Source organism: Sinohyriopsis cumingii, chromosome 13 (assembly GCF_028554795.1).
Source record: "Sinohyriopsis cumingii isolate HCF-2022 chromosome 13, ASM2855479v2, whole genome shotgun sequence".
Taxonomy (NCBI): domain Eukaryota; kingdom Metazoa; phylum Mollusca; class Bivalvia; order Unionida; family Unionidae; genus Sinohyriopsis; species Sinohyriopsis cumingii.
The window spans coordinates 79,851,095-79,979,041 of record NC_142973.1 but is presented as its reverse complement, the minus strand read 5'-3'; the positions used below and the strand labels follow the sequence as shown (position 1 = coordinate 79,979,041).

General features: G+C 36.1%; 1 protein-coding gene across 2 annotated transcripts; it reads right to left on the bottom strand.

The window, feature by feature from the left end:
* Nucleotides 1-9,304: 9,304 nt before the first annotated feature.
* On the bottom strand, nucleotides 9,305-127,050 carry LOC149785884 (CD109 antigen-like). 2 transcript variants are annotated; one of them, XM_089979874.1, is made up of 36 exons: nucleotides 126,975-127,050; nucleotides 123,956-124,090; nucleotides 122,876-123,059; nucleotides 116,686-116,857; nucleotides 99,599-99,669; nucleotides 97,164-97,218; nucleotides 94,983-95,056; nucleotides 93,201-93,240; nucleotides 90,424-90,508; nucleotides 89,727-89,871; nucleotides 86,535-86,780; nucleotides 83,185-83,376; nucleotides 81,025-81,195; nucleotides 78,984-79,175; nucleotides 66,067-66,216; nucleotides 63,675-63,812; nucleotides 59,252-59,300; nucleotides 58,817-58,933; nucleotides 57,636-57,750; nucleotides 55,339-55,456; nucleotides 53,770-53,889; nucleotides 52,536-52,655; nucleotides 44,836-44,967; nucleotides 42,268-42,439; nucleotides 39,039-39,227; nucleotides 34,512-34,593; nucleotides 32,761-32,929; nucleotides 32,320-32,424; nucleotides 30,572-30,749; nucleotides 27,107-27,363; nucleotides 22,901-23,062; nucleotides 21,451-21,519; nucleotides 20,910-21,049; nucleotides 17,869-18,043; nucleotides 15,560-15,665; nucleotides 9,305-13,448 (listed from the first exon to the last, which is right to left on the bottom strand). In XM_089979874.1, the coding sequence occupies exons 2-36, from the start codon at nucleotides 124,072-124,074 to the stop codon at nucleotides 13,261-13,263; spliced, it is 4,797 nt and encodes a 1,598-aa protein (XP_089836000.1). In that variant the 5' UTR covers nucleotides 124,075-124,090; nucleotides 126,975-127,050; the 3' UTR covers nucleotides 9,305-13,260. The 2 variants fall into 2 exon arrangements, with proteins under 2 accessions (XP_089836000.1, XP_089836001.1); XM_089979875.1 differs by having other exon boundaries at nucleotides 126,953-127,037.
* Nucleotides 127,051-127,947: the final 897 nt, after the last annotated feature.

Sequence of the window (127,947 nt, the reverse complement as noted above, 5' to 3'; positions counted from 1 at the left end):
TTTCCATAGTCTTGCCAAACACTTTGTTATTCATGAGCTTGAAAAATTTTTTTTTCTAATTCCGATTTGTAAACTACTGTTCGGCTAGTATTAACGTCGATATAATCTTTCATCAAATATGACTGATTTAAATTTTAAAACTCGATGAAATTTTCTTATATTTTTTAATGTAAAACGTATCTCCGTTTGTCAAGCAGATTAGGAACTAGTTTATGAACAACATAGATGTTTGAGATAGATTGACCCTGCAAATAATTTCTCTGTTCATCAGGTGATAAACTGTGATCTATCAACCTCGACTCTGAAGAAAACGGATAGTCATAATGTTTATCGTGCAGCTCAACAGGATATTCAAGATCAACTTTAATAATATAACAGGTATCATCCGGTATAGTTTTATCAGTTTCATCACAAACACTGTTTTTTACCGATCCATCTAAAACCACCAATTAGCCTTTGCATACTATTTTGTTATGACACTGATTCCACTCTCGATGAAACAGAACATGTCCGTGTCTGTCAACAACTCCAGTTTTATTTTGTTATGTTTCAGTAATGCATCCCGGCTTAGCCCCGGTGCAGAATAATACCAGGCTGGGTCGAGTCCGAAGTTATGATCGCTGATATATCTTACATTTTCAAATATATCTCCGAGCAACAACACATATGTGATAAGATACAAGTCACAGCCGAACCAGTCCCACATCGATTTAGCACAAACATAATCATCTTCATTAACACTTTAAAGATTTAACCGAGAATGAAAGTTATCTTTGTCAGGTAAACTTGTTTCATCAAATTCCTCCCAATTATCAAGATACTCTTAAGGGAAAATTCGTTTTCGTGTTAACAAGCATGACTTGTCACCGAAATGCTCAGTCAGATTATCAAACTTTCCGCAGCCTTTTACAAGCTCATCCAACGATGCTACAATAATCGGAAAACTATCAATAAATCTTAACTTGCTGAGTGTAACTGACATGTACTTTTCAGTGCTATAAGAAATACATTGTATTGTATTGTTGTTGTTAATTTTAAGTCGCTTTCTGATATCCTTATTGATTAACGCATCAAATATAATATGAGAATCTTATCCTCTGAAATTTGTGAAAGAGAACAGGAACGAAATCTGGTGCGGTATATTTTAAAATATATTTATCATGTGCTGGACCGCGATGCTTTCCAGTAATATGACAATGATCTTTACTCGTTCTTGATTAAGAGTCCGTTTGCAAATGTGACATATGTTTGCTGCAGCATATTCAGTTTCTTGTTTTATTGTCAGCTGTTTCATTCCTGCTGTCTTAGCGGGTAATATCAGGATAAAATCAATCTCGTTGATAATATTTTTCAGAAGTCAAACAGCAGGATCCATTCCACGTAATTTTTTATATATATTTTTGTTTTGTTTTTGATTTTCATAAACTTTTATCAGCAGCATAGACAACTTTATAAGCACACTCGGCAAGGGATATGTTCTTGATTTTTCCTGTCGAAGATTTATCAGGGTTATGTTATGCTTCCAGCACTGCAAAGTAAATTAGACCCAAAATCCGCTTAAATAAGAAAGTGCACCTTCATTTTATGTCTGTAATTTGTAAATTGTAATATATTTTCGTCTTCGCCAGGCATATATAGCCGCTGCACGTCAGAGCGATATTCGCGATGACGATCGAGAACCAGCTGAGACTTACAGCCGTGTAAGCATCTGACACAGAAATATTTCTTTTCCTTATGCTTGTTGTACTAACTTCCGACTAGCACTTTAAAGTTCTTGATCCACGCGTAATGATTTATTATAAAACAATACATTTATTAATGTTTGTGATGCTCGGTCACTGATATATATAGTATATATCTTTTGTGAATCATCATCGACACCAAACACGTTACCACCTCCTGTTAACAGGAGATTATTTCATTTTCAAATTTTCAAATTTGATTCTCAGCAACAGGAAAGTAAATCTCGCGAAAGTTTACAGTGTTAACATAACAAATATAATCCGATAGTCGATAAGGATGATCTCGTGCTGGAAATAACGCTGATTATAAAGACCATTGAAAGCATCTGTCGTCGTTATTTGTTATATTTACATTCTTGACGATAATTCATGGTGTGAAATAATATTTCTGTCATTTTATCAAATCTCCAGTCTGATCCGGACAATGTGTGCTCATCGATTCTTTTTCCATATTTCCTGAAACATCATCTGGCAACGATATCAAATCTGTCCCAGTTCAACTTCGACGAGATTTTGATGTGATATAAGGGTCAGAAAATTCCTCGCGTTGATATTATTGAGATTCTTGAATCCCCGAATTGCTGTTTAGCTTAGAAATCTGAATATTAAACTGAGAAACTGAACTATTACTTTTAGACTATTGTGCGCGGCAAACTCAGATTTAATTATTAATAGAATTTGTGGCTGAGAAATTAACTAGTAAAATGTTATTATCAAATATCCAGCTGTTATTGAACCCGGCATATACAGTTGAGAATAAACTTTTCTTTGCGATATACTCAATTTCAACATCGCTAAATCTGTTATTTTACTTTTATCTAACAGTAAGATACGAAAATTTCAATTATAGAAACAAAATTGTTATTATTATAAGACGAGAAAAAGCATGCATAGTGGACTTATATCAACAGTTAGTGAGCAGGAGATATTCTACGTTCACCAGAAGTACAACTGCTATGCAGGAAATATGCTGGTAGTAGTGATTAATCTGAAAACTAAAGCTTCGTTTGGAATTAGAACTACAGTTGGTTATTCAGTTCTAACAAAACGTGACGATGATACTGATTACGCTAAAATGAGCTCACACGAATTTATTCTTACATTGTTCTTTGCTGAGATTCCAATGGGGATGTGATGCGAGTCTATCAAGAGAATGATCAGGAAACGGACAATAACATCGCCAACTTGTCATTGCAAGACGAGTTTCAATCACATCCTGTTTATGATCTGTACCAGGGCAACGACTGAGAGGCATTGTCAGGAATGTTAAAAGGAAAACCATTGCTGGAAATATTAATAATGCTGGTTACTTGCAGGTGACGATTCGAATTACACAAATTGATCATGTTTGTTATAAAGAGCACCATTTGTATTCGAGGTATTTCATGATCTTATTCCTAAAGGTCTTGTTATTGATCATCTTAATGATATTAAAACGAACGATCGACTTGAGAATTTAGACCTTGTTGCATACCAAGAAAGTATTAGATGTGGCAAAAGGAGGTATTAGTAATCTTAAAAAACCTGCCAGACCTGTCATAGCAACTAACTCTTATCACAGGTAAAGAAATATTATTCCTTTTAATATCATCAGCAGCAAAACACTTTAACATTGACTCAGTGTCAGTAACGTTGGTCGCTGATGATACCACACAATCAGCCTTTTCAAAAACAAGTGGGGATAGAATCGTCTTTTGTTATGAATCACCAGCTATATAAAATACTTGTACGACGTCGTTGCATGTCCGACAGAAATCAATAGTTTTGTTTAAAAATTCCTTATCTTATTCGACCAGGATCTTGTGGTATCGACATCAGCATTGCTGAGTAAGAAAACATTATTTTTTCCCGTTCCTCTATAACGTTGCTGTCGCCGCGAAATATGTTTATTATAGCTGACAAAATCGTGTTTACAGATTTATCATTAGAAATTTTGTGAGATTTCAAAAGTAAACCAACTTCATAACAGTATCCCTCTCATTTTGGAACAAATATTTTTTATATTTCTCAAGTTCTGATACCTCAGAATCTGTCAGTAATACATTAAACGCCGAGTAAAGACTGTATTTAACGATAACATTTACATGTTTGTTCCGCTGTTTTTTTTTCCATTGCTCATTAGAAATTTTATGAGATTTCAACAGTGAGTCCAATTCATTACAGTATCCCTGTCATATCGAACAAATATTTTTTTTTTATATTTCTCAAGTTCTGATACCTCAAAATCTGTCAGTAACACATTAAACGCCGAGTTAGAATCGTAATTGACGATGTAATTTACATATTTTGGTTTTCTGTTGTTTTATTTTTCTTCATTGCTCATAAATAGCTTGACAGCGTGAGTAGCAGATTCGTATTTAAGAATTTAGCTCTAACGATGCGTCTTATTTCGTCCGGCATTTTATTACAGTAATTAGGTAAAAGTTCTATGTATAAGATGTCTCAAACAACTAGGTTGTTCTCGAAAAGATTGTCAGACCTTTACTCTGATATCGATCGTGATCCTGTAGAGTGCAAGCACTTCGAGTGTGAATAGTATCAGGATTTTGATATCGATCGTGATACTGTAGAGTGTAAGCACTTTGAGTGTGAATTGCATCAGGATTTTGATATCGATCGTGATACTGTAGAGTGTAAGCACTTTGAGTGTGAATTGCATCAGGATTCTGATATCGATCGTGATACTGTAGAGTGCAAGCACTTCGAGTGTGAATAGTATCAGGATTTTGATATCGATCGTGATACTGTAGAATGCAAGCACTTCGAGTGTGAATAGAATCAGGATTCTGATATCGATCGTATACTGTAGAGTGTAAGCACTTCGAGTGTGAATTGCATCAGGATTCTGATATCGATCGTGATACTGTAGAGTGCAAGCACTTCGAGTGTGAATTGCATCAGGATTCTGATATCGATCGTGATACTGTAGAGTGCAAGCACTTCGAGTGTGAATAGTATCAGGGTTCTGATATCGATCGTGATACTGTAGAATGCAAGCACTTCGAGTGTGAATAGAATCAGGATTCTGATATCGATCGTGATACTGTAGAATGCAAGCACTTCGGGTGTGAATAGTATCAGGATTCTGATATCGATCGTGATACTGTAGAGTGCAAGCACTTCGAGTGTGAATAGTATCAGGATTCTGATATCGATCGTGATACTGTAGAGTGCAAGCTCTTCGAGTGTGAATTACATCTGGATTCTGATATCGATCGTGATACTGTAGAATGCAAGCACTTCGGGTGTGAATAGTATCAGGATTCTGAGAAACTAAAACTGTTAACAGTATCAAGTTTGACCTAGAGAGGTATCCATTTCTTGTCGTCGAGGATAAATTTGTTGATAAACCAGGTATAATACCTCAAGACGAACAAGTTTATGTCGCAGCAAAAGCACGGTACAATATAAAATATCACCTCGCTAAAATTATTTTTAAAAAGTTTAATTTTACTATCTCGGAGTATCAGATATTCCGTGAGTTGTTAAAGCCGTTCAAGAATCGTGGACAGCTGGAAGTTTATTGTCGTCCAAAAATATAAAATTTGATTTTCTGCTCGTTAAGATTTGTTTAACCTGATGGGAGTGTGCGAGCACTAGTGGCACTAACAACAATTCGAAGACAACAATTTATAGCATTATGCAGGCAACCAAACTGTATGTCTATTCTTTTGAAGTACGAAAAGATTTACAATGACTGGGTCACCTGATACTATGCATCACACGATCTGATCATTGATTTTTTATTACTAGTTGGTATTCAGCTATTAAAACTGTTACCATAACCTCTCCATGTAACGAAACTTAGCTTACCTTTTCTTGCTATTACTGGCTCGATGACGAATGTATCCTGCTCTTTTCAAAGCAGGGCCTGTTCGTAGAAACTTCCAGTAATTTCTTCTCCTGATAATTCTTTTAGTTTGTAAGTTACGAGCATTGTTGTTAAAATTTTAGGCACAACAAATACTTCCTCGGACCAGTCTGGAGTGAATCCTTTTTCGAATGCTTTCTTCATGTACGAAATTCTAACACGATCACAGACTTTAAACTTGTCTTCGGTACATATTAGCATTCACCAGTATTGGATTTTAAACTGCTTCGTTGGGCGACATTCCAAGTGTTTTATGTTTAGTGTTATTGTAATCCGATAAAATCTTTCGCAGATCATCAACATATCTGTAAGTGTTTTAAGCTGTGAGTTGCTTACAGATCTTTTTTTTTTGACATGCGATTAAATCTCTCGACGTTGACACGTTTTCCTTCATTTCCTGTGATATATCTGAAGAGGACATTTTGTTATAGAAACTGCTCGAAGTGATTATGTAAAAATCTCCGCTCCGTGATTAGTCCACATTTTATTTGTTTTTCTTTCTGTGTTGATTAAAATATCTCTAACGCATTATTTATAGTTTTTCCTGTTTTATCTGTGACATGCCCACTAAATGGGCATTTACTACAAATATCATTTGCGTTCATCACGTATCTTTTGTTGTCGTGGTACTTAGCAACATTCGACATATCGGCCCAAATGTCCTCAACTGTATTTGCGACAACTTTTCGTCGAGGCAACCTTTCTTTTTTTGGTTTTGTGAAGTTCATATGAAAGTACATCTCCCAGTGGGGCTGTGGCGGATGTGCCTTACCAAGTCGGGGCTTTCCAAGCGGCATTGTCTCAATGCCAAGTTCATATTTTGTTCCTATAATACCTTTAACTAGTTTACAATGAATTCGCTCTCGTAGCTTGTGAAACAGGCCGCCTTGAAGATGCATATCTCTTAGCTCATCAAGCATAATACAATGACAACCAGATTTATCATTTTCGTTGTCACGGTAACCTATGTCATGACGCATTGCAATGTCATCAACCTAATTATACAGTTCTTCTGGAATTGATTTGTCATTTTGATCAAGTTGTTTATCGAGCTGGTTCCAAGGACCAGTATACCTGTGACAAGGCAATGGCCATCCACGGCTGGACTCCGGTAATTTGCCAATTAACTTGTGAATATCTAAGCCGGATCTGATTAGAGCTTCTTGATTACAACACTGACAGTAAGTTATTTTATCCTGCTCTATACACAGATCACAGTCCGTTTTACATTTGTATGAAATGCTTTGCATTTTTATTATAACTTAATTGTCGACTAAAATAACATAAAAAATTATTGCCACTCCTCCAGGTAGTGAGTCACTCAGTTTAGTTTTTTGTTTTAGAAACATACTCTCTTCTGCCACAGGTAGCACATATACTTTTAAGCATTTGTCTGTTATGTTTAGTTTTTTCCATAGTTTAATTTTTGTTTTCTGTTTTACTTCTACACTTGAGGCAATACGCAGTCATTATTTATATTTGCAGGTTAGATATAATTGCAATTTTGTTGTTTCCCAAACTTGGTTTAGATGTAAACTGTAATATAAATTTCAGAAAATCATCCACTCATTTGGACTGGGACATTTGCTTCATAAACTAAGGCAATATCCATAAGCTACAGTTCCAACTGGCTGACGGATTTTAATCAATGGACTACAGTAGTTTATTGTTCTGTATTTTTTCGATGATAGCACTTACTGTTTGATAACATCACTCGATGTTTTAAGTTTGACTAATATGTAAAAGAAAGCTTTATTACATACATGTCTTTTTCTTTATGAGGGGTGATGTTATGTATATCTGTATTGTGTCCTTCACTTTGGCGCATCTCTGTTGTTTGCATATGAGCTATACATAGGTGTTTACAAATTTTAAAAGTAATTGTAATAATGAACTTGTGTACAATTTTGGGGTGATTTCGCATTAGATTATAGAGTCATGTACTTTCCATTGTGACGAGGCATTGTGAAAAATGTAATGCAGGAAATATTGCAACATAGGTAGAGTAGGTAAGTATTGTATTGTACAGCTGTATGGGTGTATATAAGAATATAGAAGTGGGAAACTAAGTGATTCTCATTTCCTTTGTTCTGCAGATGTTTATAATGTTGTATTTAGACATAATTTGACAGGAAACATTTGGCATATATACTGGAATTATAAAGTGTTCATTGACTCTGGACAAAAATATTCTGGGATTATTTTGAAATTATTCAAAGGAGTTCCTGACAATGTCATTTTAACACATCAAGACAGTTGGCACATCAGCACATTCAATGACCTGGAATTCATTCAGAATACTCATTTCTTATAGACATGTTTTGAGCTTTATGGATTGTTTTGGATTTAATTCATAATACTGCAAGTTCCTCCAAAATTTTAATCTTATATCTTTGAGAAATAAATTAAGTTTTACAAAACGGGTTGGTTTTTGCTTCATTCTGTTAAGACCACAGAGTTATAACAATGTTAATGGTAACCATGGCAGATATAACAAAAAGTTGTATAATGAAGTTGTTGCAGTAATCAAGTCAGAAAACTTTGTTGAACACAAAACAAGAGAAATAATTGGAACTATGTATATTTCCCTTATGTGGAAAAAATCCACTAACTTTTTAAAAGTACATGTATGTGAAAAATAACACTTAACATGATTTTGGCAAGATCTATAAACAAGTGCTTCCAAGTACTAAAGTATGGATGGTATTTACTGCCAATCTCCCTATCTCAAAGGGGAGATCACTCTTTTCAGTGTCCACCCTATGTGGGCAAACAACTTTTACCTTTTGAGTAGCTAAAATTTAACTTGGAAGGATGGATTTCTGAGGTATTGGTCACAATTAAAAGGAATTATGACCAGGAAATAAGAGAAAAAAGGAAAATAATTATTGAAAGTAAATGATCATTCATTCTTGAATAAACTGCATTAAAAAAATAAAAAAGAGAGTACGCTGAGATGCACTGCCAGAAAGTGATGACTAACCATTGGAGAAGAGAATCAAGATCATGCTGACTGGGTTAAGCCAATAGCAATCTTTGAATACTAGGGTACATGCTTTAGACCAACAGTAATCTTTGAATACTAGGGTACATGCTTTAGACCAACAGTAATCTTTGAATACTAGGGTACATGCTTTAGACCAACAGTAATCTTTGAATACTAAGGTACATGCTTTAGACTAACAGTAATCTTTGCATGCTAGGGTACATGCTTTAGACTAACAGTAATCTTTGCATGCTAGGGTACATGCTTTAGACCAACAGTAATCTTTGCATACTAGGGTACATGCTTTAGACCAACAGTAATCTTTGCATGCTAGGGTACATGCTTTAGACCAACAGTAATCTTTGCATACTAGGGTACATGCTTTAGACCAACAGTAATCTTTGCATACTAGGGTAAATACTTCAGAAAATAGTCATCTTTGCATACTAGGGTAAAAACATTAGATCAATAGTAATCAGATCTGAAAGGTTCAAATACATGCATGTAGATGACTCAAAATCTTAAACATTTTTGGACTCCAAATTGTATTCGAATAAATAGTTTATAGCAGACAACTAAACATTCTGACAATGGACATTAATGCAAATGTCATAGCTGCTGTCATGTCTCGTGAGTCAGAACTAAAATTGGCCAAAAACTCAGATACGATGAGGTCTCATGTTTCAGGACAAAGAAATAACAATGTAAAAATATATTTTTATTCTCATATAGGTTCATATACTGAATAAAAATATTTCTGTACAAATTATGGCAAATATAAATTTTTACATAATGAAGATTTGTTAGCAAATGCACAGATAAAACTTATGTAGTACAAGAAGAGTTCAGAAAATAATTATGAAAAAAATGAGCTGGTGTAAAACAATGTGTGAAAATATAATGAGATACAAAACATTCATAGAACAATATAAGGCTTTGTCAGGTACCTGACAAAAATTAATCTTTTATTTTACAGTGTGTTTATGGGATATCTCGAAATTATTGGTAACATAGTTCACAAATACCTAACTTAAGGTTTAACTTTGTAAACAAAAATTTAGTTTACTGTCTTCAATTTGATTGCTAATTTCTTTTAGAAACAGTGAGTTAATTCCATATTTTTCAGGAAGTGAACTTGTTTACAAAGCTAAATGTTCATCACTACAAAGCAAAGGCTTAAGTCATAATCATTTTTTTATGACTTCCGCTACACATTTATACTCAGGTACAAAATTCTTACAAACATCAGGTTTCTGCTCACACAAGATTCATTTTCAACAAATTTTAAAAATGCGGAGCCAAAATCAGTTATCTGAGTGGCTAGCAGACCAAAAAAGGTCTTAAGCATGCAAATCATGTTATCAATGAAATATATATTTGAGGAGTATGTGTGTGTGTGTGTGTGTGTGTGTGTATATATATATATATATATATATATATATATATATATATATATATATATCCTAAAAGAGAGGAATATCAGATTAGATTTTCAAAACACTAAATGTTTAACTGCTTTTCCAAGCTGAAATGAAACTTCTTTTATCCAATAACAGTCAGTCAACAGCATTAAGATAGATTTTTTCCCCATGAAAATGTGTAAAACTGTTTACATGCTCATAAAAATGGAAAATCTCGGTGTTTAAAGCCACAATCTGCTATATACAGTATATACATTTCAACAACCTGCTTATGCGCTAATCACTTCCAAAAGTCTGAAAATAGTTCCAACTGAAAAATTTAAACAAGCCGTATAAATACAGAAAAGAAAAAATGAAGTGCAATATCACCTGTTAAGATCATCAGTATTGTTTTCACAATTGAATACTTTTTAATAACTCCTAGCGTCACTTGAAAATCAGGACATATTTGGTCTGATAATTTTGTAGCATCCATCAAGTGGTATGTTAGGAGCTCAAATCAGCAATGCATATCTGTACACATTCCCGACATTATATCTGTATACAATCCTACATATTTTTTATGGTCAACAAGGGAGAAAAGGTGCTTGCTATTTCCTTGCAGACATGACAAAGACATGTTGTACAGCAATGGAGAAAAAGGTTACTAACAGAAAGATTACTTGTATTTGCAAAAGATTAAATGTACCTAATCTTTTTGTTATAATTTTTGTTCAATAAAATTGCTATCACATTCTAAATTGGTCCCATCCAACAGAAGTTTTATTGCTGATTAAATAACAATTTTGCACATCACATCACATATTTGCTGAAGAACTGACCCAATATGCAGATTTAAATCAATTAAAAGAAAATATCTATAACTTGCCCACACTCATCTGCGGAAATTACCCATAGTTTGCCTTCACACTCATCTGCGGAAATTACCCATAGTTTGCCTTCACACTTATCTGCGGAAATTACCCATAGTTTGCCTTCACACTCATCTGTGGAAATTACCCATAATTTGCCTTCACACTCATCTGTGGAAATTACCCATAGTTTGCCTTCACACTCATCTGCGGAAATTACCCATAGTTTGCCTTCACACTCATCTGTGGAAATTACCCGTAATTTGCCTTCACACTCATCTGTGGAAATTACCCATAGTTTGCCTTCACACTCATCTGTGGAAATTACCCATAGTTTGCCTTCACATTCATCTGTGGAAATTACTCATAATTTGCCTTCACAGTTATCTGTGGAAATTACCCATAATTTGCCTTCACAGTGCTATATTATTTGATACTAATCATCTATCATTATCTGTCTTTATTTTAACATTAACTTCATTTAATCTATTACATCAAGATAATTCTTGTTCATAACAATAAAATACACAATACACAATTTGTAAACATGATGTTGAGATGTTTAGTGCTTTGCAACATTTCTTGAATAAATAATTATTCAACTGGGCCCAACATTGTCGTGTGTTCTTTGTTATGATCATGTTCTCATGTGAAATCTTATGCTCAATAACGTAACTAAATTGGAGAGGACACTTTATACTATTCATTTATTCATGTGATGCAGGAGTTGGAAGTGAAGTGTGAAAAAAAGCAATACTCTTATGTGATTGGTGATACAAGTTTACATTTTATTTAGATCCCAAAACCTTTTGGAGGCATTGCTGACACTCATCTGGAACAAACTTAGTCCCTGACACTTTTCTTTATAATTACCAAAACAATTCATCGCTGAATAACATGTATATACATGCTTTGACAAAGGCCATTTACAATGACATGGCTATGGGAAACCAGGTCATCATGATGGCATTAGATTACATGACAGTATGTTAGCCCAATATAACAATCATCTAAGGAGTTCAGAACAGAGAGAGTGGTAAACCATAAAATTAAGGCAGAATATTTAGGCCAAATGAGCACTGTATGAGTGATCTATTGAAGACAACAGTTAATTCTAAAATGAGAGCAAACATAATTTCACAAACTCAATGTCCATCTAATAGTTGATTATTTAAAATCAATAATTTTATAAATTTGTGCACAAACTGATCAAGTTAAAAAATCTGAATAATTGCTTGCCATGTAGCTGTAATTGGGTCATATACCATTCTGTCATAATGTAATACAATAAGCTGACTCAGTGGAAAGTGCCCCTATACATGTAGATATATTAAATTAGATAACACACTTATTTTTACTTATTCTACAGGAATGTACATGTGTATATACATCAATTTAAAAAAGTGGAATAGTTAGAAAAAGTATGAAAATATACAAATGAATTTGATATACACAACAATAATGTAATCTTTAGTAAAACATCATGTTACTAATTAGTTACTAATTAACACCATCTGCATTTCATTATATATATGTGTGTGTGTGAATATTATCATTAGAAATTCAGTCAAAAGCCCAAATACTCTGGTCCTCATATAGATTCTTGTCTATAATTGATAGTTGTTGTCACAGGAAATTACAAAGCAACATAACTTCTTAAAACGTCATGGAATAATTGTTATCATTTAATATTTGCCATCAGACCAACATTTCACAATGGTTGTTGCTATTACATAATTCGTTACATGATAACAAAATGATATTGACACGAGTGTACTATTCAATTTTATTATTAAAGATATTTCATACAGATTAATCTCCCCTGACAAAAGTGCATGCTGGGAATGATATATGGATATACCTGAGCTGATAACAGTCATGCTGGGAAGCTAACTATACATGTAAGCATTCAGCATCACTGGATTTGAAACATGTAGTGCATGATCATATATGTGCAATCCACAATGTTTAAATATTGGAAATCTGAAAAAGGTTGATCCCTATCAATATAAACTATCTTGTATAATCTAGCAGATTTTATGGGTGTAATTATTTTATTACTGTTCTCCAAAATGCCCCATTAAGACATCTTAAGTCTTTAATTAAAATGAGAAAGAAAAAAAATTTGAGTACCTTTTTGTTAATTGGAAGGAAAGAAGGACCATTTGTATGACCAAGAATGATTTAAGATGGTTTTTAAAACAACATCTTTTAGCATAAGTTTAAATGACCAGATCAACAAAAGACCATTCAATTTTAGTCCAAGACCATTCAATTTTGGTCCAAGACCAAGATATGCAACTCAAGTACACAAACTATTTTACTCCAACTTAAAAAAAATAAATGTGATGCACAAGATGATGATGTCACAATACTGCAGTCAGATCCCCTAGCTTGTGCGTAACAAGTATCTCTTTAGGAAGAAACCCAGGATGAGGGCAAGTAGTGTAAAGCTGGCCTTGATCACTGAGGCAACATTGAAGAATGGACAATAAGGACACTGGTATGAACCACAAACATAACATATGTTCAGGTTGAACATATTGTAAGTCGTGTAGATTGCCACCTTGTACATACCTACAGAAAGAAAGAAAAAGATTAGTGTCATTTCAGGCATTTATTATTTACATTGGTAAAATATCCATCAAGCAAAATCAGGATTTGTTACTTTTCAAGTTACACACAATGACCTGAACCTCAACTTAACATTCAAACTAGATTCATGACATAGTATGACTGCCATATGTACAAAAGTTTTACCTGCTGGTTGAAACAGACATTTCATCAGGAAATTGAAGTACTTTGTATGTAATTTGCAAGTACAAAAATTTAATTTTCAAGTGCTATAATCAACTATATCTACATTTAAGAAGACTGTTGGTTAAGGTTTGAAATGTCAACAAAACTATGTTGAAGCAAGAGTATTTTTTGTTAATCTACACCACGGTGAAGACACTATAGCTGCAGGTGTACATGGGGGGTTATGTTTTGTTAATCTAGGACATGGTGAAAACACTACAGCTAGAGTGTACATGGGGGTATGTTTTATTAATCTACACCATGGTGAAGACACTTTAGCTGAGGGTGTACATGGGGGGTATGTTTTGTTAATCTAGGCCACGGTGAAAACACTATAGCTAGAGTGTACATGGGGTTATGTTTTGTTAATCTAGGCCATGGTGAAGACACTATAGCTGAGGGTGTACATGAGGGTTATGTTTTGTTAATCTAGGTCATGGTGAAGACACTGTAGCTGAGGGTGTAGATGGGGGGGTTATGTTTTGTTAATCTAGGCCATGGTGAAGACAGTATAACTGACGGTGTACATGGTGGGGTATATTTTGTTAATCTAGGCCATGGTGAAGACACTATAGCTAGAGTGTACATGGGGGTATATTTGTTAATCTAGGTCATGGTGAAGACACTGTAGCTGAGGGTGTTCATGGGGATATATTTTGTTAATCTAGGACATGGTGAAGACACTTTAGCTGAGGGTGTAAATGGGGGTATGTTTTGTTAATCTATGCCATGGTGAAGACACTGTAGCTGAGGGTGTACATGGGGTTATGTTTTGTTAATCTTGGACATGGTGAAGACACTATAGCTGAGGGTGTAAATGGGGGCCATGTTTTGTTAACACAGGCCATAGTAAAGACACTTTAGCTGAGAATGTACATGTGTGGGGTAGGGGTGCAGTCATCTCATCTATGTCTGTTTGGCAGTCAGTAGTCTAATTTCTTTGAGTTTCTGAGCCCTCAAGTTTTTCGTCTTCAAGTAAAATATATTCTTCATTCATGTTTACTGTTATTATTTCATTCCTTTTGTGTTTTTCATTCTTGCCTGGGGACTTTGAACTAGAGTGTACATGGGGGTATGTTTTGTTAATCTAGGCCATGGTGAAGACACTTTAGCTGAGGGTGTACATGGGGGTTATGTTTTGTTTTGGTCATTGGACCCACTGATCCAATGTCAATATCCATTCTACAAATGTCTCCTGGGGGGCTAAGTGGTCTAAGTCACATGCCTTTACAGATTACTGATATCTCTCCTGTCTGAGGGGGTTCAAGTCTGGGCTTGGCCAATGTGGGTATGTGAGAAAGTTTGTCAGTAGCTTCCTATGGGTTGGTGGTTTTTCCCAGGGTTTTCCAAGTTTTTTCCTCCAACAAATCTAATGGCTGACAAGTAGAGCCTATAAAGTGCTGGAAAATGGCTTTAACTTGTTAACTCCTGAGCCAAGCAGCAAGGCATTCCCCTACAGCATACTTCCAGAGAGATCATCTGGAGCAGTGCTAGCCTTACCAGTGCCTGTATCTCTGAGAGATGCTGACTGCACTTGGCTTTCATATTTTTACTGAGGAGGGTACTTGAAATAAATTGGAAGCTTTTAATTTATGTTCCTTTATTTAAGCTGAAATTTGGCACAGCAGTTCTCAATAAAACTAAATACATATTGGTATAAATTTCATGCTACATGCAGAAATAAAACTCATGCCATATGCACAGGGCTATCCTGTTGTTTTTTCTGGAACATTTTTTTAGATGTGATGCACATCAAGTTATATTGCATGCCCTCTAAAGCATCATACATCACTCTGCTTAGTGTACAAAAATAAATGTGTGTGAGTGAGTAAGTAACGGGGTGGACTGTCAATTTTAGGAATAGCTTAGTACGTAAAGCTGCCACATACCTGGTTCATAGTAGTCGTAGACACGCATTCTGTGTTGGATGGTCATGTTGGCCACAGGGTACCATCTGTCTGCTCTTATCGGAACGCATGTCTTGGAGGTGTCAAGCTGAAAACAGAATTTAACTGTCTGAAAGAGTTCTATGCAAAACTCTTTCCTGCTCATGTTGAACAATATTAAAAAAAACAAAATGTAAACAATGATGCTTGAATGCAGGTCACTATGATCTACATTTAAGTAGTGCTCTACAAAACATAACACACTGACTGTCACTGTATGTGGAACAGTGTCTGAGATATGAATGACAGCATCATGATATGAGTATGAAAAGGTAACTGAGACCCACTTTGTTAATGATAAGTAGTATTATGGTCTGGACCTTTATGTCAAAGCCCACCTCTGAGTTATTAACCAAATCCAAAGGGTGTGGAATAAAAAGGTTTTGAAACACAGGACCTCCATGTCAAGCCACAATCAAAATCTGAACTATTACCATAGGAATATTGATGATGTTGCCATCACAATCAAAATTTGAACTACAACCATAGGAATATTGATGGTGTTGCCATCACAATCAAAATTTGAACTATAACCATAGGAATTTTGATGGTGTTGCCATCACAATCACAATTTGAACTACAACCATAGGAATATTGATGGTGTTGCCATCACAATCAAAATTTGAACTACAACCATAGGAATATTGATGGTGTTGCCCATCACAATCAAAATCTGAACTACAACCATAGGAATTTTGATGGTGTTGCCATCACAATCACAATTTGAACTACAACCATAGGAATATTGATGGTGTTGCCATCATAATCAAAATTTGAACTACAACCATAGGAATATTGATGGTGTTACCCATCACAATCAAAATCTGAACTACAACCATAGGAATATTAATGGTGTTGCCCATCACAATCAAAATCTGAACTATAACCATAGGAATTTTGATGGTGTTGCCATCACAATCACAATCTGAACTATAACCATAGGAATATTGATGGTGTTGCCATCACAATCAAAATTTGAACTACAACCATAGGAATATTGATGGTGTTGCCCATCATAATCAAAAGCTTAACTACAACCATAGGAATATTAATGGTGTTGCCCATCACAATCAAAATTTGAACTATAACCAATGGAATATTAATGGTGTTGCCCATCACAATCACAATTTGAACTACAACCATAGGAATATTGATGGTGTTGCCCATCACAATCAAAAGCTGAACTACAACCATAGGAATATTAATGGTGTTGCCAATCACAATCAAAATTTGAACTATAACCAATGGAATATGAATGGTGTTGCCCATCACAATCACAATTTGAACTATAACCAATGGAATATTAATGGTGTTGCCCATCACAATCAAAATTTTAACTACAACCATACAAATTTTGATGATGTTGCCCATCACAATCAAAATGCTAACTATAACCGTACCAAACTGTTGATGATGTTGCCTATCACGATCAACATGCCAACCATATCAAACTGCTGATTATGTTGCCCATCATGATCAAAATGCTAACTACAACCATAGCAAACTGCTGATGCTGCCAGTGCCAGAAAAGTGACTGCAATGAGTCACTACCACTAATGTCGGTTCAACAAAAATGAAAGGAAAAATAGTGAGATACATTTCAGGTGTGAATGGACAGATGGAAACATGTTTAAGTGATTGCCATGTTGAGTTTCAGCCAAACCAAGATGAACAGTAAATAAACTCATGGCATTTCATAAATTAAAATATGTCATTATAATGGATCTAAAAAATCCCACAATTTTGATACTACAACAGTAGCCATCATGATGACAACTCAATAGCTTTACCACTAGCTTCATTATGCCATGCAGTATGCACACATACAACATGCATACATTTTTGAATCTGATGATACATATAATTTAAAAGGTCACAGAGATAACTAAAACAGCACACTGAATATATTGTTTCATCTTTGCACAAAAACATTCCTATGTCAAAGAAAGGGACCAGGCTTTTAATTTGATTATGGGCACAGACCTACCGTAATAAAAAAAAGAAATTAAAGATGCCAGATAGCAAAAAAAGATTAATTCATTTTAGAAGACAAATTTCAAAGCCATCATAGTACTTTAGTTAAATTCTCTTTATTATGAAGATGCCAAAAGTAACATAAAAGATAGTCCTATTTAAGTGTTATTTGAAGCAAGCCACAGCAACTTTTTCCTGACTGAGCATATAATACATCAGAATGATTCTACGATTGATGATGTCTGTGTGAAATGTGCTGGGTGCCAAGGACTACTTACATGAGAAAAGTATAAAACAACTTTACGATCATAGAATTCAGCTCTCTTCAAGTTTGCCTGGACTCCAGACTTGACAAACTGTCGAAGGGTGTCATTCATGACAACAAATCCTGTTGGGATATCCACCTCAAAAACTGTTAGCCCTGCCTCCAGACTTCTGTCTGTGTACAGCCACCTGCAGAGAAATTGGCAACTCTTCAATAATAACCTATGTGTTAGAAACATCTGATACAAAGACAAAGAACAAGACTGACCGGACTGGCATATTTCTGTCTCATTTTACTGTGAATATACTGACAGGTTAATTTGCTAAGAGAAAAAAACAACCCTAATTTTTTCCTATCCTCAGAATATTAATGTCACTAAGAAAATATGGTTAATATAAAAATTACAATTGGATGTGACAATTCACACAACAGAATTTGAGGCAACAATTCACACAACAGAATTTGAAGTGACAATTCACACAACAGAATTTGAAGTGACAATTCACACAACAGAATTTGAAGTGACAATTCACACAACAGAATTTGAAATGACAATTCACACAACAGAATTTGAAGTGACAATTCACACAACAGAATTTGAAATGACAATTCACACAACAGAATTTGAAATGACAATTCACACAACAGAATTTGAAGTGACAATTCACACAACAGAATTTGAAGTGACAATTCACACAACAGAATTTGAAGTGACAATTCACACAACAGAATTTGAAATGACAATTCACACAACAGAATTTGAAATGACAATTCACACAACAGAATTTGAAGTGACAATTCACACAACAGAATTTGAAGTGACAATTCACACAACAGAATTTGAAATGACAATTCACACAACAGAATTTGAAATGACAATTCACACAACAGAATTTGAAGTGACAATTCACACAACAGAATTTGAAATGACAATTCACACAACAGAATTTGAAATGACAATTCACACAACAGAATTTGAAGTGACAATTAACACAACAGAATCTGAAGTGACAATTCATGCAACAGAATCTTAAGTGACAATTCACACAAAGGAATTGGAAGTGACAATTCACACAACAGAATTTGAAGTAACAATTCAACAGAATTTGAAGTGACAATATGTGAATCAGCTTAGGAGCAGTGTGACATATGGGCCATGGTTTATGCCTGGCTGTAAATAGATGAATGGCTGGATGTAAATAGATCAATGTGTGGATGTCAATAGAGCAATGCCTGGATGTAAATAGATAAATGGCTGGATGTCAATAGATCAATGCGTGGATGTAAATAGATCAATGCGTGGATGTCAATAGATCAATGCGTGGATGTAAATAGATCAATGTGTGGATGTCAACAGATCAATGCCTGGATGTAAATAGATCAATGCATGGATGTCAATAGATGAATGTGTGGATGTCAATAGATGAATGTGTGGATATCAATAGATGAATGCCTGAATGTCAATAGATCAATGCGTGGATGTCAATAGATCAATGCGTGGATGTCAATAGAGCAATGCCTGGATGTAAATAGATCAATGCGTGGATGTCAATAGATCAATGCCTGGATGTAAATAGATCAATGTGTGGATGTCAATAGAGCAATGCCTAGATGTAAATAGATCAATGCGTGGATGTCAATAGATCAATGCATGGATGTCAATAAATCAATGCGTGGATGTCAATAGATCAATGCGTGGATGTCAATAGATCAATGCGTGGATGTCAACAGATCAATGCCTGAATGTCAACAGATCAATGCCTGGGTGCAAATAGATCAATATTTGTTACTCCTGCAAATGCAGCATAAGTAGAGAAAGCCACATTGTAGCAAAGGTGGTGAAAAACAAGAGTATCCTGCCCAATGCACTTCTGATATTGGTTTCACCTGGTCAAACTGAACCCTTTGGGATGAAAGGTCTCTGACGTAATAGACAGGGAATGGGAGTCTCTTACTCCATCCCATGATTTTAGATGATGTCAATTTGGGAGCAGTTGTGCTCAAATGCTATGCTTGAGGCACTAGTCTAAACTTGTGAGCAGATAAACATAAGAATTTATTGTAGTCCTGGATTCCTGATAGGAATAGTGGATAACCCATTGCATCCAAGATGACAAAGTCTCAGCAGAAATATCATCCCTTCCTGATGCTAACCTCTTAATGCTGAGTACCTAGTAAGGCAGATTTTAGTACCATTTTTTAAGTCTTTGGTATGACTCACCCAGGATTTGAACCTGCTACCTTCTGCATCCAAGACAGACACTCTATCCATTTAGGCCAATATGCACTTAATGATTGTATTGACACATGTAATCAGAAAGAAGACAATGGCATACACTGGTGAAATCAATCAAGTGTCACATTGAATTTACTGTATAGGGTATGATATACATGGATGAATTTACAACATGTAATAACAGACATATAATAACAGATTTTACTTGAACGAATTCATAAACAAGGTTTAGTAGTGAGCTGAACATAAATTACTAATGGCAGGCAATTAAGATGATGCCAACAAGTTTATCTTTTGATGTGATGTTTTCAGGTACAACAATACAAGTAGGTAATTTAGTGTTGAGGCAACTGGATCTAAGTAAGCTGCTTAGGGACTTGTCAAAGTAGTCAAAACAGAAAAATGAAGTGCAAAACATTCATCCATGTTAATAAAAAAATTCAGAAGAATCGCGTAGTTGTTAAAAAGACATAGTAAAGTCGCTATTTGAAAGACGTCAAATGAGATAGCAAGCTTCTAAGTACTAGACGAAATAGAAACTAATGGGATCAGGACACCTATCCTCCATTCAAGAGGAGACCACTCTCATCTGACTTACACCTTGGCAAGCAGATTTGTTTTGGCAATTCTGTTGCTGACAAAACCCAAAAGTGGTGGTAACATCTTTTTAGCTTGAGAGGACTGGATTTATAAAGTAGTAGATGTACTCCAAACACATTATGATCAGGTAACATATCTGAAGAAGAATGGCAGACAGAGCAATTTTGAACTTAATGATCAGGAGTGGATGATGGAAAGTGGTGGTGATGATGATGTACCTGACACAAGGTGTCATCTCCATGACTGAGAAGTTGCGGCCAGTAAAATAGATGTTGTCATTTGTGATCTCGAAGTACTCAGTATCATTGACAATCTTTTTGATAAGGTTGTCATACTCAACATGGACTGTGGTAGTCAGCTGCAAAGGACAAAAGTTGTGCATTATTTCATGGCAGGAAGGATGAATGTATTCTAAACTGATTTCTCTGCTGTAACAAGCTGGCTTTAAATCAGCGGTATCTTATGTGGCACAGCATGGTAAAAATGTGATATACTTATGCAGGAAAAAAGATAATGGTGGTTACTAAAATACAACTTTATTATGTCAGTTTATATGGTAATATGCTGAAGACAGAATATTTTAAGCGTTGTTTCAAAATATTTTTGCACAAATATTTGATGAACTTTTTGTTGCTGGGTAAGATTATGTTTCAGATGTTACTGTACATGAGTGGCATTAATATATTAAAGCAGTGGAGGAAATTCAGTTGGATATTTAAACATGTGAGCTTATAAAAAGTACAATACAGATGACCATACCTGCATCATGGCTCTGCCAGTGCCCTGGGCAATCACTCGAACTGTGCCATACACTCGGTCCTGTTGAGCCTACAACAAAACAACCACTGGCATTTAAAATATGCAAGTGAACTACATACATGTAGTCTTTATGCTAATGTTGCTGTAAATTGCATTAAGCTACTTATATAGATGTGATAAAAATCCATTAGACATTAGCTGTCCAATAAACCAACACAGATGTGATAAAAATCCATTAGACATTAGCTGTACAATAAACCAACACAGATGTGATCAATATTCCATTAGACATTAGCTGTCCAATAAACCAACACAGATGTGATTAAAATCTATTAGACATTTCCATGTCTGAAAACCAATATAGATATGATTAAAATCCAACAGACATTGCCATGTTGTCTGACAAACAACATAGATATGATTAAAATCCATTAGACATTAGCTGTCCAATAATCCAACACAGATGTGATTAAAATCCATTAGACATTAGCTGTCCAATAAACCAACATAGATGTGATTAAATCCATTAGACATTAGCTGTCTGATAAACCAACACAGATGTGATTAATATTCCATTAGACATTTCCATGTTGTCTGAAACCAACATAGATATAATTAAAATCTAATAGACATTAGCTGTCCAATAAACCAAAACAGATGTGATTAAAATCCATTAGACATTTCCATGTTGTCCAATAAACCAACATAGATGTGACAACCCATTAGACATGGTCATGTAGTCTAATAAACCAACATAGAGGTGATTACAATCCATTAGATATGGCCATGTTATATGATAAACCAATATGAATTCCGTGATTTAAATTTTCCTAGTGGTATCTTGTATTAAAGAGTTATGCTATCATGAATTCTTTGGCATAACATGTCCCATATGCATTGGGATAGACCATCCTGTTATGATTATTTACAAAATGATGATTACAAATTCATTTGGTATCAAGTTTTTTTGTTTGTTGGCATAGCAACATCTGTAGGTTATTTAGCATGCAATTAGAGTAAGTTGCTTTGACCAATAACTCACCATGGTAGTCAATCATGGTTGCTCTGATGGTATGATTCAAATCTGCTCACTTAAGGTTGCAAGTCCATACTAACCACAACTTACGCATGTGACTTGTTCTACACATCTAAGATAATACATGCAATAATTCAGAAGCTGATGCAAATTAATGTTGGGAAATGAAATTGTTTTATCTCCTCAAAGTCCTGCATGAAGAAGCGAGTCAAAAGACCTGAGCAAGAAATAAATGTACAAAGTCAGTGATAAATGATGTGAAAAAAATACTGGGTGCCAAAATGACATATGACTACTAGTGTATCTCCTGTTTCTATGGCTACAGACATAACATGTGAAATGAAAAAGAAAAGCTCAGTCATTGATTTTTCAGGTGATTTGTTTTATAATGTTAGACTGTATTGACTTGCTCACACTGATGGTCTGTAGCTCTGTGTAGTTGTCCTTAGACATGTAGACATAGGATGACCAGTCTGGGGTAGCTGATGTCTCCGCCTTCAGCAGCATGTTGAACACGTTCCTATTTGGATCAACCTGAGTATATGCAAACAGTGCCTCCATCGCAATCAGCGTGTCCTGAAGATAAAACAGTAAAAATAAATAAAGTGTGACCCTACTATAACACGGTGTTATAAGCAACCAGTGCCTCCATCGCAATCAGTGTGTCCTAAGATAAAACAGTAAAACTAAATACAGTGTGACCCTGCTATAACAAGGTAGTTATGAGCCATAGAACCCGACTGCATTATAGACCGAACCGTGTTTTAAGCAACCAGTGCCTCCTTCGCAATCAGTGTGTTTGAAGATAAAACAGTAAAAATAGATAGTAGTTTACAAGTCTATACATGGATGAAAATGACAACTCTTATCGATTATGTTTAGAGACAAGAATGTTCCAGAATGCTCAGTTCAGAAACTTATCCAATATTTAGCTTTTACAATGTCCTTAACTGCAAAGACAATAAAACCCCATCTTTCATGCAACGAAGACAAAAACCTCTCTGATCCTGGAATTCTGAGGGTAACCAAAGAAACATATCATGCTTGAGTATTTGCAGGTTACTGTATGTGTCCTGTTGTTCTGGCAGTGCCCAACAAGCTTGTAATCGGATTATGTCAAAACAACAAGCCTATATCTCAGGAAGATGTGTCGTTGTGGTAGTGCCCAGCAAACCTGTAAGGAGGCCATGTTAAAAGAATAAGCCCACACGATATGTCAGAGTGGGCTATGTCAAAACAACAGGCCCATGTGAGATGTCAGACTGTACACACACAATAACATGATCATTATCAACTATTCTCTAATCAGAATCAGTTCACAGATCTTTTAACATCACTCTAGAGAAAAAGTTATAAAACTTTTTCTTCACTCAACTTCCTTTGAAAGTTAACTCCTGACACACATGAATATAATAGGGAGATGAAAGAAGTTGTGATGTATCGATAATTTTATGATGGACATTCTTACTGATCTAAACCGATTGAAGATGACACATATGGAGAAAAAAATTCAGTTACCTCCTTTTATAAATCTATGGGTTAATATCAGAAAATCTGAGTATATAATAATACGCTGCTCCCCCATTTTAGTGCATCCTTATGACTCCTCCATTTTAGTGCGCCCTTATGACTCACAAACCCACTTTTAATGCAGAGGCAAGTGTGGACCTTTTTTTTTTTTAACAGAAAATTAGATCATTAGTTTTCTATTTAACATTCCAAAATCACATTCAAATTTGGTAGCTGAAAGCTTGATTCACTGATGAGAAAAGCAATTAATATCTGGATATTTAGAATAGGCTTCGTGAAATTAACAAATTTAATAAAAATGGTATATATTTTATATTTTCTCAATAAATAACTATATCCAAGAATATAGCTATGAATGAAAATTTTGGAAAATCCCTAGTGGTATCAATATTGCAAGAAATGGATACCAATTAAAGAAGTCTTGTCAAGGGAAATTTTTGCTTTTTGTTGCTGTAACAAAATTAAAACTAAATGGAAATTTAGAAGGCATAATGAATCGGCTTTCATACAAGCCAAATCCAACTAAATATACCCAACTGTGCCTATGCAGAGTGTTGTTGTATCAGGGTCTATACAATTTACAAGGACTAATCATAGACACAGACCCTGATCTGATGGCACATTTTGTTCCAGCAAATCAAGATCTATATTGTTTGACAATGGACCCAACTTATATGCCAGCATATATGGTACATCCAATGTACATGAATACATGGAAGCCACATCCATCTTGTTATAGATGATTGTGTGTATTTCTTCTCTTTAGGTCAGATAATTTATGACATAATTTATGGCCATCTTAATGTGCAAGTAAGGATGCACTTTCAAATTTTGTCCAAGAGCACAATCCACAACCATGGTTCCCACACTCTTCTAAAGATAAATTTCCAGGTCATTTCCAGGGTTTTTCCAGGATGAAATTAATTTTTTCATGGTTCACATACGACCATAACTAAATGGAATTTAAGAACATTCAGGATTATAAAACATGCATTTTCTAAATCTAAGATGTTTCTATTTCAAGACTCTCCAAAACATCTAAGTCAGAAAAGATGATCATGTACAAAACCACAAAATGTATCACACAAAACAAGTTTGACTATATTCCTGTAAATTGGCATGAAAAGTCATTTCAATGTACAGAATAAAAGTTCAAACTTTACTTTGCTGACCTGCATTATGTTGCTACGTGGAAAAATAATGAACATAAATTAGTTTTCTTCCTTTCAAACCTTTAATTCTATAAATAATTCTATAGCAATATATATGCATGTTATACAAAGTAAACATTTCCTATCAGAGCATGAAGAAAGAAAAAAAATCAAGAAATGCTAAGTATTAGAATCTTATCTTGCAATGAAAAAAGTTTAACCCTGAATTAATCTGTGCCAATAAAATCCCAAACAAGAATTTTCAAACAACCTAAACTCCTTAAGATGGTTTGGTTAAAAATCCATCATTTAAAAACATTTAAGAAAGGGTTGATTTAAATTTTGACAAAAGACAATCAAAATTACATATTGTTGTATAAACAAGGTCTGAATTTTCTGTAAAATCAGCTTGTCTTCTTGCAATTTGATAAACCAGTCCCCAAACCTGTACTGACACAGGGCTCGTACTGTGTATAATACAAGGAAAGATAATTTCCCTTTTCTCCTATGTTCTGTTTAAGATCTGAAACCAATGCTTCAAGCTGCATGTCACTGTGTAATAGTTTTGCACCACAGTTCAGCTCTGAGATTCAATATTTTGGACAACAAATTTGGTTTCAAATGAATAGCAGTCCATTTTCTAATCTAGGTTTCCTCTGAATATTCCGACCCCAATTGTTATATTTGGACATTTAGGTTGGGGTGTGGGGCCAGAGCAAATGTATTTTGAAAATTTGGAATTTGCTGCCACCATGCAGTAGTGGCATATGGTAGTCACTTACCAGCAGGCCCTAGCAAATTTAAACTATTTTATATCAACTCATACCTGCATGATTTATTTTCTCAAAAATGGCAAGTATTATAATGTTATGTCTTTAATTCACTCACAGACTAGACAAAACTACAGCACAGATGAGACCTGACCCAGTACTTGCCATTTGCGTTACTTGTCACATGATTTCACAAATCTGAAACAACACTGGAAGTCCAATAGTCATGTGGTATTAGCAACAAACTCCATTTTAATGTTGCTGTATAAAAATTCAATTATACTAAATGAAAGTCAGATACCTTTGGTAAAAACCAGAAAGAACATATAATTCTCAAAATATTTAATTAGAGAACGACAAGAAACATGTCGCTGTCACAACAATCTGGCCATTCTGATTCATCAAGCAGATGACAAACAAAACTCCAGAAGTTGTTCATATATTTTGTGTTCTTTCCCTTTTGTATTTTTATTACAACCAGTATATGACTTTCATTTTTAAAAAATTTCTACAACATTTGAAAATGTCGGTTGTGAGATTTGTACACTCATACAACTAGCAAAGAAATCACGTGTACCAGGTCAAATTTAATCAACACTGTACTTTTAATGTCTTTCAGCAGATGAAAGACAAAACAAATTTAATACTCAAAATTTCTCAGAAAATAAATAATTTTCTTAACGTTTTAATGCAGGTATGACTCAATTTACCGTTTAAGTTTGCTAGGCCATCTCGTAAGCGCTACACTTTCCCGCCACCATGTTGGCCTCTAATGATGCTAGACTGGTTTTCATACCTTCCATGCAAGGAAAGATATGGATATCAAGTTGTCTGTGAGAAAAAGGTCTACTAGATCTAATTCAATGAGCATTCTGATTGTCTCAACAAATATTTATAGCAAACACCCAAATGATCCATACTGCAACCTCTGATTATTCTGGTTAGAACTCAATAAATTTAACTCAAGTTCAGTTCTTTACGACTCAATTACATAATTGTTTCAGGCATCAAGTGGTGGCAGAAATTTTGTTTTTTTCCAGATTTTCATCAATACTTGCAAAATGAAGTACTTGTCATGATTAGGAAAAAAATGATCATTTCTCCCGACTTCTTCCCTGATTTCCCGGTAGTGTGGGAACTCTGCACAAAACAAACTAAATTGTTGTTACCTGAGTAGAGGCAAATCCTCCCACATAGTTCCTCATGGTGTTCAGCCACTTCATCATAGCATCTCGTTGAATTTTGGTGTCTGTGTCAATCCCCATCCCATTGTGTATTATATGTGCCATCAGAGCATAGGCAGTTGACTGGACAGCATATGCTTCATTGGGTTGCTCCAAACGTGCCTTCAGGTAACGCACAGTGTTCACAAAGGCCGAGGGGTTATCTGGGATATTCGAGTCAGCAAAGTAGGTGAATTCACTTCCTGTACATTATAGAATCAATAGAATATATTAGACAGGGTTTGGCAATTCTATAATCGTTAATAAATCTCAATTTGATGGCTGCAATTTTAAACAAATGTAGGCATATACTTTTATGTAACACCTTGATGCCTCGAAAGCATCAAGATACCTGTATATTAGAGACTAATATACTGATATAACAGACAACCATCTTGATGCCGAGATATAACAAACACCTTGATTCCTGGATATTAGACTAAAACCTTGATGCCTGGATAGAAGACTAACACCTCAATGCCTGTATATAACAGACTAACACCTCGATGTGGGGACATAACGGACCATCACATTCATACATGGATATAACGGACTATCACATTCATACATGGATATAATGGACTAACACATTCATACATGGATAAAACGGACTATCACATTCATACATGGATATATTGTACTGCATTCATACATGGTTATAAGGGACTATCACATTCATACATGGTTATAATGGACTATTGCATTCATACATGGTTATAATGGACTATAGCATTCATACATGGATATAATGGACTATAACATTCATACATGGATATAATGGACTATCACATTCATACATGGATATAATGGACTAACACATTCATACATGGATAAAACGGACTATCGCATTCATACATGGATATAATGGACTATCGCATTCATACATGGATAAAACAGACTATCACATTCATACATGGATATAACGGACTAACACATTCAAACATGGATATAACGGACTATCACATTCATACATGGATATAATGGACTATCACATTCATACATGGATATAATGGACTATCACATTCATACATGGTTATAATGGACTACTGCATTCATGGTCATATTGGACTATCACATTCATACATGGATATAACGGACTATCACATTCATACACATTCATACATGGATAAAAAGGACTATCACATTCATACATGGATATAACGACTATCACATTCATACATGGATATAATGGACTATAGCATTCATACATGGATATAATGGACTATCACATTCATACATGGATATAATGGACTATCACATTCATACATGGATATAATGGACTATCACATTCATACATGGTTATAATGGACTATCATATTCATACATGGATATAATGGACTATCACATTCATACATGGATAAAACGGACTATCACATTCATACATGGATATAATGGACTAACACATTCAAACATGAATATAACGGACTATCACATTCATACATGGATATAACGGACTAACACATTCATACATGGATATAATGGACTATCACATTCATACATGGATATAATGGACTATCACATTCATACATGGTTATAACGGACTATCACATTCGTACATGGATATAATGGACTATCACATTCATACATGGATGAAACGGACTATCACATTCATACATGGATATAATGGACTATCACATTCATACATGGATGAAACGGACTATCACATTCATACATGGATATAACGGACTAACACATTCAAACATGGATATAACGGACTATCACATTCATACATGGATATAATGGACTATCACATTCATACATGGATATAATGGACTATCGCATTCATACATGGATATAATGGACTAGCACATCCTGAGGCTGAATATAACAAACTAACACCTCAAAGCCAGAGATAACAAACACCTTGATGCCTTCACATCAAACACATCTTGATGCCTGGATATAACAGACCAACACAAACTTGATGCCTGGATACAACAAACCATTGATGCCACATACAAAAGACCAACACCCTGAAGCCTGGTCACAACAGACCTACACCCTGAAACCTGGACACAACAGACCTACACCCTGAAACCTGGACACAATAGACCAACACCCTGAAACCTGGACACAATTGGCTAACACCCTGAAACCTGGACACAATAGACTAACACCCTGAAGCCTGGACACAATAGACTAACATCCTGAAGCCTGGACACAATAGACTAACACCCTGAAGCCTGGACACAATAGACTAATACCCTGAAACCTGGACACAACAGACCTACACCCTGAAACCTGGACACAATAGACCAACACCCTGAAACCTGGACACAATAGACTAACACCCTGAAACCTGGACACAATAGACTAACACCCTGAAACCTGGACACAACAGACCTACACCCTGAAACCTGGACACAATAGACCAACACCCTGAAACCTGGACACAATAGACTAACACCCTGAAACCTGGACACAACAGACCTACACCCTGAAACCTGGACACAACAGACTAACACCCTGAAGCCTGGACACAACAGACCTACAACCTGAAACCTGGACACAATAGACTAACACCCTGAAACCTGGACACAATAGACTAACACCCTGAAACCTGGACACAATAGACTAACACCATGAAGCCTGGACACAATAGACTAACACCCTGAAGCCTACCTGGGAGAAGTTTATGTGTATAATGAAGGACAAATTCATACTCCAAAAGTATGTTTCCAAATATATTTTGACTTCATTATGCAATTCAAGTGGTATATCTACAACTAATTTCTCTTAAAGGTCATCTATATTAAGCAATCACCTATCTTTCAGGTCAACTGTAATAAGCAATCTGATGTCTTAAAAGTAACACATATTAAGCAAAAACCTGTCTTAAAGGTCACCTGTTTCAAGCAATCACCTCTCAAATGTCACCTGTGCCAAGTAATCACCTGTCTTAAAGATCACATGATCAAGTAATCACCCGTCTTAAAGGTCACATGTATCAAGCAATCACCTGTCCTGATGGCTTTTTAAAGGTAATATAATCATGCTTTACTGTGAAAATAAACATCCATTAAACAAAAGACCCGTCTTAAAGGTCACCTGTTTCAAGCAATCACCTCTCAATGGTCACCTGTGCCAAGTAATCACCTGTCTTTAAGATCACATGATCAAGTAATCACTTGTCTTAAAGGTCACATGTATCAAGTAATCACCTGTCTTGATGGCTTTTTAAAGGTAATATAATCATGCTTTACCGTGGAAATAAACATCCATTAAACAGCTGTCCATCATTAAAGGCCACATTTCCCTGAGGTGTCTGCTTAAGACAGGCCTGACTTTTTCCATTTCCAATAATATGTCCATTGTCATAGCCTTTTTATAATTCACAAAGAACAAATATCTGCTCTGCCATGACCTCTAAGTGTTTATTTAACAGAACCTCAAAACGTAAATTCTACGTACCTGTTCTGCGCAAAATCCAGAGTTGATCAAACAATTCTCTGCTCTTCTGCTGGCTGAGAGAAAGTGCATAAGCTGTGATTGCCAAATGGAAGACTTCCCCACGTAAAGTGTTTTTACCTACATTGGACAGATATTCTGAGGCCATCTGCTTGGACTTGTCAACACACCTCAGTGCATCCTAGAAGATACATATAAGAATGCATCAGCTAAGTTTGATTTTGTGGGCTTTTATGTGAACTTTTGGTACATGATACATGGCAGCCAGTTTATCTGGTGGAGGAAGAACCCAGGAAGAACCCGGGATGAGCCATCAACCCACAGGAAGCTACAGGTAAGCTTTTCTACACACCCACATTTGTTAAGCTCAGTTTTAAACTATTGCAGACAGAGGTGTTTACAAATAAACTTTGATTTGCAGTCTTCCAGTTATGGAAATCGCATCCCCTCAAATAACATTATATTTTGGAAATAAATATGTTTTGAATAATTTCATGACCATCTTATTCAATTCTGAAACTTATTACCAGACTGTCTTCCTCCTTCTTCTATCCTTAGTCTTCTCTAAATCATGTGTTACACTAGCAACCAGAAATATCTTCACAGAACACAGATGAAAAACCAGTGTTCCTGAAACTTTCCTAAATGCAATACTTAACCAAGGTAATGATAAATGGATAGATCCAAGTACATGGCTAGCATTATATGTCCCACCACTGTGGTCGTAGGGCACAACAAAAAAGTGTATCAAGCTTGTCTTTGAATTGCATAGTGTTACAACCATATCTGCCAGATTTAAACCGACAGTTATCAAACTAGTCCCTCAGACATTAGAATAACATTAAAAGTGCACTGTGCTATCAGTGCATGTTATAGTCATTGTCCTTAGTCCATTTAGTGTACAGTGCTATCAATGCATGTCACAGTAGCTGTACTTACCGTCAGTCATTTCAGTGTACAGTGCTATCAATGCATGTCACAGTAGCTGTACTTACCATCAGTCATTTCAGTGTACAGTGCTATCAATGCATGTCACAGTTGCTGTACTTACCATCAGTCATTTCAGTGTACAGTGCTATCAATGCATGTCACAGTTGCTGTACTTACCATCAGTCATTTCAGTGTACAGTGCTATCAATGCATGTCACAGTTGCTGTACTTACCGTCAGTCATTTCAGTGTACAGTGCTATCAATGCATGTCACAGTTGCTGTACTTACCGTCAATCATTTCAGTGCACAGTGCTATCACCTGCTTAACAAATCTAAAGGCAAATAATTTTGCATAAAAATGATCTATCCATAGTCAACCTTTCTATTGTATTTTTCAAAACAAATTTTGCATCTTGCTTAATAAACCTTCACTACTGTCTCTTCTATTATTTCCTTTAATTATTGATCTGTAATGGGATTGAAAATAAAGAGTTTTACTGATTTTCACGCATCATTGGAGGGTGGGTGGGTGTGAGATTTCCATTTGTCCCGTGTATAAATTTCATATCATACTTTTATTATTCACTTAATCCAGGCTATAAAACTGAGGTTGATCATCTTCTAGATAGCAACAGCAAAATCAAACAGCCCATTGCAAATCTGAGTAACTCTTTTCAATGAGAGGAAAGAATCATAATAGCTGTAGAGCATAAGATAGATCGTCTTTTTTTCTAACCCATTTCAATATAATTTTAAATTAATAATATAAAGACATATCAAGCCCTATATTTTATTATGCTGTCACAGGTATTGTACTTACCCCAGACAGGTCATTTCCTATGGTGTATAATGCAATGAGAACATAAGCCGTCAGAGGGATGGGATGTCCATACAACTTTTGATTCTGGTTGTCCAGAATTGAACCCTGAAAAGTCAAAGTTACATGTGTGTGACAGGCTCTTGAATAAATTTATTTTACTTTTACTTTTATTCATCGACAGTGATCTAATGTTTTAGACATAAATTAGATCGGGTACATTTACATAATCCAAATTTAGGACTCTCAATCCCTGCGAAAAAGCAGGATCATCTTTAGTATCAAATTTACCTGATTTTAATGAAAATGAAATGAGATTTAGTCTTCAACATGAAACTGTCTGATTTACATATTTAATTCTTTGAGGTCAAACAATGAATTTAACTCCCTCTAACAATCAGCAACATCAACAAAATATTGTTCAAATTCCACAATTCTACTTACCAGTTTGCGGTCATACACATGTCCTGAAGGGTACCATGCACCCGTAACATTCTGCTGTGAGCAAAGCCAAACCACCATTGCATTGATCAGTTCTACTGGAATGAACATGTCTCTCTCCCACTCTCCGAATCGTGCCTCATGAAATGTCTTAGCAACAAAAGCTGTCAACCTGTGGAGAGATACGCAGCTTATATTTTCATTTTGATTCCACCACTCAACATTTACATAGTAATATCTTACTGAAGCCGACTCCACAAATTGATTTTTGTTTTGTTAGTTTCTACAGCACTTTTAATGCATTTCTGGATATATCATAATGAAGAAATGAGAACTATGTGCCTTTTCCAAGAACACACTGAATCAGCTGACTCCGACTGGCCTGGGTGTGTATCAAACTTGTGACCATTAGGAGTCCACTGCTCTACCAACTGAGCTCCCCATGACTGGAATGATTCAGCAATCATAAGAAATATTTTGGGAACAGACTTCCTCTATTACAGTATCATAACACAGCTTACTTATATAAAAGTTTGTCAGAGAAAGAGTCTGAGGATTTTAAATCAGTTCACGGTATTCTGGCTGACATTTGCATCCTGCAAAACATCATTTATCATGACACAACCAATCATTTGGTATATAAATTATTTACCAAATACTAATATATAAAAATTATATATCAAATGATAATGCAGAGATGCTGCAAGGAACTTTCTTAAGAAGGGAAGTCCCCACACCTACCTCCAGAGTGGAGGACTAGGAGGGGGGGGGAGAGACAATATCGAAAGGGAGCTGGTGTGTGACAACATTATTATCAGGTATATGCATACCTAATTTAAGACAAGTATTTAATAACTTCATACCACTTCTTTAACAACCAATATATCAGGTATATGCATACCTAATTTAAGACAAGCATTTAATAACTTCATACCTAATTTAAGACAAGCATTTAATAACTTCATATCACTTCTTTAGCAACCCAAATATAAGGTACAGTGGTCCCCCTCTTATACGGCCACCTCTTCTGCACCAGGAAATTGGCCTTATAAAATGGGTGGCCCTTCTAGAGGGGGACTATATTTGTGAGATATGTATGTATATGCGTATATAGCAGGAAAGCTACATATAACTTAAACCAGTTATTATCTTCATTTAAAAGTAGCACTAATTATTAAAATGTTCTGGTCTTAAAAACAGATTTATTTCAAGGTAACATAACATAATAGTTCTTGTTCTTAAGCGTGGAATGTGAGTTGAATATTGTTGGCATGCACATTACAAAACCATTCAAAAACGTTATTTAAATCTTGGTACATATATGTATATATATATATATATATATATATATATATATATATATATATATATATATATATATATATATATATATATATATATCTATCTATCTTCTGTCACAACAGGCATCCTGAGCTTTCAACTGAACATATATAGCTAATTTTTATGTCACAGCTGCCACCCTGGAGAGAGAGAGAGACAGAGAAAGAGAGATCATTTCTATATTACAACAACCACCCACAGCTTTCGGCAGCAAATTTTCAATATCTCATGTCACCTGCTTTCTGAGGTCAGTGGCCAGGAGTTAAGTAACAACACCCATAATGTCAAGCAATACAACAACACCCATAATGTCAAGCAATACAACAACACCCATAATGTCAAGCAATACAACAACACCCATAATGTCAAGCAATACAACAACACCCATAATATAATAACAGTCTGCAGCATACCATACACTGGAACTATTTTCATCATCTCGGAACATTTTGAAGGACCCATCACGACTCATGTAGCTGAGCTGTCTCTGAAGACCTGCAAATATATAGACTAGTGTATAGATGGGTGTTATCAGAGCAACAGAAAAAAAGAAGAAAAGGAAATAAGAAGCTGTAAATTTAATGTCTTGTCTATGACTATGCCCACTTGGTCTAAGTAACACAGGATCAAATGGCTATTACAACCTAAAGCTTTTCTTCATGACTCAAAGTGCAAGCCAGCCACAAAGTTTGGTCAAGGAATTTACTCTAGAACAAAAATTATTCAGAAAACCCAATTTCTTTTTACTTTGACTTTCAAAGCGATAGGTCTTTAGGTGCCAGCCTCCTCAAGCTTTGGTTTATAAGCTAGATCTTCAGTTACTGTGAAAAAACCTTTTTTCTTCTTTCAAAGTGCCTTTTATCTTTTGATTCCAAAATCAACAGGCTTCTTTCTTACCTCATGTGCAAAAACCACTTTTCTTGTCGCTGTCACAGTGACTTTGACAATCAAGCTTTAGAACTCAAAATCACTGAGCTTCTTCCTTAACTCGTGTGCAAAAACCATCTGCACTGTTTGGTTCAGGTATGTGATGCAGAACTAATGTTACTGTGCTGAAAAAACCTGAGTACTGAACATACATTAAGATTATAAATTCACAAGGTATGTCAACACTATGCATATGCAAAGACATATCAGAATTTATAAGTAGTAGTTTACCTCCCAGCTGGATGGTGTCTGCCACTCTCTCATAAACTCTAATCTGCACAAAAAGGTTGGGGTCCATAGCTATAGTTTCTCATTCTCACTGTCTATCCATGATACGTTTTTTTTGTTCTATGAAACCTGAACTGATCACATGGACATTGATCTTTGTTTCAAACCTCTAAATCCCATCAGATATTTCCTATGACAATGCAAACATCTGTGCAAAGTCTGGTGTCTATTCCTATGAGTGGACACTGCCATATTCAAATCCTTTAGCTATTAAACACCCACCCTGGCATATGAACCAGAGGTAAACCTATCTTGAAATGCACAGAGAATAGTAGCAGAACATGAAATCATCTAATTAGTGAATGCCAGCAAAGAGGTTATCGCCCCTCAAGTCCTATCATTGTGGCTGAAGTAGGTAATATAATACACTTACAGCAGTAATTTAAAAAAAACAACACAGTAATTTAAAAAAAACAACTTAAAACTCAGACTGGATGGACAAACAGATGGGCCCTTCAGCTTATGTTTTTCTACAATAATAGGAACAGAGAAATCTAAACATGTCTAAAATATTCTTAAGGAAAAAATATTTTAGTAAATTACATTTCTCCAAGAATACTTATCTGGTTAAATTAACATTAGCACATATAGACCTCCTGAAAAGTCATAAATTTGTCTATTTCATCTATATACCAAACAGACCAAGGGAAGAAACTCTTACACATGACTGCCCCATCACCACTGCCAGGTAACACCATAACACCAGTTTTAAGGTAAACGGTATATCAACTAGGATGCTCACATTTATGAAGAGGCTGGAAGGATCTTAAAGTCATTTGTTCAGATAAGTTTTCTCTGCTTTCTCTTTTAGACTAAATTCCCCAATCACATTAATGTTCGGAGATTAAGTAATAGGAGGGAATGTTGAGCATGCTACCTATATCTTGCGCACCCACTGAACGGAGAACGGCTGGATTCCTATAACAAGGATAACACATGCTCCTGGCCTGATAGCAGCTCAACTGACGGTCATGTGGCCTGTGACAACTATACATGGCTAAAAAGAAATTTAATAGGATCTTTGTATTGATAAAATTTCTATGCAAATCCAGCAGAGCACTAAACTCCTGCCCATGAGGAGGTTGTGGTAGATGTCAGGGCAGCAGCCATTAGATCCACCAGATTCAAAAGTTCCCAGAGATAAAAACTCAAGGTTGACTATGCTGGCCAGCCAACAGCTTCTATTATGTCCTGGAACAAAACATTATACAGAGATAGCTCTATTATTATGACTAGAAATCTTCTTGACTTGACTATCTTTTCAGACTTCAAAATATGTGAAGTGTATTATATTACCCACTTCAGCCACAATCATAGGGTTTGAGGGGTGATAACCTCTCCGCTAGTATTCACTGAAAAATTAGATGATGTTGTGTTCTGCTATCATTCTCTGTGCATTTCAAGTAATGCTTGGGGCAAGGACAGAATTTTACATGGTCACTTCTCTTGATGAGAGGGAATAATATAACTCTAATTGCACACTGGTGACAATCCTGGGTGTGAGGTTTATCTGGCCATGTTGATCTGGTCCTGGGTGTGAGGTTTATCTGGCCTTGGTGTGAAGTTTATCTGGCCATAAGTGTATTGTTGATCTGGTCCTGGGTGTGAGGTTTATCTGGCCTTGGTGTGAAGTTTATCTGGCCATAAGTGTATTGTTGATCTGGTCCTGGGTGTGAGGTTTATCTGGCCTTGGTGTGAGGTTCATCTGGCCATAAGTGCCATGTTGATCTGGTACTGGGTGTGAGGTTTATCTGGCCATAAGTGCCATGTTGATATGGTACTGGGTGTGAGGTTCATCTGGCCATAAGTGCCATGTTGATCTGGTACTGGGTGTGAGGTTCATCTGGCCATAAGTGCCATGTTGATCTGGTACTGGGTGTGAGGTTCATCAGGCCATAAGTGCCATGTTGATCTGGTACCGGGTGTGAGGTTCATCTGGCCATAAGTGCCATGTTGATCTGGTACTGGGTGTGAGCTTCATCTGGCCATAAGTGCCATGTTGATCTGGTACTGGGTGTGAGCTTCATCTGGCCATAAGTGCCATGTTGATCTGGTACTGGGTGTGAGCTTCATCTGGCCATAAGTGCCATGTTGATCTGGTACTGGGTGTGAGGTTCATCTGGCCATAAGTGCCATGTTGATCTGGTACTGGGTGTGAGGTTCATCTGGCCATAAGCATCATGTTGATCTGGTACTGAGTGTGAGGTTTATCTGGCTTCAGGTGTGATGTTTATTTAGCCCTAGTTGTGGCCTAGTGGCATTGTTCATCTGGCCCTAAATATGGATTAAGAAGTTATGTTTATCTTGCACTTGGTGTAGACAATGGATCTGTTAATCTCAAACAAGACTTAAATTTCATTTAATCACACTGCTGGTCTTTCTTTAAACCTGAATTTAAGTTCTGTCGACGAATTCCAGTTTTCGAGTTACAAACTAAAGTTCAAGATAGTGGCTGTCACCATACAGGTATGTGTCACTCCATAATTAATGTCAAGGTCTTTTGAACTTTAAATGTTCACGTAGGGTAGGAATGTAAAGAGCTGAGGTTCCTACCTATGATAATGTAAGACAGAATTATCAACCAGAATGGATCCTACTTTGCTTATGTCGGTGTGTGTGCGTGTGATTTGGATTTTTAACGTAGCTTTAACAATTTTTCAGTCATATCGCTACAATGTCTGCAGTGTGACAGTTTACAGTGATGTCTAGCACTGGGGCATCATGTCACAGACATGCAGCACGATGTCCTACCCAGTCACATTATCCTGACACCAGGCCAACCAGTCCTAACACTAACCTCTTAATGCTGAGCACCAAGTGAGGCAGCTGTTAGTACCATTTTTGTAAGTCTTTGGTATGACTTGGTCAGGGATCGAACCCATGACCTCCCACATCTTAGGCAGATGCTCTAACCACCAGGCCACCGGAGCGGTGCTTTGCTTATGTCGAAATGGACTGGGTTGGCAACAGCTGAAGATCAACCAATGTTTATGTCCAACTGGGAAAGAATTCTTAACAGTTTATGACTGCCCATGTTATATCTGATTGAGACAGCATTCTTGACAGTTTATGAACATGTGCACATCCAAGTGGGACATCAGTCTTAACAGTTCATGATTACCTCCATACATGCCCAAGTGGGACATCAGTCTTAACAGTTCATGATTACCTCCATACATGCCCAAGTGGGACATCAGTCTTAACAGTTCATGATTACCTCCATACATGCCTAAGTGGGACATCAGTCTTAACAGTTCATGATTACCTCCATACATGCCCAAGTGGGACATCAGTCTTAACAGTTCATGATTACCTCCATACATGCCCAAGTGGGACATCAGTCTTAACAGTTTATGACTACCTACATACATGTCCAAGTGGGACATCAGTCTTAACAGTTCATGACCATGTTTATATCCAACTGGAATATCTTTATTATCAGTTTATCACTACCTGTATACAGGGGACATCAGTCTTAACAGTTTATGACTACTATGTTCATATCCAATTGGGATGACACTCATAAAAGTTTATGATTCATACCAATGTTCATGTCCAGTTGGGACAGCATATATGACAGTTTGAGCATATGCATATCAAAATGGGACATTATTCTTAACTGTTTATGACACTGTGCATATCCAACTGGAACATCACTCTTCAACAGTTTATGACTATGTTCATTTATAACTGGGACATCATTTTCTTAACAGTGAAGTCCCTACCTATATTCATGAGAGACAGGGATGTCTTGAGAGTCTCAGGAGACAACTGTTGATTGGCTTTTTTGAAGCGGAGGGTCAGCAGATTGTAGGCAAAGTTGAACATGTTCATCTCTCCAGCACCATAAGGTTTGAGGAAAATGCTCTCTGCTGTCAGATAGTCCTTAAAGAAACCAGGGGTTACAACATCACCTGCAACAAGAACAGCAACAGCAGAAATTACTTAGATTTTCTTTCATTTCTGAATTATATGATGATTAAGGCTTCCTCAAAGACTAGCATGACAAATGTTGACAGTTCAGTCATATTTGGTAGGCTTTAATTAATAAATGAAATAATGATGGTCATATTTGGTAGGCCTTCATGAATAAATGAAATAATTTTAACAATCATATTTGGCAGGCCTTCATGAATAACTGAAATAACCAACATTAAAGGTCATATTTGGTAGGCCTTTATGAATAATTGAAATAATACTGACGGTCATATTTGGTAGGCCTTTATGAATAATTGAAATAATATTATGGTCATATTTGGTAGGCCTTCATGAATAACTGAAATAATACTGATGGTCATATTTGATAGGCATTTACGAATAACTGAAATAAGCAACATTAATGGTCATATTTGGTAGGCCTTTATGAATAACTGAAATAAGCAACATTAATGGTCATATTTGGTAGGCCTTTATGAATAACTGAAATAATATTGATGGTCATATTTGATAGGCATTTACGAGTAACTGAAATGATATTAACAGTCATATTTGTAGGCCTTTTGTGAATAAGTGAAATAATATTAACAATCATATTTGGTAGGCTTTTTTGAATAACTGAAATAATATTAACGATCATGTTTTGTAGGCCTTATTAATAACTGAAATAAGCAACATTAATGGTCATATTTGGTAGGCCTTTATGAATAACTGAAATAATATTAATGGTCATATTTGGTAGGCCCTTATGAATAAATGAAATAAGCATTATTAACGGTCACACTTGGTAGGCCTTCATGAATAACTGAAATAAGCAATATTAATGGTTATATTTGGTAGGCCTTTATGAATAACTGAAATAATATTAATGGTCATATTTGGTAGGCCTTCATGAATAACTGAAATAATATTGATGGTCATATTTGATAGGCATTTACGAATAACTGAAATAAGCAACATTAATGGTCATATTTGGTAGGCCTTTATGAATAACTGAAATAATATTAATGGTCATATTTGGTAGGTCTTCATGAATAACTGAAATAATATTGATGGTCATATTTGATAGGCATTTACGAATAACTGAAATAATATTAACAATCATGTTTGGTAGGCTTTTATGAATAACTGAAATAATATTAATGATCATGTTTTGTAGACCTTTATTAATAAGTGAAATAAGCAACATTAATGGTCATATTTGGTAGGCCTTTATGAATAATGAAATAATATTAATGGTCATATTTGGTAGGCCCTTATGAATAAATGAAATAAGCATTATTAATGGTCACACTTGGCAGGCCTTCATGAATAACTGAAATAAGCAATATTAATGGTTATATTTGGTAGGCCTTTATGAATCACTGAAATAATATTAATGGTCATATTTGGTAGGCCTTCATGAATAACTGATATAATATTAATGGTCATATTTGATAGGCATTTATGAATAACTGAAATAATATTAATGGTCATATTTGGTAGGCTCTTATGAATAAATGAAATAAGCATTATTAACGGTCACACTTGGTAGGCCTTCATGAATAACTGAAATAAGCAATATTAATGGTTATATTTGGTAGGCCTTCATGAATCACTGAAATAATATTAATGGTCATATTTGGTAGGCCTTTATGAATCACTGAAATAATATTAACGGTCATATTTGATAGGCATTTACGAATAGCCATTTATGAATAACTGAAATAATATTAACGGTCATATTTGATAGGCATTTACGAATAGCCATTTATGAATAACTGAAATAATATTAACGGTCATATTTGGCAGGCTTTTTATGAATAACTGAAATAATATTAATAGTCATATTTGGTAGGCCTTCACGAATAAATGAAATAAGCATTATTAATGGTCATATTTGGTAGGCCTTTATGAATCACTGAAATAAGCATTATTAACCTTCTGGAAACTTAAAAGCAGCAATTACAAGTGCATAGATTTTCATGACCAATACAAAATTCAAAACTGCATGGACTCATTGAAAAAAAAAAGAAAAATGGCTTGCAATTACAAACACCAGTGTTTCTCATATATGTTGTCCAATTATACAGCAGGCTCAAAGAATGTGTTGCATAAAAGAAAAAACGTGTTACAAGCTGCTTGCAAGTATTCTGCTGGTAAGCCTTGTACAAAAGCTGTAGGTGAATATTTGAATGTAGTTGTTGTGGAAAAAGTCTTGCTCAATGAGACTGCTTGCCCGACCTTGTGAATCTCAAACAAATGAGAATCTGGTTCATAAAAACTGAGTTTTTCCTGAAATAACAGAATGAGACACTCCCAGATTATGGAACAGTGAGTCTGATCTGCCGATGAGATGAAATTACATAATGCATTATTATGATAATGAGATAAAATGATGTTTCATGTAAATATGGACTGTCTCATGGGCTGATTTTGACATGCCACTATCATCGCCATCTATTTATAAATTGATGTATAATGATCTCCTTTTAAGATGATGCTAAGAGTTTTGACAAGTAGCTGCACAAAGTATGTCTAGATAAATTAAGAGATATAGACAAATGTCTTTTTAGTTCACTTCTACAAACCAATAAACTAAGCATTTTAACAGACTCTCACATACTGCCAATTTCTTTATCCCATATAAAAGTCATAACAAGAATTTTATGGCAAGGACTTTGAACTTGTTCCAAAGATGTGATTTTAAAACCCTTGGCCAGTAAAAACTGCCAGTAGCCAGTAAAATCTGTCACTTATGATAACTTGTTGCTGAAGAATGGTTCCTTCTTGACACCTAATCCCAACATTTTGCCACATCTTTCAAATCTTGGCAGATGAGCACCTTACTCTCTTTCCTTTGCCTTCTTTATCTTTTAAAGTCTTAAATACCAGACAAATTTGTGAAGAAGGAAACAGACACGCTCCATCAACTTTCTGGTAAGTACTCCCAAACCTGCCAACAAACCCCATTTGTGGTAATCTATGTTGTTTTCTCAGAAGCAATGGCTTCTCTTTAGAGCAGGAGTTTAAACTCACCAAAAAGGCTGAGATGAGCATTGGCAGACCCAGGCACATACAGGTGATATCGCACTTCTGGCACAACAAACTGATCTGGGACTTCAATCTGAAGATCTGGGATGGTCTCAGACCCATAACGGATCATGTCCACCAAGTATGGAGTGTGGTAGTAGTTCATAACACCATCAGGCTGTGAATGGAAATAATTCCAGAAACTCAATAATCATTAGAATCCCCGTTGTGGAAAACAAGTTTTTATTCATACCATATATTCTTTGTTTAACATATACTAACACTGTCACTGTACATAGTCTAACAGCCCATGTAAAGAGCCTTCATCTATTTTAGCACAAGGCTGAAAAGCTTTAAGTTTGTACTGTAGGTGTAAAATAACACATCCAAGCCATGTATTGATACAATTCACAATATGATACATTTTTTACATACATATCAAATATCATGGTCTTCTGATCCTCCTCAGGTCTGTTAGTTGGCGTGTGTGTGTGCCATTTTTGTAAGTGATGACATATGGTTGTGTATTTAAAAAGAGATTACTAACAAACAGACTTATCATCTGTTCATTTGCTGTTCTCATCCTTGACAAGATACAAAAGCTACTTCCAAAGAGACTGCCTGTTAGGTGTCAATGATTTGTATTCAACCTTTCAGGCCATTTCAGGCTGCTCCATTTGAAAGATAACTATAACTAGTGCAGTTTGAAATCTGGCCCCTTGCTGATTCTGTGACAATTGGTTTTTTTTAAAATCCCATTGGTATGTTTAATTACTTTACATATATCAGTGTAAAAGGAGACATTACAACTTGTTTCTAATATTTAACTATTTTACAGATCATTTTTGTGAAGTTGCTCTGCTGCTCTGTATGTACATGCGCCTAGTTTGGATATCAATACTTCCGATGTGTCATGCAGTGAATACACCAGTTTGGATATCAATACTTCCAATGTGTCATGCAGTGAATGCACTAATTCTGATTAGTTTTTATTGTTTTATTATGGAGTTGAACAAACAATAGCCACCAATCAGATTTAAATGTAATATATTTATCTGCATGACATGCCAGAAGTGCAGCCCTCAAATTCAATGAAAGTAGATACGATGCAAAGCAAATGAGAAACACACAAGAAGTCTAGCCCTCAAATATGATAGGATAGAAGTAGAAAAGATCTAAAGCAACAGAGAAACTTCACATAATTAGTGAAGATCAGTAAAATCCTTCCTACATGGAAAACTAATCTGGAAGGTCTTCTTCATGATAATGTTATCAACACCTGAGTGTGCTGAAGGGATAAAATATTAAGCATGGAAATGATGGAGTTGGGATGCAAGAGACATATTTTAAACAGGCAAGTTAGCCACCTTGTGTTTGTTAATTTGGATAAAGTGAGATGAACAGGTGTTAATGATAGTCTTTTTTTTTTATAAATGAGTGCCTGTTGCCTACTATGGCTGTCTCAAACAAATTCTCAATTTAAAGAATGAAAAAGCAAAATGATTAATAATTATTCATGACAACTGAGATTAATGTAACTTGTAAAGGGTGAGAACCATTTTGTATCAATTCATCACCTCTTGTATTGATATGGAAAATATATTGATGCATCAATATACTGATTAATCATTTTACCCCTATTGCATTGTATAGTACAACCAACAATGTACACCACAAATTCAATAATCATTTCACCCCTATTGTATTGTAAAGTACATCCAACAATGTACACCACAAATCCAGTAATCATTTCACCTCTATTGCATTTTATAGTACAACCAACAATGTACACAATAAATCCCTATCAACCACTGCACTATATGCTGCCATATCTGGATCTACCTGAATCTGACACACAACCCACAAGACCTACTAAGTACATCACCTCATTTAGGTTAAAACTTGCACGAAAAATTCTCCCCAAAGTGCCAAGTTTTTTAACCCTGCATGTTTCATGGGAAGAAAAAAGGCTGATTTTCTTCATACTTCCTACTATACATATATTGGTACTGCTTAATTAAGTCAAAAACAAAATCCTGCCTTATCCTTTACTCGGTGTGAGTACTGAAAAAGACAATGCACCGCCCGATTGGAGAGTGCCAAATAAAGACTAATTACTAATTCCACCAGCAAGTATATATCCAAGATGGAAACCTAATGGTTTTGTGTGCTTATTATGATGCACTTAAACCTCATAAGGTACACCAAAATAAAAATAGAGTTTTTCAAGTGTGCACACTGCTTGTATTACATTAAATACAAAATCAGGCAGACCCATTGGCATGTGTACTCTGTGATAACTGGCTTTATGCTGTTCACAGTTGGAACTGAATTATACATAGTATAGTATTCATCTTGGAGTCTAAACACATAAAGACACATAAGACATAAACACAATTATAAAAACCAATGATTAATAGTCCGAAACAAGCCAAATACACTTTGAAAATATAAAAATATTTTTCATATATAATTCAAAATGGGTAAGAGATAAAAACAATTACCTTTGATTTTATCATGTAATTGCTAAATTTGTCTTTAAACTGAATTTTATCACTTGAGCTGCTTACTCACCTGGATTCTGACTGTTTTAGTGAAGGAGTCCCTCTCCATGAAGCAGGAGGCTGACACAGTAAAGGTTATCTCCCCCTGGACCTTACTGGACACAATGGGCATCATGATGTCCTTGGATTCACCTGGCTCAAGCTGCAAGGGTCAGAAAATAGAAGATGATAATCAAGCCTGCCCAATCATAGAGATTTTAGCATCATTCTCAGCAGAAACTGAAGTGTTCATTTGCAAAGAATAGCTCATTAACAGCAGGATCTGGCTAATATGTGACCTAGAATACAATAGTTGTCAGTAGAATCTAAACTGAAATGTGACCTAGAATACCATCATTGGCAGTAGAATCTAAACTGAAATGTGACCTAGAATACCATCATTGTCAGTAGAATCTAAACTGATATGTGACCTAGAATACCATCATTGTCAGTAGAATCTAAACTGATATGTGACCTAGAATACCATCATTGTCAGTAGAATCTAAACTGATATGTGACCTAGAATACCATCATTGGCAGTAGAATCTAAACTGAAATGTGACCTAAAATACCATCATTGTCAGTAGAATCTAAACTGAAATGTGACCTAGAATACCATCATTGTCAGTAGAATCTAAACTGATATGTGACCTAGAATACCATCATTGTTAGTTGAATCTAAACTGAAATGTGACCTAGAATACCATCATTGTCAGTAGAATCTAAACTGATATGTGACCTAAAATACCATTATTGTCAGTAGAATCTAAACTGAAATGTGACCTAGAATACCATCATTGTCAGTAGAATCTAAACTGATATGTGACCTAAAATACAATAGTTGTCAGTAGAATCTAAACTGAAATGTGACCTAGAATACCATCATTGTCAGTAGAATCTAAACTGATATGTGACCTAAAATACAATAGTTGTCAGTAGAATCTAAACTGAAATGTGACCTAGAATACCATCATTGGCAGTAGAATCTAAACTGATATGTGACCTAGAATACAATAGTTGTCAGTAGAATCTAAACTGAAATGTGACCTAGAATACCATCATTGGCAGTAGAATCTAAACTGAAATGTGACCTAGAATACAATAGTTGTCAGTAGAATCTAAACTGAAATGTGACCTAGAATACCATCATTGGCAGTAGAATCTAAACTGAAATGTGACCTAGAATACCATCATTGGCAGTAGAATCTAAACTGAAATGTGACCTAGAATACCATCTTTGTCAGTAGAATCTAAACTGAAATGTGACCTAGAATACCATAGTTGTCAGTAGAATCTAAACTGAAATGTGACCTAGAATACCATCATTGTCAGTAGAATCTAAACTGATATGTGACCTAGAATACCATCATTGTCAGTAGAATCTAAACTGATATGTGACCTAGAATACCATCATTGTCAGTAGAATCTAAACTGATATGTGACCTAGAATACCATCATTGTCAGTAGAATCTAAACTGATATGTGACCTAGAATACCATCAATGTCAGTAGAATCTAAACTGAAATGTGACCTAGAATACCATCATTGTCAGTAGAATCTAAACTGAAATGTGACCTAGAATACCATTATTGTCAGTAGAATCTAAACTGAAATGTGACCTAGAATACCATCATTGTCAGTAGAATCTAAACTGATATGTGACCTAGAATACCATCATTGTCAGTAGAATCTAAACTGAAATGTGACCTAGAATACCATCATTGTCAGTAGAATCTAAACTGAAATGTGACCTAGAATACCATCATTGTCAGTAGAATCTAAACTGATATGTGACCTAAAATACCATTATTGTCAGTAGAATCTAAACTGAAATGTGACCTAGAATACCATCATTGTCAGTAGAATCTAAACTGATATGTGACCTAAAATACCATTATTGGCAGTAGAATCTAAACTGAAATGTGACCTAGAATACAATAGTTGTCAGTAGAATCTAAACTGATATGTGACCTAGAATACAATAGTTGTCAGTAGAATCTAAACTGAAATGTGACCTAGAATACCATCATTGTCAGTAGAATCTAAACTGAAATGTGACCTAGAATACCATCATTGTCAGTAGAATCTAAACTGAAATGTGACCTAGAATACCATCATTGTCAGTAAAATCTAAACTGAAATGTGACCTAAAATACCATTATTGTCAGTAGAATCTAAACTGAAATGTGACCTAGAATACCATCATTGTCAGTAGAATCTAAACTGATATGTGACCTAAAATACCATTATTGGCAGTAGAATCTAAACTGAAATGTGACCTAGAATACAATAGTTGTCAGTAGAATCTAAACTGATATGTGACCTAGAATACAATAGTTGTCAGTAGAATCTAAACTGAAATGTGACCTAAAATACCATCATTGTCAGTAGAATCTAAACTGATATGTGACCTAGAATACCATCATTGTCAGTAGAATCTAAACTGATATGTGACCTAGAATACAATAGTTGTCAGTAGAATCTAAACTGAAATGTGACCTAGAATACAATAGTTGTCAGTAGAATCTAAACTGAAATGTGACCTAGAATACCATCATTGTCAGTAGAATCTAAACTGATATGTGACCTAAAATACAATAGTTGTCAGTAGAATCTAAACTGAAATGTGACCTAGAATACCATCATTGGCAGTAGAATCTAAACTGATATGTGACCTAGAATACAATAGTTGTCAGTAGAATCTAAACTGAAATGTGACCTAGAATACCATCATTGGCAGTAGAATCTAAACTGAAATGTGACCTAGAATACAATAGTTGTCAGTAGAATCTAAACTGAAATGTGACCTAGAATACCATCATTGTCAGTAGAATCTAAACTGATATGTGACCTAGAATACCATTATTGTCAGTAGAATCTAAACTGAAATGTGACCTAGAATACAATCTTTGTCAGTAGAATCTAAACTGAAATGTGACCTAGAATACCATCATTGTCAGTAGAATCTAAACTGATATGTGACCTAGAATACCATCATTGTCAGTAGAATCTAAACTGAAATGTGACCTAGAATACCATCATTGTCAGTAGAATCTAAACTGATATGTGACCTAGAATACCATCATTGTCAGTAGAATCTAAACTGAAATGTGACCTAGAATACCATCATTGTCAGTAGAATCTAAACTGAAATGTGACCTAGAATACCATCATTGTCAGTAGAATCTAAACTGAAATGTGACCTAGAATACCATCATTGTCAGTAGAATCTAAACTGAAATGTGACCTAGAATACCATCATTGTCAGTAGAATCTAAACTGATATGTGACCTAGAATACCATCATTGTCAGTAGAATCTAAACTGAAATGTGACCTAGAATACCATTATTGTCAGTAGAATCTAAACTGAAATGTGACCTAGAATACCATCATTGTCAGTAGAATCTAAACTGATATGTGACCTAAAATACAATCATTGGCAGTAGAATCTAAACTGATATTCAATCCAGAATACCATCATTGTCAGTAAAATCTTAACTGATATGTGACCCAGAGCACCATTATTGTTAGTGGCATCTGACCCATACATGGCCAAGAACACTAGGACTAATACATGACCATGACCTTTCAAGTCCAAATAAAATAGTTTTGTTTGTTGTACCGAATGCAAGGTACTAATAAAGTTTGGTAATGGTAGATGGTGGATATTAAATGGGGAACAGATGGACAAATATCATAACATGATATGCTCTGTCTTTCAATTGACTTAAGCAATGTGAGAGAGAGAGAGAGAGAGAGAGAGAGAGAGAGAGAGAGAGAGAGAGAACTGAACAAGAGCCCCTTGTGAGGGCTGACATCACTCACTTGGCATACATTGAGTTTAAAACACAAAAATGATAGTAATAAGGCTGAAAAACTGAGTTGAAAGACTCTCAAGTCACGATAATTGTCAGGTATTCGATTGAAACTGGTGTAATCTGACATGTGGTGTAATTTGTATTTCCACTCAGAATTTTCAGCTGAAGTAGAAACTATATTGGTATCTTTCATATGAAGGTGACAGGTGTTCATGCTAAGATTTGGCCAATCAAATTTTGTCTGACATGGTCATCAGTTTTATGTAGAAAATCATTGTTTTAAATATTAGCAACAAGAGCCATACTTGATGGGAGATAAGTATCATTAGTATGTTTTTCACCTATTTTTTTACAGAAGCCACACTGTAATAGGAGAGCAACTTGAACACAATTCTGGCACACCAAATTCTAAGGAACATTCCTTTGTTTCGGCAGAATTGGCTGAGTCAAGTTGAAAGGTTTTGTACCAGGTTTCTCCAAAAGCCACACCACTGCAAAGGATTCCGTTAAATCATGTCCTAAGACTTGTTCATACCAAATTTGATCAAAACAGACTCTGCCATTATTGTGAAGAAATCAAAAATAGTCTTTCTTTAAAATGGTTTCAATGGAGCCACACTGTTGCTAGGGAACCAACCCTAGCAAAACTCTGGTAGCTAACTCAAAATACATTAATACCAAGTTTCATAAAAATGGTGTTCAGAAGTTACAAATAAACTTTCTATAAAGTTGTTATGGAAAGCACATCTTTGCTAGGGGAGCCTTCCCAAAGCCAATTCTAAGAGTCTAAGAGCATTCTTAAGAAACATATCTACAAAGTTAGATCAAATTGATTCAATCATTCCAGTGAAGCTGAAAACAAGTTTTCCATATGACTGCTGTGGAACCCACATCCTTTTTAAATAATGCAAGTCTATGGAGCCTTTATGCAAAGTTGGATCCAAACTGAACCTGCATCTTTGGGTATCATAAGTCTCTTAGTGAAAGCCCCATAGTCATCCGTTTAGTATTAGAGATAAGAATATTTTAAAGACAGCCAGCATGATGGCAATATTGAGGGTTATGCATTTTCATCTAGGACCAAGCAGATGCCATAAGAACTCTTGTGATGAAACCCCCCCCCCATGTTAAAATGACTTTCTCATTAAGAGGAGTAGTTAAAACAAGATTTTGAAGATAGCAACATACTGGATGTCAGAGCAGCACCATTTTAATTTAAGATCAACAATATATTAAGTCTTTTTTTAAAAATCCCATGATATGACCATTCATATAGGACAAGTAGTGATAACACAATTTTCAAGTTGGCCACTATGGCAGCCATATTAGCCCCAAGATCAACACCCTATTCATTTAAAACTAAGTAGACAACATAAAAAGTCTTCTGTTGAAAGCCCTATGTCAGTGTGACTTTCCATGCTGGAGGAGCAGCAATAATAAGATTTTCTAGATGGCTACTGGTGGCCATATTGGACATCATATCAGCAGCATTTTCATTCAGGATCAAATAGACATGATAAGAAATCTTTGAGTGAAAATCTTATGTTGATATCACAATCCATTGAAGCAAAGAATATTTTCAAGATGGCCACTGTGATGGCCAGATTGGATTTCACATTGGTACAACGTTCATTTAAGACCAAGTTTACATCATAAAAAGTCTTTTGATGAAAACCCCACAATAATATTACTTTCTATTCTGGGGAATATGAAATAAGATTTTCAATATGGCTGCCATAATGGACTTCGCATCAGTACTATCTTTACGTAGAACCAACCAGATATAATCAGAGGTCATTTAGTGTAAACTGGGACCTGCCAACTCTAAAAGACTTTTTCAGTAAGGCAGTTGATATTTTTACCATAAGTTGGACTAATTTCAGTAAGGTGTAATAAAATATGTACTGCTATTGTAAAATATGTATTTAACATTCAAGTTCAGATGTTATTATTGAAACTGATGCAGCAAAGAAAACATTATGTTCAACAAAAAGTTTACTAAATGACCACAGTAGTGGCCACTAGGCTCCACCTTATCCATTTCTGGAATGTACAATGTTTTTCATTCTTTTAAAAAGTCAAATGCTACTCTAATAAATTGCATGGCACAAATCTTGCACTTCAGGACTGACATTCTGAAAGGAGCAGTCTCAGGCATAATATTCAAAGATCCCAAAGTGTCTGTATTGACTGACGAATGAGTTAATGTCATACACTGGGAATAAGGTTCCGTAACTATCTAATCCAACTGTTTGGTCATTATGTTTCCAATTCTTCCAGCCCTCTGAAGCCACTAAGCACAAACAAGACAAAAGAAACGGGCAAACTTATATCCTGTACTTTTCAAAACCCTAGACTGAACTACTGCTCTAAGTTTTGTACTATGGATTTTACATATGTTATATCATGTGATTTTTAACCATACTGTGTGGCAGCATGTATCAGGCCTTGATAATAAAATATATATTTTAGGCACTAATTAAAAAGAACAAAGATACTAGCAACAACAACTGACCTTTATTATTATTATCTTCCAGTACTGGTTTGAAAACAAGATCAAATAAAACTTTACTCTCATACATAACCAGAAACATCTGGTCAATTAACTGTAATGTGTTTTTTATGGAGGTAGTAAGAGTGCTTGCTTTCAATTAATCATTAGTTGTTAGGTTAAGCGGCATAAAATACTATTGTAGCTTGCAATTCTATTGGCGAAAGAAAACAAATCATGTTTATAAAGAAATAGTTTGAGGTGATGGAGAATGGAAGGATGATACTAAAACTGAAGCAACAGCAAAAACGAGACCTGTAACGACTTTTTCCAGCAAATTTATTTTTAAAGTATACTGATGTTTTGTTACAACTTTTCATACCTCCTTTGCAAGCTTTAAGTTTAAATTTCACAAACATCTGGGTACCATGTTAATTTTCAGGAAATATGATCTGAAAAGATCTATTAGTATTTCAAGACCATGAAAATCAATGTGACCTAGTAACAGTTTCAATCCTGGAGGGTTTTTAGGTTTAATGAGATTCTCAAATTTCATCTAAAGTAAGATGCAACAGGTTCTGTCCCCTTAATGATAAAAATATGTATACTGATTATTACTTATTTTGTTTTATTAATATACTAAATCTACTTCCACTGATGTTCATATTAAGTGATTTAATGCAAAAACAATCAACATATGCATGTTTACGTGAATTCACATGATTTGATAAAATGTCACAAGCTGGTAAATATGAGAACATAGTTGTAAAGTTGTTCTTTTTCTGGTCTTTGTTGACAAAAATGTCAAGCATCAGGAGACAAGTCTCACAAGTCAGTAGAATAAGGACCAATTACGTGTTTAACATTGGATATAGTCTAATGATCAGCGGTAAAACACAAACTCCTTGATTTGCACAACCACTGGCACAATACTATAATTAATTTTGAATGCTGTCAATTTAGCCAGTGTTAAAGATTATACCAATTTCCTATTGTCTATACTAGCTTTAATCTGTTTACGGTGCAAAGATTATACCAACTGCCTATTATCAACACAGGATGTGATCTGTATCAGGTGCAAAGATTATACCAACTGACTATTGTACTGGGGTTTGTTTAATTTTACACATGCTCTGGACTATTTTCAAACCATTGCTCAACCTCACGATTAGGAACTGGCAGTTGCAGTGTGATTAATGTTGGATTTCATTTTAGTGTAGAACTAAAATTTGGGACTGAAAAGTTGTGTCAATTTTTTTACACCAGTGATAATTCGGTTTTTAATGAACAGTTTTTATAGCAATTAAATAAGGAAAATATCTGGGATTAGGACAACGTTTTGGTTTCACTGTGTATACACACATGCATGTGTGTGTGTGTCTGTCTGTCTGTCTGTGTGTCTGCATACAAAGATGCCTTACAAAAACTAGAGTCTGGTGATCTCCAGGAACAGTCTTTGGGTTGTAAGCCTTGGTGATGCCCATTTCCTCTACCCAGACAAAGCTGTAGTCTTCACCTCCATCATGCATTGTAATCAGTACCTGCAACATGAAAAAAAAGTGGTGTTCTTAACATCAACATCTTATATCAATTCATTATTCTAAAGTCCCACAGCTGGAGCTATATCTTATACAGATAAATTCATTGTTCTAAAGTCCCACAGCTGGAGCTATATCTTATACAGATAAATTCATTATTCTAAAGTCCCACAGCTGGAGCTATATCTTATACAGATAAATTCATTATTCTAAAGTCCTACAGCTGGAGCTATATCTTATACAGATAAATTCATTATTCTAAAGTCCCACAGCTGGAGCTATATCTTATACAGATAAATTCATTATCCTAAAGTCCTACAGCTGGAGCTATATCTTATACAGATAAATTCATTATTCTACAGTTCAACAACTGGAGCTATATCTTATATAGATAAATTCATTATTCTAAAGTCCCACAGCTGGAGCTGTATCTTATATAGATAAATTCATCATCCCCAAATCCTACTCTGTATATCAAGGTGTAAAGCATGAAAAATGTGTCTTTGTGATACTACTTACATTATGATATTAGGGTCTTGTCCACTCTTTATAAAGCATGAAGGATGTGTCTTTGCAATATGACTTTGTATTATATTATTAATTAGGGCCTTATCCACCCTAGAAAAAGCATGAAGCATGTGTCTTTGCAATATGACTTTGTATTATATTATTTTTTAGGGCCTTATCCACCCTAGAAAAAAATATTTTAGTGAATGTATGAAAAGAAAAGTAGTTATAGGTTATAATAATAGTCTTCATATAATATTAAGCTTTCCAAGATGGAACAGTGCCTCAAACATGTTTTTAAATTATAAGATTCAGTTTCAATGAAGTAATGAGAAAGTATGTTTTCTCAATGATGACCTAATAGTAAGAACTGTATCTTGAAGTTTCTGTGGAACTATGACGTTCTTTTAAGTTATCGTATTAATTGTAGACTGAACAAATTACTCTTTAAATGTACTACATAATTTCATTCTTAACAATGGCAAGCAGTCCGTTGTTGTAGATGTGTCTGTGTACTTGTACATATGATATCTATGATCTTTTATGTTTAAAATCATCTTACTTTATATCTATATTTTAATTTAGATGTATGGATTATGCAGACACTTACCTCTAAGTAGTCATCATTGTACCAGTAGTTAAAGACAGTTACACGAACACCAATCTGCTCCCCTCTTACTATCAGGTCTGGGGCCTCAACGATGATGTACATATAACGTGTTGCATCATACTGAAAAAAAACTAAGTGATTTCAAATTAGCAAGCACAATGGTCTGCTATTAAGAAACTCCAAAATCCAAATTAGCAAGCACAGTGGTCCCTTACAATGAGACTCCAAATCTAAATTAGCAAGCAGTGGTCCCCTACTGCAACTCTAAATCTAAATTAGCAAGCACAGTGGTCCCCTACTGCAAGATGCCAATTTCAACTTAGCAAGCACAGTGGTCCCCTATTGTGAGACTCCAAGTTCAAATTAGCAAACACAGTGGTCCTCTACTGCCAGACTCCAAGTTCAAATTAGCAAGCACAGTGGTCCCCTACTGCAAGTCTCTAAGTTCAAATTAGCAAGCACAGTGGCCCCCTACTGCAAGACTCCAAATCCAAATTAGCAAGCACAGTGGTCCCCTACTGCAAGACTCCGAATTCAAATCAGCAAGCACAGTGGTCCCATACTGTGAGACTCCGAATTCAAATTAGCAAGCACAGTGGTCCCGTACTGTGAGACTCCAAAATCCAAATTAGCAAGCACAATGGTCTCATATTGCAAGACTCAGAATTCAAATCAGCAAGCACAGTGGTCCCATACTGTGAGACTCCAAATCCAAATTAGCAAGCAAAACTGTGGTCCCTATTGACAGATTCCAAGTGAAGCTACCCCATATTTTTGCCATTTTCCCCCTTCATGACATATGGAGTCTTTTATATGGCCATCATTTCATTTAAAAGGAAACAACTTTGAGGTGAGGTGACCTGCACATTGAATTTATGTATCTGCTTCCCCCATTCTTTCACACTTGCAAAAACAAAACCATTAATGTACAAAGTCTGCACTTAAAATGACTTCCACCCCTCCCCCACCCCTATTTTGTCTTGCAGAAACATTAAGAAAGAACTTGAAAATAAAATATTTGCACTGAAGATGCCCCTATCCATCAAGTCTGAATGTGCAAAAACATTAACACAGAACTTTAACATAAATATGTTAGCAATAATGATAACCGTATCCATCATGTTAAAATGTGCAGAAACATTAGCACAGAACTTTAACATAAATATTATGTCAGCAGAGAAGATACTGTGGCCATCCTTGCTGCAGCCATTGCTGGAAACTAATATCAAATCCATTACAGTTAATAATAAACAGAATCATCACTTTTTATATAACCTTTACCTTGCATACAATACTTAATTCCAAATGTTTTACACAAACATTTGTTGAAGCATATTCCACTTTGAAAGGTTGAAAGTTCCAACAGCTAACTTGTGCAAATGATTATGGTGTTTTGGAGCATTTTCCATGAGTCCCATGGGGCCATTATAAAAATGAGCCTCTTTAAAATAATGTTTTCTTCCCAAATATGACATGTCTCCATCTCCATTTCCCAATCCCATAAAATTATAAAACTTCCAAGAAAAACAATGAAGCACCTGGACTGTTTGTAGCGAATGTACACTTTACCTTTATAGGCCTCTGCATAAGACCAAGGCCATTGTCACGGCTGATGGACAGACCATTTATGACCCAGGACAGAGGGTACTTGGAGACATTCAGCCTTATCTGGACCTGTCCGTCTGGCCTGAAAACACAAACACATGCTGATATTGCAGTGTTCTTAACTTTATCAAAAGCGAATAACTGATTACCCTATTCCTGCAGTTGTGTTCTTTTTTGTACATATTTTTCATAATCTAGTCTGATGCTACATGGTGTGTGTGTGTGTGTGAGTGTGATTTAGATTTTACAATTTTAACTTTTACAATTTTTCAGTCATAGTGCTAAGTTGTCTGCAGTGTGGCAGTGTATGATGATGGCTAGCATTGAGGCATTGTGCTGCAGACATGTAGCACAATATCCCACCCAGTCACATTATCCTGACACCAGGCCAACCAGTCCAAACACTAGCCTCTTAATGCAGAGCACCTTGCGAGGTGTGAAAACATTTAATGAATTTATTGCTTCTTTGATACATAAAAGAAATATTAAAATCATACAATATAAAAATATACCTTAAAATTCTATATATTTTATAATACATCTGATAATACTAATGATAAATACTGGGCATATTGAGCATACGAAAAGCTATTGTTGAAAGTCGTCAATATTCATGGTCTGAAAAAACATAGCGTGTATGGAAATGTTTGTTTCACAGGTGATCTCAACTATAATCTCTTAAATAAGGCAAATAGTCAAAACCTTAGATCAGTCTTTAATACTTTTCAATCAAACTAATGTCCTACTTGCCATTTTCAGGAATGTCCAACCCCCCCCCAAACACAGGTCATTGCTACTAACAATCCACACTTCTTCTGACATAGCGGAGCTATGCTGAACCCAGCATAAGAGTGTATACTGAGCATGATAACAAATCAAGTAGAAGCAGTTCTATGTTGATCCCAGCTTGATTCAAGATCTAGTAGAAACAGTGCTAGGTTGATCCCAGCTAGATTCAAGATGAAGTAGAAATAGTGCTAGGCTGATCCCAGTTTGATTCAAGATAAGTAGAAATAGTGCTAGGCTGATCCCAGCTTGATTAAAGATGAAGTAAAAATAGTGCTAGGCTGATTCCAGCTAGATTCAAGAACAAGCAGACATTTTTAGTGGGAAAAAGTTGATCTTGTGTATGTTCTGCAGATAATGGTTTCCAATTATATATTTTTATGTCACATTACTCCTTGATGTCAAGTTTCACAGAAAGCTTCAGTAAAAATGCTGTGAAATGAGATAGTCTGTATTATTATGCTTGTTTGTGCCTACATCCAGTTGTGATTTGTGCAAAAAGAGGCCAACAAATGCACATATTTTTCAATGTTTTGCTTTTCTCCATTTAAGTCAAAATATGAATCTCTGAGGTCAGTTGTATAAATATTTATTAAATATAAGCTCAAAGGTATGTAACCAGTGCATAAAAATGTTGTTTACATATATTAAATTTTTGGCACGTATATTCAACTTTTGGGACCCATGATCTTGGCCAAGCACAGGAGAATATCAACTGCTTTTTAAAACTGGCCACACTTGGCATAACAATTAAGTCTTGTGGTGTAATGGAATCTTTACATGATGTGTGGAAGCATTGAAGGTGCAGTGACAACACAAACTGTGGCTCAAAGAAGGTGAAGAGTAGAGATCATACTATGCCCTAGTCAACCCTATTCTGAGATGTCAACCCATTAGGATGATTATCAGGAATCCAAGAATCAACTTTCCAGAATCTTAGCAGGTCATGTGATCACCAATTCAATAAATGGGACACATTTTCACAATGACTTTCAATCCTGTAAGCAGAAAATGTGTACCTGTTATTAGGTCTCAGGAGTAAATTCTTCCTCCAATTACTAAGGTTTACTTAGCTTCCCCTTTGAATGACATACTCAAGTTAAGAAGTTAAAAATTTCTTCCAAAATGTTCTCCATTACTGTCTCTTATTTACACTGTGATTTTTTCACCTGGTTTACTGCCAAGGCATTTTTTTTCATACTGATACAATGAAATCTGTAGACCCGTCCATCATTTAGAATAAACAGTTAAAAGGAAATAGGCAGAGGTATTTCCACTGTATGTCTTGATGCTGCAGTACTTTTTGCACGACTATACCCATGTCCTTATAAAAACCTCCCACTAAATATTTTATGAAACAAAATGATGACTTTGCATGGAAACTCAATATTTACAGAAATACCAGAATTACTGACATCTCTGCCATTAAGCTTACTGACCTGTACTCGCGCTCAAAAAATAATCAAGTTACATACTTGACAAATTGCTCCTGCCATGCCCAGCTGCTTTCCTCATAGAAGCGGAGATAGCGGCTGACTCGCTCAATCATGTTCATTATTCGATTGTTGTAACGTGGATCTTCAACAACACCTGGGGATAAAAAGAGGAGAAAAATGCATGATTGCATTAGGAAGTCTCTTAGATCTTTTCTATGCTTTCAATCTACAGCACTGAGTTTTGGCAAAATCCTAACAAAGTTTTACTGATTTAAAGAACAACTCACTTGTAAACCACACTTCAACATATCTAATTTTCTGTATATGCAAAATATCATTGTGATTACCTGATTTTGCAGCTTTCTGAAATAATAACGGGATTAAAAAATGGCATCTAAGCCCATGCATTTACTCTGATTCATTCAAATTTTCCATCTGAAAGTACAAACATCTCTCTGCCCAGAAGTCCATGCATGTACTCTGATTCAGTCACAGTGACTTGCTAAAAGTAGAATCATCCCCCTTCTCAAGTCCATGTGTTTTCTCTGATTCAGTCAAAGTGAACTGCTGAAAACACAATCATCACCCTTCTCTGCCCGAGTCCATACAGTTACTCTGATACAGTCAAAATGCCCCATGTAAAGAATGATCAAGTTCTACAGTTACTAACTGAAATGCACTCAGACAATGAATTGTAAAAATCCACAAAAACTGATTAGAGAATCAATTGTATCAACGAATGTAATTACTGGAGTGCAGAATGCTGATGCAAATTTTACTTCTGTCACTGAAGCTAATTTGTCGAACGAAAACACTAGACTGCAGAAGTCAACAATGTAGAAGAAATGTATGTCAATCATAGTTATTCTTTACATGATAAAATTCAGGTTATGGTGATCTATTTTTAGTGCTCGTACTCGACCTTTTAATTTGTCAAGGACATGTAGCAGTCTAGCAAAATTAATAGCATCTTAAAGCACATGTTACAATATTTTTACTCCAATGTAGGAAATATTTCAGATTTCTGACAATATTTGTGGATGAAATTTACTCCAGTGTGTTTACAAAATCAACACTGAAGAGGGAAAAATTCCATGCTTCTAGGGACATTTGCAAGATAAATGTTTACTCCAGTGCACCTACAAAATCAAGGGAAAAAATTTTGTTCTTCTTGATAAGTCTCTTTGACAGATGAGATACTGTTTTAAGCTCTGACTTACATCCTTGTTCATCTGCCCAGTCATTAGGGCAGTCAAAGATACCATTACATGACTGATTGACATGGTAACAGGAACCATCAAAACAAGCCCGGTATCCATTCTGTTTTTCACAGTCATCTGCAAAACAGAGGTAAAAGGAATAAGTATAGTCATAATGAAAATACATCATGGACAGAAAATGCACAATATGGTGGAAATAATTTTGGTAATAAATTTAGAAAAGAAAATAAGTACACTAGTTACACTCTACTTTAAGAGATGATGTGAAAAGAGACTTCAAACATCTCATGCTCTGGCCTCAGTATGTTACTGGATATAGGACTTAACCTAATACAGAGGGGGGGGGAGGGAGGATAGAGAAATTGATTTTATATGCATGCATGTATATGAGGGTTTATATGTAGTCAAAATACAAAAATAATTGCCTAGACTTACTGATGATGCGGGGCATGGAGGCATCTGACAGGACCAATAAGCCAGCATCCTGAATTGAAAGAAATAAAAGCTCTCTTACAAGATCAAATATAATAACTAGAGCTTCAACAAAATACAAATACCTGGTTTCATAGGTAAAATATACAGCTGAGCTGTTAATTTCATTCCTTTAATTAGAAGAACATTGATTCATATAGTGAAAATGATAACCCCTGACACAAATAATATATATGACATGACAGTCTATTTGCATGAAGATGAAAGTCTATGCACACAAGGAAATTATTGATATTATTTGCATCTTACTGCAGCTAAACTGCTTTGGGAAAAACAACAACATTTACAAGATGTCCTTCTAAAAGTATGTTTGTATTAGGGTTTGGTGGCATGTTGGCAAATTCATCACCATAATTAATAGTAAAGCTCCAAAAATGTAAATATAAAAAAGGCACACAAAACTTAATGAAGTACCTCAAGATAAACAATAAAAATACATATTTTAATATTTTAAAAAAAATATAAAAAAGATAAAAGGTACAAAATACAACAGTTTTAAAATACAAGGTCAAAATTTGCTATATAAATCACACCAGGGTTCCTGCCACAAAGTTACAAAAAGATTTCAGACCTTTTCCAGACCAAAAAATAAAAATTTACAGTCCTAACCATGTAACAAGTTACTGACCTAATGACAACAACAGGGGATGAATTTTCCAGAAGTTTAGAATAAATAAATAAATAATATTTCCTGCATAACTCAATTGTACTGAATCGAAAACTGAACTTATCTTCACAATATCTTTACAAATAAATTCTCTGGGAGCAAAAAAAACAAATGCACCATCCACCATTTTTAATATTGGTCTTGGTCACTTTTTGCAAAATCTTGACCTCATGTTATTTAAAGCTGACATTTGAATATTTCTTACATTTGGGTATACAGACATGTTGGGTGAACATTCAGCTATAAGAATAAATAGACATTTCCTGTGTTCCAGGTACTTTGGTAGCCTTTCTGTGAATTTTTATAAAGTATCCCCCCTCCATGTTTTTATGAACTACTATATTCTTGAGTAATACACATACTGACATTATATGTTGCTCTAAAATGTAATGTTTTATGCATAATTTGTGTGTACATACCGGTAAGTCAAAAGTGAATTCATCTTTATGATATTTTTTCAAGAAAATTCACACCATGCATCCAAACACATGCACCATCCACTATTTTGATACTGGTCTTTGGTCACTTTTTGAAAAATCTCATGGTTATTTCAAGCTGAAATTTGCATATTTCTTACATATGGTAAAACAAAAATGTTTTGTAAACATTTAGCTTTAATAATAAATTTACTTTTTCATTGTTTCTGGTACTTTTGAAGCCTTTCTGTGCCTTGTTTAAGTGATCTCTCTAAATCATTTTTTTGATAAAATACCATAATGATGAGTCATACACAAGTTGAAATTATATCTTACTCTTAAAACAGTGCATAATGATTACATTATTCTTGTACATATACATGTTGATCTGAAATCACAATTTAGTAAACAGAAATTGCCACTTTAGAGTTAAATTATGATAAGATAGTTTTGGTCAATTTTTATATCTTTAAAAATAATGACAAAGAATAAATAAACTGAAAAATAACTTACAATGAATACTTCCACAATTATACAAAGGATGTCAGTCATACGGACAAAATTCTTTAAAAATTCCTCATTCACTCTTTCATAATGTACAGGTTTTCCACTAATTTATTATTACAGTAAATCTGCATTTCTATCGTGTATATTGTGTATGTTGCAACATTAAATTTTGGATGTCTTTTTTTTATATACTATCTTAACAATTCTGATCAATTTTTATCATTATCATACAGTTCATGAAGTAGTATTAAATTAGAAATGCATCAGTGTGACAAGAGAAGGATATGGGCATGTTAATCTCACATCAATAATGTTGAACAAGTTTCAAAGCAAATCAATACATTTAACACCAAAATAAGGGTAATCTTTAGAGTAATATGCAGGATTTTAAAACCTGCCTTAAGATAAGTACATTGCTGGCCTTATAACAAAGACTGATAGCATGGGAAAAACAAGAATATATTTCTTTTAAATATTTAAAGCTGTGCAAAAAGCGAGACTCCAAAGAAGTGTTTCATCAAAAGCTGTGAACACAGGAATATATATATATATATATATATATATATATATATAGTTTTACATCTAACACTAAACCATACATGCCAACCCCGGACAAGGAAAAAGAGTAATCCAAGTGGACAAAAAGAGGAATCCAAGCAGAAAAAGAGTAATACACATATAACATGCTAAAAATTCAACGAACAATGATTTATTTGCCCCTCTCATCTTTTAACCTCATCTACTGCTTAAAAGTTTTCATATGTAGCACTTTTAGCTTTAGAAAGCAACAGAATATCATGTTGCATTTCAAAACACTTTGTACCAGCTGAGACCATGAATGTTTTGCACACCAGTAGTGCTGGTTTACAGAGCCTGGATCTGAATTCAGTTTTATTTTTTGTTAACAATACTGAACAATCTCTCAAAGTCAGCATTAGAATGGTAAAGAACCAATATTCCTTTCATAACCTGACAAAGAAGAGGAAATTTATATCTTCCAGTGATTGGGTCTTTTAGCTGGAAAATAAGGTGCCATTGCACATCAACTCTATCTGCATTAAGTATATTGTCAGGTAGAATCGATACTTCAGGAATTCTCCTTCCAGATGATCCAAGGTAGACAAGGGCGGCAATAAAAATGGATATCTCTTGACAAGAATCAACACTTTTGAAACTTTTTGACTGTCTCTCATTTACATCAGCAAAGAAGCATTTAAAAGTACTTCATCTCCATAGGGGAATTTCTGGAGCATGTAATCACAGGCTGTAGCATAATAATCTGTAACATTATCATAAAACACCTTCACAGCTAGAGTAGAATTGTGTTCTATGAATTCTCTTGCTTCTGCACCAATAGCAAGATCTTCATTATCTTTCTATTAAGAACTCAGTAAATAACACCTCTGCATTTATAACATTCATGTCTGCACTTGAGTTCTGCTGTAAAAAAGAAGTTACATTAATATTGGAGTTCGTAAGACGAACTAACTTGATGTGTTTCTTTGTTTTCAAGTGTTTCTCCACATCAAATTTACCACCATGCCCAACATTAAAATCGTTTCCACACAGACTGCAATGAGCACGATGCTGCCCTAGAATGGAACGCTGCATTATGCCATTCATGTATTCATCTTTGAATCTTTGGAGGATTCGGTTTTTTTTTGTCATTTTCTGATCCATGTTTGAAATTCTTGAAAAAAATATATGTGCTCTAACACACACATCGACTAGAATCCATCTGAAGAATTTTAGCTCCAAATAGTAAAATTCTTTCCACACAACCAGCAATAGACGTTACATGATGCTGCCGTCCTGTCTTCGTCTTTGGAGGATTCTGTTTAGTTTTTGTTTCGTTTATTTTTTGTCTTTTTTTAATCCATCTGTGAAATTATTTGAAAGGATATATTTTTGCTCTCATACATGCGTCAACTAAAATAAATTATACTTTTTAGCACCAAATACCTATAGACTGGTTCTGTACTAAATATGATTTAGAACAAAGAATCTGCAAGTATATATTAAAAATTAGAAAACCAGTCTGTTCTCTCCTCACTAAGCCCATACAGCTGCTATAAATAGAATATGAGGTTGAAAGTTGGAAAGTAGAACCAGCATGTTTCTTGGTAATAAGACAGTTGCTATAAATAAAACATAATTCTGTTAGGAAAGTGCATGCAAGTCCATGGACAAGTGTACTCTTTTATTGTAGTTACGTAGAAGCCGCCTTTTCTAAAATACGGTTTGTGGGATTAATGGGATCTTAAAAAAACAAGAAAACAAATAAATGATTATTTTACAGGTGGATATATCGAAAAAGCGTAATCCATATAGGTTTAAGCCTAAGGTGTAATTTAGTGAAAAAAGCGTAATGATTAAACCAAAAGCGTAATGGTTGGCATGTATGCTAAACTGGGGCATAACTCTAGAAAACTGCACCTAAGCATGATGATTAATTATACATGCATGTTGATTTCATGTAAATAATATCTGCAAAGTTTCAGCACAGTCCTTAAAAATATGCAGCAAAAGTTGTACACAAAGTTTGGACTGTATATGCATATGAGATTGCCAGACATGCCCAATTCTATATGTTCCTACCATATCCATCACGGGGATGATAAAAAAAACAAAGACATGCGGTAATCTTCAGTAAAATATTGTTATGGAGAAAGTAATATATCTAAATCAAACATGGGACAAAGGGGAGTGCCCTCAATTCAATAGATAACCAGGGTCGGTTACAGTTACCTCCTCCTAGAAGTCATAAAAATCTCACCCTGAATGTGGTGTTGGCATCAATACCATATCCTGTGGCAGTGAAGAACTTGTACTGATATTCTGTCTCACTCAGTCTCCACAAGAGCCTGTAGCTTCCCTTTGCTGGCATGTCATATGTCATCAACTCATCAATCAGCTGAAACAATTACCAGAAAATTAAGATTTTCATCCGATTTATATGGGAAAGAGGACAGACTACATGTCAATTTATGTACTGATATTAAATAGATGGTGGCATCAAAATTGCAAGGTTATCAAAGTAATTGAGGGTAACAAGGAAGTAGCATAAATATGTCAATGTCTTTCACACTTTTGCACCATAACTTGTATATTTTGTTTGTAATTAGATGATAAATGAATATTTTCAAAGGCTCTAATCCAAAGGTAACAAGGTACTACAAGGTGTATAAACCTTCCATGCTGTAAATAGTATTATTACAATAATTATTTTTCTTCTAAAAGCCTTTTTCATTGATCTAATACACATTACTAAAAAACAAGTACCTATTTAACTCATGTACAATGTCAATGTCAATTATTAAAGTGACCTTCGACTAACAATATGAAAATGATACAACTATTTCACTGGTTGATGAAGTTAGCAAGCATTTTGACAGTTATGTCAGAATAAGTGTTAGACCTCTGTGTCGTTGTATTTGCATGAAGGTTTGCATTTAGTAATATTCATTACAGTTTCCAAACTATAGCTATAACCTTCAGCATTCAGCTTCATGAGATAAAACTATGACTCAGCGACTGTAATGCATAGTACCCACTAATATTACCCTTATTAGGGTTGGCAGAAGTTGTTGTTGTTGTTGTTTTGTAGGGTTTAATGCCATTTTTCAGCACACGATAGGCTATACATGGCGGCCAGTATTAATGGCGGAGTAAGAATCTGGGAAAGCCCCGGAAAGAACCACCGACCCTCGAGAATCTACTGGCAAGCTTTCTCACATAACCACATTGGCCGAATCCGAGACTCGAACCCACGCAGACAGAGGTGAGATGGCAGTGATCTTTAACGGAGAGCGCTTTAGACCACTCGGCCACTCGGGGCCCGTTGGCAGAAGTACCAGAATAAAATATGTTATGGCGTGGAATGGGATTGGAAGAAATACAGCAGCAGAAGGAATATTCTATAATGGTAAACAGTTAATCTTTCTTTACTTCTGAACTTTACTAAGGAAACGACATGCAAAGGAGATGGACAGGCAGATTATGTACTTTAGAACTTAAAATTTGATACAAAAACAATTTATTTTTTAGACACTGTGATCTTAACCTCCAACAGCCTGATTTCATAAACTAGAAGCTTTTCCTTGCCAGGGTAGCAAGTCAGCCATTTTGAATTTTGGACATGACATAAAGAGCCTCTTCTTACAGTCAAAATGCCTTCTTGACCCAAATGCAAGCCATCCACAAAGTTAGATATGTGGCACAGACTTGAGTTATTTTGTTGGAACTTTCCTTCTTGGACTGACCTCTGACCTTGATCTCTTACCTTAAGCCCACATTAAAAGTCATCTTTCTAGTTTAAATTCAAGCTACATACAAAAAAACAGTTAAAGAATGCAGCACAAACTTTTAAGAAAATAAAAGATATCTTTTGTCCTTGTGACCTTGACTTTTCTTCCAAAAACAAATAAGTGTCTTCCTGGTCTCAAATACAGGCCATCTACAAAGCTTGGTGTATGAAGGTGATAAATATCTCGAGACATCACATGAAAACCATTTTCTTCTGATAGTAACTTGACCTTTGACCTCAAAATCAACAGGTGCCTCTCTTATCTTAAATGCAAGCCTTTAGCAAGGTTTGGTTAAGGTATTTTGCATCTATGACACAAGTTACCATGTACAAACAGTTTTCATAATTTCAATTTCTGTCAATCTGACTTTTCACCTTTCAAGTCCAAACTTGATGATTCTTTCTCACCCTAAATGCAAGCTACTTATACAATTTGGCAATGGCCTAAAAATAAAAATCTCCAGTTACTGTGCAGAAGAAAATTAGGAAAGGACACCTGGAGAGACAACATCCTTTTGGTCGGCATAAAAAAAATGTCTAGTGTCTACATAGTTTAGTAAGTATTCTGAACCAAATTTTTAATAAGTCATATGTCAATCATGTCACAAAGAAAGCAAATATCTTACACCTTAAACTATACAGTGAATTGTTAGGTACTTGAGGATTGAATTATCTGTTAGAGATCTGGACTTTACCATACAATGAGTTCATAACATATATTTCACCTGTCCCAGGCAGTTCATCATTGTTATATATGTGAGTTTATCTTGGTAATAAGGATTAGACTAATAGACACATATACACCAGACAATACCTTCATCTGTCTTTGCCCTAAATAAAAACATGTATAAATGATACTTACATTGTTTTCAGTAAGTCCATCGTTAAGTCCTCTAATATACAGTTCATTTGGCATGGCGGAGATAGCTACGTATGATCCTGGATCTGCCAATGCATTAATCTGGATTGTGTCACGTGTGAAATCTTGTCCACGATTGATTACTATATTCACCTAATCAAGCCAGCAGGAAAAAACAAAAAAAAACAATTGATTTTAAATTTGAAAAATAATGAACAAAACCATTTTTTATGCACCAAAAATTAACACGCAAAAATTAGCAAGTTAAAAAGTAACAAGCAACAAAATATAACTTGTTGACAGAATACAAACAGTAGGTATCATATTCTAAAACAAAGCATCAATTTCAAAATGGCTGAACATTCCTGTGATGGCATCAAAATTTTATGTAATTCTGGGCATTACACACACACACACACACACACACACCGTCAACAGAGGTATCTGTTAGCCAAGATAAAGTCAACAGCATTATAAATCAAAGTATAAATGCAACTGTTCAATAAATAAATTTTAGTACCATCTGTATTGTCTTTGGTATTACTCAGCTGGGGAACTTCAAACATGCAACTTCTGCATCCAAGGCGGATACTCTAACTACAAACCCACCAGAGTGGTAATATAATTGTGCATATTAAAGCAACTCCTACATACAAGTTTTTGAGATAGTTCTCTCTCTCTCTCTCTCTCTCTCTCTCACACACACACACACACACACACACACACAGAGTATTTCATATGCAAATGAACACATGGGAGTTCAAACATGAGACTGTTGGTTTGTAAAACCTTAATGTATAGATGTGATTGCCGATTAAATGGAGATTGGATTAAGTTGAGTAAACTATTCAAACTTGAATCCATTTTAAAGTATACGACGGTTGATCTAACGTTTGTAATGAATGTCATGTAGAAAGAGTAAACTTAAACTCATTGATGCAGCAATTTCAGCAGTCAATCTTAAAGTATCTTCATTTTGACCTAATGCAATTATCCCATCTTGTGACACGTCTTGAATACATGTAGCAGCCTATCATGTGACAGCATTGGCAGTGACCATGTGATTGCCTCCCTTAGTACCATTCCCCCCACCCCAATTTTTTTTTCCAATTTTGGATCTTGCAGATCTTTATCCTTGAACTCATTTGTTCTTTATCAAGTAATCTGGACACCCAAAGGACATGTACATTCTGAAACTCTTTATCAAGTAATCTGGACACCCAAAGGACATGTACATTCTGAAACTCTTTATCAAGTAATCTGGACACCCAAAGGACATGTACATTCTGAAACTCTTTATCAAGTAATCCGGACACCCAAAGGACATGTACGTTCTGAAACTCTTTATCAAGTCATCTGGACACCCAATGGACATGTACATTCTGAAACTCTTTATCAAGTAATCCGGATACCCAATGGACGTGCATTCTGAAACTCTTTATCAGGTAATCTGGACACCCAATGGACATGTGCATTCTGAAACTCTTTATCAAGTAATCCGGACACCCAATAGACATGTGCATTCTGAAACTCTTTATCAAGTAATCCAGACACCCAAAGGACATGTGCATTCTGAAACTCTTTATCAAGTAATCCAAACACCCAATGGACAGGTACATTCTGAAACTCTTTATCAAGTAATTTGGACACCCAAAGGACATGTACATTCTGAAACTCTTTATCAAGTAATCCGGACACCCAAAGGACATGTACATTCCGAAACTCTTTATCAGGTAATCTGGACACCCAATGGACATGTACATTCTGAAACTCTTTATCAAGTAATCCAGACACCCAATGGGCATGTGCATTCTGAAACTCTTTATCAAGTAATCCAAACACCCAATGGACATGTACATTCTGAAACTCTTTATCAAGTAATTTGGACACCCAAAGGACATGTACATTCTGAAACTCTTATCAAGTAATCCGGACACCCAAAGGACATGTACATTCTGAAACTCTTTATCAAGTAATCTGGACACCCAATGGACATATACATTCTGAAACTCTTTATCAAGTAATCCGGATACCCAATGGACATGTGCATTCTGAAACTCTTTATCAGGTAATCTGGACACCCAATGGACATGTGCATTCTGAAACTCTTTATCAAGTAATCCAGACACGCAATGGACATGTACATTCTGAAACTCTTTATCAAGTAATCCGGACACCCAACAGACATGTGCATTCTGAAACTCTTTATCAAGTAATCCGGACACCAAATGGACATGTACATTCTGAAACTCTTTATCAAGTAATCCAAACACCCAATGGACAGGTACATTCTGAAACTCTTTATCAAGTAATCCGGACACACAATGGACATGTGCATTCTGAAATTCTTTATCAAGTAATCCAAACACCCAATGGACAGGTACATTCTGAAACTCTTTATTAAGTAACCCAGACACACAAAGGACATGTACATTCTGAAACTCTTTATCAAGTAATCTGGACACCCTATGGACATGTGCATTCTGAAACTCTTTATCAAATAATCCGGACACGCAATGGACATATACATTCTGAAACACTTTATCAAGTAATCTGGACACCCAATGGACATGTACATTCTGAAACTCTTTATCAAGTAATCCAGACACCCAATGGACATGTGCATTCTGAAACTCTTTATCAAGTAATCCGGACACCCAAAGGACATGTGCATTCTGAAACTCTTTATCAAGTAATCTGGACACCCAATGGACATGTACATTCTGAAATTCTTTATCAAGTAATCCAAACCACCCAATGGACAGGTACATTCTGAAACTCTTTATCAAGTAATCTGGACACCCAATTGACATGTGCATTCTGAAACTCTTTATCAAGTAATCCAGACACCCAATGGACATGTGCATTCTGAAACTCTTTATCAAGTAATCTGGACACCCAATGGACATGTACATTCTAAAACTCTTTATCAAGTAATCCGGACACCCAAAGGCTGTGTACATTCTGAAACTCTTTATCAAGTAATCTGGACACCCAGTGGACATGTACATTCTGAAATTCTTTATCAAGTAATCTGGACACCCAAAGGACATGTGCATTCTGAAACTCTTTATCAAGTAATCCGGACGCCCAATGGACATGTACATTCTGAAACTCTTTATCAAGTAATCCAGACACCCAAAGGACATGTACATTCTGAAACTCTTTATCAAGTAATCTGGACACACAATGGACATGTGCATTCTGAAATTCTTTATCAAGTAATCCAAATTCCCAATGGACAGGTACATTCTGAAACTCTTTATCAAGTAATCTGGACACACAATGGACATGTGCATTCTGAAATTCTTTATCAAGTAATCCAAACCACCCAATGGACAGGTACATTCTGAAACTCTTTATCAAGTAATCCAGACACCCAAAGGATGTGTACATTCTGAAACTCTTTATCAAGTAATCCAGACACCCAAAGGACATGTACAGTCTAAAACTCTTTATGAAGTAATCCAGACACCAAAGGACATGTACCTTTTAAAACTCTTTATCAAGTAATCCGGACACCCAATAGACATGTGCATTCTGAAACTCTTTATCAAGTAATCCAGACACCCAATAGACATGTGCATTCTGAAACTCTTTATCAAGTAATCCAGACACCCAAAGGACATGTGCATTCTGAAACTCTTTATCAAGTAATCCAAACACCCAATGGACAGGTACATTCTGAAACTCTTTATCAAGTAATTTGGACACCCAAAGGACATGTACATTCTGAAACTCTTATCAAGTAATCCGGACACCCAAAGGACATGTACATTCTGAAACTCTTTATCAAGTAATCTGGACACCCAATGGACATATACATTCTGAAACTCTTTATCAAGTAATCCGGATACCCAATGGACATGTGCATTCTGAAACTCTTTATCAGGTAATCTGGACACCCAATGGACATGTGCATTCTGAAACTCTTTATCAAGTAATCCAGACACGCAATGGACATGTACATTCTGAAACTCTTTATCAAGTAATCCGGACACCCAACAGACATGTGCATTCTGAAACTCTTTATCAAGTAATCCGGACACCAAATGGACATGTACATTCTGAAACTCTTTATCAAGTAATCCAAACACCCAATGGACAGGTACATTCTGAAACTCTTTATCAAGTAATCCGGACACACAATGGACATGTGCATTCTGAAATTCTTTATCAAGTAATCCAAACACCCAATGGACAGGTACATTCTGAAACTCTTTATTAAGTAATCCAGACACACAAAGGACATGTACATTCTGAAACTCTTTATCAAGTAATCTGGACACCCTATGGACATGTGCATTCTGAAACTCTTTATCAAATAATCCGGACACGCAATGGACATATACATTCTGAAACTCTTTATCAAGTAATCTGGACACCCAATGGACATGTACATTCTGAAACTCTTTATCAAGTAATCCAGACACCCAATGGACATGTGCATTCTGAAACTCTTTATCAAGTAATCTGGACACCCAAAGGACATGTACATTCTGAAACTCTTTATCAAGTAATCTGGACACCCAATGGACATGTACATTCTGAAACTCTTTATCAAGTAATCTGGACACCCAATGGACATATACATTCTGAAACTCTTTATCAAGTAATCCGGATACCCAATGGACATGTGCATTCTGAAACTCTTTATCAGGTAATCTGGACACCCAATGGACATGTGCATTCTGAAACTCTTTATCAAGTAATCCAGACACGCAATGGACATGTACATTCTGAAACTCTTTATCAAGTAATCCGGACACCCAACAGACGTGCATTCTGAAACTCTTTATCAAGTAATCCGGACACCAAATGGACATGTACATTCTGAAACTCTTTATCAAGTAATCCAAACACCCAATGGACAGGTACATTCTGAAACTCTTTATCAAGTAATCCGGACACACAATGGACATGTGCATTCTGAAATTCTTTATCAAGTAATCCAAACACCCAATGGACAGGTACATTCTGAAACTCTTTATTAAGTAACCCAGACACACAAAGGACATGTACATTCTGAAACTCTTTATCAAGTAATCTGGACACCCTATGGACATGTGCATTCTGAAACTCTTTATCAAATAATCCGGACACGCAATGGACATATACATTCTGAAACACTTTATCAAGTAATCTGGACACCCAATGGACATGTACATTCTGAAACTCTTTATCAAGTAATCCAGACACCCAATGGACATGTGCATTCTGAAACTCTTTATCAAGTAATCCGGACACCCAAAGGACATGTGCATTCTGAAACTCTTTATCAAGTAATCTGGACACCCAATGGACATGTACATTCTGAAATTCTTTATCAAGTAATCCAAACCACCCAATGGACAGGTACATTCTGAAACTCTTTATCAAGTAATCTGGACACCCAATTGACATGTGCATTCTGAAACTCTTTATCAAGTAATCCAGACACCCAATGGACATGTGCATTCTGAAACTCTTTATCAAGTAATCTGGACACCCAATGGACATGTACATTCTAAAACTCTTTATCAAGTAATCCGGACACCCAAAGGCTGTGTACATTCTGAAACTCTTTATCAAGTAATCTGGACACCCAGTGGACATGTACATTCTGAAATTCTTTATCAAGTAATCTGGACACCCAAAGGACATGTGCATTCTGAAACTCTTTATCAAGTAATCTGGACGCCCAATGGACATGTACATTCTGAAACTCTTTATCAAGTAATCCAGACACCCAAAGGACATGTACATTCTGAAACTCTTTATCAAGTAATCTGGACACACAATGGACATGTGCATTCTGAAATTCTTTATCAAGTAATCCAAATTCCCAATGGACAGGTACATTCTGAAACTCTTTATCAAGTAATCTGGACACACAATGGACATGTACATTCTGAAATTCTTTATCAAGTAATCCAAACCACCCAATGGACAGGTACATTCTGAAACTCTTTATCAAGTAATCCAGACACCCAAAGGACGTGTACATTCTGAAACTCTTTATCAAGTAATCCAGACACCCAAAGGACATGTACAGTCTAAAACTCTTTATGAAGTAATCCAGACACCAAAGGACATGTACCTTTTAAAACTCTTTATCAAGTAATCCGGACACCCAATAGACATGTGCATTCTGAAACTCTTTATCAAGTAATCCAGACACCCAATAGACATGTGCATTCTGAAACTCTTTATCAAGTAATCCAGACACCCAAAGGACATGTGCATTCTGAAACTCTTTATCAAGTAATCCAAACACCCAATGGACAGGTACATTCTGAAACTCTTTATCAAGTAATTTGGACACCCAAAGGACATGTACATTCTGAAACTCTTTATCAGGTAATCTGGACACCCAAAGGACATGTACATTCTGAAACTCTTTATCAAGTAATCCAGACACCCAATGGGCATGTGCATTCTGAAACTCTTTATCAAGTAATTTGGACACCCAAAGGACATGTACATTCTGAAACTCTTATCAAGTAATCCGGACACCCAAAGGACATGTACATTCTGAAACTCTTTATCAAGTAATCTGGACACCCAATGGACATATACATTCTGAAACTCTTTATCAAGTAATCCGGATACCCAATGGACATGTGCATTCTGAAACTCTTTATCAGGTAATCTGGACACCCAATGGACATGTGCATTCTGAAACTCTTTATCAAGTAATCCAGACACGCAATGGACATGTACATTCTGAAACTCTTTATCAAGTAATCCGGACGCCCAATGGACATGTACATTCTGAAACTCTTTATCAAGTAATCCAGACACCCAAAGGACATGTACATTCTGAAACTCTTTATCAAGTAATCTGGACACACAATGGACATGTGCATTCTGAAATTCTTTATCAAGTAATCCAAACACCCAATGGACAGGTACATTCTGAAACTCTTTATCAAGTAATCTGGACACACAATGGACATGTGCATTCTGAAATTCTTTATCAAGTAATCCAAACCACCCAATGGACAGGTACATTCTGAAACTCTTTATCAAGTAATCCAGACACCCAAAGGACGTGTACATTCTGAAACTCTTTATCAAGTAATCCAGACACCCAAAGGACATGTACAGTCTAAAACTCTTTATGAAGTAATCCAGACACCAAAGGACATGTACCTTTTAAAACTCTTTATCAAGTAATCCGGACACCCAATAGACATGTGCATTCTGAAACTCTTTATCAAGTAATCCAGACACCCAATAGACATGTGCATTCTGAAACTCTTTATCAAGTAATCCAGACACCCAAAGGACATGTGCATTCTGAAACTCTTTATCAAGTAATCCAAACACCCAATGGACAGGTACATTCTGAAACTCTTTATCAGGTAATCTGGACACCCAAAGGACATGTACATTCTGAAACTCTTTATCAAGTAATCCAGACACCCAATGGGCATGTGCATTCTGAAACTCTTTATCAAGTAATTTGGACACCCAAAGGACATGTACATTCTGAAACTCTTATCAAGTAATCCAGACACCCAATGGGCATGTGCATTCTGAAACTCTTTATCAAGTAATTTGGACACCCAATGGACATGTGCATTCTGAAACTCTTTATCAGGTAATCTGGACACCCAATGGACATGAGCATTCTGAAACTCTTTATCAAGTAATCCAGACACGCAATGGACATGTACATTCTGAAACTCTTTATCAAGTAATCCGGACACCCAACAGACATGTGCATTCTGAAACTCTTTATCAAGGAATCCGGACACCAAATGGACATGTACATTCTGAAACTCTTTATCAAGTAATCCAAACACCCAATGGACAGGTACATTCTGAAACTCTTTATCAAGTAATCCGGACACACAATGGACATGTGCATTCTGAAATTCTTTATCAAGTAATCCAAACACCCAATGGACAGGTACATTCTGAAACTCTTTATTAAGTAATCCAGACACACAAAGGACATGTACATTCTGAAACTCTTTATCAAGTAATCTGGACACCCAGTGGACATGTGCATTCTGAAACTCTTTATCAAATAATCCGGACACGCAATGGACATATACATTCTGAAACTCTTTATCAAGTAATCTGGACACCCAATGGACATGTACATTCTGAAACTCTTTATCAAGTAATCCAGACACCCAATGGACATGTGCATTCTGAAACTCTTTATCAAGTAATCTGGACACCCAAAGGACATGTACATTCTGAAACTCTTTATCAAGTAATCTGGACACCCAATGGACATGTACATTCTGAAATTCTTTATCAAGTAATCCAAACCACCCAATGGACAGGTACATTCTGAAACTCTTTATCAAGTAATCTGGACACCCAATTGACATGTGCATTCTGAAACTCTTTATCAAGTAATCCAGACACCCAATGGACATGTGCATTCTGAAACTCTTTATCAAGTAATCTGGACACCCAATGGACATGTACATTCTAAAACTCTTTATCAAGTAATCTGGACACCCAAAGGCTGTGTACATTCTGAAACTCTTTATCAAGTAATCTGGACACCCAATGGACATGTACAGTCTGAAACTCTTTATCAAGTAATCTGGACACCCAAAGGACATGTGCATTCTGAAACTCTTCATCAAGTAATCCGGACACCCAATGGACATGTACATTCTGAAACTCTTTATCAAGTAATCCAGACACCCAAAGGACATGTACATTCTGAAACTCTTTATCAAGTAATCTGGACACACAATGGACATGTGCATTCTGAAATTCTTTATCAAGTAATCCAAACACCCAATGGACAGGTACATTCTGAAACTCTTTATCAAGTAATCTGGACACACAATGGACATGTGCATTCTGAAATTCTTTATCAAGTAATCCAAACCACCCAATGGACAGGTACATTCTGAAACTCTTTATCAAGTAATCCAGACACCCAAAGGACGTGTACATTCTGAAACTCTTTATCAAGTAATCCAGACACCCAAAGGACATGTATAGTCTAAAACTCTTTATGAAGTAATCCAGACACCAAAGGACATGTACATTTTAAATCTCTTTATCAAGTAATCTGGACACCCAATGGACATGTATATTCTGAAACTCTTTATCAAGTAATCCGGACACCCAATGGACATGTACATTCTGAAACTCTTTATCCAGTAATCTGGACAGAATTTTGTCTGCACTTCTCTATGTCAAAATGTTCTGCTACCTCTCTGAGAGTAACGTCTTTCTTCACATACTTTCAAAGAATGACTATTTCTTTTGAAAGAACTGTCCTTGGCCTTCCTTTTTTCAATTATCTTTAACAGTCTCCCTACCATTACTAAAATGTTTCATCTACATAACAATGTGAAATTTAGCAAATTCTTTTAGGTCTACAGCATCCAAGTCCCCTTTTATCTGTGTCAAGTATTTCCCTAATTTTACATAAAATCATATACTGTTCATCTGTCATTTTGTAACTTCATCTACATATACGACATGTGAAAAGATGACATCACTAAGCTTGTGATATCGTATCATAAACTGGGGCATTTTCAATTAAAATCAGATAAATTTTTATGACACTGGGTTGCTTTATTTCAAAGATGGCTATGTTTCAAAGATATTACATTTGTTCTAGAACTTTTCCATCAATTGTCATGTCAAATTCAAAAAATTTAAAATATCAACAATGGCAGTTCATTTATCAACTTATGTACATGTCTTCTTTAAGAGTTGTTCCAGTAAAATATACATGGTTCCCAGGAAAGACACTTACAACATGGAGTAGACACCCATAGATGCAATTCAGACTGTGCATCATTTTCATATAAGCTCTTTGAGTAATCAGGGTGCCCTAACACATATAGTCAGAAAAAAATTCCTTCTCCGGGTACCATGTATGCATAGAAGGTCAACAGCTTTCCCTGGGTACCATGTATGCATAGAAGGTCAACAGCTTTCCCTGGGTACCATGTATGCATAGAAGGTCAACAGCTTTCCCTGGGTACCATGTATGCATAGAAGGTCAACAGCTTTCCCTGGGTACCATGTATGCATAGAAGGTCAACAGCTTTCCCTGGGTACCATGTATGCTTCACCCTCTAGCTACGACTGCTGCAGCATATAAATAGCTCCTGAACCCCACTGACGCATATGTGCAGTGTCAATAAGCCTAGTTTACTAACCCAGTGTCGCTTAAGTGCGTATAGTTCAGCAGTCCCCGAAACCCGACTGTTGCATCTATGCGGACATGACCACTATGTTAACTGGTTGAAAGTACAGAAGTTTACATATCTTTGATTATCATAACCAATGAGGACTGTTTATTCAATATTTTGATACAAGCTTGAAAGCTGAGAGGTTAAATTTAGACACAATGTAAGGGCTTTTCTGCACTTTACAAAACACATGTAGTTGAGATAAACAAAGATGGATTCTGATTCAGATATGAGCAACTTGGAAGGGTTCAGTGCAAGCGATATCAAATTGATCATTTTCAGAAAATGGATCAATACTGTTCTTAGTTTCATTTCAACGCCAGATGCAAGTGATTTTGAATCAGATGGTGAGGAGGACATAGTCCCACTTGTACAATGGAGTGATGACCTTGCCGTGTTCAAGATCAATGATTTTGATTCTCATGTTGGTTCAACAATCGAGCACGGACCACTAAGCAATGAGAAAGATTTTTTTCTCAAGTTTTTTTCCTGCATGTCTGGTGGAAAAGCTTGTGAAAGAAACAAACGATTATACCAAGAAAATGGGGGACCAAAAGCAAGACCTGAAATGGTATGAAACCAGCATTATGGAGATTGGGGCATATCTTGGAATATACTTTGTCATTTATTTGTGGATAATGACTGTTTTGAGAGATACCACTCTCAACTTTGTGATCAGAATGTGGATTTCATTCATGTTTTTATATGTACATATGTAAATATTGGATTTATTTTGTGAGATTCAAAACAGTTTACATGACTGGGATATCTTGTATGATGGGATGTAGGAGCATATTATAGCTGATTTTTATTTCACTGAAATCCAGCAAAAACTAAAGAAATAATGAATATAAAGGTAACCATGTTTTCATTGTCAGTTTCTGTAGTCAGCCTTGATGATGCTCTAGTATTCAGCCTAGCAACCAGCCTCAGTAGTCTCAGTAACTGATATGATAGCACTTAGCAGTAGTGAAACTGCACAACAGCTGTTGTAGCTAAAGTATAAAATCGAATAGCCCTGACAGCACTTAAGTAAAATATTTAGTTCAGAACATTGGCCTTTTCTTTTGTAATCAATACAAATGATCAACATGGCAATAACTGTTGCAGAAAATTAAGCATGTAACTGTTGACTTTCTTCCAAAAAAGTTGATGACCCTTGAACTAACATATTAATTTTCAACCACTTTCAAGACCTTAATTTTTCCCTTTTAAAATTCAAGCATTTTCAGGATTTTCAAGGAATGCTTGAACCCTGTTGCAAACTCTGTTTCAGAGAAGACAAAAATAAACACACAACACATTTGGATATGACCAAAACATCCACACAAAGTGTTGTTAATTGGTCGTACATATATGTATACACACTGGTATAAATATTCACTTTGAAATGATGATTTTTATATTAAATTAATACAGTATCTAAAGCATAATAAAATGATTTGATAAACAGATTATTACTGACCGTTAAATCATGGTACAGATTGCACGGAGAATCAATATTTAAATAATCTTGTTTTTATACCAGAGTAAATTTATCAAGAGGGTGGACTTGACCTTAACATAACTTTGTTAGTGAAAAGTACGAGCTGTTGGAACTCAGTATACATGTATAATTAATCTGATGATTGTGCTGTTGGAATACATTACACACGTATAATTAATCTGATGATTGTGCTGTTGGAACACATTACACATGTACAATTAACTGGATGATTGTGCTGTTGGAATACAGTACACATGTACAATTAATTGGATGATCGTGCTGATGGAACACATTACACATGTACAGTGGAGCCTCGTTAATCTGGACACATTCGTTCCCAGCGAATATGTCTGGATTAATAAGTTTTCCGGATAATTTAATCATGCACATTTTTTATTTTACGATATCATCACACCGTATATAAGTACATGTATATGCTAGCTTTAAATGTAATGTACTGTATATTCAATAATGGTTGAAATAAATTAATGAATACAACTATTAATTTGTGTTTATTTCACATTATTATAACATGTGCTTGTACGTACATATACAGTAAATAGAAGTTTAGACAATTAACACATCGAACACATCACACTATGTTCATGTACATGTATGTACTGTACATACATTTATTATCTCAATTTCCTGAAGAAGTCTGTAACCTTTGTTTGCCTGGATTCTTTGGCGGATCTATCTGATCCCAGTGTGTTTATTTAATTATTAACACCCCCGTCAGCGACTAGCTAAAACAGACATTGTTTATACAATCGCTGGTTACAATATGGTCACGCTACTTAGTTATTGATAGTGGCCATAGATTCTCAAGGGCTTCACTACTGTGTTTTATGTATTATTCTTCTGATTGTATTTTCACATATGACTTTTCGAATTTTCTTATTTTTGGACAGATTATTCCCGGATTATCGAGACAAGTTTTAATGTAATTTTACACTTTGGTCCCCGATTTTGATTTCCGGATACGGAACGCAGATTTCTTGATTAACGAAGCAAATTAACGTTTAGGAATTCCATTCCTGTTGAATTATGTCTGGATAGCGAGGTTTCCGGATAAACGGAGTCCGGATTAACATGGCTCCACTGTACAATTAACTGGATGATTGTGCTGTTGGAATACATTACACATGTACAATTAAGTGGATGAGTAATAAAACAAATATATGAAAATCACTTTTAACCAAGTCATTTTTAAACACAGTTACACTAGGGATTCTACAAAGATGAAGACAAAGATGATTACATACGACATTTGATCGAGTTCCATTGACGAAGAAGTTCAGAGAGTCAACAACGAGTTCCTCCAGTGTACTCTCCAGATAGTAAACCACTATACGTGCCATGGGAATCATGTCTCGTGACAGTGCAATAGCAAATGTTTTGTATCTGGATATCATCTCCAACTCATCACCAATCAAAATGTTGCCAGAAGCAACCACCTGCAAGGAAAATGATGAATCATCCTGTATAAATATTTCCCTTCATTAGTAATGGAAGTACAAAACAAGTATGTTATGGGGTTTGAAATCTATCACAAACTTGTCTCATGATTAGTGATAGGTACTCAAACCTTTCTCATGATTAGTGATAGGAACACAAACTTTTCTCATGATTAGTGATAGGAACACAAACTTTTCTCATGATTAGTGATAGGAACACAAACTTTTCTCATGATTAGTGATAGGAACACAAACTTTTCTCATGATTAGTGATAGGAACTCAAACCTTTCTCATGATTAGTGATAGGAACACAAACTTTTCTCATGATTAGTGATAGGAACACAAACTTTTTTATGATTAGTGATAGGAACACAAAACACAAGTTTGTTTTAGAGTTTGAACTCAGCATAAACTTTCTCATAATTAGCAATGCGAATACAAAATATATAGGAAATATATGGGTGTTTGGGGGTTTAAACTCTAAGCAAGTGATCTACATTTAGGCTGAGGAGAATGCAGAAGGTGTAAATATCTATATCTGACCAGCAAAGGCTTTCTTTTGTTCAGCTGATATAATTCCACACTTTAAAGAAATAATACTGGACTATTAACTGTGCACTACCAAAAAAGCCATTGTTTCAATAAGAACTTGTATAGTGTCTAATCTGGTTTCTCTGATGGTTAAATGAATGAGTCAGACATTTTACTCCGATGGTTAAATGAATGAGTCAGACGTTTTACTCTGAAGGTTTGAAGGCTACTGCATTTTTTTTATAGCACAGACATGTTTTTTAAAAAAAAATAAAAACAAAAAATGCAATGCAGTAAACACATAAGTGAAGTCTGAAAAAGCACTCACTGGACTGGTCAAATGGTTGGAAAATTTATTCTACCACTGAAAATGTAGTATACCCATTTCAGTATGGTGAGTAAACTTTCAATCACTGACATTTATGTGCTTGTGAAAATTTTGGATACACAATGTATATTTCACTGTATAAATCAGCTAGTGTTAATCAGACTATTTACAAATTAAAGGTCATAAATACAGCTATATACTAACAAGTTGGGTCCAACTGCAAACAACACTGACCCTGATCTGCCATTGTATAATGCAGAGTCAAACTGCAAAACAATACAGACCCGGATCTACTGTAATACTGAGTCCAACTTCAAACAATATAGACCCTGATCTGCCATTGTATAATGCAGAGTCTAACTGCAAACAACAAAGACTCTGATCTGCTGTTGCATAATGCACCAGCAGATCAGGGTCTATTTTTTGTTTGTTCTACTGATTACTCCCAACAAACTGCAGACACCCATAACTGCCATGTATGCAGTTACCAGTTGGACTGGACTTTATGCAACTATTTATGGTAGTAAATATGTACTGCAAAAAATTAGTAAATGTAGAAAATAGATTCTTTTACAAGTCATGTATAAGCACAACTTGTGTAGTTTGATTTTTTTCTGCAATGCCTATCTTTCAGGCTGCTAACAAAGTGGCTGATTTTGACTGGTTGTTCCTCACTACCAGGCAATCTAGATTCCCAACAATGATGCTGATTTTGACAGGTTAGTAATAACTACCAGGCAATCGAGATTGCCAACAATGTGGCTGACTTTGACAGGTTATTGCTCACTATGAGGCAATCCAGATTGCTTATAATGTGACTGATTCTTACAGGTTATAACTCACTACCAGGAAATTCTTAAAACAATAAAGCTATATTAGCATTAAGCCTTCCTCCTGTATATTTATAATTATATTAAACATTATTTATTATAAAAATATTCCAATAAACATTGATGGTATGTACCATCTACATACTTTCTAAAGCCTACCTGGTAATACACCTTGGGTACATAGAAACTGGTGCGCACGTGGAATATCATGTACTCATTAACTTGTGGGTTCTCTGTGGAAGTCCTGACTGTAATGTAACTCTCGCTGGGTGAATAGTATCTCGTGGCTCTTAGAATTATCTGAGTTCTTGGATCATTGTTCCACTGTGCCTATAAACAGAGAATTAGTATGTATGTAGTAGTGTTTAAAGCACCTCAGCACAAAATTGGCCAACAAAAGGTTAAGTTCAAAAGAGGTAAAAATGAATTGCACAAAAACCCCACGAAGATAAATGCTTCAAAAAAAAAATTCAGCACAAGATAAAATCTAAAATGTAAACATGCTAACATTCTGTACAACATGTACAAATTAACATAATTATTATGTGTGGCTTACTTTCATGCACTATGGTTGGCTGCCCTCTTTCTCACAAAGGCAATTTTTCATGAAAACCTCATCCTTTCTTAAGTGTGTCAAGGCAAGTTATGTATAATGGTAAAGTGTTAGTAAAGTATAAAATTTAGGTCGCAATGAACCTTGGTTTTAAGGGTGCAATACCAACAGAGATACATCCAACTGGAACATAAACAGCACCCCAAGAAATGAACTTATAATACAAAATGCAAGCTAGTCATTGTGCTTAAAATATGGGTCACAGTGGCCTTTTTGTTTTACAAAAAGGACATAGAGCTTGTCAAGATGCATCCCTTCACCAAGTTTCAAGATTCTAGGTAGGACAGTATGCATATAACATACCAGAAACTCATGAACTAAATGCAAAAACTTAACCAAAGCCAGCAAAAGATGAAATATAGGTCACAATAAGCCTCTATTGTTATGAAAGTGTCATAATAACAGAGATGCAAATTGTCATTAAGCATGAAGAGTGTCAGAGAAATGAACATCAAACACAAAACTGAACCCAAGTCAGTTTGACAACAAAAAATAGGGATGGTCATCCAACCAGAAACCAAAATTTTGTTTGGTTGGCCTTAATACCGGTATCATTCATCTTTGCTAGGAAATATATCTGATCATTTTGATAAACCGGACAAGTTATCTGTACAACAAGCTTCTGGATCTCTAACTGCCATTGGGGTTTCCTTTTGTTTTTGCTGGTTTAACTGTTTCGAACACATTATTGGCTATATCATACCAAGGAAATAAAAGAAAGTGCCTTTCCCAAAGATACATATGGGCAGCTACGGACAATATGGCCTATAAAGTGTTTGCATAATCTGGCAATCAGACGCAAGACCACGATGTAAATATGCATGGAGATAAAATCTTCATTCTTTTCAACAACTTTCTCCATTAAATCAGGGAAAGCTGACACAATTTCTGACTTGTCAATCAATTATTTGTAACTGTACTAGTTGACAGAAAAGGCAGAGACTGCTTTCATTTAACTGCTTATGACATTCAAGCACAATGTTTTTATACAAGACCCATCATCAGCCATGACATGGGTTTGAGAGATCTAAATATCTATGATAAAGTATCTGTAATAAAAAATTTTAAACGACCAACACCTCAGAATCAGATACAAAAGATAATAATGGTGCAATCTGACATTAAAATGGGAATTATTCGACTGAAATAGGAAATGGTAGCTTCTCTCAAATTGTTACAGCATACAGTAAATTTACTTGAATTCATAATGTACTAATTTTCATGGATTTTGTAATTCTTTCAAATTACAAATTGTAAGACCCAGCAAAAAAGTATTTCATCATACACCTCAAATCCATCCATAGATTTCAATATCCCTTCTCCAAAAAAGTGTCTTGTGACATATGCATAACTATAAGGTTTATTTCATTTACAAGTTATGTTTGTCTTGTACAGCATTCAAACAAGAGCTAATGAAAATACTGCATTCTGTAATTTTGCATCATTTTCAGAGTTGAATTTTTCAATGCAGGATGATATTTTATATATGGCTATGTGTTCACAGATGCCTGTGCATATGTTCCAGGCCAGATACTTTGATTTTTAAAATCAATAATTTAGTGTCAAGCCAGATTCTTCAAATCATGTTGTATGTACTGTATATTTTGTACGTAACAGAAAGAAGGCCGAGAGAGAGATTAGTTCTGTAACTAATTGAGTTACCTTCTCTAAAAAAAAGTCTTTATTATTATTATTATGAAACTCACTGTCAGCTCAACTTTGTCCACCTCTCTGTTTAGAGCAATATCAAATGAGGCGATGCCATTAAGGGGAATCTTCTGTTCTGGCTCTTGGTTCAGACCTCCTGCTCCACCTCCTGTCCTGTATGTAAAACGCTTAGTTAACAAAACAGGGTCATTGGTCAAGACAGGTGTTCCATCATACCGCATCACTGCAACCTGGGCAAATAAAAGTGGAATATCAAATTAGCGCAGATGGGTCACATGATAACTCAGAACACTCATATTAGAGAGCACAGGATGAATTTAACGTTTTATCAAAACACATGTCTAATGAATTGTAACACTGTAAATAATCATAAAAAATATATTAAACAAGGAATTTGTTTCTTTAAAGAAAGATTCTACAGTTACTGAAATAAAACAGTACCCAAAATTATGAATCTACACAGCAATGTCTACATTTGGTCACTCAACACTGCTAACCCTGAATTTATTTCCTGAAGAATAATCCTGTATTTCAAAGGAAATATTTAAACTGGTACCTCTATCATAATGTTATCTAGGGAAACACTTCTGACAAGAATCTTTACAAATCATCACATTTGCAAAAAAGAGCTTGCAGACTCATCATAGACAACATCCCGAATGCAATATTAAAATGTTATCAGAAAGTAAGTGAATATTTTTGAGACTTGTGCAGAAAGTTTCAATCAATATGAGCCCATTATATCTCATTCAACTATTACATGCTAGAAAACAGGCAACAATCCCAGTTTAAGATCATTTTCAGCTAACCACCTTTCCATTCCAAAACCAAATAAAGAACTCTACAAGAAAAGTTTACAATATCCGGGGTCAATAACTTGGAACAGAATCCAAAAGAAATTTAGAGAAAGTGCAAACATTCAGGCATTTGGTTATAAACTAATTGATAAGAACTGGAACCCGTTTAATGTGACGCATTACTAAGTGTAAATTCTCAAACTTTCCACTTTGTTCTCTATTTTCGTATAATACACAATGCAAGTAGCTTAAACATGTTCTTACAAAATATTTTGTTTATTATGTAAATATTTTGTTTATTATGTAAATATTTTGTTTATCACATGTAGCTTATAATCAATGTAATTTTTTATTATGTGTGCAACTATGTACATGTAGTCTGTGTGTAAATATGTACATGTAGTCTGTGTGCAACTATGTACATGTAGTCTGTGTGTAAATATGTACATGTAGTCTGTGTGTAAATATGTACATGTAGTCTGTGTGCAACTATGTACATGTAGTCTGTGTGTAAAAAGGGCCATTAGGAGGATTACTTCCATGCAACTAATCATGTCATCCTTTTGATAAAAAAGTCATTATTATAATTTGCAGTATTATTATTAATATTATTATTATTAAATAATGAAAATATCATTCTGTGTCAACCTTGACTGACCATTATTTTAAGCAAAACTGTTGCCTTGAAAGCTGAAGATGTTTGTTTTGTGTGTGTGTGTGATTTAGATTTTTAATGTAGCTTTAACAACTTTCCAGTCATATTGCTACGATGTCTGCAGTGTGACAGTTTTAAGGTGATGTCTAGCACTGGAGCATCATGCCGCAGACATGTAGCATGATGTCCCACCCAGTCACATTATCCTGACACCAGGCCGACCAGTCCTAACATTAACCTCTTAATGCTGAGTGTCAAGCGAGGCAGCTGTTAGTACCATTTTTAGAAGTCTTTGGTATGACTTTGGTCTTTGATCGAACCCATGACCTCCTGCTTCTGAGGCGGACGCTATAACCACTAGGCCACCGGAGCGGTTAAATGTGTTACATAATTTCATGAGATGGGTTTGAGTGATTTTGTATCAACAGAAATCTTACATACTAAGGCAACTGAAATTACCTGTCACAACGCTAAACAGAACACACCCATTGATATGCACAAGTTGTATTGCTAATACAATATTAACAAACATGCTTGTTTGGTGGAGGGTGTGGAAGCACTTGCTCGTGACTTGTGGGGTCCAGCTCATCAGGACCTACTTAGTATTTGCACACACTCCTGTTTGTACCCGATACAAATTTTATAAATGAAAAGCATCAAAGATATCCAAAAATGCACAAAACATAGTCATTTCACTCAATGATTTATAATTTCTAACCTGACTGACACCAAGGGGTCCCTAACATTGTCCACTTCTTGCTGTTTCAAAGCTGATCAAAGCTCCCAATGTAAATAAGCAGACAGACTTCTCACTGTCTTTTTCTGGTCTCTAGAGTCATCCCTTTCAATAAAAACTGTGTCATCTATGTCCAATATTTGCAACGTCCAGTTTTAATATTTTGAAAACAAACTGAACAAATAAAAAGTAGGAACTCTCGTATACATGTGGTCAAAGAAACTGACTCCAAAATTTAAATAATTATTGAGATTATCCAAAACAGAGACTCACCCATGCAAATATGACAATGGTGTCACTAAATAAACTCCCATTTGAATCAAAATGCCAACAAGCTGACAGTGTTTGGAACCCATTGAGTTAGAACTTAGAAATCGATGAAAGAAAAGACAAAGTTCTGTGCATTTTTTATATATCTCTGACGACTTTTGTTCTTAAAATCAGCTGGGGTGGTGGTTTACAAACAAACAGGGTGGTGTGTGAATACCATAAGCATCTTGGTCACAAATAAAATCTGCATTAAAGTCTGATTAGTGAAGACAAGCAATTCATGTCCAGATAGTCATATAAATTGTACAGCTTAGGGATAACAAATCAAGTCTAGTCATATAAATTGTACAGCTTAGGGATAATAATTCATGTCTAGATAGTCATACAAATTGTACAGCTTAGGGATAATAAATCAAGTCTAGTCATATAAATTGTACAGCTTAGGGATAATAATTCATGTCTAAATATTTGTACAAATTGTACAGCTTAGGGATAATAAATCATGTCTAGTCATATAAATTGTACAGCTTAGGGATAATAAATCATGTCTAGATGGTCATATAAATTGTACAGCTTAGGGATAATAAATCATGTCTAGATAGTCATATAAATTGTACAGCTTATGGATAATAATACATGTATAGATGGTCATATAAATTGTACAGCTTAGGAATAATAATTCATGTCTAGATGGTCATATAAATTGTACAGCTTAGGGATAATAAATCATGTCTAGATGGTCAAATAAATTGTATAGCTTAGGGATAATAATTCATGTATAGATGGTCATATAAATTGTACAGTTTAAGAACATACTCTTCATAAATCTAGGGTCTTCAAAGACTAATGGTGCAAGTTTCTGAATCTGTTGATAGACATATTCAATAAAAAGTACTAATGTTAACTGTTTTGACAAATTATTGAACTTACATGAGCTGTTAGAACACTGTCAGGTTTAAATGTACGCACAGCGTCACCGATCCATATCAGCTTGACATTAGGGTTGACTATGACAGTACTGGCAAAAGCTTTCTGCGTCATGTTGAAGTACCAATCCTTGGCAGTGACATTAAACATTAGCTCAAAATCAATAAGGTCCTGAGTCCCTGGCCACATCTGCTGTGCTTTATGCAGGATTTCCTCTCTGGTAAAGCTGAAACCTATTTGGCCACGAAACTGACAAAAATATTTAAAAAATGCTATCAATTTCATGATTATGCCACAGCTAAATATTATTCATATCTTTACTTTGTCACAGTTGAATGTTATTCATATCTTTACTTTATGTCACAGCTACATATTATTCACATGATCTTTACTATTAGTCACAGCTAAATATTATTTACATCATCTTTACTTTATGTCACAGCTGAATATGATTCACATCATCTTTACTTTACATCACAGCTAAATATGATTCACATCATCTTTACTTTACATCACAGTTGAATATTATTCACATCATCTTTACTTTACATCACAGTTGAATATTATTCACATCATCTTTACTTTATGTTACAGCTAAATATTATTCACATCATCTTTACTTTACATCACAGCTAAATAATATTCATATCATCTTTACTTTACATCACATCTATATATTATTCATATATCTACTCTACCGCACAGCTACATATTATTTATATCTACTTTATGTCACAGTTATATATTATTCACATCATCTTTATGTCGCAGCTAAATATTATTCACATGATCTTTACTATTAGTCACAGCTGAATATTATTTACATCATCTTTACTTTATGTCACAGCTGAATATGATTCACATCATCTTTATGTCACAGCTACATATTATTCACATCATCTTTACTATTAGTCACAGCTAAATATTATTCACACCATCTCTACTTTATGTCACCGCTACATATCATTCACATCATCTTTACTTTATGTCACAGTTGAATATTATTCACATCATCTTTACTTTATGTCACAGTTGAATATTATTTACATCTTTACTTTACATCACAGCTAAATATTATTCACATCATCTTTACTTTGCATCACAGCTAAATATTATTCACATCATCTTTACTTTACATCACAGTTGAATATTATTCACATCATCTTTACTTTATGTTACAGCTAAATATTATTCACATCATCTTTACTTTACATCACAGCTAAATAATATTCATATCATCTTTACTTTACATCACATCTATATATTATTCATATATCTACTCTACCGCACAGCTACATATTATTTATATCTACTTTATGTCACAGTCATATATTATTCACATCATTCTTACTTTATGCCACAGCTAAATATTATTCACATCATCTTTGCTTTACATCACAGCTAAATATTATTCACATCATCTTTATTTTATGTCAAAGTTAAATATTAGTCACATCATCTATACTTTATGTCACAGATGAATCATAACATCTTTACTTTATGTCACAGCAAATATTCACATCATATGTCAGTTAAAAATATTATTCATAACATCTTTATGTCACAGCAAATATTATTCATAACTAGTTTATGTCACAGCAAATATTATTCACATCATTCTTACTTTATATCACAGCTGAATATTATTCACATCATCTTTAGTTACATCACAGCTACATATTATTTGCTAAATAAAAACCAGAAAGCATCCTAGGTTCCCACAACAGGGGCAAGGCACATTTATGGTTTACCATAAGGGTCAAACCTACTGATATTATTGTAATGGTATTATTATTGCAATGTTATATTTTTTCAATTCAGTGGTACATTTTGCCCCTGTTACAAATTTCCATTGCAATATCAATTCATGAATACATTTGGCCCTTGTAATAAACACATTTCCATTGTAAAGTTAATTTGATGGTACAATTGGCCCATGTAACAAATTTCCATTGCAATGTCAGTTCAATAGTATATCTGGCCCCTGTAACAAGTTTTCATTGCAAAGTCAATTCAACAGTGCATTTGTCCCTATAAATTTTTTTCCACTATAACGTTAATTCGGTGGCACATTTGGCTCCTTTAAGAGATTTCCACTGCAATGGCATTGTAACATTGCCATTATTGCAATTGCATTTTAACACTGGATGCCAGTTGCAATTAATAAAACAAGTTCCACAAGAGGATATTGTACTCACTTTAATCCATCATGTACATTATATCAGGGCTAGATCTTAAAAGAAAAGTCTGCAGTGTGGCAGTTTAAAGTGATGTCTCGCACTGGGGCATCATGCTGCAGACATGCAGCATGATGTCCCACCCAGTCACATTATCCTGACACCAGGCTGACCAGTCCTAACACTAACCTCTTAATGCTGAGCACCAAGCGAGGCAGCTGTTAGTACCATTTTTGTAAGTCTTTGGTATGACTCAGCCAAGAATCAAACAGAGGCGGACGCTCTAACCACTAGGCCACAGTAGCGGTCACTGACAGCTGGTGTAATATTATTAGTTTGCCATACCAACACTGACAGCAGGTAATATCATTAGTTTGCCATACCAACATTGACAGCTTGTGCAATATTATTAGTTTTGAAGAAAGTAAAAAAGAAGGCATGTAGCTATATTTATGATAACTTATCATCCAAGTTCTAACAACAGTTCACATGTTTTGGCTGATGTAAGCAAAGGTCACAATTTTTCATGTATATATTGTCTGTTATTCAGAATAAATATCATTACTTTATTTTATTTGTCTGCAGTTCATGACATCCAATTTGCAGAATTTATTTGTGTTGGCCTTACTCATAATCACACAGCTGCTTGAATGCAGTGCAACATTCTTAAGCATTTCACTGATAGAGTTTTAGAGCCTACAAAATTAATAGAACTCTGGTATGCAGCATCTCTGCAGAAAGTGTTTACCCATAAATTGATACTTTGAACCATAGTACCTATTTACGTCAAATAACAAGTTTTAGAAAGTAAAGTGAGATCATTGCAGCAAACAGCTCTGGTGCCCTCAGCCATGTGAGTTCATCATGCTTAAAATGTCCTAACAGGCATGCAGCACTATTCCCTAACTAATGTTCTCTGAAACGCTATTCATATCACACACAAAAAAAGAGTCAAAAGAATACAGTAAAATCCAGTCATATAAAAAGAAACAAAATTTTTTTTTGGTGGACAACTTACATAGTCAAAGGCTTTGTAGATCTGTGGGTATTGGTTCATCTGGTTATCATTCTGCATCGTGTTCATCAAATACGGGTAACGGTTGGGTGGAATGATAGTCAGAAGTATGTCTGCTTGACCAACTACTGGCTTCCCTGTTGTAATGCTGCAAGGAAGTAGGTACATTCATCACACAACTGTAATAGTTATATTTTAAGATGCAAGCATAACATTCACATGCAACTAAAAGAGACTGCACAATTTATTTTGGAATGCATGTGCAGTTATATGGGGTGTTATACATTGGCAAAAAAAAGCTTTACTGTATTTAAGTTTTCTTCAACCAGCTAAAATGTGTGTGCATGTGTGTTTGCAATTAAAATGGCCCATTAAGTCAGCCCCATGTGAACAAATTAGCCAATTATAGTTCCCGACTAGACAGCTGGAAAAGATCATCTGAAATTGACATTTGTACTAAATTAGTGCTGACCTTAAAAAACAAAAATAAAATGATGCGGCATTAAAAGGAACTTATGATATGGACCAGTCCCTTGTCAATTTTAAGCAAATCAGTCAATGGACAACACTTAGATTAGTTTTGATTACAACCAGCATTCTATAGATGAGTAAAAACAGATGGCTTAAAGCGATCTTTTCATGGAACAGCTACAGAGACGAGTGAGCAAAACAAAGTCAAGGCATACACAAGCAGACTTACTTGGACATGATGCTTCCTGAGACACTCTGCATGTTATCAAATATGTACGGTGCCACTGTCACATTGATGTCGAATCTTACATCCCCTGTTAGCAATAAAAGAGCACAGCATTATATAGTTTAATCAGCCTGGTTTCAAATAAATAGGGTATTTTTAAAAGTTCTGACTATCACTTACCTGCAACAACAAAGTTCTTATTTAGTGAACAGTATGTCATTGCATCCCCTCAAAATATTCATCAAGCACCTCTACACATTTCCTAAGTCTGATTATTCAATGCCATTTTGCATTCACTTTTTGGTACATTGTTCAAACACTGGAAAACTGCACTTCCACTCAAATGGTGGCTTTCAAACTGTCAGATCCACAAATAATCTGTAATTTACAGCTAAATCAGGGAATATTTAAAAACAAGTGCAGTCATGGAGTAGATGGATACTTTTTGATACCAGTCCACTGTCATGGAGTAGATGGACATGCTAGATAGCAGTGCACTGTCATGAGTAGATGGATACATTGGATAACAGTACAGTGTCCTGGAGTAGATGGACACCCTGGATACCAGTACAGTGTCATGGAGTAGATGGATACCTTTGATACCAGTGCCTGTCATAGAGTAGATGGATACCCTGTATACCAGTGCAGCATCATGGAGTAGATGGATACCTTTGAAACCAGTACACTGTCGTGGAGTAGATGGATACACTCTATATCAGTGCCTGTCATTAAGTAGATACCCTGGATACCAGTGCCTGTCATGGAGTAGATGAACACACTGGATACCAGTGCACTGTCATGGAGTAGATGCATACACCAGATACCAGTGCATGTCATGAAGCAGATGAACACCCTAGATACTAGTGCACTGTCATGGAATAGATGGATACCAGTACACTTTCATGGAATAGATGGATACACTCAATACCAGTGCCTGTCATGGAGTAGATAGATACCCTGGATACCAGTGCCTGTCATGGAGTAGATAGATACCCTAGATACCAGTGCCTGTCATGGAGTAGATAGATACCCTGGATACCAGTGCCTGTCATGGAGTAGATAGATACCCTAGATACCAGTTCTGTCATGGAGTAGATAGATACCCTAGATACCAGTGCCTGTCATGGAGTAGATGCATACACCAGATACCAGTGCATGTCACGAAGCAGATGAACACCCTAGATACCAGTGCCTGTCATGGAGTAGATGGATACACTTGATACCAGTGCCTGTCATGGAGTAGATAGATACCCTGGATACCAGTGCCTGTCATGGAGTAGATGAACACACTGGATACCAGTGCACTGTCATGGAGTAGATGCATACACCAGATACCAGTGCATGTCATGAAGCAGATGAACACCCTAGATACTAGTGCACTGTCATGGAATAGATGAATACCAGTACACTTTCATGGAATAGATGGATACACTCGATACCAGTGCCTGTCATGGAGTAGATAGATACCCTGGATACCAGTGCATGTCACGAAGCAGATGAACACCCTAGATACCAGTGCCTGTCATGGAGTAGATGGATACACTCGATACCAGTGCCTGTCATGGAGTAGATAGATACCCTGGATACCAGTGCCTGTCATGGAGTAGATGGATACCCTAGATACCACTGCCTGTCATGGAGTAGATGGATACACTCGATACCAGTACCTGTAATGGAGTAGATGGATACCCTAGATACCAGTGCCTGTCATGGAGTAGATGGATACCCTAGATACCAGTGCCTGTCATGGAGTAGATGGATACCCTAGATACCACTGCCTGTCATGGAGTAGATGGATACACTTGATACCAGTGCCTGTCATGGAGTAGATGAATACCCTAGATACCAGTGCCTGTCATGGAGTAGATGGATACCCTAGATACCAGTGCCTGTCATAGAGTAGATGGATACGTTGGATACTAGTACAATGTCATATAGTAGATGGATACAATGGATACCAGCACCTGTCATGGAGTAGATAGATACCCTGGATACCAGTGCCTGTCATGGAGTAGATAGATACACTTGATACCAGTGCCTGTCATGGAGTAGATAGATACCATAGATACCAGTGAACTATCATGGAGTAGATGGATACCCTAGATACCAGTGAACTGTCATGGAGTAGATGGATACCCTAGATACCAGTGCCTGTCATGGAGTAGATGGATACCCTAGATACCAGTGAACTGTCATGGAGTAGATGAATACCCTGGATAATAGTTTCCAGTATAGATATGACAAGATACATGCTAAAGTGGCAATTTCTGCACTTGCCTTCCAGAATAAGCATAAATGATAGGAAAAGAGGAAAGAATGACTGGAGATGCCAGCATTATAGTTTCCAAAAAACACTTAAATGCTGGTGTTTTAAGGTCTGTTTACACTGAATAGCAGAAAAATTAAACACTCATTAAACTTGACAAAAAATAGAAAATTTTATTCTGGATCTAACTTTGTTATGTATTTGATAAATCTCAAAAACAGACAACTATCCAACATTAGTGATTGACTCAGCAGGTTCTGTTTTCCTACTTCATGTTTTATATACTTCCTTGCAAAATTAACTCAGATCAATTTAGAGACATTTTATAGTTTGCAACAAGTTCTTTTTAAGTATTCATGGTACATTAATGCAAGAGTTACTCTGGCACACATACTTCCAAGCAGACACTGATCACTAAAACTCATGGTATACCATACAAAAGCACTGTTCCAGTAGATTTTGTACAGATCTTCTTGAAACAATTACAAAATTACATCTGAAAAGAGGCACTTACAGTATTCTTCCACCTGGAAACTCTTGTTGTATGTGTAACCCTGGAAACAAAAATCATATAGTAAAGTTTGTGCTTATCAAATTTAGTGAAGAAAGGCTCTCAGTTTTTTCAATACATGTATTAGATGGACATGATCAGAAATGGCAAGACATTTCACATACATGTATAATATTAATCTGGTGTTCTTTGCAACAGAATTACCAATATCACAAATAATTGGCCAGCAATAAAAATATTTCTATGACTGAGTAGAAAACAAGTTTTAGAATATGCAATGTATAAAACAGTATTTTGATTCAACCAAGTTGAGGCACAAGCTTTACATCAAGAAAAACAGCACAATGGATTTGCAACTATATGATGATGCAAGTAACACGATCTTGATGATGACAGTACAGAGCATGCAAGGAAAAGGAGACCCAAATGAGCCAAAGATTGCTCATGTGGCTGACAGCTGTTTAACAGTCAAGTGCAAGAGCAGTGTTAAAAGATCTACGTCGCTATGATATTTTATGTATAAATTTCTTTCAATTCAGTTGATTTTAATATTATGAAAACAAGTTTCCAGTTTTCTTAAGTTGTCATACCTTCAGCTATATTTGATGGAACATCATTATCATTTGCTAAATGCATTAAAGACCAAATGCAGAGATTCGTTCTGTCAGAGTTGCTCAAATTAAAGATAAAGTTATGTCAATGTTTTTGTTTTATTCTCATAAAAGCAGCATGTCTGATGATATATTATTATCATTTTTATAAATGTGAAGGTTTTCAACCCAAAATGCTTTCTGTCAAATTCAGTTAATCAGTTTTTAAAAGAAATCAAAAGTTATACGTATACTTTTAGTTACGCTGCAGCCATATTTAATGGCAGATTGGCATTATCTATGCACAATTAAAAAAACTTCACACCAAGACGCTGTCAAATTTGGACATAATCTGGTAAGTGGTTTCTGAGAAGTCATAAAAAGATTTTATATTGTTAGTAAAGTTGACTATATTTTTTTGTGAAACAGCATCACTCACACATATCTGAAAGCTCTCAGTGCCAGAAATATTTTGGGTATAAATTTGGTCAAATTCTGCAGTATGTGGCCAAATTTGATAATGGCTCGGTATCATTCGTATAAAATTACAACACCTACATGCCAGGTTGCCTTCTATCAAGTTCTTTTGAATGGAGTTTAAGAACATTTATCAGAGTGGAATTTGAGAAGACGATTTTTCTAATAATTTAGCATAAGCAAGAATCCAATCTATGCCAGGATGCAGTCAAATTTAATCAAATATTTCTATATTTAGTAACAGTGACCATACTAGTAGGTGGACCAGCACAATCTGATTAAATCAGAATGAAATTCATGCCAGAATGTTTCCTTTTAAATTTGGCTGAATTATGTTGAGCAACTTTTGAGAAGAAATTGAAGGACCATGTCACAAGCTACATGGCCAGGTGAGATAAAATGGCCAGGTGAGCTAAATGGCCAGGTGAGCTAAAATGCAATGACACTTATAAAAAGGCTTATTACCACATATTTATGACATGTACCATCAATTTAATGCTATTACATACCACAGAATTTTGAAAAGTCAAAATTCTATGGACCACAAAATACTGTTTGTCTTTACTGCTGTTCTGTGTTCTAAGGTTTCAGGCAAAGGAAACTTTTATTCTGGGAATGAACAAGTCATTCTAAGTAAGACTGATGCTAAATATTTGTTTGATCGACATTTGATTTATTAAAGTTTCTTATCAATGTCCATGGAATGATAGCAACTTACATGAGCATCCACTTGGATTGTCCAGTTTCCATAATTGGGTTGATCTGATAGCTGAAAGCTCTGGCTTACAAAACCTGAAATGAGCAGGATCATTAGTAACCTCGCCTGCATTGGATACCCTTTTGTAACATAATGGTTCTGCAGAACTCCATGAAGCAACAATAATCATATGCCCTTTGGCAAGATAAGGGTTCTATAGAACACCTGGCCTGGTTGTTGTTGTTGTAGGGTTTAATGCCATTTTTCAGCACACGATAGGCTATACATGGCGGCCAGTATTAATGGTGGAGGAAGAACCTGGGAAAACCCTGGAAAGAACCACAGACGCACAACACCTGGCCTGGAAAAACAGGTCAGATACTCTTTTGTAAGGTAACAGTTCTGCAGAACACCTTGCCAGGACAAATATTTATCAGGATCCTTTTGGCAAGGTAAGGACAATGGTTATACAGAACACCTTGCCTGGAACAACAACAACATATTAGATGCTCCTTTATAAGGTAACAGTTCTGCAAAACAACTTGCCTAAAACAAGTGTATTGGATGCCCTTTTGTAAGATAAGGGATCTGCAGAACCCCTTGCCTGGAAAAACTAAATATCTAATTCCTCATGCAAATATGAGTTCTGAAGGACATATTTCTTGGAACAACAATGTATCTGATGCCCGTTTGTATGATAAGAGTTCTGTAGAACACCTTACTTAGAACAACAAGGTATCAAATGCCATTTTAAACATGAAGCCAGTATATTGTGAGGGTAATTAGGTCTGGATAGTTTATTTTTTTTAAAACTACTGGAGTAATAGAAATTTCACACTGCCAGTGTTGGTCATGGGACCATTCAATATACAGAAAAAAATGATCACATAAAACTCAAAAGACAAGGGGTTCCTGAACTAGATTTTTTTTTTGTATACTCCCACTGCAGACCAAGAAGTAACCAAAATTTCCAAAACTGCAGTCCTTGAAAAATTGCCAAGTGGAAAATTAGGTCATCAAATTTGGTTTCAACTCATTAGGTCCTTGAAAAATTGCCAAGTGGAAAATAAGGTCATCAAATTTGGTTTCAACTCATTAGGTCCTTGAAAAATTGCCAAGTGGAAAATTAGGTCATCAAATTTGGTTTCAATTCATTAGGTCCTTGAAAAATTGCCAAGTGGAAAATTAGGTCATCAAATTTGGTTTCAACTCATTAGGTCCTTGAAAAATTGCCAAGTGGAAAATTAGGTTAAGAGTGTAAGTTAAACAGGGGGTCATAACTCCATCAACATTTTCCAGAACAATGTGAACAAAATTAAATGTGTGATAAATAAGGTTAAGACTAAGTTAAACAGGGGGTCATAACTCCATCAACATTTTCCAGAACAATGTGAACAAAATTAAATGTGTGATAGATCTTAATTATGTAAAGCTTCATACTAAATATGATTTTAATCCGTTAAGTCCTGCAAATGAGTGAAAATAAGCCTCAAAGACCAAGTTCTAAACCCAACATGGGCCAAAACACCATTCAATTTTGATGGAAAACTGAAAATTATACTTGACATATGTTCTAATAATGAAAATAATAAAATGCTTTTATTTAAGTTTGTTGTCAACTTTCTGTGATCAAAGGTTTTCGGCTTGCTTTGATGAAGGTTCAGGTGTTACTGAAGGTGCTGCAAAGGTGCTCTGTGAAGGAACAACAATTAATGCCCATTTGTTATTGCTGCAGTATAATCAAATAATTGTGAAACATTCTTAAAGGTGGTTGTCAGCATAAGCAGATTATGATATAATAATGCTGTGTTAGGGTGGCTTGTCAATATGAATAAAGATTATGTTTATGTAACAAAAGATTCCAGTATAATTTTATGTCCAAGTTTGTGGCTTCCTGTCATGGTGCCTCTGAATTTCTCAACTCCAAACCCAAGATTTTATAAAAAATTTAACAGGCAAAAATGTTATTGCCAAAAAAATCATCAGATGGTATACTTTGTTGCCAATAAGGGGAAAAAATCACAATTTGCAAAACTGGCGAAGCCCAGCGTGATCCCTGGAATCATGATGTGATCCACTACCTCCCTGATCTTTTAAAGTTTAAAAACAAAATTTTGACACCATCACCACCACCAACAGAATAGCAAAATATATATATCTTGATATCTGATTGGAGACAAAAAGTGTATTTCCAGCCCCTACCTCCTGCATTAGTCTGCAAACCAAGCCATCTTCTCACTGGGAATCCTGTTGGGTCCTGGAATGATGAAAGTGGCCACAATAAATTACCAATTATTCAGACTCTTTACGAGTCTTCAAGACACTGCAATAATATCACTTATCATAGTGATCTTTTATTTTAACAAAGTCGGTGTTCATTTCCAAGAAGCATTCTTTTAAAATGAACTGACCAATTTTGAAAATACCATTAGCAACATATCTCTGAATCCAAGATTACACCCTATGTTTGTATGGGTGTTAAAGTGAGAGTTGAACATGCATGTGTTTGTGTGTGTGTGTCTGTGCGATTTGGATTTTTAATGTAGCTTTAAAAAAAAAAATGTGTCTGCCTTGGATGCAGGAGGTTGTGGGTTCAAACCCTGGCCAAGTCATACCAAAGACTTTAAAAATGGTACTAGCAGCTGCCTCACTTGGCACTTAGCATTAAGAGGTCAGTGCTAGGACTGGTCAGCCTGGTCTCAGGATAATGTGACTGGGTGAAACACAATGCTACACGATTGCAGTATCATGCCTCAGTGCTGGACATCACTATAAACTGTCACACTGAAAACATAATAGCAATACGACTAGGTTAAAATTCCAAATCGCACACATGCACCCCTGTTTCAATGATGACCAACTAGACATCATAAGATGTCTCACTCGGGATTTGTAATCTGTTGTAACACTATCCCTAATTATGGCTGTCACTAGCGATTTGTAATCTGTAGTACCACTATTCATAATTAGGGTCCTCACTAGGGATTTGTAATCTGTTGTAACACTATCCCTAATTATGGCTGTCACTAGCAATTTGTAATCTGTAGTACCACTATCCATAATTAGGGTCCTCACTAGGGATTTGTAATCTGATGTAACACTATCCATAATTAAGGCTGTCACTAGGGATTTATAATCTGTTGTGCTACCATCCCTTATTAGGGTTCTCACTCAGGATTGCACTCTGTTGTAACACTATCCCTAATTATGGCTGTCACTAGTGATTTGTAATCTGTAGTACCACTATCCATAATTAGGGTTCTAACTAGGAAGTTGCAATCTGTAGTAACACTATCCCTAGTTAGGGTTGTCACTATGGATTGTCATCTGTAGTACCACTATTCCTAATTAGGGTTATCACTAGAGACTTGTCATCTGTAGTACCACTATTCGTAATTAGGGTTGTCACTAGAGACTTGTCATCTGTAGTACCACTATTCCTAATTAGGGTTGTCACTAGAGACTTGTCATCTGTAGTACCACTATTCCTAATTAGGGTTGTCACTAGGGACTTGTCATCTGTAGTACCACTATTCCTAATTAGGGTTGTCACTAGAGACTTGTCATCTGTAGTACCACTATCCCTAATTAGGGCTGTCACTAGAGACTTGTCATCTGTAGTACCACTGTCCCTAATTAGGGCTGTCACTAGAGACTTGTCATCTGTAGTACCACTATCCCTAATTAGGGCTGTCACTAGAGACTTGTCATCTGTAGTACCACTATCCCTAATTAGGGTTGTCACTATGGATTGTCATCTGTAGTACCACTATTCCTAATTAGGGTTGTCACTAGGGACTTGTCATCTGTAGTACCACTATTCCTAATTAGGGTTGTCACTAGAGACTTGCAATCTGTAGTAATACTATCTCTAATTAGGCTTGTCACAAATGATTTGTAATCTGGAGGCCTGGGCTCCTAACCTGGAAAATGTTGGGAGTCACAGATTAAATATTTTGAGTCCCACTCTTAAAATTAGAATTTCAAAAGGTTGTTATTCATTTATCAAATGCCAATGTGATCAAGATATTGTTTGTGTATTAAGGTAAAAGCTGCACCATAAACACCCCCAAGAACTGTGTTTGAAACATGTGGGGCAATACAATAATTTTTGACCAATAGGAGATAATTTATAATTTTCATTATTTTATTCCTTACAAACTTTAATATAAATAAGAACCATACTTAATTTTGTATTCACTCATATTAAAAATATAAGGCAGGGATTATAATTTGTAATCATGTTTTTGCACTAGTGCAGATCTGCATAATGATTTACAGCTCCTATCATTTCATACTGAACTGTTATATGAATTGGGAAGGAGGGGCACCTGTAGATGTGCACAGTAATTTTAGACTGTGTGAGATAAGCTTCCAAATATGACACCAGCACAAATGTATAAAAGGGGTGGGGTAGGGATGTTGTTTAGAAATGTGGAGGTTATTATTTAAGGTGAGATCCTGAAACCACGGGTATGCTTTTACCGATGTGAATCATCCTGACCTGAAGTACTGAGAGGATCAGTAGTAATGCATCACGAAATTTCTAATATGTGCAATTTTCATATGTAACTACAACCAAATGACAATAATTAGTAATTTAGTAATCTTATGGTCTATCATGTATAATTACTTACCAGAACATATATTGTCATGCTTCCATATTTTGGCATCAAGTTAGGTAATATTGGAATCACTCGAAATTGAACTGAAATTAAAGGAGAAGAATATAAAGATAGAATATTCAATTTACTATTGGATTCAGTGATCAATGCTCGGTATTTATTGATGTGTATATTTGACCTAATCACTCACAAAGTAAATAAAGTCACAAGGATTGACAACGTAAATCAGAAAGAAAAGCATGGGGCACGTAGTTGCTTCAGTGCCCATTAATGCTGTGTAATTTACCTTCTTTTGTAGAATATAAATATAGGATTACTTTCTCTGCATAAAAAAGAAAGGTCATTTAATACAGCCAATATAGTCTTCTGTTTCTTTGACTGCCCTGATGATTAGGCCCCATTTTATTAAAATTTTCTATCTTGTATTCCAAAATAACTGTTTGCATGTGTTTTTTTTCTACAGGGGGCAGAACTCTGCATAATCCCAAACTTGTGAGCCTAAAAAGTCCTTATCACAGGTTAACTCCTTTGTTTTCTAAAATAGAAAAAATGGTAAGAAAAATACATGCACTGACTGTACTATATCATGCAGAGAAAATGGGAGCTATTCATCAGCAGCAGGGGGGGCGAATCCTACAAAATACTTTTCCGAAATACCCCTTCCACTGAAACTTTTCCCGATAGAGGGCTTATTTCGACGAAATAACACTTTTATTCAGAAAACGAGACAAAAAAAAATGTCCCTGAAAATGCTTTGTATTTCCGCTGACATAACGCGAGTTACTTCAATAAATCCGACTCGTATCCGACATAATTTCCACGGTGAGGTATCATCGAAAAATCAGGTGTAGTTTGCGCCCCCCTGCTGCTCTACGAAGTCGAAGATTTCCAAGGAAAAACATTTTTATGTTAACCATACAGTGTATCAAGTCCGATACGGTATCGTGTCCGCGGGTCGTGTAAATTTATTGTTACAAATCCGTGAGGTTTTCTTTGAGCATGACTGAAGAAATTTTTAAATTTATTTAAATCCATATCGCCACCACACCAGGTTTGATGAATATTTCTCAGCGTATGAACATCAACTCCATTAAACACAGCAAGAAGATTACAGTTATCCCTGATTACTTTTGGTATTTGTGTATAACGTTGAGTAACATAAATGACATCGGTGTTTTTATGACGACCTCGTGAAAATATTCTTGCAGGATTTTTTTGCTTGTCCAGCATCACATCATCATACACTACTAGGTTATTTATTTCCCCGTCGAGGTCTTCCACGGACGGAGCTTCTTCAATATCAGTTATAAATTCAACAACATCCTCGCCGTCTTCACTCAGCGCTTTTGCATTCTCATTAAAATCTTTTATAACATCATAACAACGTTGATCATCCACAGACGGAGCTATCAAGTATAGTTTGTCCCATTTCATCCACTTCATTATCATGTTCAGTAGCAGTTGCGTTTTACCTGATCCTGACGGTCCTATGATGATCATTCTGATAGAATTTGGTAGCACGGAATTATGCTTGACTGGTTCTTTCCTTCGCGTCGCAGAAAAATCAGTGATCTCCATTTGTATATAAGGAATAATAATTATGGATCTATATTGTGTAAAGTGTAAGGCACGAACCCCTACAAACGACATAACAACCATTACAACAAAAAATAACAGACAAGCACTTTCTGGTAAGTGTGCGCGATGTGGCACAAAAAAATTTAGATTTCAAAAAAAAAGCCTGACAAAGTCAGCGGAGGTGACATCGCAGCAACCCTCGGACGACTTCCAGGTACCCCTTGGGCTAAATATCCCGGAGAAAAACATCTCCCAGGATACAATTACTGCGGTCCAGGGACACGACTAGATATCAGACTTGATGAACAATCTAAACCAAAACCGGGAGAGTATCCGATAAACGCTATCGACGCAGCGTGTCACATGCATGATGTTGCTTATCGAAGTAAAGATCTGCAAGACAGGCATATCGCGGATGTGAAATTAATTCATGCACTAAGCGCCATAAAAAATAAATCATTTAAGGAGTCACTTGCTAATTGGTTAGTAAGATCAGCGATGAAATCTAAATTAGTATTAGGCGCTGGATAATTAAATAAAAATGCAAGCGATTTATTATTCCCCGGCCGGATACTGGAGAGGTAACTCAGCAATTAATAAACTCGCCAACGCGGCATCAGTAACACGCGAGGTTGCCAAAAATTGGCTATCAAAACAAGCAATATGGCAAATCTACTTACCACCACCTCGACAAATCAACTTTGCACATTTTGATGTTAGTACCCCCAATGAAGTTCATCAGGCTGACATACTATTCCTGCCTCATGATACTGTCCGTAGAAAAACATACAAATACGCGCTAACAGTAGTTGATGTTGCTAGTAGATACAAAGAAGCAGAACCGTTAGCGACTAAAACAGCCGCTGAAGTCGCCTCTGCGTTTAAACGAATTTATCAGCGAGGACCTCTAAGCTGGCCCCGATTATTACAAGTTGATCCTGGCAAGGAATTTCAGGGCGCGGTATCATCACTGACAAAGCAGCATAACGTTACCATACGACGAGGACATACTGAAATTCATCGGGATCAGGCAATTGTTGAGCGATTTAATAGAACACTCGCTGAGAGATTATTCGGATACCAGTACGCGAGGGAATTCATTTACGATACGAGATCTCGTGAATGGGTTGCAAGACTGCCAAACGTGATAGCCGCACTGAATAATGAAATTACCAGAACAACAAACATGAGACCTGTAAATGCAATCACAAAAAAATATATACCCCGCGTCAGTGAACGTGTTTCAACGCGGCCAACGACGCTAGCGTCCCCGTTGCTGGGTAATGTCACCGTTAGGTATTTATACGAACCCGGCGAACTCGAAGGAGGAAAAAAAAGGGCAACTGATCCTATATGGAGCGTTACAACACATAAGATATCTAGCATAACCAGATCAACTGGAAGAAACGCAATCTACAGATTAGATTCAACTGCTCCTCAGCGTGGATTCACACGCGAGCAACTTCAGGTGATTCCCACGGATACACAATTACCACCTCGATCACTTAAATAACTGCAGCAACACCTCTGCGTCGATTACACTCAAGACAGGTCAGCATTACATTTTTACGCGTATGACCGAGATTGCTGTCTATTCTATCCACGGTAAATTGTCTTGGGTCGTTTTTCGAATACTGCCATAATAATAAACAATTACAACTCGCACAGTGATTATTCTGACGCTCACGTAACGACAACACAGCGTTGATATCCAGGTTAAACTCTCTATTATTTTTCCTGTCGCTTTGTCGGTAACTGTCTAATTTTTTTCTTATTTGATCTTTTTGCGTTAACTCAACAACGGCTGACTTCGTTGACGTATCTAATACAATTCTTCGTAACTGAGCCATCTTTCTTACTCTGGACACGGCTAAATAAACTAAATTTGACCATTCGATGCGGTCATCAACGATCCAAACAGTTGTATCAGAAATAGTTAATCCTTGTGCTGAATGAATCGTCATAGCATATCCTAGTGTCCACGGTGATTTATTTATTGCTAATGCATCTTCGACCGCATCGACGTTAACTGTTACTATATCATTCAATACTAAATTTTGTTTCTCTGGTTTTCCGGGAATATCAACATCAATATTCTGCAATCGTGTATCATCTGGTCTATAACATAACGGCACTTCCAACGTTGGAAATTTCTGCCGCTGTAACTGAAATAGTCGCCGCTGAAGTGTATCTCTGACTGATTTTCTACTTGCAACAATTAAATCATCTGGTTTCCACGCCGTTAAAAAGTTATCAAATGAAGTCTCTGGAATTATTTCACGCATTATTTCACATTGGACTTTATTGGTTTGTAGCCTAATTAGTTTTTTAAACTCCTTTAATGTGTCATCAAGCGCTCTGATGTCATCACGCATTTCCTCGTAATAATCAACAAACCCTCGTAACCATTCGTGGGGAGATTCGCCGACAAATGGTGGTGGTTGACCATGATCGCCGCACATCACAACTGCGGTATTTTTCGTTAACAACCACGTCAGGAACCGTTGTAATGTATCCAGCGGCACAGTGTCTATTTCATCCCAGATGATTTTCTCCGGGATATACTTCGTTCCCATTCGCGTAGGAGTCCATGTACCGCCGCTGTATTTGAAAAAGCCGTGATAAGTGCAGGCCTTTACTCCGCGTTGTATCATTTCTCTGGCAAGTCTGTGTGTTGGTGTTAGCACGACCAAATCAGAACCGCGGAATAGTTCGATTGCACGAGTTGTCTTACCACAGCCTCCAGGTCCGTTCAAATAAACTGTTCTGTGTCTAGCAATTGGATCGTACACAGAAGGCAACGACAAAGTTGTCCACGACAAGGTTGTTGATTTACGATATTCATCTTTAATTTCAACATCAGCTGATTCACAGTACGCGTGCAACTCTTCCTTTTTTACTCGCCATGTTCCCCATTGATCATCCGATGTTGGTAAATCTAACGCTGTTAAATCGTCTTCGTTAATATAAAACGAATCTGTTGCAACCCTTACCGCGAAGGGAACTCTATTCACCATCGACAATAAATTTATAGAAACATAAGCCAGCATAGAGGATCTCAAATGAGTGTACTGAGCTGAATCACCGTCGATATAACTAACAACTGTTCCTAATCGTTTTCCAGGCATCCCCGGCAATGATATTATTATATCCTCGCGGCTACAAAATGTATCTTTCGCAGTAGTATCAGCGATAATGAAATTTAATTCTTCTTCATCCATAATTAATCGACTGTGATGTCGTTTATGATCATATGCTCCACCTTGAGTAAATTTACCTATCAATCTTCGGCCGAGATCTTTACAGTTGCGCTCATCATGTTTATACGCCAGTGTGTGTAATTCTTCTTCAGACGCTGTAGGATAATTTAATTTTAAGTCAGAATAACACGCAGTATCAGTTGGAGTTGGTAACCAAACTGAGGTTTGTTTTGAGTAACAAATAATCCCCTCACTGACAACAACAGATGTTAGTATTGTTTTGTCAACCATAAACCGCAACAACGGAAACGGCACCCACTTCCTTTCGTGGAAATGTCTGCCAAACCAAGCATAATTAATAGGATGTAACCGTGTTGCAAATTCGAACGATTCCACGCGAGCAAATCCAGTCAGGTCAAAATCAGGTAAAGGTCCGTTAATAGCTACTCTTGTCATTAAATTTGTGGGATGTCCAAATCGTTTAAAGTATTCAGCGCATTCGCCATAGCCAAGAAAACTTCCTGGATAGCACGCAATCATATCCACCGATACCATATTATCACTAACAAATACACTATTCCATAAACCGCCGTGTCCGTATTCGATGCAACTCTGCTGAACATTCTCGAGAAAACTCTTCATGGTTGGTTTCCAATTATTTTTTTGTCGTGCTATATGTGCGGCAACACTTGGAACAGTAAAACAATTAGTTAGTAATTGATCAACTTGCTCAGTTGAATATTTTTCTGTGAGCGCTTTCATTTCATTTTGTAACTCCGCAGTTCTATATATTTCTCCGTTCGGGGTCACGAACTGGTCATAATCACCAACTTCAGAACTTCTAAACAACCATACCGATATCGGATCGGTTTTACTCATTTGATAAATACAATCAAACATACCCGCGGAATAATACCTTATAACACGATCGCGTGGAAATATTTTAACTGATTCCGTCCAGGCGTGGCTGTTATGATCAATAATTGTTATTGAAGCTCCACTACGGTTGTATTTCGATTTATACAATTCCTCGCCTGTTAGTGATAATACCGTTATAGGAAATCTTAATAATTTTTCTAGCGCGGCAACATCCTTAATTGACGCCCCTACATCTTTGACTCGATTAGCCCATGTTGTTATTTTATTTTTTCTGATCTCAGTTAGACCATTTCCACGTGCTGCGTTTTTAAAATGTTCCATTACTCGCTCAGCTACACAATTTAACACCACTGATGTTTTCATTGGCGTGAGTTTATCTACACTTGGTTTCTTTATCGGATATATTCCGTAAACGACTGCAGTTACTGGATACGATCTGGCGTAATACGGTATATCAACCCCCGTCAACATTCCTGGTCTAGAATTATTGCTCAACAAAATAGTTTTCCTTTTAATGTCAAGGATAGGATCATTTTTATCACGGATAATCCACGTGTCATCGTCGTTTTCGTTGACCACTTTGATAATAAATTTTATCTGTATGAAATATCTTCTATCGTCGAGATACCCAATTATGTTACGCGCGATTGTATCGTTCATGGTAGCATCAATGATAACGCTCGCGTCGGGGATAATTTTATATGTCGACCACACATGTGCGGCACCATCACGACGAAACTCTTCCTTGGCATTCTTGATAACACCAAGCAGTTCCTTTAACTCTCTTCGTCGTGGATCAGCGGTTAACCGGTCAAGATCGAATCGAGAACCTGATACGGGTTTTATTCTGGATAGTCTTTCAAATTCCTCCATATTATAATTAAGACAAGTATTTAAATAGACAAAAATATTATATATAATGAACGAAAACTCAAAGAGTTTCTCCGGCGATGCTAGCATCGCTCATGCAAAGCATTTCTCATGCAAGTGGATCAAACTAAATTCATCAGAGCCGTGTAACAGACGTTGCAGAGGCGAATACTGTGGACAACATGCTCAACAGGTCCGCGGTGGGAGTCTAGGACCGATACCGTGTATCAGATGCGGCATTGGAGTACGAGGAAAAACGCAATTATGTTCAGCGTGTGGTGGAAAACGCTATCGAGAACTAAAACGGTATTATGATAAAAAAAATCCAGCCTCGAACACTCTCTCGGAGCGTGATTACATAAATAAGTTTTCAGACAAATTATGAATTAGACAAATGATTTGCTTATAGTATAATGAATCAAGAATTTGTTCCACATCCAACTATTCCAAATTATGAGGCAAACCGAGATGGCACGGTGCGACACTGCACGCGAAGACGACCAGTTGGTGGAGTTGATAATAATGGTTATTTAAGATTTACTGCCACGTGCTCAAAGAGGTATTTATGTCATCGTTTCGTCTATGAATGTTTCTTTGGAGTGATCCCTAAGGGTTTTGTCATTGATCACATTAACGGTAACATACTTGATAACTCCATAAACAATCTTCGCATGGTCACTCAGAGCAGGAACTGCCTACTGGGTAACACAGGGCGTTGTAAAACAGTTGCAAGAAGAGCTATTAAATCTATAAACGCAATTACAGGTGAAGAAATGATATTTCAATCAATGGCCGCAGCCAGTAGGTATTTCGGTATTTGTCCACCTGTTGTACAGCGTGTCGCAACCGGGATCTACAAAACAGCATTTTCTAAGAAGCTCAAACAGAAGATTTCATTGTTATATCATTGACAACAACGATAACTCAGTATAAGAAAAAAAAACGAAGAGTTTCCACAGAAACGCTAGCGTTTCCCAATTTAAAAATATAAAAATATATAATAATATGAATCACGAAAACATAAATGTCATAATTGTTGAACTCGAAAAATTGCAACAGCGGGGTTTTAATATTTTACTAGACACTGAAACAATTATGTCAGATTTTGAATCCTTGAATGAGCTATCACGGTCCGGGAAGAACAATCTCCCTGCCAGATATAGGTTCATTAAGGGTTTGCAAGATCGCATTTACAGATCGCTTGCCACGATAACGTCCAATCAGGTATCTGAATTTATTCCACTGTGCGTTGCAGTTGAGAAGATCAGGCTTGAATTGTCATCCGAGTATGAGACTCGAAAATTAATTAACACCAGGGTGAGACTGTTAAAAGGGTATATAAAGAATCTAGACACGGAAATGCCTTGCATTTCTGACGAAAATACTAGTATTTGTGACTACGAGGCCGACAAGGAAGTATAAACCGCATAGCGTGTGACTCACAGCACAAAGTGAAAGTAGAACCTGAGAACGCTAGCCCCCCCCCCCGCTTGGAGTGTAAAGCACATTTCCACGGGTAAAAAAAAAGTGTATTATTTTTTTTGCCCGAGCGATGCTAGCATCGCCAGAAACTCAAAGCATTTCTCTGGAAGTCCAAAGGACTTCTCAAGGGCGTTTTCAGATTTGAAAATGTTTTACATGAGAAGTCCTTAGACTTCCAGGATTTGCTCGAGCGTTTCAACATCAATACAACAATGAGAATAGTTCATAATCTGTTCTCGTTGACACCAAGCTGTGATCATATGATTTTGCTGTAGCTGTGTTAATTGTGACGACGTCAACAAGAAGTCTTCGTCACCATACACGTCAACGATTATTCGAACGGGGAAATACTGTCCCGAGAAACTCCTTGAGTTTCCAAATGCGGTTTTTATTGCCTCGTGAAGAATTTGCTTATCATGAATATGAACTCGTGCGTGAATGTATTCACACATTATACACAACCGTTTTTTTTAAATGCGCGCCTGCGTGCTAAGCACTCGCACGAGAAACTCTTCGAGTTTCCAACGATGCTGGTTTTGATGGGGTATTTGCACGCGATGACGAAAGTGGACCACTGCAGAAAAAAAACTATTATTATGGATCCGTTGACTTGTCCTTGTCCTCGAAGAGTTTCTCATGCAGAGCATTTTAGGACTTCACCAGTAAGTTCACGGAGACAGTCTCGCCACGCAGGTCCAACAAATCCCCCCGTTGGTCGGTGAGTTTAAAATTTATCGTTGACAACCACGGATTATTACACCGCAGATAGACCACATTGATTGGTTCTTGCACAATCAGAAAACCGGGGGGGTCTTTTGGTGTGAACGTATACAGAATAAACCCCTGCGTCGCCGTAGTATTATCTGATGCGCTGTAGCTACTGTCGATGACGTCACATACAAGATTGACCGCGATAACATCTGTTATATTTACGATCCCGGGTGAGATGTGTCTGCCATCGGATGCTGTACTGTTGTCGTGTCTTAAAATAACAGGTTGTGGTTTTGCTCGCGTGTACGTGGCAGAAATATCTTCGAAAGATTCCGCGATGAGATCCTGGACTGATTTTCTCAGCGTGTGCGCGTTATATCCAGGAAGTTTAAAATCTGGAATATCCTTCACGGGAATACCAAATCGGTTTGCAAACTCCGATCTTTTTTGGTTTCCATAATCATCTTTGTAATCCAGTAGATTCTGAATTATTTTTTGATTTATAATTTCCATCGCGGATGCGAGTTTGTTTAGTTTTTCTATGGCTGTGATAATTTTATCGCGCGAACTGCTTGTAGAAACGCTAGCGTTTCCAGTTCCCGAACTGCTTGCAGTTCCACTTGTTAAATCAGAAATATAATCTTGAAAATATACTCGCAACAGTTCTAGCTGTTGTTTATGTGCTTGTTTGATCGGATTAAAAAAATGAGCTTCTATATCTTCTGGAAGGTAAGGATGGTATTTCCCGCCTTCGAAAGCTGCCCCTATTATATCTACGGGAATTCTAGGTGATGTTGAAAACCAGGCTTCTCCTGATTGTAATTGATCTGAAAATAATAAATAATTGCCGTACACGAGGTCGTGTAGTTCTTGTTTATCGGTCATAAAATCCGATTTTTTAGGTTTTGGTGGACCCGGTTCGACCTCGGGTCGTTTTTGTGGCCATCCTAATACGGTCCTGATTGAGCTGTTGTAAATATCCACGGCGTATCCCGGTGTTGAGATTTCAATGACCGCAGACAGCGTTGGTTCGTGCGCGGTCACAGATAATTTGGCTTCCTTGCCGGTGATTCGTTTTATTTGGCGTTGTATCTCATTATTGATTTCTTCGATCTGATAACTCCCAGTGGGTAGCGTAATTGTATCCCAGTCGAATTCGTCAGAGTCGGCTTTGGTTTTCCACGAAAACACAAACGAATTATTCGGCTGCTGACCACCAAATGATGCCGCTCTGACATTAGGCCAGCTGTGATACGCACTGAGCTTCGACAACGCGATTTCGTTCACCCGAATTGGAGTTCGAAAATTAATGCTGAATTCTGGTGTCGTCGAGGACACTGAGATCATTGTGGTCCTTACCGGTGTTGTGTTTGTGACTATTTGCTGAAGCAGTTCCTGTGGCGTTGCCATCAGTGACATTATTTATTTGTTTAGTTTTCAAATAGTCATTGTACGCATCTGACATTAGTTTGAATTCAGAATCTGATATCAACGCGGCGTCGCTGGATTGCGCGTCTAACGATGATGATATCAGCGATGATAATTTCTGATATGCGGTCGTGGCTGTATTTAATTTTGTCGTGTAATCGTGTAATTTTGTGTTAGCACACGAGGATATTTTTTTTGCTATGATGCCGAAAACTCCTGCCGCGGTAGTGGTCGTACAAACAGAGATTGTGGCCGCGACTGCAATTACCGGAGTGACCGCTGATAGTATTACTCCCGCGGATGCAACAACGGCAGATACTGAATAAACCATAATGTCTAACACTGTTATGCGTCTGCGGTATTTTTTTACTTTTTGGGACGTCGCGTCGATGACAGTTTTTAACTCAGATTGCCACTCACGGACTTGATTGTATCGATATTGTTGAGCATCTGGAAATGTTTCGGATTTCAACGTTGACATATTATTTAAAATCGCTGGCGATTTTCAATTACGCGGTCATCAACTCAGGCGTTGCAGCGACGAATTCCAAACACCACCAGTAAGATGTTGATGTTAAAGTATCGTCCTCGGCTTCAAGCATAAATGTTTCCTCGGTTCCGCTGTTTAGTATTACAGTGCAAACCCCCGAATACTTATCGGTGGAATGTCTCCAGGGAAACGTTGTGAAGATTTCAAATTTAGCGGCTGAAAACACAGACAACCTGTACACGCCAGTGACCGTTGCTGGGTATTTGATAGTGTTATTTTGTCGTGACCATGTTGCGAATCCCGATAATACCGTGAATACGATGTTGGTGATATGCCCGGGAGTAACTCCAACGGGGACTTTAATCAAACTGGTTTTGTTAACGATCTCAGGAATTCCCGCTACGATATTCTGCTGTGTTTGTTTGATCGTGTTAATGTTATTTTCTATTATCTGAACTTGATCTGAAAAACTTTTTTCCGTTCTGACTACACCTAACCGGGTATTAATCTTATTGATATCGTTGGCGTTATTAGTAAGATTTGGTATGATTTCAGAAAGTTTCGTGTCGACGACTGGAGGAGTTCCAAAGAACTTATCCACGGTCTCATCAGTTTTTGCGAAGTTTCTTTGGAGTCTTTTAAACCCGTTCACGTGAACATCATACTCTGACCGCAGCGTATTTAGTTTACCGTTGATGATGTCCACGTATTGTTTGTTTGACGCATCCTGGTCGGATTCGGGATTCGCTAACGCGGTTATTTTGTTGCCGCTCATGCTGAGTTCACCGGTCATTACGTCGCCGGATTTTGTTACTCTGTCGATGATTAGGCCAGCAACGTGTTGGTACTGCGCGTCGACGTATTGTTTATTTGCGGCATCTTCGAGACCTTCCGGATTTTTTAAAACGGTTATTTTGTTGCCGTTCATGCTGAGTTCGCCTGTCATCGTGTCACCGGCTTTTTTCACACATTTATCAACACCTTTATCAATACTGTCTTTGATGCTTGCGATTGATATGTTCGAGTCCTTGATCCGGCCGCCATCACTAAATGCAACGAAGTTATCCTTGGTAGCTCCAAGAACTCTGCGAATTATATCATTCCACTTAATGTTGCTCGTTCTTAGTTTTCCCTGCTTGTCCTGAAAAATAGCAACTTCATCTGGGTCAACTCCAGCTATATTCAAAAGATTATCGACTTCATCTCGGGTCGCATATTTTGAGAGATCAGCATCTGTGCTTGGTTTGACTTTTCTTGTGAAAGGTCTTCCGTAAATATCCACCATTATTCTTATTGCTGTTTTTCAAATGCGAGCATGAAAATGCTAAGCATTTCTCGATGCGGTATATTCATACACTACTCGATGCGGAGGAGTTGCTGGATTTCTTGAGATTGCATCAAGAACATTTAAAACCTCGTTTCCACAAATGGGCGGATCAACTAATGTTTGTGTTGGTAGCGTCGACTGCCACACTGGAATATTAAAAAATCTGCTGTTGAGAGTGCGAGGCACTCCGCGGACATACCTGAGAAACTCAGTTGGCGGTGCTAAACCGTACGAATCGAAATAGATAATTCCACGTGGATCGATCGCGTAAGCAACCCAGTGAGTTCCAGGACCATCTTTGTTGTCGAGATTGATAATGCCAGTTTCTGGATTATTCGGCCGCGTCGGTAATTGATCTCGCATAAATACTCCTCTGAAATGTTTTATACGCAATTTTTTAACAGCATCGAGTAAATCAAAATTGCTCAACGGCGTTAGAATTTTTTTGGATACCATGATGGTGGAGTTCCTGGTAGTCTTAGCCCTGATCCGCGAGCGGATCTCCCCTTTTTTTTCTTATACCCGTTTCCGGTTGCCTTCTTTAGTGCCATTCCAGCTGCGGTTCCAACTGCACCTAACGCTGCAGCTTTTGCCGCTGCGCCAAGTAATCCTGGAATTGCAGCAGCTAGTATTGGGATGAGGGGAAATATTCCACCGGTTTTAGTCATGTCCTTGATAGCTGCAGCAGAGAAATCAAGGCGGATACCGGTTTTTGCTGTTAGTGCCTTATTAAAATGTTTAATCTGAGTATTAGTCAACGACAGCTTGTTTGGACCACCAGTAATCTGATCTCGTTTTAGTGTTATTGATGTCCCGCACGTGCTTGCGTTCTTCGATTGCAATTTCTTCGTTTGACCGGAAGTCAAGGTGACATTAACATGACTGTATGACATTATATCCTAAGTTTGATTTTAATTGCGTTACATATTCTCGATTGGAGCGTCAATAACTCTCATTCGTCCGCCAACACCTTCAAGCAGCATTGCTTTATCGGAGAGTATAACCGCGACAGCTCTGAAACCACCAGCGGGAAACTCGCCCACGTTAGCTTTGAAGTGTATATCAACGACCGATTGTTTGGTTAGATCCAAATGTTCCAGCGAAAAGTAATAAATCGGATACAGCGTTGTAAAATCCAGTTGTGATATCTGCAACCCGGTATCAATATTCTGATCGCGTCCCATAAATGTCATCAAACGATGATACGCACGCGCGACCTGATTATTTCCAAAATCTATCATTATATCCTCGGATGGTTCTTGATGCCCGTTTATTCGCAGCGAAACTTCAGAGACAGCAAGTTTGTCAAATATCATATGCGATCGTGTTTGACTATTTACTCTTGCGTTAGTCTGGAGTGCCACGAAAATATGTTGTGGTGCTGACACACCCTGCTGTGATGCTATGTGCCACGTGAATTGCCCAGCACCGGCACCCTGAATGGAGTCTGTAGATGTTGTCAGCCACGATATCAATGATTTACCACCTGAGTCCATGAAAGAAAGTAACCGTTGCTCCTCAGTGATCGATGGGGACATCACTGGCATCCACAACGCAAGCTTGAATAATATTACTTTACCGGCAGCGACACCAGCATCATCGTCTCGCCAGATAGCGTCGTTGTCGTCACCCTTTCTAACAAGTACAACTGTATGCTTGGCTCCAAAAATAACCTTTCTGACATTTCTGCAGAACCCAAAGATGTGAGACAGCGGAATTGCACATGAAAATCTCCTTCGTACATCCGATAACATTAATTGACGTGTCTTAAATCCTAAATTATAATTAGGGTTGGGAAATGATAAATCTTCCACGGCGGCATCAGCAGGAGGAGCAGCACGGTCTTTTGGTGTTCTCACAATGCTAGGTCTACCATCTGGTTCATCGTAATTATCCTTAGCAAACATCATAGTCGGACCAGCTGATCTAGTGTAATCGTCTGAGTATCGTGCTAATCCCACGATTGTTGTGGCAACATCAACATTATCCTGAATCGTTTCAATTTCCTTTCCATCGATGCTATATGAAGCACTTCTGAATAGCGCCATGATGCCGTTATTAACAAAACCAACTTGGATATTAGCGTCGTATGGTGTATCAATAGGGACATCTGTTACAATTTCCCCCGTGACTTCAAGAAATGCTTCAGCGGGTAAGAAATATCTACTTGTATCATGTACTTGTAATTCAATTCGCCCCCGTTGATTGGCTGATCTTGCTTCGTAAGAATAATACTGATAATCGCGCACGGACTCATCTTTTAGTGTTGGTGCATCCATGTCGAACGCTGGATCTGATATTCGTTTGAACATTTTATATAAAATTATTGTCTTCTAAAACGAAATCCGCTTCCTGATATCAAGCTTGTATTTATTTGTTCGGGTGTTTGGGTTACAAGCTCTGCAAGTTTTTGATTGGCAGCCTGATTTATTACTTTACTGACGTCCGCGGGCATAAGTTCAGTACTGGCCAGTTTCACCGGTGGTGGTTTTTTTGATCTGCGAATTAACCGTGACAGTCTGTCCTTGATTGACGCGAATGCTTTCCCGGCGAGATCACCAACAGATCCAAGGGCTTTATCCTTAATGACATCAATAGCTTTCATCGACAATTGTTTTGCAATCGGTAATGCCTTAGGGGCTATTCTTGAAAACAAACCAGTAACTGTATCACCGAGACCATCTCCGTAGGTTGCTCTGTAGACTGGTAATCGCGAGTTCACTACGCGGACTGGTAACACGCTAGCGTGTCTAGGCTGAGAATTGTGCACGATCATTTTATTTAATTATTGTTTCTCTAACTAAATTTGCTAGTCGCTGTGGTAACCGTCTGCGAGTTCATCAATGAGCCCCCGGTAGATGCCGATATCCATGATGCCACGCTGAAATAGTCTCTGACAGATATTTGCGGCTTCATTTATAATTTCCGGAGAGTTGTTTCCGGCACGTCTTCCTCCGATGAGAACTTCTAGCCGTGATACATCATTGATGATATTATCAGGACAAATAAAATTATTTCCCAGACCACTACCAGTAGCGGCTGGTGCGTCGTGAAATTCTTCCTCTGGAGATTGCGGCCGAAGTTGTGGCTGAGATGATGAAGGTTGTTTTTTCTGCTGCCGAGTTTGTTTCTGCTGCCGAGAAGAAGGTTGCTGTTGTTGCTGTTGTTGCAGAGGTGGAGGAAGTTGATACCCGGCGGGTTGTTTTTGTTCTATTTGTTTTTGTTTTGCTTGTTCTTCTTTTGCTTGTTTTACTAGTATCTTATGAAGGTTTGTTAAATCTTCATGAAAATTTATAAAATCTGGATCATCATCTCTAGCTTGCTTTTTGTTTGTATATATTCGATATATCCATTTGATAATATTAGCATCAGCTGCTTTTTCATGGGTGGGGGTTAAAATTTTAGTTTTATTATATAAACCGTGTAATACTTTTTTAGGTAATTCTTCCCTTTTAGTATTTTTAATTTCTTCGATAAAATCTTCCTTAAATCTTTTAATCAATTCTGCGGTTTCTTTTACTGATTTTGGTTTTTCTTCCCCGGCGGCGACGTCAGTACCTTCAGGTGGAGGTTGAGCCGCAGCGATATCAGTTGGAAGATCTCGTAAAATCTTCTTTGTCTGTTTAGTTCTTCTTGCTATTTTTTCAGCCTGCGTCGCAGTTTGTTTTGATACCGGAAGAAGATCTTCTTTGATGACAGTTGTAACTTTCTCAGTAGCTTTGGTCACGGGTTTAAATAATTCCTCCGCGGATTCTGCAAAGACTTCCCGTGCTTGCTGTCTTAGTTGTAATTTTTGTCTGACACTATCACGGATAGGAAGAAATTTCTGAATTGCTTCGAGACGTTCTCGAGCTAATCTAGTAGTAAGTGCTTCTCCAATATTTGCCATTATTTATTTGTCAATGATTTAATTCCGCTAACATAAAAATGTTTTTCCTTGGAAATCTTCGACTTCGTAGAGCAGCAGGGGGGCGCAAACTACACCTGATTTTTCGATGATACCTCACCGTGGAAATTATGTCGGATACGAGTCGGATTTATTGAAGTAACTCGCGTTATGTCAGCGGAAATACAAAGCATTTTCAGGGACATTTTTTTTTGTCTCGTTTTCTGAATAAAAGTGTTATTTCGTCGAAATAAGCCCTCTATCGGGAAAAGTTTCAGTGGAAGGGGTATTTCGGAAAAGTATTTTGTAGGATTCGCCCCCCCTGCTGCTTCATCTTTCCCAAGAACAAAATGAGACAGCTGACCCAGGCTGCATGTAATTTTGATACTCTGCAAACTGAGCTACTGCAGTTCACCACACAAAATGCTAAATTGTCAACATGTTATTTTTTTATCTTGATTATTTGATTTTGAAAAATAGAAGTCTGTCCACATTGTTACCTTTGATTCATTTTAATTTCCTTATAAATTATACGTGCTCGATTACAATTTTAGAAGAAAATACAAGTGTAAATTTCAGATCGAGTGTGGGTAAGTAAAGCCTGTTCTTACAGAAGGGTCCATTTTTGTGATAATGGGCCTAGTCTTGAGTTGCAATGTAATTCTGTATATCATACCAACTATTGTGCATGTTCAAACACCAATGCAAAGTATTTTAAACGTAGCATTACCATGATTTCTGATCAAGTTTGAAGCCAATTTAAGAGCTATTTAGGTTTGCAGTTATGTTTAAATCTGAGATTTATTTGAAAATCTCACTAGAAGCTTAAAAAAGTGACTGAAATCATATGCATTTATAACCAATCACAAACAATTATTTTGCTGATGAGTCTGATTTCTAGTAAATATAAACAGGTTGATTTGATATTTCATCTTTGCAAAACAAAGTCTTTGCTGAATCAAACAAAACTTATTTTGTATAATTTGCATGAAGTTGAAGAAAATTTCTTTTTTTTTTATAATACCTGACTTAAAGTTTCAGTAAAATGCTTGTTTTAAGTGACAGTTTTGACCTCTTCTGGTGGGGGGGGGGGGGGGGGGGAGGAAGAAGAGACATCAAAGAAACCACTTTGCCCTAAAATTGTAGTCCAGCATGGAAACCGACAGCATATGAGTAGTTTGAACCTAATAAAAAGAATGCTATAGAAAACAGCTAAAAAATAACTGGAAATCTAACACTGTCACTGACCTGTCTGTTGTTGCTTGTAGATTGGTTTGCTCAACTGGATAAAGAGGGACGCCTGTTTTGGCTCAAAAGTAAGGTCTGTTGTATTTATGAATATGTAGCCGGAGCCATCTCCATCCATTAATGTCCCCTCTGCCCGAAGTTGGTAGTTCCCTGCCTGAGCATTAGCTGGCATCTGAATCATAAAATGATTGCCATCAAATGAACAGAATGATGCAAGATCTCTTTCAACAAAGACCATAATTATTTCCCTGCATATAACTGTAATAGTACTGAATTAAACAAAATCATACAAATGATTATTTCTGTAGATATTGACTAAGAAGCTTTTTAAAGCTTGGCATGAGTCAGCTGACTTTATATAAGATGGAATTCCATACCACCTAATACAAAGTCAGCTCACACATGCCAAGCTTTTAAAAAGCTTCTTAGTCAACATCTACAATCATTTATTATTTTTTTTGTTTAATTCAGTACTACTACTTTTTACAACACTTATCATGTACTTACATATGTTTTACACATGTTTGCTACTACTATTTGTACTCATCCTTGAAGCCTTGTAGCAGTAGATCAATTGTTGAGTTTTCAACAGCACTGTTGTCTAAAGACACCTTATCTTGTAAAAATTGCACATTATATACATATTTGTACAAAATATCATTGTAGAAGGCCTCATGGAAGATTATTATTATTATTATTACTTTTACATTCAACTACAATCAGCATAGATCTGTTACTGAATTATCCAATGACAAATCAAAATATTTATATTTTATGACAGTTCACTGTTGTTAACTCGAAACTCAGAAATATGTGATCATTTCATTAACTCTTTCCATTACAGTGTACACCATTTAACCACAGCTTGGCCATCAATACTGCGAGTGAAGATTTCTGGCAGTGAATTTTCCAGTAACTTGTTCATCAAAACTGTAAGTGAAAATTTCTGGTGGTCAAGTGACTTTCCAATAAGTTGCCTAATTTGTACTGATTTATGGCTGACCATTGTTTCTATTTCTGTTTCACGACAAGGAGTGAGATGTCGCCTAATTTGTACTGATTTATGGCTGACCATTGTTTCTGTTTCTGTTTCATGACAAGGAGTGAGATTTCTTTACTTAATAAAAGTCCATAAATTCTAATTAAAGTCTATGTTTCTATTTGGTTTGACAAAGATCATACAAGTATTACACAAACTCTTTAATACTATCACCCACCATAGGGAAAGCAGACTGGTCTATATTTTTTATAACTACTTTTAACTGGTATAAGAGGGGTCAATAAAATAAACTTTCACACGATCAAATTGTGGTTGTTAATATAAAGTTTTACATTTCTATATAAAATCTGCTTGAGCAATTCTGGGCAAGTACAAATATTTAGCACATGCCTGAAAGGCTGAGTACAAATATTTCGTATATGCCTGACTGGGTAATTGGATTTTTAAAAAATATTTCAATGCCTGGCACAGTACTTACATCTTGCCACATGATATAGCTAGGACAAACTGCATCTTGATACACGAACACTAAGTGGACATTTTCAGGGTAATGTGCTATAGAATAAGATTCCATTCAATGTTTGGGCTTTAAGGTCAGCATACATTGTCATTACTGTGTAACATACTTGGTCAACTTTGTTCCATTTTGTCTATCTATAATGATTATCAATAAGGTTCTGAGATAAATTTTTAATCCTCAAAAATCAATCTGATAGCCTGGATTGAGAGCTTTAACCCTTTACCTCATGCAAGTGCCTTTGGACACCTCTACTCCATTCGCATGAAGCACCTTTTGACGTTTCTACTCCATTCACATGGAAGTGTTTTTTGGTGTCTGCTGTAAACATCAGCCATTTTTAGCGGGTTTTCAGAGCGCCACTTTTGGGGAAAACCCCCTATTAAATACTACATTCATTTCTGCGAATGACAATTACGTCAGATCACATGGCAACTGTTTATGCTCTGGTTGATATCTGCTATTTAAAGTAACTGGTTCGTAATCTCCACTCTCCAAAATGGAGGTCGCAGATTTCATTCAGTACTTACGAAGTTTTCACAATTAGAATCACAACTATGAAAGATTCAATAACTTAGCTAAAGTCTCTGATATTGATGTAGGCAGCAATTAGTTTTTATAAATTATCAAATTCAGATGACTTAGTGATGTAGAGATTGACTTGACGGTGAACAAGTTCTCTCAAGATTTTAAATCACATAAAAAATTCTTCCGTGAAAAATAATTACACAGCTATAACAATCGGACTTTACTCTTAAATTTTTCCACACATAATAAATGTGTACCAAAAATGTAAAATGGTTAAAATTACTGTTAAACGTAACATACACTACATTGCTTAACAGCTAACAGGCAGGCCTATGCATATAGAGTCGAATAAGTAACAGGTGTTCTATTTATAGTGCGCTGCACTGGGTAACTATGCTCTATGAGGTAAAGGGTTAACCTGTGAAGTCAGCGACAGCCATTTGCATTTGGGAAAGTTTCTGATGTCCTCTTATCTCTGACTGGTTATTTGGAATTCATCTAATAATACTAAAATGTGTTATGACATTCACAGAAACTTCCAGAAATCCTGCTGTGCATCAGAAAGCACCATGACATGACCAGGCAAATGGAAGTTCTTTACCATGGGAATACAGAATCACTTGTATGAAGCAAACTTGTACATTTACATGGAACTGCAGGAGAGGTATTGAAAAGTAATTACACACAAATGTGGTAATGGCATCTAAATGAGACTGCATGTAGAAATGAGTCACGATGTCACTGATAAGGGATCATTTCTTAACTGCATATATTATACCTCTCTATGCGTGTGTGTGTGAGATTTAGATTTTTTTTTTCATTGTGCAAGACATATTTGTTGTAAAGAAACTGAATCAGGCACTCATGAAATGGTTGTATAACATAAAATAAATGCCAAACTTTATGCATTATCTACTCCAAGAAAGATTCATATCCCTTCATTGAATAAAGTTCAAAAGGAGTTTGATAGAATGGAAAAAATGGGCATTATTTCAAAAGTAGATGAGTCCAGTGAGTGGTGCGTGGCAATGATTGTCATCCTGAAACCAAATGGTACAGGAAGAATTTGCGTGGACCTAACTAAACTAAATGAATCAGTTAAAAGAGAGAACTGCCCACTACCATCAGTTGAAGAATCTCTTGCAAAACTAGCAGGTGCCAAGTTTTTGACCAAACTTTATGCAACTCAGGCTTTTGGCAGATAAACTTGTCAGAAGATTCACACTGCCTTACAACTTTCATTACTCCTTTTGGTAGGTTTAATTTTAATCACCTTCCAATTGGAATCAGTTCTGCACCTGAATTTTTTTTCAGAAAAGGCTGTCAGAAACTCTGGAGCAACAAGGGGGAAAACTGTCACATGGCTGATGTTTTTGTTTTGGGGGAAATGCAGAAACAGCATGACCAAAAACTAGAAATTGTCATGAAATCAATTCAGAAGGCCATTGTCATCACTTTGATTGCTGAAAAGTGAATTTTCTATACCATCCAATAGGTTTCTTGGGTATGTTGTTCACGAAAATGGTTGCCGACCTCATCCAGAAAAAGTTAAACCTATAACTGAAATGGAAACACTGAAATGCATAACAGATATAGACAATTTCCTGATATGGCAAACCAGCTTGGCAAATTTAGTCCAGAAAAATCAAAACTATTACGTGAGCTTTTGAAAGGTAAAAACTCGTGGATTTGGGGTCCAGATCAAGAACAAAGCTTTTAGAGATATCAAGCAAGAAATAATATCTTCACCAACTGAAGCAAATAGAGAAATAGTTGGATCTGCAGATGCCATCTTCATTTGGACTAAGTGGTGTGCTACAGCAGAAGCACGGTAGCACTCTGAGACCGATGTAATTTGCATCGTGTGGTATGAGCACAAAAATCTTGGGAGATTTACACCCTAGAATTCAACACTTTAGAATGCACAGCATGAGATTCAGCTTTTGTATAGTTCTTTCAAAAATCTATTAACTGCTGATGCTCTATCCAGAGCACCTTTAAGTTGTCACTTTGAGAGGGACATTGAATTTCAAGCTGAAACTAACGCCTGTGTTGATTTCGTAGTTAGTAATTTGCATGCATCAAATACTCGACTTGAACAAATGAAGTCGAAATATCGAAATGATTCGATTTGCAAAAACTTGTACAATTCTGTGAAAATGGGAAGCCAGAGAAATCCGCTATTGATGGAAAACTTCAATCGTACTGAGCAGATAGAGGTGAATTACAAGTAAAAATGGTCTTTTTAATGAAAGGTGCACACCTGGTCATACCAGAATCACTTGAAAAAGAAATCCTAGAGAGAATTCACAATGGCCAACAAGGCATAGTTAAATGCAGAGAATGCACCAAAATGTCAGTTTGGTGGAAAGGACTATGTTACTCAGCTAGAACACTTGGTAAAGTCTTTCCAAAATTGCATCAAAAACTCAGGAGATCAAGCTGAATCAATGATATCAAATGAATTTCTAAGCTGACCCTGGCAAAGAGTTGCTTCAGACTTGTTTGAACTGAATGGTCAAACTATCTCTTGGTGATTGATTATTTTTCATGATACATCGAAATAGCAAAATTGCAAGGCACAGGTTCAAACACAATTGCCAATCATCTCAAATCAATTTTTGCATGACATGGTATACCAGAAGTATTAGTTTTAGATAATAGAGTTACATCTGCAATACTCAAAGAATTCGCAACAAATTATGGATTCATGTATATTACAAGTAGTCCAAAATATATACAAAGCAATGGTCTCGCTGAAAAAGCTGTTCAAACAATGAAAAGAATGCTTAAAAAAGCAAATGATCCTTACACAGCTCTTTTGACATATCGCACACCACCATTACCGAATGGATACAGCCATGCCAACATATTGATGGAAAGAAAATTACAAACTACTTTGCCAATGGCACTAAAAATCTTACAACCAAAATGGCTGGATTTAATAAAACTGAAGAAATCAGAAAACTATCAAAGACAAACTAAAAAAGTAAATTACAATCGTCAACATCACGCCTGAAATATGAAAAAACTTCAGGTAGGTAATAGAGTATGGATGAAAGATCATTTTCTTCAGGCATTGTTAAATGAGGTATCTACACCTCATTCATACATGGTAGTAACTGACAAGGGAGAGATACAGCATAATAGGAGAAATTTAATTCCCATGCCAACCTCACTACCAGAGCCTCTCAAAGTGACTATTTCAAACCCTGATACTTTGTCTGACTCAGATGAAAGCAGAGCAGTGCCAACCAGTCAAAACACAAATATTTCACACATTCTAGAAGATTGTCAAAAACCAGTTGAGAGACTGAACTTGTGAAAATGAAGCTTAAGTAGCTTGTTTAGAAATGCGGTCATCAGATCATGTTTCGTTTTAATGTTAACTTTCTCAAGAGGGGAGATGTAGTGTAAGGCTTAATCTAATTAGCTTTGAAATATCACTTGACAGTAAAAGTAACCAGATATTCCACACTGAATTAGAACTGACAGGTCAACAGCTGGTTTATGTTATACTTTCGCTTAGGTTTATGTTCCATGGGGAAAATACTTTCAGGACAGTCTTTACTCCATTTCCTAACTGTACTGATATCTTGTATTTAATAAATAATATAGAATGCCTTCTGCAGTTATTCTTCAATAACAAATAACATTACAGTCAGTCTGGTAAGTAATATATAAAATGGTGGTTTATATCTGACCTCTTTGTCTTTTATTTGCCTCTATTTAAACTGCCCAAAGGATAGTTTAACATAAGCTCCAATCATGACTCTTTACCGTTTATACATGTTACATGTAATGGGCATACCGTGAAGTAGATGCTTTTGTTATTTTTCAAAGATTAATTAAAATCATGTTTTTCAAAAACATGACCGTGTCAGGTTTTGAAGAGCATTGTTAGCATGACACTGCGTTATGGCAGGTCAACATTTTTTCAGCGTGATCATAATTTTCTCAGGCAATTTTTGACAAGCCAGACAGGCACCTCACTTAGAATACAGGAGTTATCACTATGCAAAGCTTCTGGCCAAGCAGGCTCAGAACACTATTAATATTTACAGATATCAAAATAAGCTTCATTTTTTGGCAAGCTGAACTTCTGCCATAGACTGGTTTCTCTACGACTGAAGAGCTATACTTACATATAGCTGCATTATTCGACTTCCTGGTTGATCAAATCCTAGTTTCATCTCTGCATACTCCACATTGTCCTTGGTGATCGAAATCCGTACATTCAAAGGTCCATACTCCAATTTTAATATAGTGCAAAATACCTGGTACACCTGGTTAGGTCGGACCTTTCTTGGGGCCATAATCATGTAGATTCTGGAACAATAGTGTTTTTAATGATTCTTTCAGAAAAATGTTTAAGGGCATGTTTCATTTCAGTGGAAAGAACGGAGTTGCTTTAAGCTGTGTCAAGATTATACTGCATGTCCTGTGATTAACGCATTAACCCCTGGAGCTTTTTGTCATTTTGGCCTGAAAATCGAGTAGTTGTGTTAGAAACATTGTTCTTTATTGGCTATTTGACTCGCACATGAGCAGAAGGGTAAAAGTTGGGGTTTTTTTTGTTTATTTTGCTAAATGGAGCCATTATTTTTGTATGGAGACCACTCTTTATTCCAAATGCCCATCTTATCCTACTTTTTGCTAAGGCTCATCTGTCTGTTTGCAGTTCATAACATTTTGTCTTAGATCAGAGACCAAAAAGTCTAAAATCCAGTCACAAAATCGGATTCCGACCACGGGCGAATTTTGGGTAAATAAAAGTCTAGTCCAAAAAAAAAAGTTTTTTTTTCTTTCTGTATTTTGTAGTACAACTAGATATTCCAGGTTATTTGGTATCATTGTAGCACTACCTCTGTCTACCTTTCTATAATACTACCCACTTTAGTGTGTCATGCATGACCATGATGCTACAGAGCTCAGCAGTAGGCTATTACCTCCTGCCCTGTTAAGTAGTCGCTAGGGGTTAATGTGTTAAAAACGGAAATGTATTCATATATTGTACAAGTACACTGGCTGTCGATATATGCAGGTAACCATGCAATTACCAAAATAAGGTTTACTGAACTTGTTTGGTAGGAAAATATTGTCAAGTTCCTTTTTTTAAGTCAATGAAGATGTTTATAAAAGTTTGTTCATACTTATGATTGTGTTAAGAAAAAAATTTCTTTGAAGGAAAATGATATTTTGATGGTAAGTATCATAGCACATACGAGTCTCGCTCCATCTGGTATCCTCCAACATTGTTGATCACTTGGTCTCTTGTCAGACCCCCAACCTGGGAGCAGAATGCTCCCACTAGGGAAATCCCTAGAAGAAATTTCAACACCATATTTCACTTAGTGCATCTGTAAAAGAAAGAAAAACATGTACCATACCACATGACTGATTAATGGCCAGGATATTTGTTGTATACACAATATATATATGTGTATCAAGAATCAATCAATCATATCAATAAGTCCCATTAGGAAGAAACTAGTTTATAAACAGAACTTCTTAATATCAATAAATCTGAGTAAATTTTTCACTATTTGATTTAGAATTGTAAAATATGAACAGAACCTGAATCTGACATTCATCACATAAATTAATGTGGTTAGAGTGTCCACCTCGGATGCAAGAGTTTGTTGGTTTTAACCCTGGCCAAGTCATACCAAAGACTTATTAAAACAATCTCTTAATGCTGAGTGCCTAGTGAGGCAGCTGTTAGTACCATTTTTGTAAGTCTTTGGTATGACTTGGCTGGGGTTCGAACCCATGACCTCCCGTTTCTGAGACAGACACTCTAACCACTAGTCCACAGGAGCAGTCTGTAAATTATGTACCATGGCTAATCTTGGCATGTAAATTATGTACCATGGCTAATCCTAACATGTAAATTATGCACCATGGCTAATCTTGACATGTAAATTATGCACCATGGCTAATCGTGACGTAAATTATGTACCATGGCTAATCCTGACATGTATATTATGCACCATGGCTAATCTTGACATGTATATTATGCACCATGGCTGTTTCATATACAAAATATACACACAGTAACTCAGTAATACTGTCACACAAATCTGTTTCTTACAACAAAATACTGTACAAGTATTTCTCATTATTCAGCACGAGATAAAAAAAATCTTAAACATCATTTGTTTCCACCAATATTAATGAATCATAGCGATAGGCTCATGACTGTCCAAAAGAATTGACTCGAGATTTCAGTTTTGACCCTAGAGATTTGGGGTCAAGGGTCAACTGACTCGACAGTTTTGAAATCTGTAAAGAACCCTGAGTGTTCTGGAGGATTTAATGCCATCGATCATATGAAGAGTGATTTTACTTGCCATCTGCATCCAAAGGTCAGTTAAAATACAGGGATCATTGCTGGGCTTTGCCCATGTCGCAAATTGTGACTTTTTTATTATTATTAGTGACAATATATACCATCTGGCGATATTTTGAGCAAGAAAATTATTTGGCTGATTAAGCTTGTATATACAGTCTGAGGTTGAGTGTGAAGAAATTCAAAGCCTAGACAGTATGAAAAAAATGCCATAAACGTAAATAAAATGCACTGAAATCTATCTATTGTCTCATAACCAAATCCTTTGTTCTCATTGACAAAACCATCTTAACAGTGCATGGTTTCATCATAATCCACTTATGCTGATACCTGGCCCGAGTACTGAAATAGCCATGCGACCTGATTAGCTACAATTGACCAATTTCTGAAGGTGGAAACAGGAACAGCTACAATCAACCAAAGGACATTTTATTTTATAACAAATGTACCCAGAAAAAATAGTTATGCTGAATCTTCAAGAAAATTGATCACCCCTGAAGCAAAAGATTATTCTGTATAAATAAGAAGCAAATAAAGAAAATAGAAAGTCTCAAGCAATATTCTACAATTATTTGATTTTACTGCCACAAAAACAAACATGCATTCATTTGGATTTGCAATATACATGATGTGCAGTACTTTATAACACAGTGTGGATTCTACAACTGTAAATTGTCAATAAACAAGTGTATTTCAGACGTTTATTGTCTCTCAGTGTAAATCCTATTCAATGATGACAAGTCACCTCTTATGAATTTCACTTTATGCAAAATTTTAATTTTTGTTAGACCCCTCTCACTTACCTCAACATCCACTTAAGTTGACAATATTACCTTGGTCCGGAGGATGCTGAGATAAACAAGTAATACTGTATTATGAAAATGGCAACATATTTTTTAATTGGCGACAAAATATTGAGGTTGGAGACTGTTTGTGTCACAGCTTTCTTTTTAAAGCCAGCACTGTCCCTGAAATAAATTTATTAATCGCCAGCAAGTTCCCAATAGCCCAACCTCAAATGAGGCTAAAAACTAAGCACAAAAACAGTGCCATGCATTGCTGGTTTCCACTACCAATAATATCTGAAGAAAAAAAATGCAGAGAACTACTTGCTGGTCCCACATGCATTTAATTAGTCTTTTAATCAAAATGATAAATAGCCACTGGTCAACATGTGACTTAATTTCCAAGCCAGGTAAGATCTAACATAACTGGTTGAATCTTATCCCATTACAATCACTTGAATTTTGTTTGATAGCAGTCACTCAACCTGCATATCAATGACTCGGCAACTGGAATTTTCATGTATCCAAAATTAAAAGTACGCACACTGTCACGCGAATTTCGGTGTCTCGGGGGAATCCTGCTGCCCTCCTCCACAGGGGCTCGTATCGTTGTTTACAAATTACCTGTCGTACATGTACTATATAACAACTACATTATTTACACAACACTGTGCTACAGTCCTATCAGTAAGACTTCTCGCTGCATTTATACGGACTGGGCCGTATGCATAAATGAAAATGCAAGTCTGCCGTGCATACCTGCTAAAAATTATGGTACCCTAAGTAAAATGTTCAGGTTCAGCCATAAGAATTCTTCAAAAAAGATTTATACCTTGTATGCTACGAGTAGGAAACATACTTTAAACGGATTTAAAGTGGAAAAGAACACAAATGAAAATTACAAATAATTCCTGTCCGTCAACAAATGGACGCCATCTTGAAAATAAATTTCAAATTCCCAGGTTAATTGGTCATTGATTAAAGTGGTCTTAACGACTTTAGATACATTATCTTAATGAAAAAAATACATTTAAGAGTATATTTACTTTAACATTAATTAAATCTGTATTGATTACGTTGCTTACCAACTGTTCTCAAGAGAGTTACCTGTTTGGGAATCGTAAATTCCTTTCTGGTGACTCTCACACCTGTGTTTGAGGTCAAGGTCGCAATAAGTCACCCGGATATGTCAATATCACTTAAAAGCTTATACGATAATTCATTAGGCGCTTGATCTTGTCCAATTCTAAACCAGTTGCACTCTGCATCACAGGCGCATGATTAGATTACCTCGGAATTAAGTGCATGTGCTCCGCATGCAAGAGCAAAACACTAATGTTCTATCTTTACAGTGGGTCTACAATGAAAAATTAACCCAATAAATGCTCAAAACTACATTATCTTAAAATGAGGTTTGAAATATAAGGGATCATTTTAAAGATCTGAATGTCTTAGTACTGTGGGTAAAAATTACTTTTTCTTTGGCTTCCTATTATTTTTTTAATAATGTTCAACATATTTTAAAAACTAATGATTATATGATTGCATCTAAATTTTTTATCTCTGCAACGTTATAAGACGCCTGCCATCTAAAAAACAAATTATTGGGGGGGGGGGAAGGATTGTCCATAAAGCAGGGATTTTTTTCTACCGCAACTTTTGCATTGTTCTTCCTTTCATTTTTTAAAAAAATACTATTATGAATATATATTTAAAAATTTTAATTTAGAGCCGGAAATTCTACCATCCCCGACGATTAGATGGTCAGTCCTAACAAGATCGTACAGATCGGCTTCGAAGAAGAGATCACCCCAAAGGTCTTGAAAGACGTAAACTTCATCTTTAATTCAGACTGCGTTGAAAGAAAGAAAACGAATTAGGACTAATAACACACAATTATATATGACTACACAGTCATACCCGACTATCGTGAATATAACAATTTATTTTATGATAGGCTGTGAATTAAATGATTCGTTTAAGAGCAACAATTGTCACCATTCACTGAAGTGAAACACAATAAAAAGTTTCACTGCCGCGTCGATAACTTTATGACCAAGTAATAGGAGCTGTGCTTAGT

Coding starts and splice junctions, on each gene's coding strand:
- LOC149785884 (XM_089979874.1), bottom strand. CDS start 124,074: ATGGTGTTGAAATTTCTTCTAGGGATTTCCCTAGTGGGAGCATTCTGC. Junction 79,176..81,024: donor TACCCAAGGTGTATTACCAG/GTAGGCTTTAGA, acceptor TTTTCCTTGCAG/GTGGTTGCTTCTGGCAACAT. Junction 15,666..17,868: donor TTGTTTTATACTTTTCTCAT/GTAAGTAGTCCT, acceptor TTCTGTTTTCAG/CTTGACACCTCCAAGACATG.